The sequence below is a fragment of the Erinaceus europaeus genome, chromosome 13 (assembly GCF_950295315.1).
Source record: "Erinaceus europaeus chromosome 13, mEriEur2.1, whole genome shotgun sequence".
NCBI classification, from domain to species: Eukaryota; Metazoa; Chordata; class Mammalia; order Eulipotyphla; family Erinaceidae; genus Erinaceus; species Erinaceus europaeus.
Window position 1 is genome coordinate 75,666,697 of NC_080174.1, and position 144,179 is coordinate 75,810,875.

At 40.4% G+C, this 144,179-nt stretch overlaps 2 protein-coding genes across 2 annotated transcripts in view; one reads left to right on the plus strand and one right to left on the minus strand.

Moving 5' to 3' along the window:
* Positions 1 to 6,366: 6,366 nt before the first annotated feature.
* On the plus strand, positions 6,367 to 84,968 carry C8A (complement C8 alpha chain). Its single transcript, XM_016185978.2, has 11 exons — positions 6,367 to 6,552; positions 26,875 to 26,968; positions 37,000 to 37,144; positions 39,024 to 39,171; positions 40,758 to 40,947; positions 44,562 to 44,762; positions 47,251 to 47,491; positions 75,243 to 75,385; positions 76,913 to 77,059; positions 79,631 to 79,853; positions 84,450 to 84,968. Exons 1-11 carry the CDS (start codon positions 6,476 to 6,478, stop codon positions 84,599 to 84,601), a joined length of 1,761 nt encoding a protein of 586 aa, XP_016041464.2. The 5' UTR covers positions 6,367 to 6,475; the 3' UTR covers positions 84,602 to 84,968.
* A 13,669-nt stretch (positions 84,969 to 98,637) lies between these two features.
* The window catches only part of C8B (complement C8 beta chain), a 53,070-nt gene continuing 7,528 nt past the window's right edge, over positions 98,638 to 144,179 (minus strand). The window contains exons 2-12 of the mRNA XM_007518021.3: positions 143,596 to 143,752; positions 135,543 to 135,684; positions 132,038 to 132,179; positions 127,797 to 127,929; positions 126,380 to 126,577; positions 121,869 to 122,109; positions 118,284 to 118,412; positions 116,172 to 116,335; positions 106,671 to 106,824; positions 102,677 to 102,745; positions 98,638 to 99,150 (exon numbers count right to left, since the gene is read on the minus strand). Of these exons, the coding sequence (XP_007518083.1) occupies positions 98,999 to 99,150; positions 102,677 to 102,745; positions 106,671 to 106,824; positions 116,172 to 116,335; positions 118,284 to 118,412; positions 121,869 to 122,109; positions 126,380 to 126,577; positions 127,797 to 127,929; positions 132,038 to 132,179; positions 135,543 to 135,684; positions 143,596 to 143,752 (1,681 nt within the window). The 3' untranslated portion in view covers positions 98,638 to 98,998. The remainder of the gene's footprint in view (positions 99,151 to 102,676; positions 102,746 to 106,670; positions 106,825 to 116,171; positions 116,336 to 118,283; positions 118,413 to 121,868; positions 122,110 to 126,379; positions 126,578 to 127,796; positions 127,930 to 132,037; positions 132,180 to 135,542; positions 135,685 to 143,595; positions 143,753 to 144,179) is intronic.

Genomic DNA, 144,179 nt, shown 5'->3' on the forward strand with positions numbered 1-144,179 from the left:
ACATGGAAAAACCTAAGGAATCCAGCAAGAAGCTTTTGGAAATCATCAGGCAATACATTAATGTGTCAGGCTATAAAATTAACATTCAAAAGTCAGTGGCATTCCTCTATGCAAACACTAAGTTAGAAGAAATTGAAATCCAGAAATCAGTTCCTTTTTCTATAACAACAAAAACAATAAAATATCTAGGAGTAAACTTAACCAAAGAAGTGAAAGACTTGTATACTGAAAATTATGAGTCACTACTCAAAGAAATTGAAAAAGACACAAAGAAGTGGAAAGATATTCCATGTTCATGGGTTGGAAGAATTAACATCATCAAAATGAATATATTACCCACAGCCATCTACAAATTTAATGCTATCCCCATCAAGATCCCAAGCACATTTTTTTAGGAGAATAGAACAAATGCTACAAACGTTTATCTGGAACCAGAAAAGACCTAGAATTGCCAAAATAATCTTGAGAAAAAAGAACAGAACCGGAGGCATCACACTCCCAGATCTTAAACTGTATTATAGGGCCATTGTCATCAAAACTGCTTGGTACTGGAACATGAACAGACACACTGAGCAGTGGAATAGAATTGAGAGCCCAGAAATGAGGCCCCACACGTATGGACATCTAATCTTTGACAAAGGAGCCCAGACTATTACATGGGGAAAGCAGAGTCTCTTCAACAAATGGTGTTGGAAACAATGGGTTGAAACATGCAGAAGAATGAAACTGAATCACTATATTTCACCAAATACAAAAGTAAATTCCAAGTGGATCAAGGACTTGGATGTTAGACCACAAACTATCAGATACTTAGAGGAAAATATTGGCAGAATTCTTTTCCACATAAATTTTAAAGACATTTTCAATGAAACGAATCCAATTACAAGGAAGACTAAGGCAAGTATAAACCTATGGGACTACATCAAATTAAAAGGCTTCTTCACAGCAAAAGAAACCACTACCCAAACCAAGAGACCCCTCACAGAATGGGAGAAGATCTTTACATGCCATACATCAGATAAGAGTTTAATAACCAATATATATAAAGAGCTTGCCAGACTCAACAACAAGACAACAAATAACCACATCCAAAAATGGGGAGAGGACTTAGACAGAATATTCACCACAGAAGAGATCCAAAAGGCTGAGAAACACATGAAAAAATGCTCCAAGTCTCTGACTGTCAGAGAAATGCAAATAAAGACAACAATGAGATATCACTTCACTCCTGTGAGAATGTCAGACATCAGAAAAGGTAACAGCAGCAAATGCTGGAGAGGGTGTGGGCTCAAAGGAACCCTCCTGCACTGCTGGTGGGAATGTCAATTGGTCCAACCTCTGTGGAGAACAGTCTGGAGAACTCTCAGAAGGCTAGAAATGGACCTACCTTATGACCCTGCAATTCCCCTCCTGGGGATATATCCTAAGGAACCCAACACATCCATCCAAAAAGATCTGTGTACACATATGTTCTTGGCAGCACAATTTGTAATAGCCCAAACCTGGAAGCAACCCAGGTGTCCAACAACAGATGAGTGGCTGAGCAAGTTGTGGTCTATATACACAATGGAATACTACTCAGCTGTAAAAAATGGTGACTTCACCGTTTTCAGCCAATCTTGGATGGGCCTTGAAAAAATCATGTTGAGTGAAATCAGAAACAGAAGGATGAATATGGGATGATCTCACTCTCAGGCCGAAGTTGAAAAACAAGATTAGAAAAGAAAACACAAGTCGAACCTGAAATGGAATTGGAGTATTACACCAAAGTAAATACAGGTCCATGAAAGATGATGAATGACATAGTGGGGGTTGTATTGTTAAATGGGAATCTGGGGAATGTTATGCATGTACAAACTATTGTATTTACTGTTGAATGTAAAGCAAAAAAAAAAAAAAAAAAGAAAAAATAAAAAAGAAACATGCAGAAGAATGAAACTGAACCACTATATTTCACTAAATACTAAAGTAAATTCCAAGTGGATCAAGGACTTGGATGTTAGACCCGAAACTATCAGATACTTAGAGGAAAATAATGGCAGAACTCTTTTCCACATAAATTTTAAAGACATCTTCAATGAAATGAATCCAATTACAAAGAAGACTAAGGCAAGCATAAACCTATGGGACTACATCAAATTAAAAAGCTTCTGCACAGCTAAAGCAACTACTACCCAAACCAAGAGACCCCTCACAGAATGGAAGAAGATCTTTACATGCCATACATCAGACAAGAGGCTAATAACCAGAATATATAAAGAACTTGCAAATCTCAACAACAAGACAACAAATAACCCCATCCAAAAATGGGGGAGGACATGGACAGAATATTCACCATAGGAGAGATCCAAAAGGCCAAGAAACACATGAAAAAAATGCTCCAAGTCTCTGATTGTCAGAGAAATGCAAATAAGGACAACAATGAGATATCACTTCACTCCTGTGAGAATGTCAGACATCAGAAAAGGTAACAGCAGCAAATGCTGGAGAGATTGTGGGGGTCAAAGGAACCCTCCTGCACTGCTGGTGGGAATGTCAATTGGTCCAACCTCTGTGGAGAACAGTCTGGAGAACTCTCAGAAGGCTAGAAATGGGCCTACCCTCTGATCCTGCAATTCCTCTCCTGGGGATATATCCTAAGGAACCCAACACATCCATCCAAAAAGATCTGTGTACACATATGTTCTTGGCAGCACAATTTGTAATAGCCAAAACCTGGGAGCAACCCAGGTGTCCAACAACAGATGAGTGGCTGAGCAAGTTGTGGTATATATATATACAATGGAATACTACTAAGCTATAAAAAATGGTGACTTCACTGTTTTTAGCCAATCTTGGATGGACCTTGAAAAATTCATGTTAAGTGAAATAAGTCAGAAACAGAAGGATGAATATGGGATGCCACCTTCAAGGGGGGAAGCTTCACAAGAAGTAAAGTAGTGATGACAGTCCCCCTCCACCTCTCTCTATATATATTAAGAAAGGTCACTAGGAGAGGTGGGTTCATTGTACAGACACAAGGCCCCACCAATAATCCTGTTGACAATTAAAAACAAACAAACAAAACCTAGAGAGACAGAAATATTACATAGCAAATATGGTAGAACAGTAGCATTCAACTGACTGTGTTGGGGTATGAAGTAGGGCTAGAAAGAAGTCTTCAGTGCCACTAAGGTCTTGGGTAGGCGGTGTGTAAATACCTATCATGGAAATACTTGGGGGCTGGGCAGTGGCACACCTGGTTAAGTGCACATATCGCCATGTGGAAGGACCCAGGTTTGAGTCCCCACTCCCCACCTGCAGATAGGTGCTTCATGTGTGGTGAAGCCCATCTGCAGGTGACTATCTTTCTCTCTCCCTCTCCATTTCCCCCTCTTTTTACAGCTTCTCTCTGCCCTGTAAAATAAAAACTAAAAGAAAGAAAAAAAAATGAGTGCTGGAAGCAATGGGTTCACAATGTTTGCACTGAGCCCCAGAGCCCCAGCACTAATCCTGGTGGAAAGAGAGAGAGAGAGAGAGAGAGAGAGAGAGAGAGACTGCACCTGTTCACAAATCATTACTTCCCTTATAAAACAATAAGAAAGGCATCAGGGAAATTTCAGGAAGATGCTGGTTAATGAAGAAAGACAATATTGCCTAGGTGTACAAAGAAGATAAAAATTTACCAGAAGCCAGGGGTCAGGAAGGCAGACCTTTCTGGACGGCACTGTTTCTCAGCTATGTTATACCAGTGTATGATTTCCTATCCTAGTCTCTCTGACACTCACATAGACTACTCACGTGATAAGAGGCCCATCGCTATCTCTACTGACATTTTGGGTCAGATAATACTCAATGGGGACTGCTTTGTGCATTATGAGAGGTTTAGCAGACACTAGATGCCAGCAGCACAAACACTAAAGTTATGACAACTATAACTGTCTTTAGATATTATCAAATGGTTCTCAAGAGGTGAAATCAATTCCCTTTCCCTTACCCCATCCCAGCTGAGATCTCGGTTTGAGAAGTCAGTTGTTTATGAGAAAAGCTACTGGACTCAGGGAGGAAAACTTGAGCCACTCTCCACTGGGGAAACTTGGACCATGGAGGGGACAAGGTGCAGGAGAAAACCAGGGAGATAATGGAAAGGAAGTGAGTGCTGGATGTTTTACACCGTGCTGCCTTGAAGTGTCTAGCTGGAGTAATCACATGACCTCTACATCTTTAGTAAGAACATTTTGACATGCAGGATTGTGAGAACATAATTCTTAACCAACAGAAAGAGCAGAGGTTTCAAAATGGGTCAGAATTAAAGTAGATTCAAAGCCAAGGTGACCCAGAAGTTAAAACAAAGAGAGCCAAGGGGAGGAGTTTTCCCGGATCTAGAATTGTTTACTTTTGTTAATTTTATTTTTAAAATGTTTATTTATTTTCCCTTTTGTTGCCCTTCTTTTTTATTGTTGCTGTAGTTATTATTGTTGCTGTTATTGATGTTGTCCTTGTTGGATAGGATAGAGAGGAATGGAGAGATGAGGGGAAGATAGAGAGGGGAGAGAAAGATAGACACCTGCAGAACTGCTTCACCACCTGTGAAGGGACTTGGCTACAGGTGGAGAGCCAGGGGCTTGAACCGGGATCCTTAAGCCGGTCCTTGCACTTTACACCATGTGCGCTTAGCCCGCTGCACTGCCGCCTGATTCCCCCGACTTTTGTTAATCTTTACCTAAATCTCTGAGGAACCAGAGACAATAAGTATTGGATACCTTGCTAAAATATCTGTATTAATATGAGACATACATCTCTCAAATATATATTATCCATTAATTTGTTTCATAGCTTTATTTGAACTTTTAAATGATATTACTGGCCAATACTGCTAATGAGAAATGTCAATGTGTGCAAATATATCAAGGTATGTATATATCCTTGGGTAAGTCATTTAACATCTCTGAGCCTCCAATTCTTCAACTGCAAAATAAAATGAATTATTTTCATTCCACAGACATGTCGAAAGAATCAAGTGCATTAAGAAATATGTAATGCCGGGAGTCGGGCTGTAGCGCAGCGGGTTAAGCGCAGGTGGCGCAAAGCACAAGGACCGGCATAAGGATCCTGGTTCGAACCCCGGCTCCCCACCTGCAGGGGAGTCGCTTCACAGGCCGTGAAGCAGGTCTGCAGGTGTCTATCTTTCTCTCCTCCTTTCTGTCTTCCCCTCCTCTCTCCATTTCTCTCTGTCCTATCCAACAACGACAATAACAATAATAGCTACAACAATAAAACAACAAGGGCAACAAAAGGGAATAAATAAAATAAATATTTAAAAAAAATTTAAAAAAGAAATATGTAATGCCTGCCACAAAGTGTTCAGTTATTGTCTACTGGTTCTTCTCTCTCTCATCTATATGTTGCCATTTTTTTAAAAATAATTTATTTGTACATCTGGTTCTTCTCTCTCTCTCTCTACATATATATATATATATATAATCTATATGTTGCCATTTTTAAAAAAATAATTTATTTGTACATCTGGAACAGTAGGAGATTGTAGGTAAGGTATCATCAGTCCAGATGTATGGTTGTTTTTATAATTCTGGAGAATGCTTCTGGAGATGTACATTTTAGACACCTGGTTCCTTTAAGACACACATATTCTGGTTTTTAATGGCATATAACATCTGGATGAAAAATGAAAAATTCATTAAATCACCCACATTTCATAGGCTCCAGACATTTACTGATATATTGTAGAGCCTCTATGTAAATGTTAGCTTTTTTTTTTTTTTTAAGGCTGTTTACAACTGAGCTGCTCTGTCAGTGTTAGCCTTATCTCATTCTTGCAAAAAAGAGATTGATTGGGGGCCAGGTGGTGATGCATCTGGTAGAATACATACGTTACTGTGCACAAGGACCTGGGTTCAAGCCCCTGGTCCCCCCAGGTAAGGATGGAAAGCTTCACGAGCAGTGTTGTAGGTGTCTCTGCCTCTCACCTCTTCTCTCTCCCCTTCCCTTCCTCAATTTCTCTGTCTTCACACACACACAAAAATTAAAACATGAACAAATGAGTAATAAATCAGGATAAAAAAGGTTGACTTGATCTCAGTAGTTGTCACTCAAAAATACCATGAGTTCTGGGACTAAGCCTTGGTTTGAATTTTGCCTTCTTCTGAAAAATAAGATCCTGTTGCTTTTCCAAGGAAAGTAAGATACTTTTGCTAAGTTAGATTTAGTTAAAATTCCTCCTGTCCTAAACTCTATAGACATCGCTTTTTCAAAAGGTATGAAAGACAGTGGCCTTTGGTATCTGGGATTTTAGGGCATCTTATAATCAATACCCTAGTAACTAATTAACCACATCTGAATGAGAATTGAGAGAGCTCACTTTGGTTTCAAGTATTACACAGGTCTTAGAGGTCCTGGCTGATAAAACACCTTTTACTCAGCTTCCTGAATAATTTGATTTCTTCTGGATAATATTGGGTTGTGGCTTCTGGATGAAATGTTTGGTTTTTCTTTCTTCATTTTGTCTTTGATGACTTGTCAGCCTGGGGTAACTACACAAGACAAGGTGAACCGGTGAGTTGGTCACTACAGAAAATTTTTTTCTGATATATTTTTCTTTATTAAACAAACAACATGTTTGGGTATAGGAATACAGACTATGGATCCTATTTTGTATCCACTGATAGAGAAATCTAATTTTCAACAATGGTTATACAATGAATATAAATGCATGATAAATATTTATATAGCATAAATTTATATAACTGTGCATGTTTCATATGTACATCTTAAATACAAAGTAGAGTAAAAGATCTCTTCAAAATTTACAAAGAGGGATCTGGAATAAGTCACTTATTCTCTTTTATTTTCAATTTCCCTATATGTAAAATGCTGATAGTAATAATAATAATGATGATAATGCCTTTTCTATAAGAATTAATGAACATGAGATCCTAGATACAAAATATATTTAGTTTAATGAATGACAGTTCCCTTGAGAAATGTTAGACTGCTATCCTCTACTCGTCTGTTTATGGATTAAAGAATACCCTCTCTTGTAGTCATGGAGATAGTTCAGTTGGCTGACTGGGTCACTTGCATGTTTGGGGATCCTAGTTTAATCCTCAGCATTGTATCTAACAGAGCAGTGCTCTAACTTCTCTGTCAGTGTGACACTATCTAGCCAACAGGAATGAAATAAAAATAAATCTAGAAATAAAAGAGAATAATTACATCATAGTGTATGGGGGAGGATAAAGTAAAATCATATATAAAATTGTTTTGGGGACAGGAAAATGTAGAGATTCTGGATCATTTCATTCTCAAAGCAGATTTGACTTTTTATATGGGAGTGGGAGCTTTTTATATGTGCACTGTAGTTTCATCCATTCTGTTGGGTTGTCAGAAAAATCCTGAGGCACTTTTGTACAGAAAAATATGTCATTTCTTAGTTTGTTGTACTGCATCAGCGAGTTTTCTGTGGTGCTTTTGTAGCTTTTAATTTTGCCTTTGGGATAACTGTGAAGTAGTCCTTGTCTCCCAAACATTAAAGATTTTAACCAGAATTCTTTTATTCAAGCTAGTGTTAGATTATTCAATTTTGAATCATTATTGCTTTTAAATGCTAGAGCAAAAGAGATCTCCTTTAAGTAATGGTGGCAGTGGTGGCAGGGCATTTCTATAAGCAATTAACTTGCAACATGTATTCAAAGCAGATACAATTTTGAAAAAAATCAGAAAAATTCATCTCTAATAATTAGAAGATAAAGGCAAGAGAACTGTGCTCAAGAAAATCTCTTCTGAGATACTCTTAATTATAAAAGCTTATCACTGTAATCCTTTTTGAAAATGAACAAAGAGTCTTGATGTTTGATGAACTTATCAAATAAGACAGACCAGTGAAGAGGCAAATTTAAAGTCAAGGCAAAAGAGAACCAATTAAATACTTTATAAAGTGCTGAAGTGGGAAATCACGAGGCCTTTGTGTCTAAAGTCAACGTCTCTGACCCTGGCTTTGGAAACAGAACAGTGCATGGTGAAATAACTTGACTGGGTTCAGAATCTGGCACTGGTATTTACTAAGGGTGTGACCTCCAGAAAGTTATTTAAGTTTTCTAAGCAATAAAAGGCGAAGAAATGAAAAGAATTTCATGTATAGAAAGTACCTAGAGCAATGCAAAAACATAGTCAGCATTCAGATAAATGCAATTAAGAAGACTGCTGAAAACTAAATTAAGTGATTGTTACTATCTTTTACTTATTTTTTAAAAACATATCTACGCTCTCTGAGGTATGAAAAGAATCAAAACAAATTTGTAATCACATTTACATGTGATTTTTGAACTTAAAAAATTAAGTATTGATGTTTCTCCCTAAAATAATCTTACATGAACTTTTAATATTAAGAATAGTAGATATTTACATCTTTAATGATAAATATTAAGTCTAATAAGATAATCATGTCTATCACTTACTCAATTAAAATTTTAATAGACAAGAGGGTATTAAAAATTAAGACAAAGGTGATGCGAGGAAGTTACATTTCCAGTCTCACTAGAACTTTGAAGGTTAATGTGGTGAATCGATTATTTACTTAATTTATTTTCAGACAGAGACAGAGAAGTAGAGAGAGAGAGAGAGCGAGAGAGAGAGAGGGAGAGACAAAGTAAGTGGAACAGAGAAGGTTACACAGAACATTGCTTCTTTCAATGTGGTAGGGACCAGACTTCAACCTGAGTTGTTTATATCAAAAGCAGCACACTGTCCAAGTGAACAGGTTCACTGGCATGGTGTGGTGGGTATTAAATTACACTCTTAAAAGATAATATTATGCATCACTGTCGTCCACTTTTTCCTTTGGCACCAGGGCCTATTTCATGTGCTATTTCATTGCTTCTGGGCCAACTTTTGCATTTTTATTATTACACACATACACACACACACACACACACACACACACACACACACACACCACAGTAATGGATCTTCTCCTGGTACCACTGTATTCCCATGGAGTGCCAGTAATTAAACAGTCATGTGAGCTTGTTAGTACATTGTTCTACCCAGTGTGCTACCTCTTTGGCCCCCCCATAAACCAGCCAGTAAAAAGATTTTAAGAGATCTTCAGCCTGGTGTTCTAGGGGATGTACAGTGGATGGAGTTTTGGACTCTCAAGCCTGAGGTCCCAAGTTTGATCCTTGGCATTGCACTTACCATAGCAATGCTTGGGTCTCCTCTCTCTCTCTCTCTCTCTCTCTCACTCACTCACTCACTCAAGCCAATATTTAAAAAAATACATTGTTTCAAACTGTGATCAATTTCTATCACATATGCTCTACAATCAATGCATATTAACATATGTTGTTTAAAATAAAAATGCTATATATTTTTTTAAAATGTACTCAACCTCTCTAATGCCTTAGGAAAAATACAGTGGTTATCACTGGGGAAATAGAGGCACAAACTTTGGTGGGGGGAGTGGTGGAGAAATTATACCCTTAATATATCATAATCTTATAAATTATTATCATATCAGTAATAAAGATAAAATAAAATAGAAATTCTATAATCTACACTTTGATATTTTATGACAAAGCAAGGCATATGATTTACCTTAGTGCATATTCATTTGTCCTTAAAAGTGTGGGTGCAGTCCTAAGCCCTTTAGTCATTTTGGTTGTTAGCATTCCATGAGTTATCCACTTGGTCTATCAATTACTAAGGCAGGGGTGTGATAGTCTCTGACTGTATTCGTAGACTTGTCTGTTTCTCTGTTCCATTCTATCAGTCTTTGCTTCATGTAAGTTTTGAAGTTGTGCTATTAAGTAACTATCAGTCAATCAATCAACATTTAGGATTGTTAGGTTTTCTTAATGATTTTCCCCTTTATCAAGATGAAAGCCTTTCATTACTCTTGGCAACCAACCTGTTCAACAAATCTATTGTTAATGTAACGGTACTCCCTTTGGTATGATTAGTACTCACATGGTGAATTTTCCCCCAATGTTTTAATTTAGCCTACTCTTCTTTTCTGCTGAATGACATAATTTTTATGGGTAAAACAGTTATCCATACCAATGAGTTTAAATATAAATGTTAGTTAGAAAAACATGCAGCAGAGGAAGGGAATTCAAGAGCTTATCAATGCCATAAAGTTCTGTTCAAAGAATATAACTTGACCTAATCTTCATATTTTAAAGTGTGCTTCCTGAAGGTAGCACTGAGATGAGCCCTGTTTTATTACCTAGTCTAATTAATAATCTCTATCATTTAATCACAGTATTTTATACCATTCATAAGAAAATGGAATTTTTGATATGGTTGTATTTAATTAAGTTGATCATTTTTCTATTTTTCCCATCTGCTATTTTTTCTTTTCTTTTTTTTTTTTTTTGCCTCCAGGGTTATTGCTGGGTGACTCAGTGCCTGTGCTACACATCCACTGCTCCTGGAGGCTATTTTTTTCCCCTTTTTGTTACCCTTTTTTTTTTTTAATTTTTGTTATCATTGTTGTGGTTATTATTGTTATTGATGTTATTGCTGTCATTGTTGTTGGACAGGACAGAGAGAAATGGAGAGAGAAGGGGAGACACAGAGGGAGAGAGAAAGATAGACACCTGCAGACCTGCTTCACCGATTGTGAAGAGACTCTCTGTAGATGGGGAGCCAGGGGCTTGAACCGGAATCCTTGAGCCGGTCCTTGTGCTTTGTACCATTTGCGCTTAACCTGCTGTGCTACTGCCTGACCCCCTGTTTTTTCTGTTTTTGTTTTGTCATATACTTTTAGATCTGATCTTTTTTTTTCTTTCTAATTTTCCCAAATTTATTTATTGACTATTCCACTTACTGTTTATTTTGGTGATTACTCTAAAATTTACAACATACATCACTATCTTATCATAACTTAGCTTCACCACTCATGAAGCTTCCCTGCCTGCATATGAGGACCAGGGACTTAAACCTGGGTCTGAGCGCATGGCAATGTGTACTCAACCAGACACACTACTGCCAGGCTTTTGTTTACATAGAATTTTTTTTTAAAGTCAACATTTCCACTGGTGAAGAGTGAACAAAATTCCATAGAAAGATCAAAGAAACATAAGTGAGACATCTCAATAGAGAAGATAATCACAAGGTCAAGTAAGCAATGGGCCCTGAAGAAATTCAAGTCATGATGGTCATTATTATTATTATTATCATTATTATTACTATATTGCTTTATGTGCATTTGAATATCCAGAAAAGTTTATTATGATAGGGACCTGTGGACATTTTTAATAGTTGCAAAGATGACTGCAAATCAGTATATATTCAGGCTTCATGAAATTTTAACTAATATCAACATTTAGAATAGCGATGTGACTGAAAAAGTTCTGTGACTATGAAGACATTTTTTTGGGGGGTAACTAATTGCATTTATACTACAAGTGGCATTGAGTGTGGGCTCCAGAGTGAAATCAACCAGGGGTCAAGTCCTGAATTTACCACTCACTTCCTGTAAATCTTGTGTAAATATACTTAAACATATAAGACCCAGTTTCTCACTATCTAGAAAAGAAAGCTATCTAGAAGGAATGAAATTTAACTGAGTTGGGAAAGTTCAGCCAGATAAATGAGGTGGGATTATTCTGTAGGACTGAAATAAAATTATGCAAATACTGTTAAAGAACCTGATAGATGCTCAAAACTAAACCTCTGTGTGATGTTCTATGTAAGTCTGGCACACAGAATATACTTTTTAAAAATTTACTCATTATTTCCTTTGTTCACACATTCAATAAATATACCATGTATGCTAGGTGGCAGGTGGTGAACTGATGGAATTTACAGTACAGTAATGGAATCAGCAGTCAGTAAATATGTAAACAAATTATTTCAGTCAAAATGTGTTAAGTGTGGGGCTATGCCGGGATAGCCTGAGGGTACTTCTTCCCGAGCTAGTGCTCTCTGGGTTGGAGAGAACTCAACTGGAGCCGATCTAGGCTGCTGTGTGGGAGAGGGATCAGGAACTCGTGCTGCACCAACTTCCGCAGGAGATACACTCTGGAACTCTCGGAGCTGGAAAGCAATTTCCAAGTGTCTTTAATCAGAAGAGCAGCTGTTTTTATACTCTCCAAGTAGGGTGGAAACAGGATGTGATATAGAGAGGGTGGAGAGAAAAGTGACTGGTGAAAATCAGGGTGTGACAAAGAAGGGATCAGGGTGTGACAAGGAGGGGGTGGAGCAGGCGAGAATCCTATCATTGAACCACCAATGCCCTGGAGTGCTTTATGTAAAAGTGATTTATGTAAATAGACCAAAGCTTTGGATCAGTAAATCCCTATATAGGCATATGGTTAAGTAGAAGCCAGGGGAAGGTGGCAAACTACCCAACAGGGCTCGGTGGTGATGGAGCCTGTTCTTCTTCTAGCGTTTGCCATGGAGCCTGTTAAACTCAAGTATCACTATGCGGAAGGATCCAGGTTCAAAGCCCTGCTCCCCACCTGCAGGGAAGACACTTTGCAGGTGTCTTTCTCTCTCGCTCTCTATCTCCCCTTCCTCTCAATTTCCCTCTGTCCTACCAAGGAAAAAGAAAAGAAAAAGAAGAGAAAGAAAATGATAAAATGGTCACCAGTAGTCACGGATTTGTAGTGCTGGCACTGAGCCCCAGCAATAACCTTGGTGGCAGAAAGAAAAAAAAATGTTTTAAGTTCTCTTAAGCAAGCAAATAGGGTTTTTTGATAGAGGACATCAGAGAAATGTAAAGATCCATTTTTTAGAACAGGATTTTTTTTTTTTTTTGAGGTGGTATTTAAGGTGAAATGTGAGGTATGGTAAGAGAAGCTAAGTGAGGAACAGGGCTCAGAAGGAAGGTCAGCATGTCTAAGACACTTCTTAGAAGACAGTTCTTATTCATGAAATTGAAGGGAGAGAGGAGCCTGAGAACAGAGAATTGTTCCATGAGAGGATGTCACAAAGGTGGGCAGACGTCAGATCACAGAGGACCTTGGGCCCAGTAATAAAGGGTTTGGGTCTTAGTCTCTGTGTAGCAGTATGTAAAAACTCCAGAGTGTTTTATAAGGGTGGGCAGTAATACTTAATTTTGAATTTTAAAATCATCCTGATAGCTCTGCAGAGAAAGGGTTGGAGAAAAACAAAATAAACCTTGGCCCATAGAAGGCATAGATACATGATCTTGGTGAAGGAAAGAATTACTTTTAAATTTGGAAGATGGCAGTAGAAAAAGGAAGATCTCTGAGAACCATTTTAATGATAGCACTGATAGGAATTTCCAAAGGACTGGACTGTTAAGGGGGCCAGGTAAGTGTTGCACCTGGTTGAGCACACACATTACAGTGCACAAGGACCCAGGTTCAAGCCCCTGGTCCCCACCTGCAGGAAGAAAGCTTCACAATTTGGGAAGTAAGGCTGCAGGTGTCTCTCTGTTTCTTTCCCTCTGTATCTTTCCCTCCCCTCTCAATTTCTCCTTGTCTCTATCTGATAACAAGTAAATAAAATATTTTAAAAAAAAAAACACTGTTAGGTCTCTGAATTAAGCATCTGTGTGTCATGGTGGCTCTCCTTACTGGTGTGGGTAAAAGTAGGACAGGAGGTAGCTAAGAGAATTCAGAGTGTGGACTTGGAGCCATTGGGTTGACTGTGCCTGAGAGGAACTTTGTGGAGGTATTCAGTTGGATTAACAAAACTGGATTTTAGGAGTGTGGTCTAGAATGAATATATCTATGTTTAGGAGGTATTAGGAAAAACAAATGTATGTGAAGGTAAAGAAGTGAACGGAAAGTCCTAAAGGCTAACAAAAATAGAAAGAGAGAAAGAAAGGTTGCACCTTGAGGGACACCAGGTTTCAGAGAAGTCAAAGTCAACCGGCTCCAGGAGGTAGGAAGAGAATTGTTCAAGAGAGGAAAGGTTACAAAAAGAAGGAAACAATCGTTAACACAGAGCAAGTTCTAACACAAAGCCAGCAAATGTTTCATTGGATTTAATCATCATAGAGCACACCAGAGATCTAGTAATCTCAAAATAAAATTTAAAATATTTAAGTTTATTATTATAACTCTCATGTAGCTTAATGGAACTGGATCAAGATTGCGTAAATAGTAAAAGTCAGCCTTGTCTATATGCTGAACTAACTTTTTAGAATGATTCCCCTGGCATTAATCAAAGTTAAACTGTCTGACCTTCTAGTCTAGAGGTGGAAACCAATTATTTATTTATGATATAAACTGCTGATGTGCCCACATTCTGGGGTCAAGCATTCGATTTCTGTGTTGCATATTCAATTCTAGGTTTTAGACACATTACCCAATATGTCACCCTCCTTAAGAAAACAAAAGTGAAGTGTCTCACTACTCCACAGCTCTGTTTATAGTGAGCGGTCATTGGTGTGCTCTTGAATACGACAGAGAATTGATGAGAATGTGTGGATTTGAGAAGATTAGAGAAAAGAAATCAACGTGCATTCCAGGTTTATGCTCAGGGTTTTACATGTATGACCCCAGTCCATAATCAAAACAGCTTCCCAAGTTATTATTCTTGATTTTCAATAATAAGAAAATGGAAGTTGTGGGAGGTGTTTAGTGGGGAAAGCACAAGATTTGTATGTATGTGGGCCTGTTTCCTGGCACTACATATGTTGAAGAAGAGTGGAGGAGGACTGTGTCTATCTCTGTCTTCTATTTCTCTCTTTCCCTCTCTGTCTCTCCTCCTCTTCCTCCTCTTCCACCTCCTTCTCCTCCTCCTCCTTCTATTACACCCATGTATATGAGCATGCTACAGAGTATGCTACAGAGCATACTTTGAGAAACTGCAATAACATTGTATTGACCTGTGGTGAGTCCCTAAATGAAAAAAAAACCCTAAAAGATAGATAATTAAAGAAATTAGCTCACAGTAGCGGAGCAAGTTGGATATAAACTGGACTAGAATCAAAGATACTAAATCCCAGTGCTCTGCACTAAATACGTTAGTTCTTGAAATATATAGTCTTCACTGCTTCAGGTTGATTGTATATAGGAGAGAGAGAGAGAGAGAGAGAGAGAGAGAGAGAGAGAGAGAGACAGGAGAAAAAGGGGACTGAGGGAAAGAGGCACTACAGCACAGATATTTCCTTCAGTTGTGGGAGCCAGGTGAGAGCCCAGGTTGTGTGCATGAAAATGCAAGTACATTATTGAAGTGAGCCTGAGTAGATTTTTTTTTCAGTGACTGGAAGATGCTTTAAAACTATGTGCTGCAATTTATGAGGCTACACATTTATTAATGGCTCTGAAGTAATTGAAAAACAGATACAACTCTTTCAGAGAGTCATTTTACCTTATAGGTCATAAGCTTTAAACATGACTTGTAGCCCTTAAACATGTTTTTTACTACCAGCAGGATTATACTTAGGCTTTAGTGCCTGCATGGTAAATCTATTCTTCCCAGAGGTCATGTGCTTCCCCCTCCCCTTTCATGGAGATAGAGAGACATTTGAGAGGGAAGGAAGAGACAGGGAGGGAAAGAGAAACACCTGCAGGACTTCATTGCCTGTGAGGTGGGGATTGGGGTCTTGTGAAAGGTAATGTGGGCACTCTGCCAGATACATCACTGCCCAGCCCACATATCTCAGTCATTTCATTACATAAGATATACTTTTAGTAAATAACCAGAATATAGAACACTTGAGTGCTCTGTTGCCTGATGTTAGCGGAGTGGAACAATGTATAGTCATCACAGTCATCACAGTTCATATTTCTGCTACAATATCAAGTAGAAAAAAAACAGATTGAGTATTACCTCAACTGTTATGGAAAGACTGAAATTAAATTATAGCAAAATATTAATGGTAGGAGGACTTGGGAGCAGCATTTTTATAATCTTTTCTATGTTTTCTCTAACGAGAATGTATTACTTTTACAATCACCAAAACCAACTACATTAAAAATTCATTGGAATTATGAGAAAAGGCTGGTCATATTGATATTGGCTCCAAAGGTTGGAGCCCGTAATGACTTAATGAATGGTCTTGATGTACCTTCTGTACACTTGCTTCAGTGATAGCATTATTGTGTGCGCCTCTGTCTAGACATCATGTCACAAAGCTTTTAAAACCACAGGAACACAGCACTGTTCTGTCTAAGCTGCAGCCCCCATCCATTAATACTGTTTCGTCCCATTTTTGACATCATAATGCAGTCTCTGTGAGCTTACAATGACATTATCTTGACAATGCTATAGTGAGATGCAGAGCTCTTGCGAGAATTATTTGTTTACAAACCTTCCCTCTGTATCACCACCCATCTTTTGAAGATTAGGACCCTTGTATCTCTCTATGTTCCTATGTTTCAAATTTTAATTATGAAGGAAATTTATCAGAAAACAATGACACATGGGATGAATTTTGACTCATTTGAATGTACTGATGCCAAGATGATTTCATTAGAATAGAACCGGGTCCCAATACATCTCTAAATAATGCCATTTTATTTCCCGTAAATTGACTTATTTTCTCCTTCCACTCCAACTTTTCTTTCTTTTTTTCTCTTCCCTCTCTCCATCCATCTTACCTCTTTCCCTTTTCCCACCTTCTTTTCTCTTTCCCTCTCCCCTTCTGTTTCTTTTCCTAAATTTGCTGAGCACCCTCCTTATATCTGGCACCATGATAGGTTCTGGGATTACAAAAGAAATCATGCAAACTATACAGTACCTAGCTTTACAGAGCTTACAATGTGGAGGGAAAGGCAGACTTATTGCAAATGTGATAGTTAACTACTGAGATAAAGATATTCAGCAATTACCAAATCATATGAATGGAGATATCTAGCCAATCTAGGCTATGAGAGATTGAGAGATCCCCCCCCCCCGACCCCACCAAGAACTGATGCTCATAACAAGAGTGAAAGGGCAGAGGACAGATAGCATAATGGTTATGCAAAAGTCTCTCATGCCTGAAACTCCAAAATCCCAGATTCAGTCCCCCACATCACCATCAGCCAGAGCTGAGGAGTGCTCTACTAAAGAAAAACAAACAAACAAACAAGAATGAAAGGTACCAGTGAGCTATCCAGGGAAAGAAGTAGACCACTGGATTCAGCAACAGTTGGGTTTTACAGGTAAGTATGGTCAAAGAAATAAAAGGGTCCCAAGATTTGGAATCCAGTTAAGATTTTAAATAGATGGATCATGAAACCAAAACTGATTATAAAGAAATATGGGGGGGAGGAGGGACAGATGGTGGCACACCTGGTTAAGCACACATGCTACAGTGCCCAAGGACCTGGTTCGAGCTTCTAGTCCCCACCTGCAGGGGGATAGCAGAGTGGGGCAGGGCGACAGGTGTGTCTCTGTCTGTCTACCTCTCTGTCTGCCCCTCCCCTCTCCATTTCTCTTTGTCTCTACCTAATAATAATAATAATAATAATAATAATAAATATTGGTGGCCAGGTGGTGGCATACCTGGTTAAGCACACAAGGACCTGCACAAAGATCTGGGTTCAATCCTCCACTCCTCACCTGCAGTGGCTTCTCCACCTACAGGGGGAAAGCTTCATGAGCGATGAAGCAGGGCTACAGGTGTCTTTGTTTCGCCCTCTTTATCTTCCTGCCCCCTCTCAATTTCTCTCTGTCCTATGCAGTAAGAGCAATGGAATAAAGAAAAAGAAAAAAATGCCACCAGGAGCAGTGGATTCATAGTGACAGCCCTATATATATGAAATCTCATTTGGTGAATTCACCCTCTTTGCCCCATCTTGGATAGAGCTTGAAGATGATATTTTAAAAAATTTTCTATCATCTGTTCTGTAGCCTTCTTTTTTAATTTTAATTTTTATTTATAAAAAGGAAACATTGGCAAAAAACATAGGATAAAAGGGGTACAACTCCACACAATTCCCAGAAGAAAAAGGATGAATATGGGATGATCTCACTCATAGACAGAAGAAGGGGAAACACAAAGCAGAATGTGGAGTGGAGTTGGCGTATGCACCAAAGTAAAGAACTCTGGGGTTGGTGGGAGGTTAAGGTCTTGGAACATGATTGCGGAGAAGGACTTAGTGGGGGTTGTATTGTTATATGGCAATGTTATGCATATACAAACTGTTGTATTTTACTGTCAACTGTAAACCCCCAATAAATAATAAAAAAAGAAATGTCATCAATACTTTAAGAAAGTGTGGAAGGAGAGCCCAATGAAGTCCATGGAATGTTCAGCAAGATTCCCTTAGTATATAAAGATAGAAGGAGGAGAGGCAAGAGAGCCTCTAAATGGGTATTCAGAGGTGACTCATGAATTAGTGAGTTTGAGTAAGTAAAGGTGCCTTATAGACTTCTTTGGACAGACAACCCCACCAATGTGTCCTGGAGCTCCTATTCCCCAGAACCCCCACCCCACTAGGTAAAGACAGAGGCAGGCTGAGAATATGGATTGACCTGTCAACGCCCATGTTCAGCAAGGAAGCAATTACAGAAGCCAGACCTTCCACCTTCTGCATCCCACAATGACCTTGCATCCACACTCCCAGAAGGATAAAGAATACGAAAGGGAGGGGATGGGATACAGAGTTCTGGTGGTGGGAATTGTGTGGAGTTGTACCCCTCATAGCCTATGGTTTTGTCAGTGTCTCCTTTTTATAAATAAAAGAAAAGATGCCGTAGAGAGTAAGAAGGTCCAGGATGTGATCACAGAAGATAGTGGAATGAAGAAATAGGTCACCAGAAATGTAGACAAAGAGTAACCAAGACAGTTTGCTTGTCAGACTGAATTCTCCCGTAGCAATTAAAAAATGAGTATAGAGAATTATTATGAGACAAACTCTGAAGCTTTCTTAGGATGGATCACAGGGTTGGTGTTCTACACAATTAGTTTCATATCTCAGAATCTGTAGATCTTAGAAGGTGGGAGGGACTGGCACTTCAACACAATTTCTCGATAATACTAGACTTATTGATTGTTTATACTTGTACAGATGATGCAGAAGTAATGGCGAATAAATCTACTCTGCCCTTTGTACAGATCAAGGGAAACTCAAAGGAAATAAGCTAAGTTATATTAAGAAAGTCCTTCTTAAAACAATAAAAATTGTTAACTACATTAAAACTTCAATCTGCTTTCTCTTATTGAGGTAACGTTGAATTTATAACATCATTTAAGTTTTAAGTATGCAGTCCTGAAAATCCACATTTGCATTCTTTTCATCCCAATTTACAAGACGTACCCTTTTCTCTCCCTTGGTAGCTGCAAACTGACCTTATAGTTCAAGTTTATTGTTTTACTAAGTTAAACTGTCTGTTTTCTCTATTACTGATGAGTGAAGTCATACGGTGGTTGTCTTTCTCTGTCTGGCTCACATCACTTACTATAATATTCTCTAGTTCTATTCATGCAAATGGCATGAATTTATCTTTACTTATGGCTTAATAGTGCATCACTTTGTTTTATTCCATCCCATTCCACTTCTTTACCCACTCATCAGTCAATGGGCAGATTAGAAAAAAAAAAATAGGCTTGCATATCAGCTGAACCAACTTATTAGAATGAGCCCCTGGCAATAATTGGAGTTAAACTGTCTATTTAAGCTTTAAACCTTAAACTCTGAATACATGTTATTTAAATATTCTATCTGGCAAAAAGGAGGAGGATGTATTGAGAACCTCTGGTGCTCTGAGTATGCTGGTTATCTTGAGAAAAAGTATTTTTGGCACAGTGTTTTTACTCAAGACTTCCTTCCAGAGAAACTACTATTTCCTGACTTAGGAACTGGGTAGCATTTGCTTCAAAAAAGTGAGGGGTGGGGTGGGGAGCCAGTAGTATACTGGGTTAACTGCACATAGTGTGAACCACAAGGACCAGCTAAGGATCCCGGTTCGAGCCCCCTGCTCCCCACCTGTAGTGGGGCGTTGTTTCACAAGCGGTAAAGCAGGTCTGCAGGTGTCTTTCTCTCCCCCTTTTTGTCTCCCCCTCCTCTTTCAATTTCTGTCTGTCCTAGCCAACTACAACAGCAACAACAATGGAAAAAAAAGATGGCCACCAGGAGCAATGGATTCATAGCACTTAGTAAAGAGCATGTATTATTATATGCAAGGATCCAAATTTGAGCCCCCAAACCACTGTATGGGCGTGCCTCTATGGGGGAAGTTCACAAGCTATGGGATGTTGCAGTGTCTATCCTTCTCTTTCTCTTCCTCTCTGTTGTACTTTCTATCTGGAAGAAGAAAAAAAATGACCTCTGAATAGGTGGAGTCTTGCAGGCACTAAATCCCAGTGATAACCCTGGTGACCAAATCCAATAAAAAAATAAAAAAGTAATAAAGATCACTTCAAGGAAGGGGGAAAAGCATGTTTTTGTTACTAATGATAAAGAAGTGTCAAGTAAAAATTAAAAAATTGGAAAACATATCCTCTACTATGAATTTTATGAGATAATTAGTAATAGGTTTTAAAATATATACTCAGAGAACTATTGTTTTCCAAATGTATAACACTTCATGTTCGAAAACAATCACATGTGAGCATTAAATTAATTCGATATGTGCATAAATCTTAGTTTTAATATAATGGAGTATACAATTCATTTATATGGTTTCAGAATTCACATTGAAACTAACACTTAAGAAATTACTACTTATCACTTACATTGCGTTATCAAAGAGGAAACTTTCCAGTTATCTAAAAAGACTATTAAAGGGGACTAGGTGGTGGCACACCTGGTAGAGTGCACATGTTACAGTGCGCAAGGACCCAGGTTCAAGCCCTGATCCCCACCTTTAAATTATCTTAAAGAAAATATTTAAAAAATTAAAAAGACTATTAAAGCACTACTCAGGTAAGTAAAATTTTTTAATTTATTTTTATTTCTAAAAATTATCTTTATTTATTTGTTGGATAGAGACAACCAGAAATTGAGAGGGAAGGGGGTGATAGAGAGAGAGAGACAGACAGACAGCCCTGCTTCACTATTCGGATGGGGGATGGCAGCTCGAACCTGGGTCCTTGTGCATTGTAACATGTGCACTCCACCAGGTGTGCTCCACCTGGCCACTAAGTAAGTAAATTTTAAAAACTATATGCTTTTGACTAAACCTCACATAAAAGATACTTGCAAAAAATGTGTAACAATGACTATTTTTCTTTATTTTTCAAAACTGGAGCATTGCTCAGCTATGGCTTTTGTTGGTGCTGGGAATTAAACCTGAAACCTTAGAGCCATAGGCATGAACTCTTTGGAATAACCACTATCAATCTGCCCAGCCCAGTAATAACAGTCTTTTAACTGAGTGTTATATTTGGACATACATTTTTCTAATGAAACTAAGTCATTTATGGTAACAATGCATTTGTCTTAGTTTTAAATAAATATGCTTAAAAAGCCTCAGTTTTCATTGTGAATTCTGTAAATATTAACAGCTTCCATTTAACCAAAGACTCTTTGGTGTTATCAACAAAACACTGGAGTATTAATGGTTGCTGGGACCAAGAGTTTGAGAACCAATGCTAAAGATGAACATCATTCTCCTGACTATCCCATGACTCTGTATCTCATCTCAGTCTCTGTGCCACCATTCATCAAGAGTAGCAGCTCACTGCATAATTAGCATGAGATAAGCAGCACTTTTTGGAAGCACTTGTTTAGGGAGATAATTGTGCCATCTATCACAGCATGGTTGTGTTAATCATGGTAGTAATAAGACAACCATCTACTTTGTCCATTGGATTGACCAGGCTTTGACACTGCAGCAACATAGAGGCCATCCTTTGAAGCTGGGCAAGCCTGTGGCATGCCCTCCTGCCCCAAGTAACCTAGCAAGCTCATTAACCTCTGAGGAGGAAGCTCAAGGACACAGCAGTTCATACTTTTCACCCTGTGTTACCTCAGGAAAGGTCCTCACCCTCTCATTTCTGTTGGCTAATTTATAAACTGACGAGGCCTTAATATGAATAACAAGTGAGTTTTGTCATCAAATAAACTACCTCAAATTCAGACTCTGTCAGTCCTGGGCTATGACATTAAGGTTTACTTAGAATTTTAGAAATAGGAACTTCCTTGTGTATAGAAACAGGGTTGGTAGTATTTACTTCCTAAAAACATTATAGAGATTAAATGCAATTGTCCATGTAATGTCCAAATATATAATCATAAAGTTCAATGTTGGTATGCATGAGACCCCTTCTGTTTCATTTGGTTTAAATCCCCCCTGCTTAACACTATTCTATTCACATAACCACTTCATTCTATTTACATAACCACTGTTAACAAGTTCCACCCTCCCTCCAGGGCATTGGTGGTTCAGTGATAGGATTCTCGCCTGCTCCACCCCCTCCTTGTCACACTCTGATTTTCGCCAGTCACTTTTCTCTCCACCCTCTCTATGTCACATCCTGTTTCCACCCTACTTGGGAAGTATATATAAAGACAGCATTGTGAGTTTTAGAGTACTGTAACTTGAGTTTAGCTTAGCTCGTCTTAGATTGTGCTACGTCCTGCATGAATAAAGAGATACTGCCTACAGCTCAACCATGAGTTCCTGGTCGTCTGTTACCCACCCGTGAAGCCAGCCCGGCGAAAACAAGATAACCCGTCGAAAACAACAGTTCAATATTTAACAAACATGTCATAAGCATTTAGAAACGTCTGCAATGACACTACGAGGTAGTCTACTTTAAGAATTAGTTTTACAGATGGGAAAGATCAGATCAGAGGTATTAGCAACTTGCTCAACTTCTCAAAGACAAGATCCAAACTTACTCCACTCACCCTGAACTTTATATTCTTAACTACTGGGCTTTCTTCCGTTCTTCAAATAACGTTCACCTCCTCCAGTCTACGTTTAACTAACACTAGAACAATTTGATCCTCAAAGGATTGTAAATAGTGATTAAAAATATAGAAACCTTTCCGTGTTAGATGTGTGACTACTATACAGGCTGGACAGGCGATTGTATTTACTAAAATGAAAATGTACACAGATTTTTAATTTAGTTAAATTTGGGGTCTAAAATTAACCCAAGGAGAGAGAAAAAGGGTGTCTGGAGACGATGTTATTAGTGTATAGCTACATAAATGGACTTAATGTCACTGAACTGTTCACTTGAAAATGGGTAAGATAGCAAATTTTTATATTACAAGTATTTATTCACAATAAAAAAACTAAAAAAATAAAGGGCAATAGGACATAGTTTTTTATGGCAAGAAAGTTCTTAAGCAGGAAGATGAAAATCATTAATTATTAGAAGTAATTTACAAAGGACTGAGTGTACCAGCATTCGGTTACAATGCATGAGGATCCAGGTTTAGGGACCCAGTCCCCACCTGCAGGAGGAAATCTTCACAAACAGAGAAGCAACTCTAGCCAATAAATAAATAAATAAATAAATAAATAAATAAATAAATACTTGAAAAATAACCTACAGTCAAATGGCTCTGAAGTAACTGAAAAATAGATAAAGTCAAATCTTCATGCAGGAGCACCTGTGCATGTTCCCCTCCTCTCCCTACTCACACCGACTCCTATTCTGAAGTACTTGAAGGCTTCTGGATATCATGTCATATTACCTCATATTCTACTAACACCAGTATCTCAGATGTCAAAATCAGTGGAAAAAATCCACAGATTGAACAACGTATTGTCAGGCAGGGGTAGATAGCATAATAGCTATGCAAAGAAACTCTCATGCCTGAGGCTCCAATAACCCAGATTCAATTCCCCACACCACCATGAGCCAGAACTGAGCAGAGATTTTGTAAAATAATAATAGTAGTAATAATAATAATCAGTTTATCATAAAAAGTAAGGGGAGATTTTCCCAGCTGCAACAATATAGAAACACTATGGATGAACTTGGAAGACATTAAAACAAGCCATGTGGGGTCAGGCGGTGGCGCAAAGCGCATGTGGCGCAAAGCACATGAACCGGCATAAGGATCGCGGTTGGAGCCTCCGGCTCCCCACCTGCAGGGGAGTTGCTTCACAGGTGGTGAAGCAGGTCTGCAGGCGTCTATTTTTCTCTCCCCCTCTCTGTCTTCCCCTCCTCTCTCCATTTCTCTCTGTCCTATCCAACAACGAACAACATCAACAATGGCAATAATAATAACCACAACGAGGCTACAACAACAAGGGCAACAAAAGGGGAAAAATGGCCTCCAGGAACGGTGGGTTCATGGTGCAGGCACCGAGCCCAGCAATAACCCTGGAGGAAAAAAAAAAAAAGAAAAACAAAAAAACAAAAACAAGCCATGCAACGGAGAGATAAATAGTGTATGATTTAATATGTGAAATTAAGAAAAAATAAGTAATACACATAGAAGAGAATCTAATAATGGTTACAAGGGACTTGGAGTAAGGGAGATGCAGAGGTTATAAAATTTCAGATAAAATAAACAAGTTGCAAGGGAATTTTTTGGTACAGCATGGTGAGACAACTATTAATATGGTCTCATGTACTTGATATATTTCTCTTTCTTCCTTGTTTTTTCTCTTTTCTTTTCCTTTTTTCTCCCCTTAATTGCCACCAGGGGTATTTCTGCAGCTCAACATTTTTTCCAGTTTTCTTTCTACTCTGTTTGATAGGGCTGAGAGAAACTGAGAGGTGAGGGGGAAATAAAGAGGGAGAGAGACACCTGAAGATCCCTTTCATTGCTCATGAGGCATCCCCTCTGGGGAGCACAGGCTCAAACAAAGGTCTTTCCGGATGCTACTGTGTGTGTTCAACCAGATGTGCTATTGCCCAGCCCCCATGTACTCGATATTTTCTCAGAGAATAAATTTCTATTTTTGTGCAACTGGAGCTTCACATATGCATGATTTCGTCACTCCACGCAACTATTTCATTTAGATAGAGATACAGGGAGACACTGCAGTGCTGAAGCTTCCTGCACTGCCACAGCACCTCCCATGTGGTGCTGAGAACTGCATCTGGGTCACACATATAGCAATGCAGATACTTTCCGCAATGAGTTATTTCTCTGTCCCCCATTCCCAGACCTTATGGCTTCTCATTATACCAAAACCAACCAACAAACCAAACAAATGAACTCTGTGAGGTGATGGATATGTTAGTTAACTGTGATTTCAACCCATTATTTTCATAATATATGTGCATATCACAATGGCATGGTGCATACCTTAAATATGTACAATTTTGACTTGGTAGTAATACCTCAGTAAAGCTGTAGAAAATTCCAGCATATGTTAGATGAAGGGCTGAGTAAGTTGTGGTATATATGCACCATGGAATGCTACTCAGCAATTAAAAATGGTGAATTCTCAAGATGTGAAAACTACGGTGGTTACTGGAGGAAACAATGAGGGGGGTTAAGGGGCGTAAGTGGAGGCATCTCTTTGATATAATATCATTGGGACTTTGGTGGTGGGTGTGGGGAATCCTGTATATGTATTGTAGGAATGGGACCACACTTCTTAAATTTTATAATATTGTAAATTAAGGATATATCAATAATAAAAGGGGGTGGACTGGGGAAACAACATAATGGTTATGCAAAAAAAAAAAAAAAACCTTTTATACCTGGGTCATCAAACATGCCAGATTCAATTCCCAGCACCACCATTAGCCAGAGTTCAACAATACTCTGAAATAGCAGCAATGACAAGAACAACTCAGAATTTAGACTGTGAGGTGATTGAGTCAGCTGGTTTTATAGTTGCTTTTCGTTTGTTTGCTTGTTTTGCAAGTTTATTAGTTATTTACAGTCTACATATGAATGAGCTCATTCAGGGAGTTGTCTTTCACTTCCTTACTTCACCTACATTAATCACCTCAAACCGGAGCTATCCTTACTAAAAACAAATTCTTACCAAATCTAATTGTTGATTGGCAGAGACAAAGGATTAGAGCCTGGTGTAACTTTTTCTTAACTATAAGAGAATATTTTACTGGTAAGAACATTTTGGGGGTTGGGCAATGGTGCCCCAGGTTGAGCACACATTACAATGCACAAGAATCTGGGTTCAAGCCCCTGGTTGCCACCTGCAGGGGGAAAGCTTCACAAGTAGTGAAACAGGTGTCTCTCTGTCTGTCTCCTTCTCTGTCTCCCTTTTCCTCCCAATTTCTCGCTGTCTCTATCTAATAAATAAAGATAATAAAAATTAATTTAAAAAGAGCATTTTTAGTTCCTCCAAACAGTAAAATACAAACATTGTAGAATCAAAGAAAGGAGAGGTTGAATCAGGTTTTCTGCCTTTCAAATATCTAAATGTTCCTCTGGGAATGTCTTTTTCAACTTAAACAATCAACTTAAATCAATAAATTAGAACCTGGATGAAATGATCGTACATTCTCAGCACGAACATCAAAAACTGCAGCAAGAGTGAAAGTTAACTGGAAAGACAGTGATATAAAATTGCAAATTATATAACTTTAGCTAGCTCCAGGCACTGAAACTCAACATATAAGGGAGTCTATTTGAAAAAAAAAAACTGTTGAATTTACCTTCTTTACCTCATCTTGGGTTGGGCTTGAAGGAATCATGTTAAGTGAGATAAGCCACAAAGAAAAGTATGGATATGGGATGATCCCACTCATAGACAGAAGCTGAAAAATAAGAACAGAGGGGAAACGCAAAGCAGAACTTGAACTGGGTTTGGTATACTGCACCAAAGTAAAGGCCTGTAGGATGAGGGGTAGGGTTCTGGTCCTAGAATATCATGGCAGAGGAGGACCTAGGTGTGGAGTTAGAATATTATGTGGAAAACTGAGAAATGTTACGCATGTGTCAACAACTGTATTAAGCTGTAGACCGTAAACCATTATCCCCACAATAAAGAAAAAAATATATAAAAATTTTCTGCTTGTGTTTTCACACTATTATGATTTCATATAAAGTGTCCTTTTGAATTTATAAAAATAAAAGTAACAATACAAATTTGCGAACTTGAAGCATGATTATTTCTTTCTTGTAGGAGACTGAGTCGGGCTACAGAGCATGCAGCCCCCACAGCAGTTACCTGTCGCCTGGACAACTGGTCAGAGTGGACAGATTGCTTCCCATGCCAGGACAAAAAGGTAAAAAAAAAAATGATGACCAGTTTGAGAACAATTAATATCATGAACAATGAAAGGGGTCTTCAGGTATTTCTCTCCCTCTTTATTTCCCCCTCACCTCTCAATTTCTCTCAGCCCTATCAAACAAAGTAGAAAGAAAACTGGAAAAAAATGTTGAGTTGCATCTCTCCTCCTCTCCCCTCTCTTCCTCCCATGCCCTCAGCTCTCTCCTTCCTTCCCTTCCCTCTCCTCCCTTCCCTTCTTCTCCCCCTCTTCCCTTTCCTTCTTCTCCCCTCCCTTCTCCTCTCCTCCCCTACCCCTCCTCTTCTCCTCTCACATCCTCTGTCCTCCCATCCCCCTTTCTCCTCTCAGCTCCTTCCCTCCTCTCCCTTGCTCTCCCTTCCCTTTCCTTCCCTCCCTTCCTCTCCCCCCTCTTTCCTCTTCTCTTCAATAGCACAGAGAGAAATACGGAGGCGAGAGGGACACACACACACACACACACACCTACTACAGGTGGAGACTTAAACCTGGATGTCACATAGGGTAACCTGTGTGTTCTACCTGGTGCTCCAAGGATTTTAATCCTATATTCTGAAATGGCTGGCACAGCCAACAAACAAATGAAAAGGGGGAGGCTGTAAGCATCCCTCTACTACATTCTGGCAGGGGGAAAATTTAAAAAGTTCTGACTGGATTAAAAGCCATGAACTTATGGTGACAATTAAAATGAGAGCAACTTCTATTCTGTTTCATTATTGTTAAATCTCCACAGTCAGCACATGCCTTCAGGGGATGCACAGAGGGAAGGCTGCACCTGACTCCTCCCATTCGGTGCTCCAATGCCTCGGCTTTGCCCACTGACACATTACTACCAAGACTGAGTGTTTCAACTCTGATTCTGAAGTTTAGTTGCTGGCTTTCCATCTTATTGACTACACTACTTTGGATATACTTTTTTAAAATATTAATTTATTTCCTTTTGTTGCTCTTGTTATTATTATAGTTATTGTTGTTGTTATTGATGTCGTTGTTGGACAGGACAGAGAGAAATGGAGAGAGGAGGGTAAGAGAGAGTGAGGGAGAGAAAGATAGACACCTGCAGACCTGCTTCACGGCTTGTGAAGCGAATCCCTTGCAGGTGGGGAGCCGGGGGCTCGAACTGGGATCTTTTTGCCAGTCCTTGCGCTTTGCGTCATGTGCGCTTAAACCCCTACGCTACCGCCCGACTCCCTTGGATGTACTTTTTTTTTTATATTTATTTTTTTTATTTATTCCCTTTTGTTGCCCTTGTTGTTTTATTGTTGTAGTTATTATTGTTGTTGTCGTCGTTGTTGGATAGGACAGAGAGAAATGGAGAGAGGAGGGGAAGACAGAGAGGAGGAGAGAAAGATAGACACCTGCAGACCTGCTTCACCGCCTGTGAAGCGACTCCCCTGCACGTGGGGAGCTGGGGTTCGAGCGGGGATCTTTATGCCGGTCCTTGTGCTTTGCGCCACCTGCGTTTAACCCGCTGCGCTACAGCCCGACTCCCTGGATGTACTTTTTAATCCTCTCTGTGTTCTCACTTCTTTATCTACAAATGGAAATAGTGATTATACTTACATTTCAGAGTTACTGAGAACATTAAGTGAGTAAGGCATACAAAATGATTTTATGGCATCTGATACATAGTAAGTACTCAATAAGTAATAATTATATTTTTATGATTGCTATTTGCACCCTTCTCTCCAATCCCATTCCTTGTACCTTGAATCAAGCTTTGCTGTTCTCTCTCTCCTGAACTCAGGCAGATTGTGCTGATGGTCGCTCTGCCTCAAGATCCACTCCTCAGTTTGATGAGAATGTTTGATGAACTGTTCAAAACTACCGAATGGTGCAAATACAAGTTGAAAGCGACTTACTCAACTTCAAAGTCGGAAATCTATTATTCTGCCTTTCCCATCTCTGGGAAATGCCAAGCAATCCTAGATGGCCCTGCTTAAAAAGTATCTGGCGTGCAAATTCTCATTTTGCTTTGACATTCTTTATTAGTTATCTGACATTCTTCATTAGTTATCTGAATCTGCTGTAGCAAGCTGCCACACACTGGGTGGTTTTACAACAACAGAAATGAATACTTTCCAAGTTCTGGAGACCAGAAGTCTAAAGTTAGTTTGCTGACAGGGCCATCCTCCTCTAGAGACTCAGAGGAAGGTCTGTGATCATTCTTTTCCCTTTTTTGGTGACTGGTGACAATCCTAGATTGTGACTATATCACTCCAGTCTCACCTTGTCCACAGATTTTTTTTCCTTTTATCTGTCTCCTCTGTGTGTTTGTATGAAATCTTCCCTTCCAATCCTCTTTTTTGTAAATATTATTTTTATTACTGACTCAACAGTGTTTTACAAAAGTATAAGATTTCAGATACACATGAAGCATGCTCAAGTCATATAACCTTTCACAAATGTCCTGTCCCTTCCCTCTGTTTCATCAACCATCTTTGTTCTCAAAATGTCCAAGAAACCTTTTTTTTTTCTCCCTTTGGCAAGTTCATGTATTTTAATCATCTGTTTTCCACATATGAGCAAAGTAGTTTTCCTTCACTTCTTATTTCACTTAGCACTATTAACTCTAGTTCTATCCATTTTGTTCCAAACAACATGCTGTCATCCAGTTGGCTGATTTGCATTCCAGTGAATATATAATATCTGAGCAGGCAATTCTTTAAAGAAGATATTTGGATGGAGGCAGGTAGTGGTGTGCCCGGTAAGACACTGAAGTTACCATGTTTGAGGACTCAGATTCAAGCCCCTGGCTTCACTTGTGAGGGGAAGAAGTTTCATGAGTAGTGAAGCAGACTGTAAGTGTCTTTCTTTCTCTCTGCTATTCTGTTTTTCTCTGTCTATATCATTAAAGAAAAAAAAAATGGCCATCTGGGATAGTGAAGTCCTTCTGTAGGGAATAAGCCTCAGTGTTAACCCTGGTGGCAACACAAACAAAAAAAGTAGGTATTCAGATGGCCCAAGACGTGAACAAATACTCCACATCACTTATTAGAGAAATGCAAATTAAGGCCGTATTACCTCATACCTGTGAGAATGGTCTACATCCACAAGACAGAAAATGACAAGTGTTGGAGAGGATGGGGAGCAAAGGCAGGCAGGTGATGGCAATGCAAAGTAGTGTAATACCTATGGGAACCAGTTTGGGGAATACTTAAATCGACATGGAAATATCCTACCACCAAGCAGTACTACTACTAGACATACCTAATGGACACAGAAGCACTAATTCAAAAAGATATGTGCACCCCTATGTTCATAGCTACACTGTGTACAATAGCTAAGGTATGGAAACAACCTAAGAGCCCAACAATAGATGATTTGATACAGAAAGTTGTGGGATATGTATTTAATGGAACACTAGCCCCTTCCTCTTATAAGGGCACTGAGATGGTATTTACATATTAATATATATAAACATCAAAGTAAAATTTAGGATGTCCAAGTATTGGGACTTGATTTTTCTGGTAGGTATGGCCATTATTCAACCTATCATATTCCTTGAACATTTTTCTTATATGTTATAGTTCAGATTATAAACAGTATATTCAAGTAATTTATAGCCTAAGGCAGAGTTGAGTTGCTTTCCTAGTGATACAAAGACATAATTATTTTTAAAATTTTTAATTTATAATTAAATTTTGTTATTTAAGTGAAAAACTATCTCACTTTATTTTCTCCATTTTTTTCTCTTTCTTCCTTCCTTTTTTCCTTCCTTCCTCCCTCCCTCTCTCCCTCCCTCAATTCCTTCCTTCCTTCCTTCCTCCCTCTCTCCCTGCCTCCCTCCCTCCCTCAATTCCTTCCTTCCTTCTTTCCTTCCTCCCTCCCTCCCTCCCTTCCTTCCTTCTTTCCTTCCTCCCTCCCTTCCTTCCTTCCTTCCTTCTTTCCTTCCTTCCTTTTTTTCTTTTTTATTGCCACTGGGGTTATTGCTGAGGCTTGGTGCCAGCTCTATGAATCCTCAGCTCATGGAGGCCATTTTTTTATATTTTCATTTGACAGGACAGAGACAAACTGAGAGGGAAGAAGAGGAGGAAGGGGGAGAGAGAGAGAGAGCTACAGACCTGCTTCACTGCTCATGCAGGTGGGGAGCAGGGGCTCCAAACCAGGTCCTTGCACATAGTAATATGTTCACTTAACTGGGTGCTTGTACCCAACCCCTCACTTCCTTTTTTTTTTTTTTTTACCAATAAGTTTCCTTCTCTCAAAATCACTCAAATAGAGATGTGCATTTCTGGAAAGAAACAGTTATCTACTAGCTAGAAAAGAAAATCATGTCTTAATGATACCAACCACAGGCAATAGCACGGAGAAATCCCTAAGGGAGTGTCTGCACCAACCTTTCTATAATGCAATGTCTTCATTATTTGGCAACAACCTAGAAAATAGGCAGCCAGTGGGAATGAACCTTATGTCTATACCATCAGGCCAAGTAGAGGAGTCACAGGAAGGGCAATGATAGCAGTAGCAGTCTTTTTCTTTTTTATTAAATAGTTTCTATATACCAGGCACTGAACTAATTATTTAAGTAAATTGTTTCATCTGACTTTTAAACAGACAGCTGTGATAGAGACAACCATCTTCTTTGTTTAGTGGCAGAACTGAATTTTAAGACTTAGTCTAATTTCAAAACATCTATGTGTCAAACCACTTCACTCTCCTGCCTCCACATATTGTATGCAAAGTAATATGTAATATTAGTGATAAGTGATATTCTTACTCAGTCATGAATCCTCCAACAGTTGGCTACAAGAATAATGGATACATTGATAACTATTACTATTGAGTAGGTACCAGGAAGTATGCAAAGTATCAATTGCTTTGCAATTTATTTATCTCTCACTTTACAGATGAAAAAAGCAAAACACCGAGGGTCAGAAACACTGCATAATTCACCCCATGACACATACATACTGTTATCTGCAGAACTCGAATTCCAATTCAATTTACAGTAGAATTCATGACAGTAATTAACTTCCTAACCTCATGGAGATTACATGAGGTAATAAACACAGAGTGGACCAAGGAGATGACTCAGTAGAAGATCATGGGACTTGCACACATGAGGTCTTAGGTTTGAGAGTTGCACATGCCGGAACTGAGTGATACTCTGGCTTTACTCTTTCTTTTAATTATCTTTATTTGATAGAGACAGCTAGAAATAAAGAGGAGAGAGAGATAGAGAGACACCTGCAGCACTTCCTGCACTTCTTCACCACTTGCAAAGCTTCTCTCCTGTAGGTGGGGATTGGGGGGGTGGTTTGAACCTGGGTCTTTGTGCATTGTCACATGTGTGCTTACCCAGGTGTACCACCACCTGGTCCTGGTCTTACTCTTTCTAAAACAAACAAACAAACAAACAAATAAAACAAGGGACATAGATATAGTGGATAATAAAACTGGACTTGTGGGGGCCAGGTGGGTAGCACAGTGGTTTAAAGCACAAGGACAGGCACAGGGATCCCAGTTTGAGCCCCCTGCCTCCCCACCTACAGGGGAGTTGCTTCACAAGCTGTGAAGCAAGTCTGCAGGTGTCTATTTTTCTCTCCCCCTTCTGTGTTCTCCTCTTCTCTTGATTTCTCTCTGTCCTATCCAACAACGTCAACAAAAATGGGGAAAAAATATGTCCTCCAGGAGCTGTGGATTTGTAGTGCAGGTATTGAGGCCCAGCAATAACCCTGAATGTAATAAATAAATAAATAAATAAATAAATAAATAAATGGACTTGCAATAGTGAAATTAATGTAGTATAGACACACTGATTTTCAGTCATGTACACAGGAGCCTATACAATGCTACAATGTATTATTACTTGAATAAAAATTAAAGTAGAATGAAATGTTTCATCAATAATAATCACTCAATAAATGGTATTATCCTCACCTTGGTAACTTCAAACTTTAAAACTGATCAGTGATTTCAAAAATGATTAAGAGAATGGGCTCAAGTCTGCAGAACTTTCAGAAGGCTAGAAATGGATCTACCCTATGATCCTGCAATCTCTCTCCTGGGGATATATCCTAAGGAACCAAACACAAACACACCTATCCAAAAAGATCTGTGCACACATATCTTCTTAGTAGTACAATTTGTAATAGCCAAAACCTGGAAGCAACTCAGGTGTCCAACAACAGATGAGTGGCTGAGCAAGTTGTGGTCTATATACACAATGGAATACTACTCAGCTATTAAAAATGGTGACTTCACCATTTTCAGCCCATCTTGGATGGAGCTTGAAGAAATCATGTTAAGTGAAATTAGTCAGAAACAGAGGATGAATATGGGATGATCTCACTCTCAGGCAGAAGTTGAAAAACAATATCAGAAGAGAAAACACAAGTAGAACCTGAATGGAATTGGCATATTGCACCAAAGTAAAAGATTCTGGGGTGGGTTGGGAGGAGAATACAGGTCCAAAAAGAATGACAGAGGACCTAGTGGGGTTGTATTGTTATATGGAAAACTGGGAAGTGTTATGCATGCACAAACTATTGTATTTACTGTCGAATGTAAAACATTAATTCCCCAATAAAGAAATTTTTTAAAATGTGGAAAAAATTAATTAAATGGAAGATAGAAAATTAAAAATAAATAAAAAAGAGAATGGGCTCAATATTGATAGGCTGAGCACTCTTTATTTGCAGTGTGAGGAAATATATATATAGAAAATGATAATATCTCCATATTTCCAAATTGATAATAGTTTTAATCTCTCCTCACAGTTGCTAAGTCTCTTACTATTGTTATCAACTGAAAGACAAGGGAAGTAGCTGGACAAATTTGATGTTCACCTCTCTTTACTGCCTCTGACTCTTGGAGCCCCGCCTCCCCAGATCCCGGCCCCACTAGGGAAAGAGAGAGAGAGTCTTGGAGTCAACACCCATGTTCAGCAGAGAAGCAATTACAGAAGCCAGACCTCCAACCTCCTGTACCCCATAATGATCCTGGGTCCATTTTCCCAGAGGGATAAAGAATAGGAAAGCTATCAAGGGAGGGGATTGGATATGGAGGAGCTCTGGGGGTCCATATCGTGTGGAAGTGTACTCCTCTTATCCTATAGTCTTGTTAATATTTCCATTTTATAAATAAAAAAATTTTAAAAACGAGTAGTCAAGGAGGCAGCAACTGGCAAGAGAAGAGAGAGGGAAACTGCACTGACTTACAGCTCCCCCACTGGGTTTGTCAGGAAGACTGTGTGGAGAACAACAATGATGTGGAAACTCCTTTGCTTATTGCAACAAGTTACACGCCTGGCCCAGGGCTAGGTGCTTCTTCATAAGTTTTCTCTCTTTCTCACAAAACCTTTTTAGGGCATGTTGTCTTTACACCTATTTTACAAATTCAAAAAAGAGGCTCAGGGAAGACGAGTTGAGGTCACTCAACTCAACCACTTCATTTAACTGTTTTGGAAACTGAGGTACAAGCAACAGGCACTGGAGCCTTGGATAGCAAATAATAATTTCATGCCAGGAACTCAATTCTCATTCTACTCAAATCATGCTTTCTCACTGTCCAACATTCTTGTGTGGCAGAAAATATGATCAAATACCCTCTGATTGGACATTCTATCTTGTTACATAATTTTTGTCTCACTCTAAATTTCTTAGACTTAGGGAAAGGATCACACATTTTCTGAATAACCTCATGTTCTATTTTCTCCTTGCACATTCATTGGTGCTTGACACTGATACACCATATGGAAAGCTGTATCATGGGGGCTGGGTGATGGTACACCTAGTAAAGTACATATATTACCAGGTGCAAGGGCCCCGATTTAAGCCCTGGCTCCTCACTTGCAGGAGCTCCACTTCATGAGTGGTGAAGCAGGTCTGCAGGTGTCTATCTTTCTCTCCCTATTTCCTCTCAATTTCTCTTTCCTGTCAAATAGAAAGGAAAAAAAAAGTGGGAAAAAATGGCCACCAGGAGCAATGGATTTGTATTGCAGATACCGAGCCTCAGAGATAGCCCTGATGGAAAAAAAAAAAAGAAAAGAAAAAAAGAAAACAGAAAGCCATATCATGCCACAGAGCTACAAGATGTTATTCATTTTTACTCTTTTTATTCTTCTTTCAAAAACTATTCATTAATCTCTAGTCAAATAGATCTGGTGGCTGAGATGATGCCTTCAGAGCTTGCTGTGGTTTTTTTTTTTTAATTTAATTTTATTTTTTACCACAGAACTGCTCACCTTTAGCTTATAGTGGTGCTAGAGATGGAACCTGGAATCTTGGGGCCTCAGATGTGAAGGACTTTTTAAAGAACTAAATACTATTGATATTTCCCCTGCCCTTTTTTTGCTTCTCTATCTCTTGGAGGGGCTCTTTCCACATATTAGTCAAGATGATCACTGCATGTCCACAATGTTCTGGAACGCCAGCAAAAAGAAATTGATTTTTACAATAGTATGGAAAGAAAATCCTCAGAGAACTATTATTGTTCTGACTTGAGTCATGAACCAATACCTGAAGCAATGTAATTTGACAAATATGGTGCTCTGGGCGGCTAGGTCTGGTTAATACCCCATGTCACTGTGACTGAGAAAGTGAGGTCATTCTTACCTTAACCATATAAAAAAAGAAATTCAGGGTGCTATGACAGAAGAAATGAAGCAAATGAGAAACACCATGTCTTTTAAAAGACCCTTCTGTGTAGCTGACCATAGATCAACATCAATACATCAGAGCAAATGAGACATCCCTCCTCTCTCACATGTTATTTGTTCTCAAATAGTGATAAATGAGAGCTAGGCAGTGGTGTACCTGGTTAACTGCTCATAGTACTATGTGGAAGGACCTGTGCAAGCACTTAGGTTCGAGTCCCCACTCCCCACCTGCAAAAACGATGCTTCATAAGCCATGATGCATGTCTGCAGATGTCTCTCTTTCTCTCTCCCTCCCTTCTCAATTTATCTCTGTTATACAGAATAATATGGAAATAAAAGGTCACCAGGAGCAGTGGATTTGTATTGCTGGCACCAAGGCCCAGCAATAACACTGGAAGTAAAAAAATAAAATAAAACTAGAAGTGGATTTACCCTATGACCCTGCAGTTCCTCTCCTGGGGATATAGCCTATGGAAACAAATATACCCATTCCAAAAGACCTGTGTATACCTATGTTCATAGCAGCACAATTTGTGATAGCCAAAACCTGGAAGCAACTCAGGTGTCCAAGAACAGATGAGTGACTGAGTAAGTTGTAGTATATATACATAACAAATACTATTCAGCTTTAAAAAATGGTGAATTCACCTACTTCACTCCATCCTGGAAGAAGCTTGAAGGAGTGATGTTAAGTGAGTTAAGTCAGAACAGAAGGATAAATATGGGAAGTTCTCACTCATAGAGTTGAAAAACAAGAACAGAAGGGAAAATACAATGCAGAATTTTGACTAGAGTTAGTGTATTGCACCAGAGTAAAAGACTCTGGGGTTGCGGGAAGGGTTCAGGTCCTGGAACATGATAGCAGAGGAGGATATAGTGGGGACTGAACTGTTATGTGGAAACTGGGAAACGTTATGCATGTACAAACCACTATAAGCCATTAATCCCCAATAAAGAAATTAAAAAAAAATAGTGATAGACACAGAGAAATATGCTGACAATATAGCAAAAATTGGATCACAAGTGTTAGAAGAGAGAATTATAGGAAACTACAGGACATATTACTTAGAGAATGCTTTCAGAAGTGGTAAACCATGTATCTTGAAAGGCTAATAGGTAGGAACTAGTAACAGCCGATCAGGAGCCCTTCCAAGCAAGTATGAAGACCCTATAAATATCTTGCCCAAGCATTTCCTTTGGTTCTTGGAGGCCTTGCATAGTATTCCAGCTGGCAACTGCATCAGCTCTGGCTGAACACCACTATTTATGAACATTCATCCCCTGAAAAGACAGCTTTTTAGTCAGTTCTCAATCATTAGACAGTTGTTCCTTATGTTGAGCTGTGACCTGCCTGCACAAATCTTGGTTGATTGATAGACAATGACTATATCTGGTTCAAACTCCAATTTAGTACCGATACCGGAGCCTCCTGCAACCAAATAAGTTTGGGGGAACCATCTGCAGTGGCGATATCTGGGATCAAGCCAGCTGTCACAGTCCCACAACATGTCTACAGCAAGCACAGTGTGGACAGGATTTTCAGTGCAAAGAGACAGGTGAGTAGCATTCTGGGAACTGACAGCTGTGCCTGTCAAACTTATCATGCAAAGAATTTCATCAGGGAGCTTATGAAAATGCAGACTCCTGAGCCCTTCCCCCGGAAGTTGTCATTTTAGAGAGTGGAGACGGGGACCCAAGAATCTGAATTTTAAGAAAAGTCCTTAAGCCCAAATGATTTTGCTGAAAGTTTATAGGAAATTCTGTTGACTTTGTTTAAAAAGACACAATTCACTCATTCGTCCCTTCATTTAACCGATATTGACTGGGCATAGATTTTGTAACAGGAATTTTTTTTTTTGGTACTTGTTGGTAATAGAGAAATGAAAAAAACAATGCCTGATTTCAAATTTCCCCTATTATCATTGAGAGTGAGAGAGAGAGAGAGAGAGAGAGAGAGAGAGAGGTGGGGGTGGGGGGAGAGAGAGAGGCGTCAATAGCTCTATCATGTGGCAGTGAAATGCAAACGTGAACCTGTCTCAATGGGACTCTTTGGGTAGTAGCGCAGCAGGTTAAGCACACAAAGTGTCTTAAGGATCCCAGTTCGAGCCTCTGGCTCTCCACCTGCAGGGGGGCTGCTTCACAAGCGGTGAAGCAGGTCTGCAGGTGTTTATCTTTCTCTCCCCCTCTCTGTCTCCCCTCCTCTCTCAGTTTTTCGCTGTCCTATCCTGTTGGGAAATTGTAAGGATGTGGTAGAGCCTGGCAGGGCTTTACCTGAGGAATGCATCTATCCTGTCAGTCTCTCTCTCTCTACCGAGTGGTTGAACAAGGAGGGATGGGAGTAACCCCAAAGGTTTGCCCCATCTTATCAGACTCCCTGTCTCACAAAGCACTCTGCATTTCTGATACTATGGCCTGCTCCCTTATTATCTACATAATCACTGCTTTGCCTGAAAGATCCCCACCCATTCCATTCCTTTGATCTATCTTCTTTCTACACTCAAGACCCTCCCTGCCTGCAGGGTATTATTATTTATCCTACCAGTTAAAACCCTCGCAACAGTTGCTAAGGAAGTTACCTTTCTCAGCCCCTTTCCAAACCATGTCAAGCCAATCCCCCCCACCCCCAACTGCCACTTGCGGGTCCGACCTTTAAAAGCCTGTGCTCCCTGATCATGGAAGAATTGAATTGCCTCGCCTCCACGAGCTCTGTTCCTGAGTCACCTCTCTCGTGTGAGTAGCAGCCCAGGCTGGTTCCTGTACTATTCTCTCCAACCCAGAGAGTACGCGCTCGAGAAGAGGCACCCCCACGCTAGCCCAGCACTATCCAAGAACAAAGATAGGAATAACAATAATAACAACAACAATGGTAAACAACAAGGGCAAAAAAAAGGGTAAAAAATAGCCTCCAGGAGTAGCAGATTCATAGTGCAGGCACCGAGATTCAGTGATAATAACCCTGGAGACAAAAAAAAGAGAGAGAGAGAGAGAGTTTTCTCAGAAAAAAATGTACAAGAGCAGTGTTACATAATTGCTGGTCAGATCTTTGAGAAGGCAGAGAGTACCAAATGGGTAAGCAGAGCCAGAGTAAGGCACTTATCAATAAAAGAAGAAAAAATAGAGCATCACAGGGGAATCAGAGATAAGGAATGCACAGCCACATTGTTATTTCAGGAATATTCCCAGGCCTGCAGTATAGAGGTTGGATTAAAGCGGGGAGGCAATGTGTGGGGATGTTGTGGTCCTGAGCTGGGGAGGCTGCAGGTGGGAGATAGCCAGGCTAGATTGAAGTTACAAGTAGTGAAGGGAGCGTGAGGATGAGACCGAAAGGTATGAAGAGCTATTTTAGAGGCAGAAGAGACTCAGTGATGGTGGATGTGGATTACGAGAGAAGGATTCATGAAGCTCCAGAAGCATCCACAGTTTTTCCTCTTTCAGGTCGATGCCTGAAACGCCACCTTGTGTGCAATGGAGACAGAGACTGCCTTGATGGCTCTGATGAAGACAACTGTGAAGATGCCAGGGTCCCTGAAAATGACTGCAGCCAGTATGACCCGATACCAGGATCAGAAAGGGCAGCCTCTGGGTGAGTCACTGCTTCTGGTTATTCAGGGGGTAGGGCATGATTTCTCATCAATTGTAAGTGACAGTTTTGGGGACAGGTGGGGAGATTCCTCTGGAATGCATCCTGAGAAGCATCTCCAACTGTCCTCCAAATGTCCAGGTCTATTTGGGCTACTATAGTAAAGATGTTCCTGGGTAGCTTATAAACTGCAGGAATTGTTTCTCACAGTTCTAAGGTGCCACCATGGTCAGATAAGGCACTCTTTCAGGTCACAGACCTCTCTGGTTGTATCCTCAAGTGGTAGCAAGGACTAGGGGACACTGTGACTATTGACTTCCTTTTTAAAAATTATTATCTTTATTTATTTACAGGATAGAGACAGCCAGAACTCGAGAGGGAAGGGGGAATAGAGAGGAAGAGAGACAGAGAGACACCAGCAGCACTGCTTCACCACTTGCAATGCTTTACCCCTACAGGTGGGGTCTGGGGGTTTGAACCCATATCCTTGCACATTATAACATGTGCGCTCAACCAGGTGTACCACCACTCAGCACTACTAGCAAGTTCTTTTATAAACAGTTCTTTTATAAAATTTATAACAAAATGATTATGTGAAAAAATTTTATGCCTGAATCTCCAAAGTTCCAGGTTCAATCTCCCCCACAACCAGAAGCCAGACTTGAGCAGTCCTTTTGTAAAATTAATTATTGTGTGTTCTAAACCAGATGTACTACTCTCTGGAATTTTTTTAAAAACCAATTGAAGAAATATTTTTTTTAATTTTTAATTTATTTGTTTATTATTGGACAGAGGTAGAGAGAAACTGAGAAGGGGCAATAGGAAGATACACAGAGAGACACCTGCAGCTGTGCTTCACCACTTGTGAAACTTTCCCCCTGTAGGTGAGGAGCAGGGGCTTGAACCCAGGTCCTTTCATACTGGAATGTGTGCACTTAACCAGGTACGCCATTTCCTGGCCCTTAATTCAACCAATATTTAGGTTCCTTGTTAGGAGGTTGCACTGTTCTAGAGGCTGAATGGAGCTACGTGATTGCTCTAGTCAAAGGGAACTTGGGGGCCCAAGTTCAACTCACTTGGCCTCCCATTGCTACCATCTGTGTTACTGAGGTGACTCCACAGAATACAGTTTGAAAAGCCACTTCTAGGATATGAATTTTTTTTTAATTTCTTTATTTATAAAATGGAACCACTGACAAGACCATAGGATAAGAGGGGTACAATTCCCATCACCAAAGTTCCATATCCCATCTCTGACCCTGATAGTTTTCCTATTCTTTAATCCCATGGGAGTATAAACCCAAGGTCATTATGGGATGCAGAAGGTGGAAGGTCTGGCTTCTGTAATTGCTTCCCCACTGAACATAGGCATTGACAGGTCAATCTATATTCCTAGACTGTCTTTCCCAAGAGGGGTGGGGCTCTAAGGAAGCAGGGCTCCAGGACATATTGGTGGGGTCACCTGTCCAGGGAAGTCCAGTTGACATCATGAACCATGCAATTTTAAAAGGATATTTTATGCTTCCTTTGCCTAGCCAGTACTCCCCCTCTGAAGCTTTTTCATTTCTGAGATTAACTTTTCTTTATAGGTACAATATTCTGACCCAGAAATATGTTCAGAGCGTCTATGATGCCAGGTACTATGGGGGGCAGTGTGAGACAGTCTACAACGGGGAGTGGAGGGAGCTTCGCTATGACCCTGCCTGTGAGCGCCTCTACTATGGAGAAGATGAAAAGTACTTTCGGAAACCCTACAATTTCCTCAAGTACCACTTTGAAGTGAGTCTGCAAAGAGAGGTCCCCATGATACTCTGGTATGCAGCAGAAAGAGGGTTGTTGGGGGCTGCATGGTGGCACAGCGGGCTAAGCACACATGGAGTGAAGCACAAGGATCAGTGTAAGAATCCAGTTGGAATCCCTGGCTCCCCACCTGCAGGGAGGTCACTTCACAGGTGGTGAAGCAGGTCTGCAGGTGTCTATCTTTCTCTCCCTCTCTCTGTCTTATCTTCCTCTCTCCAGTTCTCTCTGTCCTATCCAACAACAATGACAGCAATAACAACAACAATAAACAACAAGGGCAACAAAAGGGAAAAATAGCCTCCAGGAGCAGTGGATTCATAGTGCAGGCACCAAGTCCCAGCAATAACCCTGGAAGCAAAAAAAGAGAAAGGAAGAAAGAAAGAAAGAAAGAAAGAAAGAAAGAAAGAAAGGAAGGAAGGAAGGAAGGAAGGAAGGAAGGAAGAGAGAGAGAGAGAGAGAGAGAGAGAGGGAGTTGTATTGCTTTGGAAAATTTTATTTCTTTGCAGCACTTGCTGGTGGTCGAGGGTCCATTTTCACCTGCACCCATACATACTGGGTGCTGAGTGTCAAGTGGCCGCCCATGTGCTACAACTTGTCTCCATTCTAAAAAGCTTTCTGGGATGGGAATCAGGAGATCTATTTACAAGCTGCTTGAATTTAAGTACAGAAGACCTTCAGCAGACTATTGCCCCTCCCTGGACTCAGTCTCCTAATACATAAAGAGTGTGTTGGGGGGGAGGGGCTGGGAGGGGCAGGGAGGCCTGGCAAGAAGTATTTAGGCAGGGATTTGAGATCTGTATCCCTGCTTCATCAAGAGTAGCTCTCTATTGGTCACTTTATATCTTTATTTTCTGTATAAAGCTTTGGACAAAGGGATTTGCTGTTTCAAAGTGCTAGCATGATTATAGGGATAGCTCATGCTAGCACTTTGATAGTAGGATGCATGCCTTGCATGCCTTGCAATGATGACTTAAATGCAAGACCCAGCACTACATGAAAGATGCAGTGACGCTGGATGAAGCTTCCATGGTATATTCAGTCAGTCAGTCAGTCAGTCAGTCAGTCAGTCTGTCTGTCTATCTGAAAAACTAGCCCAGAGTGGTTAATTCATGTATGCATAGGACTTTCCTTTACAAGACATAAAAATTCAAAAGAATAATTGAAAGAGCTGGTAAACTGTTGATAAAACTTATTTCTTTTCACCTAGTCGCCAGGGGCATTAAGGAGCTCACGATTACTTGTAAGCCTGTCCATAACCATTGATTTCTTAATGGATGAGATGTCCCTACTCCACTGGAGGCTCATCACATGGTGAATGCTTAACCTCTACATAAATTCTCACACTGAGTCCTCATGACACCTCATTGAGACAGAAATGAGGATTTTATTTATTTATCATTTTATTTTATTTTTATGGGTTAAAACCAGGGCCTCATGCAAGCAAGGCATGCACTCTACCTCTGAGTCATGGGCCTGTCTCAATATTTTATTAAAATGTTTATGAATGAAAGACATAGACCAAAGAACCATCACATCATCAACAGAGTGTCAATTATTTTGCCTTATCCTCAGGTGGTTCCAGGTATTGAATACAAGGCCTCATGGATTTAAAGCATATGTGTGATGGCTGAGCCCTTTCCATGACCCATTTTAAGTATTAAAAAAATAACCCAGAAACTTTTTTGCTGGGGCTCAGTGCCTGCACTACTATGAATCCACTGATCCTAGCAGCCATTTTTTTTTTTTCCGTTTCTATTTTTATTTGACAGGACAGAGAGAAATTGAGAAGGGAGGGGAGATAGAGAGAGGAAAAGATAAGATAGATTTCGGCAGACCTGCTTCACTGCTCATGAAGCATTCCCCCTACAGGTAGGCAGTGAGGGTTCAAACCTGTGTTCTTGAGCTTGCTAAGGTGTGTTTAACAAGGTGTGTCACTGCCCAGTCCCCACCCAGAAACTTTAGAGGGCTAAAATGTCAGGTTGAAGGGGCCGGGTGGTGGCGCACCTGGTTGAGCAAACATGTTACAATGCACAAGGATCCAGTTCAAGCCCCCAGTTCCAAACTTTGCGAGTGGGGAAGCACTGTTGCAAGTGTCTTTCTCTCTCCCTCTATATCACTCCCTTCCCTCTTGATTTCATGCTGTCTCTATTCAATAAGTAAATAGAGATAATAAAAAACTAACAAAATGTCAAGCTATAAAGTATACTGTAGTTGGGAGAAGATTCAAGATTCAAATCAAGATTTATCAGAAGTTCAATTACATATCACTGAGAAAGGAGTAGGATAGGTTACGTACATTATAGTTACAACTGTGCATGATTACAGAGAAAGACTGTAGGATCCCAGGAATCTGAACAATTATCTATTCACATTCCCCTTCTCCCAAGTTTTCTAAGAGAAAAGTATCAGAGAATAAGATTACACTTATGCCATTGTATGTCTTTTATAGCAAGTTGATTTCCCTATCCTATTTTCTCCTCTGAAATCAGCCCCATAGTAAGGCAGGGCAGAAGACAGAAACAACACAATTTCCCTAACCTAGAAGATGGTCTGGAGTCTATGTATTAGACAAGGTAATGTCGAAGGTGGGATAGAAAGCATAATAGTTAGGCAAAAAGACTCACATACCTGAGGCTTCAGAATCCAGGTTCAATCTCTGGCACCAGTATAAGCCAGAGCTTAATCTGGTAAAAATTAAAAAAAAATAAAAAAGATTAAAAAAAAACATAGCTAAAAAATAAAAATAAATAGACAAGGTAAACTAGGCTATACTGTGATAAGAAAGCATGATAATGGGAAAGGACCTCAGTTGGAAGTAAGAGTGTTTTGCAGACACTTATCACAGAGAAATGAGATGTTGTATCCATGGTATCCATGGATTCACAACTGTGCTGTTAACCATTAACTGACCCCCCCATAAAGTGATTTGGAAAGAAAAGAAAAAGAACAGGAAAAAAAAAAAGGATTCAGGAGCCACAGTAGTTTTAAGGAACAATATCTACTTTGACTACTTGTTCATCATACGGTGGAAAGGAATCTACCACAGATACTCAAAGTTATCAGTGTGGAAACTGAAAAGGAGGCTCCACTACAATACATGCTATCCTGACTGCAGAGGTGAACCATCATGGACTCTTGACCTTCCCATCCCCATCCCTTGGCACAAGCAAGGAACAGGATCATGCCAAATTCAAGTTGGTAGGAAAATGCCACCCGGCTTCCGTACCTGGGATCTACATAGCTTCTCTTCCTCCCATGTCCATGCCCAGACATTGGCCTCTGTATCTTTTCACTGACGAGTCAGGCAACTTTCTCTACAGGAATGAAGTAGCAGAGAACAAGTGTCTGAACAATACAGCCTTCTACCCAAACTGTGCGTGTTTGTGTTAAAATAAATGTCAGTAGTTTTATCAAACACTAACTACACACTGCTTATGTTATTGATTTAACTAAATATTGCTATCATGCCCAGATAATCTTTTCTGAAGAATTATTCCTAAGAATCTGAAAGAATTTTGTAAAGCAAGTATATTAAATATGAGCTGGAAAAAAAAACCCATGTATAAAATTAATGTCTATCTGTTTCTTTTCAGGCCTTGGCAGATACTACAATCTCCTCAGAGATGTATGATAATGCAAAGGACCTTTTTTCTAAAATAAGAAATGACAAGTTTGTGTCCGCTGGAGTGACCATCGGCATAGGTCCTGCAAAGAGTCCTTTTTCTGTGGAAGGGGGCGTATCTGGGTCAGAAGACTCTAAGTTATTGAATGAATTAAGCAAGTACAATAATAAGGTACTAAAACATAATGCTTGTGTTACACAGTAGTCCATAATCTACACTGAACACGTATTACCTTAATGGCATTAAAAACTACAGTAGTAATTGAACCTTAATTTGCTTGTGTAATTGGAAATGCCTGATCAGTGGTAATCATGTTTGTTTTGCTTATTATACTTTTGCACAGAGAATCATCACAAAGGGAATAAAACTGAACAGGGAGACTAAAATTCCTATCATTTCATCCCATCCTTTTTTTTTTTTTTTAGTGACTTAACAGTGATTTATAAGATATTAAAATAATAGGAGTATAATTCCACACCACTCATGCCACCAAAGTTCTGTGTCCCCATCCACTCTCTAGTGGTAACCACTATAGTTCTCTCAAGGTCATCAATATGGGTTGACTACATGTATATTTTTTCCTTTTTCAAGTTTATGGGCTTCAATTCTCTATCTTCCACTTATGGGTAAAATCATCCCATAGTTGTCCTTCACTTCCTTCCTTCACTAATCACAATCACTGCCAGTCCCTTCCATCTAGTCCCAAAGGACATATCATGACCCCCTTTTTTTTTTAAGTTCAAAGTAATACTCCACTGAGTATAATGGCAACCTGGAGCAAACTAGAAAATACTCAGAATGGCAATGTCTCAAAAGCCAGACTCTCTAAACTAGACTGAAAGAATACTGGAGGAAGCTTGGCTTTTCCAAAGGGCTTGGTATACTTACTCAACCTTTTACTTGTTGGTGAGACACTTGTCCCTAATTGCCCGTTATTTTGAGGGGTCAGTTAGTGATATTCCTTGATCAAAATAAAAAAATGCCAAAGTTTAGACCAAGAGACTAACGTAAACTGTCGAGATGAAGGAAGGCAGAAGGTAACGGGAACATACTCTCTGCATGAGCAACTGTGTAGAGAGGTTTGTAGATGTGAGGATGCCTCACATCAGGTGGGGATTAAAAGGGAGTCTTCTGGCTGAGAGCTGGAAGGCAAAAGTAGGAAGTGATAAGGATGGAGAAGTGATCAGAAGCTAGAGAAACACATATAACTTATGCCATAAAATATGAGTTACTTTGAGGAATTTTGTCATGAATTGGCAGTTGATCTGAAGGAAAAGCACTGTTCTGAGATCTAGCTACTGCATGTTAATGTGAGCTTTATGTTAAATAAAGCTGCTTCAATGTTAATGCTAACACTTTGAGTCAAGATTTACATTACCTGGGGGTAATTCCAGTATATGGCCTTTCCTCTTTAACCAAGACAGCATCCCCTGAACCTGTTTTCTTTGTTTGTTTTACTGTATCAGGATTCTGTTCTCCTTTCATATTTGAGACTGAGCTACCACTAGACTGCAAGCTCTATCAAAGCAGGGAGGGACTCATCTCATTTAAGTTTATGTTCTCTGCAGCTAACGTAATACATGGGGTTATAGACGTTTATAGATACTTGTTTAATTAAATACATGAATAAGATGGGTATTCTACAATGTCACGAGAATTCAGAAGTATGACTTTTAGTGGAGATTTGTTTAGGGGAATGTATAAGATCATGTTTTAATCAAGGCAGGGGTAAATGTGGTGGTGCAAATGAACTGAGAGCTAGGAGCACAATAAAGAGCTCATTGTATTAATTCTGGTAAGAGCTGATGAGCACTTGAAGTGCACAAGGGCAACATAAACAGAATTGATGGTATGGGAGAAGTCAGGCATGTACTGGTATCTAATGTGTACTTATAAAATATAACAATGGTGGGAGTCGGGCGGTAGCAAAGCGGGTTAAGCACAGGTGGTGCAAAGCACAAGGACTGGCTTAAGAATCCCAGTTCAAGCCCTCGGCTCCCCACCTGCAGGGGAGTCGCTTCACAGGTGGTGAAGCAGGTCTGCAGGTGTCTATCTTTCTCTCCCCCTCTGTCTTCCCCTCCTCTCTCCATTTCTCTCTGTCCTATCCAACAACAATGACATCAACAACAACAATAATAACTACAACAATAAAACAACAAGGGTAACAAAAGAGAATAAATATTTAAAAATATATAATAATGGCTTATTGTATGTATATTTAGAGGCAAATAGATACATATATATGCATTATATATATCTATATATAATTTACCACAGTTAGTAAATGCTTACCATTGTATTATTTTTTGTTGTTGTTGTTGTTATTACTGTGGCTTGATGCCACAGTACTACCAACCAATGCTCCCGGATGACATTTTTCCCATTTTATTGGATAGGACAGAGAGATAGGAGATATAGGAGATACAGAGGCAGAGAGTAAAACAGACACCTGCAGACCTTCTTCACCACTTGTGAAGTGTCCCCCCTGCAGCTGGGGAGTGGGGGCTTGAACAGGGATCCTTGCACTGGTACTTGCAATTAGTACTGTGTGTGCTTAACTGGGTGTACCACCACCCACCTCCTCCCCCCATCTGTATTGTTTTATCTAGTAAAATGTATGCTTTTCCTTTTCAATAGCAGTTGTTGTTTACCTTGGCAGAAATATGGTTTTCTGAGAATTTTTACAAAGGTGCAGACTGCTAATTTTAAGATGAGGAGGGACAATATCATGTTGGATGAAGGAATGCTGCAGTCATTAATGGAGCTTCCAAATCAATATAATTATGGCATGTATGCCAAATTCATCAATGACTATGGTACCCACTACATAACATCTGGATCAATGGGCGGCACTTATGAGTATATTCTGGTACTTGACAAAGATAAGATGAAAACATCAGGTAAGTAGAGCCTAAGATTTTCGCACACAGTGGTCAATGTAAATACTTGGCAAGGTTCTGTTTTCTGAGTACTATGAGTCATGCAAGATCTCATATTTTCTTTATACGATAGATCTATAAATAGCTTTGTATTATTATTTCCAGGGGACTCAAGTTCCAAAAGAGTAAAAATGATTTTCTAGTACATACCACTAATTCAGATTTATCTGGTCCTTCAAAATTACATCTTTTCTATTATACCATAATTATATTTTTAATAACATGGATTCATAGGGATTTTGTTACTTAAAATCTGAAGATTATTTTTTAATTTGTTTATTGGGGAATTAATGTTTTATATTCAATAGTAAATACAATATTTTGTACATGCATAACATTTCTCAGTTTTCCATATAATAGTACAACCCCCACTAGGTCCTCTGTCATCCTTCTTGGACCTGTACTGGACCACCCACCCACCCCAGAGTCTTTTACTTTAGTGCAATAATACCCCAATTCCACTTCAGGTTCTACTTGTGTTTTCTCTTCTGATATTGTTTTTAAACTTCTGCCTGAGAGTTAGATCATCCCATATTCATCCTTCTGTTTCTGACTAATTTAACTTAACATGAATTTTTCAAGGTCCATCCAAGATCAGCTGAAAACAGTGAAGTCACCATTTTTAAAAGCTGAGTAGTATTCACATATATATATATGTGGTATATATATATATATGTGGTATATATATATATGTGGTATATATATATACCACAACTTGCTCAGTCACTCATCTGTTGGACACCTGGGTTGCTTCCAGGTTTTGGGTATTACAAATTGTGCTGCTAAGAACACGTGTGTACACAGATCTTTTTGGATGGGTGTGTTGGGTTCCTTAAGATATATCCTCAGAAGAATTGCAACATCATAGGGTAGTTCCATTTCTACCCTTCTGAGAGTTCTCCAGACTGTTCTCCACAGAGGATAGACCAATATACATTCCCAGTATTCCAGCAGTGCAGGAAGGTTCCTTTGACCCCACAACCTCTCCAGCATTTGTTGCTGCTACCTTTTTTTTTTTTTTTTTGGATAGGTGACCAGCCTTTTTTTTTAATTTAAGAAAGGAGACATTATAAAAAACCCATAGAATAAGAGGGGTACAATTCCGCACAATTCCCATAACCCAATCTCCATATCCCATCCTCTCCCCAGATAGCCTTCCCATTCTATATCTCTCTGGGAGTATGGATCCAGGGTCGTTGTGGGTTGCAGAAGGTAGAAGGTCTGGCTTCTGTAATTGCTTCCCTGCTGAACATGGGTGTTGACTGGTCGATCCATACTCCCAGTCTGCCTCTCTCTTTCCCTAGTAGGGTGGGGCTCTGAGGAAGTGGAGCTCCAGGACACATTGATGGGGTCATCTGTCCAGGGAAGTCTGGTCAGCATCTTGCTGGTATCCGGAACTTGGTAGCTGAAAAGAGAGTTAACATACAAAGCCAAACAAATTGTTGAACAATCATGGACCTAAAGACTGGAATAGTGCAGATGAAGTGTTGGGGGGTATTCCCTGCATGCTTTTGTGTATTCTGCTTTCAGGTATATATTTTTCCCCTAGTTTATGGGCATGTGTGAACCTATGCTCTATCTCAGGGGACCTGGACAATATCTAGGTTTGGGGACTTTATTGGGGAGTGGGCCACCTGGAATGGAATTAGAGAATACTATGAAAGGAATGGTCTCACCCAAGTGATGAAGCTGAAGGGTTGTCATTCCACACTTGAAGTCTCTGGTCACAGTCTGAAGTGATGCATGCTGGGGTGGCACTCGTTGTGTTGATTAGGTTGTGATCCACGGCAGATGCAATATTATTTGATTTGAATTGAGAGAAGCATGCAGGAAAGTGGGCCCCACCCTAAGGTTCCAGGACTGGGGGAAATATAGGCTCTATAGTGTAAATGTGAGGTTCCTGTTGTCTTAGGGTTCAAGAAGACAATGGATAGTTATTGTTATCGTCACATTATTTGGTGATAGGATTAACTTTGGAAAGTCCCTTTGTTAGGGTTTGGGGTATAATACCCAACATCTTGTATATAGCTGTGCTACCGGTTGCTTCTGTTCTCCCTGGTCTAGACTTTTGGGAGAGACAACATATCAAAGACAGCCTATGTATTAAAAAGACTCAGTCTGTGTTTTAAGAAGTTCTAGACATATGATCAATTTTTTGCCTCTCATATTAATTAAATAGTGGTTTATATGTTTACACTTTAATAGGATTGTACATAAACACCACTCCCACTACCAAAAGACTGTGTCCCATCACCACCACTCACCCCCGCCCCCCCACCCTCCGCCATGCCGGGAAGCCCAATGGCCACCCTCCCCTTTGTTGTTTTAAACTGGGCTGGCTTCACGGGCGGGTAACAGAGACGACCAGAGAAACAAGGCTGAGCTGAGAATGCAGTTTAATTTTTATTCACAAGCGGGCAAACATGTGCTCTCCTTCTTTCTCCTCCAGCGGCAGAGAGGGACTCCTAAACTAATCACCACACAGATCTGTCCTGCATCCTTCTCCTCCGACGGCTGTGGCAGGAACTCAGGAAGTACATAGGGTAGGAGGTGGGGAGAAGGGAGTAGCACGAAAACTAGCAAGGGCCAAACCAAATCTCCCGGCGGAGGGAGAGCGAGACCAAACCAATGTGAAGCATAGCAACAATTCCCCCTTTTCTTTTTAACTAAGTGACCATAGTATCAGGAGTGTGGGGTGAACAGAAACCTATATCGTACAAGCATTTTCAAAAAAGAAGCTGGCACAAACATGGAGGAACATGTAAGCGAGCAACAAGAACCAGTGTGCTGCCAAGGGAATGCCTGAGAGGGGTGTTTTTGCCTCTATGGACAAGACTTTATCAGCTAAAAATCATTTCCTGCCTCTGGGGGCTTCTTTTGCCTCTGGGGGGGCGTTATTTGCCTTGACGGGCATTACCTAGCATGGGGGGGCATATGGCCTAGAGTCCCAAGGCAGCTGGCTGCAGTCAGTCTTTGAGAAACCCAGCAGCATAAAGGGAAGCTGCTGTAGAGTTGTGTAAAGTGTCCAATAGGTGTACCAGTGAGTCCGATAGAAGTGTGAGTCTAAAGCAGATGTCCACTGAAGAATGCCAGGGGGTGGAACGTTGTATGAGGAAGGTCAGCTGTTGGAATTCGCTTTTCTTTTTCTTTTTTATAAATATTTATTTTTATTTATTTATTCCCTTTTGTTGTCCTTGTTGTTTTATTGTTGTAGTTATTATTGTTGTTGTCGTTGTTGGATAGGACAGAGAGAAATGGAGAGAGGAGGGGAAGACAGAGAGGAGGAGAGAAAGACAGACACTTGCAGTCCTGCTTCACCGCCTGTGAAGCGACTCCCCTGCAGGTGGGGAGCCGGGGTTCGAACCGGGATCCTTATGCCAGTCCTTGTGCTTTGCGCCACCTGCACTTAACCCGCTGCACTACAGCCCGACTCCCAGAATTCGCTTTTCTGTAGAGAACTTTACAGCTGCAATTCACTTACTTATGAAACAAAACTTGTAGCAGGTTAGAAGTTTACCACAATTGATAACTCTATTACAATTGGAAGTCTTTTTTAGTATGATATTAAGGTTGTTTAAAGTTTAAACAATAAAATGTGGAAAAGTAAACAGAAGAACCATGGAAAAAAATAAACCTAAGGCATGAGAATCATTAGCATAACCATTGTGCAATCTACTATTTCTAATTGAGAAGGATTTGAGAGTTTTACATATCAACAAGTCTATTTAACCTTTTGTCACACCCATTGAAGATTTAGACACACCCTAGGTGTGTGCAGGTTTTTTTTTTTAGACTAACTTAGTTAAAATATATTGTTTTTTAACTAATTTTTAACTCAGACTTTAAATGTAAGTTAATTTTACCTTTATGAGAACTATGGTGAAACCCTTTTTCATTTAACTCTGTCTGGTAAGAATATAGCCTTAAAGTTACATTTTTAACCTTAAAGTTAATGTTTACCAAACTTTAAACACACATGTAAACATGGTCTTCAATACACAAGGAGGAAAACTTTTGTTACGAAGACATGTCATTTTAAACACGAGTCTAGATCTATACTGTCTTAGCCATTCGGGGAGTGTGTTGTCCAGCGGTGGCTTCTTGGGCAGCTTCACTTCCAGGAATTGCAGGTTGCGATCTCTGCAGGGATCTCTGCGTATATTAGCTCCTCTGCCTTCAGAGCTGAGCTGGGATCTCGGCCAGGGGGCCCAGTTTCGGCAGGGAGCCCATGGTCTCCGGGTGGTCCAGGATCTGTCCAGACTTCATAGCAGGAGGGCAGGTGGGCCGGCCATGCAGAAGGCGCAGGCTGAGATGCCCCAGGGTGGCAGCCAGGATGGGCTGCAGTCCTGCTCACCATGCCTGCTGCCCTGCTCTTGGTGGCCGAGCAGCGTGGAGGGAGCCCCGTGCCAAGCACCGCTCCTGCGGGCAGGCGGCAGGCAGAAACCAGAGAGAAATGTTCCAGAAACACAGAAACAGTCTCATGAAGAAAGGGCAGAGACCTTTGGAGATCTCTTCACAAGCAGAAGAGAAGGCCATAGTGCATAGGTAGCCAAATTGTCACTTATCTGGGGGATGGGCAGGTCACGTCCCACGTTGCAGGCGCCATATGTTGTTATAAACTGGGCTGGCTTCACGGGCGGGTAACAGAGATGACCAGAGACACACGGCTGAGCTGAGAATGCAGTTTAATCTTTATTCACGAGTGGGCAAACATGTGTTCTTCCTTCTTTCTCCTTCAGAGGCAGAGAGGGACTCCTAAACTAATCACCACACAGATCTGTCCTGCATCCTTCTCCTCCAGCGGCTGTGGCAGGAACTCAGGAAGTACATAGGGTAGGGGGTGGGTAGAAGGGAGTAGCGCGAAAACTAGCAAGGGCCAAACCAAATCTCCCGGCGGAGGGAGAGCGAGACCAAACCAATGTGAAGCATAGAAACACCCTTCATCACAGTGTTTTTACATTGGTGCTCTGCTCGATTTAATTAGATCCTGCTTTTAGTTTCCCTTTCTGTTCTTCTTTCTCAACTTCTGTTGATGAGTGGGGAAATCCCATACTAATCTTTATCTTTCTGACTTAGATGACTTAACATAATTCCTTCTAACTCTGTCCAAGATGGGTCAGATAAGGTGGGCTCACTGTTCTTAATAGCTGCATAGTATTCCATTGTGTATATGTACCACAGCTTTCTCAGCCACTCATCTGCTGTTGGGCACCTGGGTTCCTTCCAGGTTTTAGCTATTATGAATTGTGCTGCTATGAACATAGATGTACACACATCTTTTTGGTTGGGCATGCTGCTAACTTTTCTCATGTATGACATTCTCACAGGAATGAAGTGGTATCTCATTGTCTTTATTTGCATTTCTATGACAATCAAAGACTTGGAGCATTTTTTTCATGTGTTTCTCGGCCTTTTTGGTTTCTTCTGTGGTGAATATTCTGTCCATGCCCTCCCCCCATTTTTGGATGGGGTTATTTTGTTGAGTTTGGCAAGCATTTTATATATTTTGGTTATTAAACTCTTGTCTGATGTATGACATGTAAAGATCTTCTCCCATTCTGTGAGGGGTCTCTTGGTTTGAGCAGTGATTTTTTTTTTTTTGCTGTGTAGAAGCTTTTTAATTTGATGTAGTCCCATAGGTTTATGCTTGCCTTCATCTTCTTTGTAATTGGATTCATTTCATTGAAGATGTCTTAAAAATTTATGTGTAAAAGAGTTTTGCCAATATTTTCCTCTAAGTATCTGATAGTTTGTGGTCTAAAATCCAAATCCTTGATCCACTTGGAATTTACTTTTGTATTTGGTGAAATATAGTGAGTGGTTCAGTTTCATTCTTCTACATGTTTCAACCCATTGTTTCCAACCATTTGAAGAGACTCTGCTTTCCCTATTCAATAGTCGGGGCCCCTTTGTCAAAGACTAGATGTCCATAGGTGTGGGGGCTTACTTCTGGGCTCTCAAGTCTATTCCACTTGTCAGTGTGTCTATTCATGTTCCAGTACCAAGCAGTTTTGATGACAATGACCCTATAATACAATTTGAGATCTGGGAGTATGATGCCTCCAATTCTGTTTTTTTCTTCTCAAGGTTGTTTTGACAATTCTAGGTCTTTTCTGGTTCCAGATAAACATTTGTACCATTTGTTCTATCCTCCTAAAAATGTGTTTGTGATCTTGATGGGGATAGCATTAAATTTGTAGATGGCTCTGGGTAGTATATTCATTTTGATGATGTTAATTCTTCCAATCCATGAACATGAAATATCTTTCCACTTCTTTGTATCTTTTCAATTTCCTTGAGTAGTCACTCATAATTTTCAGTATACAAGTCTTTCACTTCTTTCGTTAGGTTTATTCCTAGATATTTTATTGTTTTTGTAGCTATAGTAAAAGGAATTGATTTCTGGATTTCAACTTCCTCTAACTTAGTGTTTGTATAGAGGAATGCTACTGACTTCTGAATGTTAATTTTGTAGCCTGACACCTTACTGTATTGCCTGATGATTTCCAAAAGCTTCTTGCTGGATTCCTTAGGTTTTTCTATGTATACTATCATGTCATCTTCAGATATGGAGAGTTTGACTTCTTCTCTTCCAATCTGTATGCCTTTAGTTCCTTGCTCCTGCCTGATTGCTACAGCAAGAACTTCCAACACTATGTTTAATAGTAATGGTGATAATGAGCAGCCCTGTCTAGTACCTGATCTGAGGGGAAATGCTTCCATTTGTTTCACCATTGAGTATGATGTTGGCTGTAGCTTTGCTATATACAGACTCCACTAGATTTTTTTTTTTTTAAGCATAGATTCATGAGCAATGGAACACTCCCACATGGCAGGGTGTCCAATTAGACAGAAGCAATGAATCATCCCAGTTTCTCCTTTCCTTCAATTCCTTAAACTCGGAGGCCATTTAGGTCTTTCCCCTGAATAACTCTCAATCTTCTTCTCTCTGCAGCTCTACCCCTGCCATGATAGGCAGGCATCTCATTCTTCATTTATTAATATCTTAGTTTTTATTTGGCCTTTGGTTGGGGGAGGGAGACTCAATCCTTTCAACCCATTCCCAAAAAATGCGACTCAAAAGATTTTCCTACTTGTGGACCTGATATCACTCTTACCTGATATCCTGAACAGTTAAGAGTAAAATACGAACTCCCTGTTATGACATCTGCATCCTTCATGGACCAGTATTTCAGAAAGTGTGGACACTACTACAAATTATCGGAGAACCAGTTAGAAATGCAAATTGTCAGGTCCCCTTTCCAAACCTACTAAATCAGAAACTCTGGGGGTCATGACCTGCAGACCACTTGTGTTTACTGAACGTTGGAACTACAAACTCAGTCAAAAGAACATGTAGAAAGGTGGCAGATACAGCCATATTTCAAAGCTAAGTTCAAATTCCTAGTTCCAAAAAGTCTCCTTGACTATATCATTCCAGGCTGCCCACTTCCTTCCTTTAATACATTCATGTAAGACCCCACACTCTTTAGTTAAAAAAAAAAAAAGTGCAGTTTTCCAAGTTTGACACTTTCTCTTTAGCTAAAACTAAAACAGGACTTAAGGTGTATTGGGGAAATCAAGACAAAGAGATTGAATGAATATTAATTTAGTTTTTTTTGTTAACTTTCATCTATTAGTTTATTCCTTTATAACTTTTTCATTTATTGAATATAGATTCATATTTATTCCATAATGATGAGAAAATTTAAATATGCTTCCTACCTCTTATAAAGCCATGTATGTCAAATTATAGTTTACAACCCAATTAGAGGTTTTGAAATGTCTGAATATAGCAAAAGCAAAAGAATGGGATGTAGAACATCATTATCATAGGATTTTAAAAACATATAGTAGGGGCTGGGGAGACAGCACAATGATTGTAAAAAGAACCTTTCATGCCTGAGGCACCAAAGGATCTAGGTTCAAGCACCACCATAAGCCAGAGCTGAGCAGTGCTCTGGTAAAATAGATAAATTAAAAATAAATATATAAAATATGCAAAAGGGACCAGGTGGTGGCGTACCTGATTGAGCACACATGTTACAATGCACAAGGACACAGGCTTGGGCCCCCGGTCCCCAACTGCAGGGGAAAAGTTGTGCAAGTGTTGAAGCAGGGATGCAGGTGTCTCTCTGCCTCATTCCTTCTTTATCTCCTTCTATCCTCTCAATTTCTGATGTGCTCTATCCAATAAATAAAGATAATAAAAATGAAAAAAACAAAATAATCAAAATAAAATTTATTTAAAAAATAGTAGGATTTAAAAAAAATCATTTCAATATGATTTACCAAAATACTGATAGAGTTAAGTTATTACTTCAAGATACATATTCTGTTAAATAAAAGCATATATGTGTGTACATATACATACACATGCATATATATATATATATATATATATATAGAGAGAGAGAGAGAGAGAGAGAGAGATACAATTCAAAGTAAACAGATTATTAGTATGATCAACATAAAAGAGTTTGAAAACCTTCCTCCAGTGTACTATTTTTTGAGTGACTAAAACATATACGGAAGAAAAAAGATCTGATATTTACTGAATGCCTACTAGGTTCCAGGTTCTGTTATGGATATTGTCATTTATCTTTCTTGACAACACTTAGAGGTTGGTGTTATTCCAGTTTTAGCCTCTAAAAGGCTAGGGCTCCTCAGGGAGATTAATTACTCTGCTCAAGGTTGCAGGAAGCTGGCTGCACAGCCCCTGACCTATGGTCCTTCTACCATGTGGTCCTGTAGAGCCTTTCATTTAGGCTCCTACCTTTGGTGTTGGATTGCTAATTAATTGCCTGGGGTATCCCATGGCCCCACCTCTTTAAAATCTGTGAAGTAGAAATGGGCTTCCAATGTGGTTAATATTCAAAAGGAGCCCACCAACAAATTGTCCCAGGGATAATTACCTCAGCTCTGTTTATAGAAAACCATATGTCGATAATAGCACAATTTGCTATTTGTGAAGAGCTGATTTTCTATAAATCTGGAAAGTTAGTGTTGCTTTTCTATAAATATGGAAATGTGCTAATCACCTCATCTGCTGGAGATTGCTAATAAATCAGAATGTCATTTACATATTAACCTACAAAGAACAAAAACACCTACCTTCTTTCCCTTTGACAAATAGAATCATGCACAACCTCTCTCTATAGCTGGCATTTGCCTAGTTTTCTTTGTCTCTTTCTGATCCCCCTACATCTCTATCCTTACTTCCTAGGTCTCTCCTTGTTTCTCGATCTTCCTTTCTTCCTTCCTTTTTTCCTTCCTTCCTTCCTTCCTTCCTTTCTTTCTTTTCTTTCTTTCTCTATCTTTCTTATTTGCCACTGCCTTTTCTCTGCATGGCTTTGTGATCAATAAGACTTTAATCATATTTACATTCTATCACGTGCTTATTTCTAAGAAAGAGTTCATGTGGCACACACATCCATGTCCTCCAAGAGCTAAGCTGGGTGTGTAATTATTTAAGTGCTCACACTCTGGCTGGTTTGCTCTGGGGGAATCTTTTGTCCTTGGGATTGCCTCAGATACTCTCTCCAGTGGATGCAGAAGCCTGTTTTTTTTCTGAATGTATCTTTTAGATAAAATGTTCTCTTCCATTGATAGCATGAAACCATGCATGGAAAACCAAAGGGAATCTTGGAAGTTGGGAGGGCGATGTTAGACTTTAGTGGGATTCTAGACTTTCCTCAAGTGCTTTGACTGACAGCTTCCAACCTTCTGCAATAAAACAGGATGTATTGGGGGATTGACTATCTAGTTGTGACATTTTTTCCCCTTCATCTTCTCTTTGGAAACTCTTAGCTTTATATTGAGGTTGGGGAAGAGAATAATATATTCATTGTTCTGACGGCTCTGGAGTCTGGCTCAATTACAAATTTGATAATTTACCTTGTTCAGATCAAGTACTTCAGTAATATTCTTGTCTTTTGCATGTTTTCTGTGTTCTTTTGTACACACTATACTATCAGACTCTAATACGTCTCCTCTACTGCCAACCTCATCAACTTCAGCTCATCATCCTGAACTTGGTAATGGCCATCTTTTCTTCTTTAATATATGTATTTTTTTAATTTATAAAATGGAGATATTGACAAGACCATAGGATAAGAGGAGTATAATTCCACACAACTCCCACCACCAGAACTTCCTAACCTATCTGAAAGCTCTCCTATTCTTTATCTCTCTGGGAGTATGGACCCAGGATCATTATGTGGTGCAGAAGGTGGAACGTCTGGCTTCTATAATTGCTTCCCCACTGAACATAGGTGTTGGCAGGTTGAGCCATTTTCCCATCATGTCTCTCTCTTTCCCTAGCGGGGCAGGGCTCTAGGGAGGTGGGATTCCGGGACACATTGGTGGGATCATCTGCAATGGGCATCTTTTCTTCTGAGATCTGACTGAACTTCCTTCTGCTACTTCTCCCATGTTTTTGTTTCCTTACACATTATCCATTCATTCAGCCATGTTGATTTTTTTTTATTATGTGGCAAGTAAACAAAATTGATATGGCTTTGTTTGTGTAGTTCAACAACTAGTGAAGGCAAGAAAATAAACAGCTCAAATTCCAGATGTTATCTTTGGCTTTTCCTTTAATTCTTGTCTCTCACAGTAAAATCTGTCAACTTTATTTCTAAATCATTAGCAACATATGTTCACCCCATGTATCATTATTACTATCTCACTAATTTATCATCTCTCACTTGGGCATTACTGGGACATGATGAGTTTTCTTGTATTTATTTTTAAACTGTTTATTTACTTATAGATAAGAAAGAGAGGGAGAGGGAGAAAGAGAGGGAGAGGGAGGGGGAGGGAGAGGGAAAAAGAGAGAGAGAATATGAAAACAAAACAAAAACATCACTTTAGTATATTTGAGGCTGTTAAATATTTTCCCTCTTAGTTCAGGATATTACTGAAATACAGTGGATGAAAACATGACTTTTCTACTTATTACTGTGATCAGGTGGAAGATTATTTAATAATTTTCAAGTCTCAATCACCTCATCTGTTAACTAAAAAATGCTCATGGCAATGACTTCACAGAGTAGTTATAAAGAATAAGTGAGCTTATCCCAGAAAGTATTTAGTGAAGTACTCAGACTCTAATAAGCACTCAGTAAATTTCAATTGCTGAAAAAGGTTCTGAATCAGACTTCCTGAATTCATATCTTATCTCCATCATTTATCAGCCATAAATGCGACCTTTAAACAAAGTACTTAACCTCTCTGACTCAGTTTTCCTTTCTTCTAAATGAGACAATGGTAGGACATACTTCATAGGATAGTTGTGACTATGTAATGAAACCATCTTTGTGGGCATGTGATCCAGCATCTGATATGCAGTAAAAGTTAAAGTATAAGTAAGTTATAAGCAAGAGTTATTATTATTGTGCTGCCTATTATTATTACTGTGCTGTGTTGCTGTTATCATGCTTACTATTCAAAGTGTATAAGTTATTGCACTTAACTTATAATGTTAAGTATTCTCTTATGTGCAGATGAGGTTAATAAGAATACCCTGTCTCATAGGGCTCTGCAATAGGTCTGTCCTGAAACGTTCCAATGAAAGGGAAATAATTATCATTAGTCCAGCCTGCTGATGTTTTTGCTGTGGACTTGAGACCTCAGCAATCATGCCTCCTCCCCCAGCTGCCCATTTTTTTGTTCAGTGTCATTCATTTCAGTCTCTGTAGCTTCACCTAGTCTTAGAGTGACTGTTCCCTCTAAGCATTTATCAAGGTCACTTTGAGCTCTGATCAATATCTTTCAAAACGTTAACAACTCTGCCCAAATCAGTGCCTGTGTTCCATCATTCCTTTCCTCAACTGATGCCAGATAACTGACCCTTGGAAAGACCCTTCTAGCAAGAACAAAGTACATCAGCCCATCATTGATCATCATCTTCCAGCTATGGCCCTTGGACTAGCTGGTCTACTACTTAACATTACAGGTTAGAAAACGCCCTTGGGTCACAAATCTTCACTAAGGTGGGTGCAAACTATATCGGCATATGCTCTTCCACTCTGCTCATTCTTTACTCACTCAATCCTCTAACTTTTGATTTAGCAAATATTAAGTATGAGAAGAATCATATTGGCACCTAAGCATTGCCAAGGTGCCAATATGATTCTTCTCATTGAAGGGTCATAGGCAGTATTTTTTTTTCCTTTGACATAATCGTCTGATTGTGATCTATTCTGTGAACAAATGAGCTACCACCCAAAATGAACTAACAATTTCCTGTTATACTCACTATACTTAGAGTCAAATTAAATATTTGATTTTAATAAAATGCATTTACATGTAATAACCCCTAATATTTGTAGTAAATAGGAATACACATCTGGTGTTCCAGGTGATCTTTTTTTTTTTGAAGATTTTTATTTACTTATCCATGAGAAAGTTGAGAGAGAGAAAGAAAGAACTAGACATCACTCTGGTACATGTGGAGCTGGGAACTGAACTCAGGGCCTCATGCTTGAGAGTCCACTGCTATATCCACTGTGCCACATTCCAGACCCCAGGTGATCTTTATGATAGTTTTTGAGAAGATATATTATCTTTTTGCCCACATTTTATAGAAAGAATTTTAAGGTCTGAAAATCCCACTATTATTCAGTTTGTACTAGATAAAGGGCTCCTGTTTTAGAGTTTCTGTATTGTTTTAGTGTCTATCCCTTCCCCCATACTTTTTGTCACTCACTATATGATATGATATGCTCAAAGTTTAATTACCTGATGAGCATTTTACTAGGTAGGTGGAAGCAGAGCTAAGCCCTTCAAGTACCTGATCACATTTAATCTTCAGGACAGACCTTGTGGAGAATGCTATTCTGCCCAATTAACAAATGAAAAATGGAGGTTTAACAATATGAAATAACTTGATTAAAGTCACATTGCTCTTATTTCACTGGAGCCAAGAGTGAAAGTTGGGAACCTGTGATCTTAAGCAACATTCTATAATTCCACAAAGATGAGTTACCTCAAAATTTTCAAACCATCAGTCATAGCCTGTTATAATCATAGTATATAGTGTTGACAGAAATGTAATGGATTATGACCAGAATTAAAAAAATAAAATAGACTAGCGTAACATGGAAAATATCAGCACATTAAGTAAGTTAAGAATTGAGACTTACTTTAGTTGAATGTACATGGGCTATGACATGATATCAAATGCTTTCATGGGTAGCTGGGAAATTATTAAAATTAATGTCTTGGGGTCAGGTAGTTGCACACCTAGTTGATCACACATGTTACCATGGGCAAGGCCAGTGTTCAAGTCCCTAGTCCGTACTTGTAGGGGGTACTTCATGAGTATAGTGAGGCAGTATTGTTAGGTATCACTCCTCCTCTATCAATAATAATAATAACAATAATAATAATAATAAGAGAGAGAGAAAAGAAGAGAAAAAATGTCACTGCCAGGGTTTGTGGGGTCATCATGCAGGCCTGGAGCCTCACTGATAACAATGGTGGTGAAAAATAAATAAATAAATAAATAAATCTATCTTAGCCTTGTTTGTTTACTGTCTATAGACATATATAACTAAAGACTTTAAATAAAAGAAAAAATCATCATTAGTAGTCATAAAGTAGGCACTATAAAGTGTATTGATAGGATTTTTCCAGAGATGAAAAAGAATATATATAGCAGACCCAACTTATAATAATGGATGTTAACAAGTTCTAAGACCTGTAGTTCACAAGCTGAAGGCCCAGGAGAACAGATGGCACAGTTTCAATTTCATTCCAAAGGCCTGAGAAAGACAAGAATGAGTAGTCTAAGTTCTAGTCTGAAAACAGATAGACTTGAGCCTGCTGGAAGTGCTGATATTTTGGGGGGGGGGGGGGAAAGTCAGTGTCCTACTTAGAAGGCAGGATAAATCAAGTAGGAAGAATCTTCTCTTACTTTGAATAGGCTCATCATTACAGTCTCTTCAGGACTTCTGTTGAGTGAATGAAGCCCAACCACATTTGGCAGGACAATCTTCTATATTAATTCTACCAATTTAAACATTAATCTCTCATGATAATATGCTATTAATACAAAAACAGCTTCACAGAATCACCCAGAATAATATTGAACTAAATTGTCTAGATACCTCATGGCCCAGTCAAATCAACACATCAAATGAACCTAATCAAAGGCAGATAGATAAAAGAAAGCTAGAGATAGATGTTAGGTGCTGTGTTACATGTTACTAAATGATATTTTAGTCAATGGCAAAATGCATATAGGATGGTAATTCCAATAGGTTACCATATAACTTGGGTTGTAACTGGCTACATCATGTAGGTTTGTGTAGTTACACTCTTTGACATTTGAACAATGACAAAACAGCCTAAAGATGCATTCCCCATATGGAAGCCCTGATATGAAGTGGTGCATCACAGTAACAACTACCAAGGTAAGTATAGCAACTATCATCTAATGAAACAGTAAACCCAAACGACAGTGCAAGAACAAACCACTGAATTGTAACTCTGGCAGGCAGGATATATCTCATCTCACTTGAGCCCCTTGGAAATGCTTTGAGCTGTGCTTTATGGGTACTCCATGTTAGAGAAGTGGGAGAGTACCTGCCTTGCTTCTGGGAGACACACAGTTGATTCTTGGCACCACATAAGAACCAAATGACAATAAAAGTGAGTTTGTCTCTCTTTTCCTTTTTTTTTCTTTTTCTTTTTTATATACATATTTTTAATTTAATTTATTTATTTTGCCTTTTGTTGCCCTTTTTGTCTTTTTTTAAAATGTTGTTGTAGTTATTATTGTTGTTATTGTCGCTGGTTGTTGGATAGGACAGAGAGAAATGGAGAGAGGAGGGGAAGACAGAGAGGGGGAGAGAAAGAGAGACACCTGCAGACCTGCTTCACCGCCTGTGGAGTGACTCCCCTGCAGGTGGGGAAGCGGGGGCTCGAACCGGAATCCTTCCGAGGGTCCTTGTGTTTTGCACCACATGCACTTAACCCGCTGCACTACCACCCGACTCCCTGTCTCTCTTTTTCTACCTGTACCTATCATTCTCTTGTACCAGTTACAAAAGAGGAAAACTAGGCATGGAAAGGTAAAATAGCATGCCAAGTGTAACACTGATGATTAGAAAATCAAAGTCTTTTTTAAAGTACCCTAACTCTGTTTGCTGCTTCTTGCAGTACCCCTGCATATATTTTTTTCACTTACCTACTTTTTGAAAATATTAAGGTGGCATATGTTAGTTTTAAAAATGACTAGATCCGGTCTTAAAAATAATCATAGGACTGTTATACCCAGTTTTCTCTTTTTTCCATAATTTTGTATTTATAAGAATCAAATTAGTGATTTTTATTCAATTATGAAAGGCTCCCCTCCTCGGAGTGCTTTTTTTCTCTCTGATATTTTAAACTTTTAATCAGGAAAATGAAAAGGCATATACCAGAGAGGAATGTGGGCCATTTGGGCAAAGATGGCTGACTTAGACCCAATTTTCATCACCAGTTTGGATCATTGTTTAGGAACTATTGTTGAAACAGTTTTTAACAGTTAAACTACCAGTTAGTTGATGTCTATTCTGATGTCTAGGTATATTTATATTTTAAAATTTATTTTCATGAGAGAGGAGAGAAAGAAAAGAGAGGAGAGGAGAGGAGAGGAGAGGAGAGGAGAGGAGAGGAGAGGAGAGGAGAGGAGAGGAGACTACTAAGCTTTGCCACTGAGCTTAGGGACAAGCATGGTGTTCTGGTACCAGTGACATTCAAAAAAACTAAACCTCAGATACTTGTAGGTTAGGTTTAAAAAAAGTGTTTGAATTGGTGGTAGCATATAGTTTTAAGAGAAAACTGCTGCTGGAACTAATGAATTGAGGATTGTAACACCAGATATGTTCTTTCTGTGAAAGGTTATGATAACAACTAGTGATATCTAATGACAGGTGTAGGAGGAGGTAAAACGGTCATTGGAACATTCCTCTTCCTTCATTAGCATGAGACAAAAGTGGCCTGTTTGATTTAAACTGTATGGAAAGTAGTAGGATGGATATAATTTAGGTTCTGAAATTTTCTCTTTCTATACCATTTATATATTATTGCTACCTGTTGTTTAAAATTTCCTTCCCGGGAAGTTGTAAGTAGAGAAATTGCCCATGTTACTCAAAGTAGGAAGCACAGAACATTCAATATGCAGAAGAAACCCAAATTGTAATTTAAACATATATTTATCCATTTATCCATCCATGAACCATCCATGCATAAAAAAACCATCATTTCTTGGAGTACAGTGAAGAAGCACACAGGCCCCTCGTGAAGAATATGCAGTTAAGGACTAAGAAAAATATATGGTAAATTACTGAATAGAAAAATCAGCAGAAGTGCAATGAGGGAGGGACCCACTGTATTTGTTCCCCCCCTACACACACATGCAAAATTTTTAAGACTCCGGTGTTATTCCATTTGATCCTGTAAAATTTGAAGGCTTAGGAAGTTTGCTGGGGTATGGAGCTATTGCATTCAAAGCAGGAGTCATTGAGTGGGAACAGTTGAAACAGCAAGTATGTGAGGGTAAGTTATGGGAATTGGATGTCCAGATTCACTCAAAGGCTGAACTGTTGCAGAGGACTTGTCCCTGAGGTGAGAAACATCCTATGAATGTGTTATGGCAGGAAGTGTGATGATATCTGTAATCTAGAAAAGGAGTCATCAATGACCTGTAGAGGGCCACTGTCAATACTGGTAGGTGTCTGGGTCCATGCAAGAATGAACACTGAGAGAATATCAAGGACCCTGACACTGGACAAAGTGGCCAACATTCAGGTGATCATGCTCTGTTCCTACTCATTCAATTCAACTCAATTCAATGCTCACTATTGGGCTGTACTATCCTGAGCTACTGGATGCTCCCTCAAATTAATCATCCTTACTTTCTCCTTGGGATTTTTTTTTAGTTTGAAATTTTAATTTAATTTTTTTTAAATTTATTTATAAAAAGGAAACACTGACAAAAACCATAGGATAAAAGGGGTACAACTCTATACAGTTCTCACCACCAAAACTCTGTATCCCATCCCCTTCCCTGATAGCTTTCCTATTCCTATTATCCTTCTGGGAGTATGGGCCCAGGGTCATTATGGAGTGCAGAAGGTAGAAGGTCTGGCTTCTGTAATTGCTTCCCCGCTGAACATGGGCATTGACAGGTCGAACCATACTCCCAGGCTGTCTCTCTCTTTTTCTATTGGGGCGGGGTTCCAGGGAAGTGGGACTCCAGGACATATTGGTAGGGTTGTCTGCCCAGGGAAGTCCAGTTGGTATCATGTTAGCATCTGGAACCTGATGCCTGAAAAAAGAGTTAACATCTAGAGGCAAAAAAATTGTTGACTAATCATGAACCCAAAGGCTGAAAAAGTTCATATGAAGAGTTGGGGGGGGTCTCCATTTTGTAGATAGTAGTCATATTTTAGTTATATTCCAAAGAGCCCATAACTATACTATTTTTTTTTCCTGATCCTGACATCTGATATGCAGAAAAAGGACCAGAAAGCTGGATCAGGGAAGACAGTAGCTCCCAAATATGGGAAAGGTGTATAAATATGATTGACTGTAAACCCCATCAATTTGATGTGATCTGGGGCCCATATTCAGCTTAGGAGCCTATGTGACCTCTGCAGCCCTGTAGATCTGAGCTCACATTCTGTGGTCATGAGTAGGAACGTTGCAAGCTGCCCCAATTTTTTAATCAGAAGGAATGTGCTGATATTTCTACCTGGAATTCTACTCTGCTCTACTTACCCTTCACCCAACTAATACTTACTCATCCTTGACCTCAGCTTAGATTTGGCTTTTTAGGCAGCCTTTCTGCCTAACAGTCATGGAATGGGAGCCTATTTCAGGTGCTTCAGGAACCCAGGGGGGTAGCTCTGTGCACAACACTAAGGCAACTACCTGCTTCCCTGGAGTCTGCCCATAGGTTAACCCATTGCAGAGTCAGTGTCTTTCTAGTGGGGATGGCTCAGAATCCAAGCCCCTATAGGAGAAGCATCCTCTGAAACTTTCCTTTCTCTCAAGAGAGTTAGGACTGGATTCATAAAGGGTCTGACACAGGTTGAACAGTAGGGAGAGTGAAGTTGAACAGTAGGGAGGGTGAGTGGGCAGGAACCTATAGTCATGGCTGTTTAGCCTGAGCTGGTTCAGGACTTGCTGTGCCTGCTAGCCAACCAGTCACCCTGAACAGACATGCACTAGATTCTAACAAGCTGGAGGCTTTATCCCCCAGTTTCCATGGCAACCAGACTTCGCAGTGATGGATGGTATTGATTGACTGACAGAAGACTCCTGGTGTCTTGGCTCTGTCCCCACCCCCAACCCCCCTTAAGTCATTTGCATACACATGAAATTGAGAGGCTCTCAGCACCATCCTGCTGATTTTGCCATGGTGTTGAATTTTCTATCTTGTCATTGAAAATAGCCTCAGCCTTTCAAAGAAAGGTGAGATGTCAAAATCACTCCTGGGGGCACCTAGCTCCATCATTAGCTCTGGATTTTTTTAAAAGTTTATTTTATTAGTGATTAAACAATGATTGACAAGATTGTGGGACAAGAAGGGTACACACACTTTGCTTCAATCCCGTTTTACTATTCACTTATTGTGTAATTCTGGGCAAGAGTCTTAAATCAGCTAAGTCTCAACTTGCTCATCTCTAAAATGGGAACCACATTATCTGTTGTGGTATGTGGTATGGATATTAAGTAACAGCTGGAAAATGTTTGCCTAGCACATAAGGGATACTACCAGGTGAGCTATTTCCTTTTGTCTTTACCTCTTCACTTATGGGAGACCAGGTGGTGGTGCACCTGGCTGAGTGCACATGGTACACCTTCACCCATAGTTTAACAGTGTATACTGCAGAGACACTGAGAGGGAATTTCTTTTCCCACAAACTCATTAGTCTTCCTCACTCTTTAATTTTTAGAATCAGAATCAGGAACCAAGAGATTCATGGACTGATGCAGAACATTTCTGGCTATAGTAACAGTAGTAACCATTGGTCCTTACTACCAACTCACTTGACGCTCACAACAACTCTATGAGGTAGACACTGTAAAAATCGCTTGTCATGATGAGATGGGAAACTGTACCCATGTGCCAACAACTGGACTGTAAACCATTAGCCTCCTAATTCAAAACAGTTCTTTTAGAGGAGAAAACTGTACCACAGAGAAGACAAATAATATGACCAAGAAAGTCAGTTGCAAAGTCCAATTGCAGCTCAGTCTGCATGTTGGTGTGACCTGAGTCATTTAATATGGTCCAAGTCTCCAAAGTGGATCCTAGCCAGGTTGGAAGGAGACCTAGGATTGAACTCCCAACACTGTCCAGTAGGAACACTGTATCCTTTCTAGAAGGGGGTTTGTAGAAAGAAGTGGTCATGGAATGAGGGGCTTAGTAGGGCTTTACTGCTCTTGCCACATGTCAAACATTATTTACAGAGTGTGGAGAAGTGGAAAGGGCACCAAGTTTGGGTTGAACCAACTGTGCGGCAAAGCCTGATTCTCGGACTTGTCAGTTATGGAAGTCTGGGCAAGTTACCTAACAATGATGGCTAAGATTTGCTGGATACTTGTTTAATAACTGGAATAATTCCCATTTTACAAATGGGGAAAACAAAGTACAAAGAGGTTAAATAACTTCATTTACCAGAAGCCTCAGTATAAGGGGAATATAAAACACTGGTTCCAGAAGTCACACTCATACACATCACAGTCTTTGCCCTTTTTGCAAGCCTTGTGCTTATTACATTGGCAAGTTCTCATAATTTTACTTTGTGTCTTCAGTGAGGAAATGTAGGTGGAAGTGATTTATAAAATATTGACTCTCTGTGAAATGTGATATTCCAAAGATAGGAGTTCTATCATTAGCTAAAAGATGTGACTTCCCAAAGCACTGCTGAGAGTTTTTTCTTTTCTTTTCTTTTTTTGCTTTTTAATATTTATTTATTCCCTTTTGTTGCCCTTGTTGTTTTATTGTTGTAGTCATTGTTAGATAGGACAGAGAGAAATAGAGAGAGGAAGGGAAGACGGAGAGGTGGAGAGAAAGATAGACACCTGCAGACCTGCTTCACCGCTTGTGAAGGGACTCCCTTGCAGGTGGGGAGCCAGGATCCTTGTGCCTGTCCTTGAGCTTAACCTGCTGCACTACTGCCTGACTCTCTGCTGTGATCTTTTTTGGGGGGAGAGGGCAGGTGCAAAAAAATGTGTGATTTTGCCTCTTATGAGCTGACTTTTTCATTCAGACAGAAAGGGGAGTCACTACAATACTGGACCTCAAACCTGACTCACATGCTTGATAAGGCACATGTCCTACCCAATGAGATATCTCTCCAGTCCTAGGAATTTTTTCTAAATAGATTAATATCAGCCAACCCCATGTACTACCAGAAAGTTGTCACAAGTCAGGCTCTGTGCCAAGCCTTGTAAACTCAAGGATGATATTGTAAGTCTATAGAATATCTGAAAAGTAGACAACAAAGTTGACAATTACAGAAAAATGCTAAACACTATGCAGGAGAGAAGCATAAGGATGCCATTAAGAGTAAAAAAAAAGAATGTACAGTGAGGCTACAGAAAGAGAATGCTTGGGAGAAGGGTAGGTTTTCTAGTGCTAAGCTAGAGAAACTCAATGAAATAGGTAAGGGAGGGCAGAGAGACAGCTCATCTGGGAGCATACCTACTTTGTCATGTGCATGGCCCATATTAGAGCCTGGTCCCTAGCACACTGGAGGACACTTCAGTGCTCTGGTATCTTTCTCTCTTTAAGTTTATCTACCTGAAAAAGTTGGCCCAGAGTGTTGACAACAAAAAATTGGTAAGAAGACAATCTAGTCAGAGAGACATGTGCACATAGAAAGACAAGAGGTATTTCTCTCCTCTGTTGGCTGGGAGGAGTCATGGTTTTGAATAGATAAACAGAAACACTGAGGGGGCAGGTAAGTTACTTAGTACTCCCAACACAGGCAGCCCAGGCTGGATAAAGCAATCATTTTTCCCAATGCTATGGCATGAAACTGACTCCATGATTCTTCTCTTCCATTCTAATACTGTATTTGGAGACAACCAACACAGCAAAGAAACATAACTGACAGATCACAGAAACTTGAATGGCATTTATCTGTTGCAAAGAGATAAATAATGCATTACACCTGCTGTTTTCCACCTGATGCTTTCAATCTGAGGAATGACATAGACTTGCTGTGTTCTGGCACTTCAGAAGTCAAGCTGCATGGTTCTGCTTCAGAGTCACATTGAAACAGAATTTTTAAACCTACGGCACATGGGAGTCCAATGGGTAGTGAGTGGGGTGGTGCTGGATTGGGTCAGGGAGGTTGCTCAGTGGCCTTATACATGTTGTCATTACCTAGCCCTGTGTTTTTAAAAAGATACCTTAAAAGACCACTAGTCAATTCTTCCTAGTCTTTCTACTTTGCCTCTCTTGGGAAACAGCTCCTACCTGGGTTCCTCCAGGAATAAGGTGCTCACTGCCTGATGAGACAACTTATTTCTCCTTGATTTCTCACCATTGTAACAGACGATGATGTATTGAGCCAAAACCCATTTTCCAGTCCTTTTGGCCCTGGTTTATGCCTTTGTAACTACACCAACAAACCTCATTACTCTTCTTCAAGACAAGTCTTTGAAGTGTTGAATCAAATACTATTGGTCTCTCATAAAGATTCTCCTTCCTCCCTTGATAAGTGACAATCTCAACCTCTCAGACATTCCCAAAAGGGCATGGTTTTGAATTTCATGTGTATTCTTCTTTGATCATTCTCTATTATTTTATTTTACTTTATTGTGGTAAGAATACTTAACATGAAATATACTTTTTTTAACAGAGCACTGATCAGCCATGGTTTATGAGGATTGGGGGACTGAACCTGGGACTTTGAAGCCTCAGGCATGACAGTCTCTTTGTATATCCATTATGATACCTACCCCACCTTAAAATACACTTTCTTAACAAGTTTTTAAATGTATGATCTTATTACTTGTTTTATTTGTTTGTTTTGTCACCAAGGTTATTGCTAGGGCTCAGTATGTGCATGGCTCCACCATTCCTAGTAACTTTTTTTTCTTTTTGAGGGACGGTGAGAGACAGAGAGATAAGGAGAAAGAGAGAGACCTTTGACAACACTCCACCACCTGTCAAACCTCCCCCTGCATGTGGAAACCAGATGCTTGAACCTAGCCCCCTCAATGTGGTATCCTTAACTGTAATGCTGTATAGCATATCTAACTTACCCATCTTGCATCACCAAGACTTCTACCCTTTAAGTGGTTCTTTTTCCCAGCTTCCCCTTCTCATGGAAACTATGGTTCAAGTCTCATAAAGATTCCATTAAAATGGAACCATGCCATATTTATTCTTCCATAACTAGTATTTCTCTTATTATACTGGCTCAACCATACTGTTATGGAATTTCCTTCCTCTCAATTAAGACTGAATAACATCGAATAAATGTACAGTAATATTTTCTTTTAAAAATTAGGACTCTGAGAACTTTGCATCAAGCTCTGGATTTCTTTGTGTGCATGAGAATGAGATAAATTCCTGTCTTTCCCCCTAGCTTCATTGCTCTATTAAGTTTTAAGTTACCCAAATGTCTATGGTCTTTTCTCTTGTTTTCCTGTTGAACCATGTCTATTTGTTACTGTGTTTTTACAATTGGTGTTTTGATCCTAAAATAGGATGTTACAGCTTTCCTAGCTAGTTTAGTGCTGTGATGTTTGGATTGGGAACTTTCTTTGATCCCATTTATTCATCTGTCCTTGACATTACCTAGTTTTCTCCTCTTGATGGATATGACTAGCCTGACTGTTAACTTGCATCAAAGGTGGGCATTGACTGAAATGGGTCAGAAGCCAGTGCTCTGTGGCAGATCACTAGAAGTTCTCTGTGGGACTGTAGTTCTCAATATTTGGCTCTAGATGTGCTGTGCAAGAATTCTCTGGGAAAGTTGTTTGAAGTACAGATTTCAAAGCCAGGCAGTAGTGCACCTGGTTAAGTGCACAAGAGTCCAGGTTCAAGTTCCCAGTCCAGTCCTCTCCTATAGAGGTGAACACTCCTTCATGAGTACTGAAACAGAGCTGCATGTCTCTCTCTCTCTCTCTCTCTCCCACCCTACTTCTCCTTCCCTTCTCAATTTATCTTTGTCCTATGAAATCAAATAAATTATAAAAAACAATAAAACTTTAAAATATAGATTACTGACTACTCAGAAATATATCAGAATTGACAAATGCTATGGTTTAAGAACCTGTATTTTTAATAAGTATACTGGAAAATCTTAATATGTAGATAAGATGGAGAATAATTAATTCCAGAATTCACTGAGTCCAAAATCCCTTTGCAAACTTCAGTGTGACCTGGTCTTATGCTGGCGTCTAACAAGTCCAGTCTGATGGGAGTGGGCGAAGGAATTCATGACGCAGCATTGCCTGGTTCTAAATATATAATCAGTCCACACAGAACACACACTCATCTGGGTAAGTACTACACAAGCTTTCCACACCTTTTTCCTGCTCCTTCTGCTACTCTCCACTTGAAATTTCTTTCTTTGGTTCCATGTCTTGGCTTCTAATAGCAGCTCCCAGTTCTGGAATCTGGTACCAGGTTTGACCTAGTCCACCCTCATCCAGATTTCTGGGTTTGGTTTCCCAATGGCTTTCTGTAGACAGCTTTGGTTTGACATCTTACATGGCTTCTAACAAGAGACTTCTCTTGCCTCCTTGGTATATATTGAATAGAAACAAACAACACCCAGGATACAAACGATTTCATTTAACATACAGTCCTAGGCAGCTAGCTTCCTAAGGATAGGATCTAACTTAGTTAGATTTGTACTATATTATTAGTTGTATTCATATGCTTACATCACTTAACATATAACAGTATAGAGTAGGTGTTTACAAAAGTCTCCGATTTTCTAAAAGAATTCTTTAATCTGATGCAATAACTGGAATTAATAAAAATATCATAGTCACTAAGAAATACAGACTTGAGTTGGAATCTCAATTCCACCGTTTCCCCCCCCCCCCCCCCCCCGGCTGGATGGACTTAGGCAAGTTAATTAACCTTTATGAACTACAGATCCCAACTAAAAATGAAAAGTGTGGGCTGGGTGTCTAAGGACATGTTTAGCTCTCACATTCTATGATTCTTCATAAGCCACAGAACTCCCTTTGCTGGCTGGTACCCTAATTGGAGTTTCTTAGAAAGCTATTCTTTGCAGTTTAAGTCGTGCTGCTGAAATCAAGCTGGAATTCTGTTCTCCCAGCAGCACGTGATAGACTGCAAGCAGACCCTTCATGAACATAATCCCTCCAAGGCACCCTTCAGCCCCCATTAATCAGCTAGTCCTGTAGCTTTATTAGGAATCACTCCACCACTCACCTAAGTAATCACTCTGGCTTCTGCCCATGAATTCCTTTCATCCACTTTTGTTTATCACTGTTGAAGCATTTTTTAATCAAAACAATTAAATATGCTAAATCTTCCTTAATTAGTAATGCATTAAAATCAAAAGTGCTTGAACAAAAACAGCAGAAGAAGCCCTTTGCTTGGTGCTGAGTGCTGGTGTCTAGAGTATCACTTAAGAGACTTGTTCAGATGCTGAGATTCACTGGCACAGGGAAAGGGTTTTTGGACATGAACAGCCCTGCCCTTTATGAATAAGAAACTGAGACCAGTGGTACCACAATCCTTTTCTAAGCTTACAGAGTGTCAGTGAATGAAATTTACCTTGTGTTGTTTTAGAGATGAAGTTTGTGTGTATTTAAAGAATACCACATGACAATTTGATATAGAGAGTGAAATTACTTCAGTCAACTAATTAACATTATTCTTTCACCTTTCTGTGATGACAGCGCCAGAATCTCCTCACTCTGCAAATTTTCACTGTTGTATGTAATATTATTAACTACAGTTATCAGGTTGTACATTTGATTTCTGTTTCTTTTTTATTTTATTATTATCTTTATTTGTTTATTGGATAGAGATAGAAATTGAGAGGAACAGGGAGATAAGAGGGAGAGAAACAGACAGACACCTGCAGCCTTGCTTCATCACTTGCAAAGCTTTCCCCTGCAGGTGGGGACAGAGGACCTGAACCCAGGTCCTTGTGCACTGTAATGTGCGCTCAACCAGGTGTGCCACCACCCAGCCCCATCTCTACATTTCTTCATCCCATATAACTGTAACTTTGCTACCTTTGGCCAATATCCTCTCATATCCTCCACTCACCCACCCCTGGAAATCACTGTTTTATGTTCCTACACATTTGCTATCTAAAAATTGTACATGTGAGATTGTGTAGTATTTTTTAAAATTTTTGTATCTGATTTATTTTACTTTGCATACTGTTGCTGTCACTAGCAAGATTTCTTGATTTTCAAGGCTAAATAATGTTTTCTCAGGGGACAGTTTTCTCCATATGACTTATTTCAGTAAGCATAATGCCCTCTGGGTCCATCCATATTGTTTCAAGTGACAACATTTTACCTTTTTTTTTTTTTAATAGCTGAGTAATACTGACCCCAGTGGAATATTCCTCAGGTATTAAAAAAATAATATACTGTCATTCACAACAATATGGATAGATCCACAGGGTATTATGCTCTGTGAAATAAGTCAAATAATGGAAGACAAAGATACACTCAGAGACAAAACAAGTAACTAAATAACAAATAAACGTTTAGACTATAAGACTAACCAGGAGTGAACAAAGGCACGGATAAATTGGGCAAGAGAGGTTAACTGTATAGAATGAGATGGTTAGTGGCATAGATGGTTGCTGATCTGTAATAATCACACCAAAAACTTATATAATTTTACAGCGCAGCATTTCAATAATTATTTCAATAAAATATTAAAAAAACAAAAGTGAGTATAATAAGAAAAATACATAAGCCTTTGACCTCACAGAGTTTGCCATTTAATGAAAATGTAAGTAAATCAAGTTTTGTTGTTTAATACTCCCTTGCAAAGGCCAAATTTAACCCTTGGTCAAATTGCGTTACAGGTTAAAATAATTTTTCCTTTGTGCTTTCACCAGAAAGATACAACGATGTTAGGGATTACTGTGCAGTTTCTATTAAAAGTCATGGCATTTATAAAATGCTGGCTCCAGCATACAAATTTGCAGAGACTGTAGCTTCTAATAAAGTTGAGTTCTGGTAGGGGGAGCAGGCTGGGAGTTGGCTCACTTGGTAAAATGTGCAAGTTGCCATGATCAAGGACCTGGGTTTGAGGTCTTGGCTAGCTTATGGGAGCCCCTAAGGGGTGGAATTCCACAAGAAGTGCAGTGGTGCTGTGATATCTCTCACTTTCTATTTAAAGAATGGAGAGAAAGCAAAAAAGAAAATAAGGAAGAAAGACAAGGGAGGAAGGAAGGAAGGAAGGAAGAAGGAAGGAAGGAAGGAAGGAAGGAAGGAAGGAAGGAAGGAAGGAAGGAAGGAAGGAAGGGAGGGAGGAAAGAAGGGCTGCCAGGAGTGGTGCAGTCACGTAGGTACTGAGCCCCAGTGATAATACTGTTGAAAAACAAAAACAAACAAACAAAAACAACAACTCTGTAGTGTGACCATTATCTTACTCTAGTCTATTTTTTTAATCTTATGATCCCAGGAAGACCAAGGGTTAGAAACCCTTTTGTGGGAGTCGGGCGGTAGTGCAGCGGGTTAAGCGCACGTGGCGCCAGGCATAAGGACCGGCATAAGGATCCTGGTTCAAGCCCCCGGCTCCCCACCTGCAAGGGAAGTGCTTCACAGGCGATGAAGCAGGTCTGCAGGTGTCTGTCTTTCTCTCCCCCTCTGTCTTCCCCTCCTCTCTCCATTTCTCTCGGTCCTATCTAACTACGCCAACAATAAAAAAACAAGGGCAACAAAAGGGAATAAATTAAATATTAAAAAAAAGAAACCCTTTTGTTCCATTTATAGTCTCTGGGACAAGTTACTGCATGGAGAATTACGTTCTTCATCTCCTAAATACATACTTCTTGATGGATTCTCAGATATAAGACAGTTCTCATGTGTGGTCAGAGACCAGAGATGCCCTAGGGAAAGTCATCCACTTTCTAATTGATCTTCAGTTCGAGTGTGTGTGTGTGTGTGTGTGTGTGTGTGTGTGTGTGTGTGCGCTCATGCACATGAGAGTGTGTATAAATGAGGACCTGGCAAAAATAATTGTAACAGATGTAATCTGTAATCATCAGGCACAAATAAAACACACTGGTAGCTTTAAAAAAGGACTTAAAATGGAGTGAATGTTGAGACTTGAGTAGACTTTGGAAAGACAGCAAAAAGGGATGGAGGGAGGTTACTTATCTGAAGGGCAGCATGTGCAAAACTGTAGAGTGCAAATATTTCTGATCATAGGCCAGGCACTGCTCTAGGATGGGGTGGGTGGAGACTGAGAAGAAAATTACTGTACAGATCAAGGAGGCTCTGTGGAAAGTATACAGAGGAAAGGAAACTTGCATTTGTGAGCAGCAAGCTTGAGCAATAAATATTCTTTCTCATTTCAATAATTTTTTATAACCTCTATTTAGAAAAGGACACTAAAATTAGGTTTAAAAACTAGGATTTCAACCTATGTTCCTTTGACTTTTACTATGAACTGAATATACCATGTTAACCATCTTCTTATAGCTCATCATTTTTTCCTGTTTCCCTGATATAGCTGTTACCAGTAAAGATGTCGAGAAATGTTTTGGAGGCTCTCTGGGTATTACCTATGACTATAAGGAGAATACCCAAATTGGAGGAGGTCTATCAGGAAAATCTTGTGAAAATATTGGAGGTGGTAAAATAGGCAAGTATTTAGTAATGGATCTAGATTCCCTTGAACACATAGTCAAAGCAGGGACAATTATTCTCCTCTTTCAGTGTATGGCCACACTACATAGCTGCTAGTACCCCAAATAAGTGATCTGTGTTGGCTTTATTCTGAAACAACATTTAGAAATAGCTGACTTAGGGAGTCCAGCAGTAGCACAGCGGGTTAAGCACACATGGTGCAAAGTTCAAGGACTGGCATAAGGATCTTGGTTCCAGCCCCTGGCTCCCCACCTGCAGGGGAGTCACTTCACAAGTGGTGAAACAGGTCTGCAGGTGTCTATCTTTCCCAACCCCTCTCTGTCTTCTCCGCCTCTCTCCATTTCTCTCTGTCCTATCCAACAACTACAACATCTACAACAACAATAACTACAACAATAAAACAAGGGCAACAAAGGGAATAAATTTAAAAAAAAAGAAATAGTTGACTTCTTTGATATAACCTCTTGGATTTCAAGCATGAGACAAAGCCACAGTATGAAGTGAGACAAAACAAAGGTGTGAACAGAACCTAGAAAGTCAGCTGTTGGGAATCCAGTGGAAGGAAACATGTCTGGTAGGAGAAGAGAATATGGTCACCAATAACCCCAAAGAATGAGTATTAGAGTGTCCAGGAAATCTTTGCATTATTTCCTGAACAAGTTGATGTGTGTAGTAACATGCCATCCATTCATCTAGCAGGTAGTAGATATAGGCATCAACTGTGGAACTGGGGTTTTGCACATGTGTGCTTTCACCACTGTGGGCTGCTTTCTCATTCAATCAGTCAGACAGACCCTATAGCACTGGATCTTCCCACAGTGTAAAGGTTAGAACGTGGATGACACATATGATAAGACACATACCTACCCAGTGAGTTATCTTTCCAGCCCTTGAGTACATTTTTTTAAGGTGGGAGAGAAGGCTATACTGAAGTGAGTGAAGTCTGTATGAAACAGCTTTAAGCAGTTCACTGCATTACACTTCTCATACTTCTCACTCTTTCTCTCTGAGACCCTTCTTTCCTCTCCACTTACATGTACACACTCATTCACCTTTCTAGAAAACTCACCTTCCTAAACATATTTCATGCCTACTATAAATCTGACCGCATTTCACATCTTTCTCTATATACTCACGGAGAACCATAGAGACATCTGCCAGAGTATCTATTTTGCATACAGCAGGAAATGAGTAAATATTTATTTAACATATGACAGTATAAGTGAATGAATGAATGAATGGTCATCTGTTTTCCCATTCAACATGTCAGGCTGACATATCTTCCCAGGATCTTTTCCTATTCAGAGGGTGGGTCTATTTTTCAGTTTTGCATTTCTTTGTTACCTATTCTGAATTTGACAATTTGTGCTTTGACTTTCCTTCCTTCCTTCTTTCTTTCTCTCTCTCTTTCTTCCTTCCTTCCTTCCTTCCTTTCTTTCTTTCTTTCTTTCTTTCTTTCTTTCTTTCTCTCTTTTTCTTTTTGAGGGGGGATGAGCTAATACAATTAACCTCTTGATAACAGATGGTGACGAGAAGAATAAGATCATTGAAAATGCCATTTCTCGGGTCCAAGGTGGCAGTACTGGCTGGGGTGGTGGCTTGGCAGCAAACAGCAGCACCATTACTTATCGTTCCTGGGGGAGGTCATTAAAGTATAATCCTACTGTTATTGATTTTGAGGTAAGTGTTTTCTCAGTTGAAGAAATTCTACATCCACGAGGAATGAAAGTGAAGCAGACCAGATGATTTCATATTTCTTATTATGAGCCTATCAGAGGATAAGATGAAACGTAACTGCACACTGAATGAGTGGTCTCCCCCAGCCCTGCATGTCTTTAGATCCCAACTAGTCCTCAGAAAGCTAATATCTGGGCAGTGTCTGGTTTTATACTAGGATGATCAGAATTTCTTCAGGCCCGGATCACATTAGAATAAGTTGAATTTATACACACTTTAAATATATATATACATATATATACATATATATATATATATATATATATATATATATATATATATCACTGGCTTATGGAGAATTGGCAAAAACTTTTTGGTAAGAAATCGGGTAGTTTTAGATTATATGGGCCTAACTACACTCTCTGCTTTAGACGTTCATTTTCTTCTCCATTCCCCTTATCAATAGAGATATTGTAATCTTCCCAATCTTTCCCTTTAATTTTACCCACAATTTCCTGAAAATTTAAAAACAATTCATAGCTCACGGAACATGCAAAGACAAATTGTTGAGTGTGGTCCCAAGCTGGAGCCTGCTGCTTCTGCTCTAAATAATCTCATCTCCTAATTACAATACACCTCTGAAACAGATATGTTTCTCTCTGTTGCAAAGACTGGAAAATTGAGGCTCCAAGAAATCAAGTTGATTGTCTATATTCTTAGAGTTCATATTTGGCAGAACCTGGATTGAAGGCCTTCACACTTACCTTCACTTTCCTCTATCTCAGAATCTTGCTTAAAGCCATGGTTCTCAATCACTAGGGTTCGTTTTGCTCCCCAAGGGATGTTTGATAATGTCAAAGACACTTTTTTAATGTCTTGGTTTGTAGGGTGCTACTGGCATCTAGGCAGTAGAAGACAGGAATACTGCTAAATACCCAACTGCAAAGGACACATCACAACAAAGGGATATCTGGTCAATAAAAGCTGAAACTGATACATCTTGACTTAAAACCTTAATCTCACAAAGGGATTAAAACTATTCAAACAGCAAAGGAAGTGGATGTTCTACCAGCGGTTAAACTACTTCTATTACTATGCAAGATAAATCATTAAACATAGTTGTATTTTTTATTATTTGTTTTGGATAGAGATAGAGAGAAAGTGATAGAGAAGGGGAAGATAGTGGGGACAGAGATAGATAGATAGATAGATAGATAGATAGATAGATAGATAGATAAGATTCAGGCCATCCCTAGAACCAGAGTTGTCTTTCATCCAAGAGAATCACATTTCACCCATTCTGTATAAATTTCCCAACAACTAGGCCAAATTCCCTGAACTTCCAGTAAATGGTTCCCCCCTCCCTTGACTCAGGTTTTTTTCATGCCTCACACAACCAGTTTGGTGACCACAGTGATAGTTCCTGATCACTGGTCAAGGTCTGTTTGCTACTGGTCTTTCTGTACACATTTCCAGGAAACCATTCAAGGTAACTGTGAGTGACCTCTACTGACATTTGATTCTAGAGAAGTGAGGTTGCTCCACTGTGTCCCAGCCCTGTATCTAAAGTGCTTTGAGACCGTAGCAAATCATTTTCCTCTCAGGGCTTCAGATTCCTCTTCTGAAAAATGAGAGATCTAGAGCAGAACTTTCATTTTATCATCATGTGGTAAAACAGTTTCATAAACATGCTGAAAATAAACACATGTGCATGCAATTTGAAACATATAGAACTTTGTTGTCATCATGCCTAATAAAATAGTGTTTCTTTTATACTGTTTTCCTTTTTGCAATGGTGTTTCACATTCATAACTTCTTCAGATGCTCAAAGAATTCTAGGAAGTTATTACTCCTATATTATTGACAATGACATCCAAACTTTGGGACATTTAAGAGTCCTAGGCCATACAGCTAGGAGGTGAACACTACTTATTTAGCTTTTTACTACATGATAGATCTTTCCTTTCATTGTGAATTCTCACAATATACCTGGTAGACAGTACTAGTCTCATTTTTCAGCAGAGGAAGAAGGCGATAGCTATGATGTAAGAGTGATCATATAGCTAGAAGTGGTTGAGCTTGAAGTCAGATATTTCTGGATTCAATTTCTGTGCTTTTTGTCATGAATGCTCAAACATGCACACACACAAACATGCACATGCACATGCATACACACACACACACACACCAATAGCTCATATTTTCCATTTCCTAAATGTTCTGAAGGTGGTGGATGTACTAGCACAAATAGTTTCGCTCTGCCCTTGAGATCAGCAATCACAAGTCTCTGCATTAGATAGGTACAAGTTCCTTTTGACTCTGACACTCAACTTTGTGATCCTACTTAGTAAGCCACTCAGACACTGAGCTGTCACTCCATCTAAGAGCTGCAAAGGTTAGCACCTGTATCACAAAGTAGCTGGGAGGATCCAGTGTAGGAAAACCTTCTCTGTCTGGCTCTGGGCCTGGCATGTAGCAAGGTTTTTAGAAGCTCTGAAGTCCAGCTCTTGGGTTCTGGGACTCTGGAAATACCTCAGACTTGGGGGGGGGGGGCTTTTCATTTTGTACCCACAGATGCAACCCATCTATAAGATCCTGCAGCACACAAACCTGGGACCCTTGGATACCAAACGCCAGAACCTGCGTCGGGCCTTGGACCAGTACTTGATGGAATTCAACGCCTGCCGCTGTGGGCCTTGCTTCAACAATGGGGAGCCTATACTCACAGGCACCAGCTGCAGTTGTCAGTGTCCCCAAGGTCGTAAGGGCCTTGCCTGTGAGCATATGGAGCTGGAGGGTAAGCCACTTACATCATCACTCAGGCTAATGTATGGCGTAACTCTGAGGCACTGGCAGTGCTTGGGTTTCCGTTATTTGCCCCCTATACCCTCTTGCCCACTTACTCTAGAAATGCACACTGAGCTTTATGGCTGATCTGTCACATTTCACGGCTCTTATGCTCCGCCCTGTTGTTAAGACTCTCATTCAGATGAGCTGCTTTTTAAAACCAAGGTGCATATAGACAATAGGATTCATTTCTGAAGATTACAAATATCACAAGTTGGGTGACCTAAATCAATGTAAATTGACCGTCTCACACTTGTAGAGGTTGGGAATCCAAATTCCAGGTGTACTGGCCAGGTTAGTTTCTTCAGGAGGCTCTGAAGGAGAATCTATTCTCTTGGTCTCTCTGTTTCTTGTTTTTATTGGGGTGAAGGGATGATGCCTGGGGTTCTTTGGCTTATGGATACACCATTCTAGTATTTTCCTGTTTTTATCTGATGTTCTCTACTCCATATCTCTGTCTTCTCTTCTTATCAAAACATTAGTAGTCTTTGAGCCCCTGGCTCCCCACCTGCAGGGGAGTCGCCTCACAGTTGGTGAAGCAGGTCTGCAGGTGTCTATCTTTCTCTCCTCCTCTCTGTCTTTCCCTCCTCTCTCCATTTCTCTCTGTTCTATCCAACAACAACAACAACAATAATAACTACAACAGTACAACAACAAGGGCAACAAAAGGGAATAAAATAAATAAATAAATAATTTAAAAAATTAGTAGTCAATGGAGGAGGGACCACCTGACTCCAACATGATTTCATCTTAACTTGATTTATTCTTGAAAGAATCTATTTCCAATAAGGTCAATTCACAGATAATAGGGCTTAGAATTGAGCACATCTTTTTGGGGAATGCAATTCAATCCATTTCAAGGAATAAGTAAAGTTAGCATAGGAAGCTCAGCTCTGGCTTATGGTGGTACAGGGGACTGAACCTGAAGCTTGGGAGTCTCAGGCATGAAAGTCTGTTTGCATAATCATCATGCTATCTCCTCAACCCCCTTTTCTCTTTCTAGTCTGCCTTTTTTTATTTTTCCCCTTTCTGAAAAAGTCATATCTGGAGTATTAAAATCCCAGTAATGGCAAAAAAAAGTAATCATTAAAATACTTATAACTAAAAAGCAGTTTTTAGCTGCATGCTTTTTTTTTTTGCCACCAGAGCTCCGTGCCTGTACCACAAATCCATTGCTCCTGGAGGCTATTTTTTTCCTTTTTGTTGTCCTTGTTGTTTTATCATTGTTGTGGTTATTATTGTTATTAATGTCATCATTGTTGGATAGGACAGAGAGGAATCAAGAGAGAAGGGAAAGGCAGAGAAGAGGAGAGAAAGATAGACACTTGCAGACCTGCTTCACTGCCCGTGAAGCGACCCTCCCTGCAGGTGGGGAGTTGGGAGCTCGAACCGGGATCCTTACACCAGTCCTTGCACTCTGCACCATGTGTGCTTAACCTGCTGCGCTATCGCCTGACTCCTACATAATTTTTTTTTAAGTCTACTTTTAGTTAAACAAGCAGTTGTACATATGGCAAAGTTAGTGCACTTTCTGGGTAAAATATTTTGCCTAATATGCTGTCATTTTTCCTTCTCTCTCTCTTTCTCTTTACTCCAGGGTTATTGCTGGGACTTAGTGCCAGCACTATGAAGCCACTGCTTCTGGTAGCCATTTTTTTTTCCATTTTATTGAATAGGACAGTGAGAAATTGAGAGAGGATGGGGAGATAGAGACGGAGGAGACAAACACCTGCAGACCTGCTTCGTCACTTGTGAAGTGACCTCCTCCTCCCCGCAGGTGGTGAGCCAGAGGCTAAAACCTGGATCCTTGCATGAGTCCTTGTGCTTTTTACTATGTGCACATAACTGGATGTACCACCACCTGGCCCCCTAGGATTATTCTTTAAATGAGATAATGGTTGATTACAATTTCCTCACTCGGAAAATAATTCCAAATAGAAGGAAGACAGGTTGGCATAACTGTGATATCGAATAAGCCTTTAAACCCCAGAGATACAAATTTTCAAGTGGGCATCCTCAGTAAGGTGGGGATGATAGTAGTGCCTTAGCCACACACTGTGAAGAGGATTAAGCCAGCCCACACATGTAGCAGAGTGTTAGTAAAAGAAAGAAGAGTCTGCATTGGTAGGGGATTTGTGTTGGGTTAGCACTGTGCCTTCTTTGCTGATCTAAGAGACTATAATTTGAGTTCCAACAAGCTGCCTGGTGTTCTATAGGAAATTCTGAGAGTGATCAGCCAAGATAGTGTATGAATTCCAGAGTCCTTGTGAAGGGCAATATAGAGGGAAAAAAAGAAAAACAAAAACAAACAACAAGACAGCAGGGCCAAGCCTGGTATACCTTCCATAGGTGAGTCAGAAAAATGTACCAACTGACATGTGGGTGAATTGGGAGAAACAAAGAAAACTACTCATGGATGATACTTGCCAGCTCTAGGACCCTGGGATTTCTTGACTCCCCAAAGCAGAGTGTGAAATGAGTTTCAACCTCCTTTTACCCTATTGGTCAGGCAGCTTTCCCAGGGGCAACAAAGACCAGCAGGCAGGATGACTGACTAGTAGCCTATGCCCGGCATCATCACAACATTTTGTGTTCATGAATTTATTTATTTCCTCCCAGGAAATATATGGAGAGTATTATTATAAGCCCTAACTTACGGGTGAGAAATCAAGGATAGGAAACAGGCTATTCAACGTCATGTAGACAAGGAGAGTCACAGGTTTACACAGATAGTCTGATAAAGAATTAAAGCTTTTTGTTTGTTTGTTTTTGTTGCCAGAGCTTCAACACACCAAGCTGACTTCTATAGATAGATAGATAGACAGACAGACAGATAGGGACAAGGAAACAGAGAGAAGGAAGGACACAGCACTGAAGCTTCTCCCAGTGAGTGAAGGCCATGTTCAATCACGGGTCATATGCATGCAAAGTAGGTGTATTATGTAGGTGAGCTATCTTGCTGGCCTACCATGCTCACAGTTGTGACAATCCACTGATTCACATTAAGGGTCAGGGAGCTGCAAGAATAATAATCAGAACAGGATCTGTGATGATTGAAGTGATAGTTGTCTCGGGGAGTGGGCAGAGAGAGTATGTTCTAATTAATGGATTTCAACCTTGCTTGGCTTAAATAAACAGACTAAGTCCTGCTTGGTTAAGTATAATTATAGCACTCCGAGAACCTTCAGAACAAGTGGCTAATCTGGATTCCTGTCCAGACAGCACAGAGATAGAACTGGCAGTGTGGGACTACATAGACAAAGCTCTTTTATGGTTCAGTGCCGGATTCAGTGGTGGCCATACTGAGTGATAAGTGGACACAGTAGGCACTGGAGAAACCAGCCTTGTGCCCATGATCTGTGGGGTGGTGGCAGGGCACAGAGGGCACAGAGCCTCATTCTTCCTGCAAGATTACATACAGGAAGCTCATGAGTGTTCCATTAACCTTGTTCCAAATAGGATGTGGACACCAGGTGGCCTTGGGGCTATTAACTTTAACTTGTGTCTGACAGATCAATCTGGCAAGAGAATCAAAGGCTGGGGAGTTAGTCAGCCACCATGGAAACCTACTGACTTAAATCCCTAGGGATTTTTACAGCAACCCTTTGGCTTTGGGGACTGAGTCAGAAAGGAGAGAAATGGAGAGAGAGAACCCTGCTGTGGTTGTCTCACCAGGGAGTATAATTACAGAGCTGGAAGGGACCTCAAGATAACCTAATCCAATGATATTCACACTGGGATCTAAGGAAAGTTGGGTTTTAGGAGTGGCCCTGGGGCAGGAGGTTGAGTCTGACAGATGTCCCCAGCTTCAAATAGAACAGCTCCATTTTCATCTGGTTTCCATGTTGGAGGCCATGTAAGATTGCATTTAGGCATTAAAATAGCTACCCCCAAAATGATGAAATATCCCTACTGTATTAATTCATCTTCCTCATTTCACAGAGAGAGGTAAAAGAAAACCCAGGTTGAGAGAGGAAAAAGGTTTGCCCTTCTCCCAAAGGCACTGAGCTAGCCAGAGGCAGCAGCCTCAGGGAGGGACATTTTACAAACCCGAGTCAGCAGATACAGCCCATGGGGGTGCATGTGTTCTGAAGATAATTTGTCAGAGAGAACTTCTATCTACTATTGCCCCATCATCAGAATCTGAGAGGGCTTGATTTGGAAACCAAGCATTCCTCTCTAAAGGGGTGGCTAACTAGCCTCTGTCTCTGAACCCCAGCTGGGCTATGCTTGTCACACCCTCCAGTGATTCCTAGTCACTCTTCCAGAGGACTGCACCTCCCAACCTCAAGGCACTATTCATCTTCCATGGAACTGTGAATTCCAATTTCATCAGATGAGTTCCCAATGGCCTCTTTTCACTCCATCCTGAGTTTCGAATTAAGTTCAAGGCAGCAAACACAACAGGTCTTGGTTGGATACACCAAGGCATTTCACCCAAGAAGGGTACAGCCTATTCTAGGGAAACTGGATGCCTCTCTTTCTTATACCTTGAGCTGCTTCTGATATTTTAACCACCTTGTCCTTGGGGTTGTCATCTGTGCAGATGCCCGGGCAGATGGTCGCTGGAGCTGCTGGAGCTCTTGGTCATCCTGCAGAGCAGGAACTCAGGAAAGAAGGAGAGAGTGCAATAACCCTGCACCCCAGAATGGAGGCGCCTCCTGTCCAGGGTGGAGTGTGCAAACTCAGACCTGTTGAGTATCTCTGGACAAAGACTATGACAGACGTAGCAGTTGTTACCACTTGGACTGACCACTGGGCAACAACCTCCTTCAGCTCTGAGGAATGCAAATCAACATGGGTTTTGTCTTCATGCTGCCAGCTCCCAAACCTCATTTATAACCTACAGACACATACTTTGCCTACAGAGCTCAGTCATCCAAATGCTGGATATTAGCGAGAGGCAGAGACCACACAGCATTTTAGATAATCCAGAACAAAAACAAAAAATTAGAAAACTAAAACCATACATAATCCACGTCTTAGAGAATGAGAGGGATAAGGCGGGCAGATCTCCCTCAAATAATCAATGGCCAATAAAACAAAGTGTGCTGAAAATTCTCAATGTATTTTGCTAACAATGTTTCTTCACCCCTAGGACCATCACTAATGATCTGGCTAGGCCGACACACTGGAACAATGAGGAAAGTCATTTAAGGACTGACTTGGGTCCCTTCATTAGGACTCACGTTTTTCTTTTACACTCTCACCTCATCACACTGTTTGCTTAAGTTCTCAGCACCCATATCACATTCCTTCCAATTATTTTTTCAGAACACAGTTCTTTTCCTTCACGGTGCTATTTTCCCTACAATTATAAAAATCCTGTGGTTGCTCATGAGTTGTCAGGTGAAAGATGGTAATTGTGAAGGTAGAGTCAGCATAGCTTGGTTCAGTACTATATCCCCCAAAGCCAAGGCTTTTACCTAGAAGGTAAGTACTAATGTAAAAAAAGAAAAATCAGTGGATAAAGTGAAGAGATTGAATTCAAGAGTCAGTTTAATGTTGTAGTCCAAGGGGCTGGGCACTGGCATACCTGGTCAAGCACACATAGTACTAAGAGAAAGGATACGTGCAAGTCCCTGCTGAGGGTAGGCTTCATAAGTGATGAAGCAGGTCTGCAGGTTTATCAATCTATCTTTCTCTATCCATCTCCATCTCTCCCCTGCCCCTCTCAATTTCTCTTGGTCCTATCAAGTGGAAATAAAAAAAAAAAGGCAATAATCAGTGGCACACATTGCAGAGTACAAGGAACTGGGCTCTGTGTCCCTGGTCCCCCCCCTTCCTTTCAGTGGGAAAGCTTCGTGAGTGGTCCAGGTTTGAGTCTGGTTCCCACTGAAGAAAGCTTGGAAGCTGTGGTCTCTTTCTCTTTGTCTCTCTGTCTCTATCTAAAAAAAAATTGTGATCCAGGGCCAACAAAGTAGCTCACCTGGATTTGTGAATGCTTTGCTATGTGCAGAACTCAGGTTTGAGCCCAGTCCCTACCACAGTGAACCCTATGGTATCTTTCCCTTGCTACCTCTGTTTCTCTCTTTATCTGAAAAGGACAGCCTGCTCTGAGGAAGTCCCAACAATGACATAAAAAGTGATGGTTCTCAGTGGTCTCCAGAATGAAGGATAGACTTGGAGAGGCCAGAATAAGGAACATCTGTTGACTAACAGATAAACAGGCTTTCCTTTTCCTTCCAGAATGCTCAGTTCTTTTTAGAGTACTGATGAGATATATCAAGTTGTTGGAAAAGTCAACATGCATTTTTTTTTCCCCCTTCAGGATTATCTCTGGGCCTCAGTGCCTGCACTATGAATCCACTGCTCCTGGAGGCCATTTTTCCCATTTTTGTTGCCCTTGTTGTAGTTGTTAGTTATTGTCATAGCTGTTGTTGTTGTTGTTATTAGGTAGGACAGAGAGAAATGGAGAAAGGAAGGGAAGACAGAGATGGGGAGAGAAAGATAGACACCTGCAGACCTGCTTCACCACTTGCGAAGTGACCCCCTGCAGTTGGGGAGTTGGGGGCTTGAACCAGGATCCTTACGCCAGCCCTTGCACTTTGCAGCCACCTGTGCTTAACCCATTGAGATACTGCCCAGCCCCCCATGCAGTTTTGAATAGAAAAAATAAACCAATAAAAATACACCATGATTTTTCCAGCAATCCAGTATCTATCTACATGGGGCAATTAGACAGGATTTTAGAGCCACAAGGAATTCACTGCCTGGTGAATTCCAACCTTCGTGAGATATAAAATAAGTACTGAAGGAGGCAGGAGAAAGATTTACCTCCTATTTGTGTGTATTTCAATAGATTTGACCCAGCTTTTGGAGAAGCTTTGAACTAGATAAAAAGGGAGGAAGGAAGAAATTGAGACAAACATTCAGCAAACAGCAAAGCTTGAAGGTATGAAAGGACATCGGAACGTGCAAGTATGCTGCTAACACATTTTGGCAAAGATGGTGACTGTGAGACAAATGATATAAAACCCTTCTATGCACCTCACATACAAAACTATTGACAGCACTGTTATTATTGACCATGATCAAAATTTATATGGTTTAAAAGTTTGTCAACTTTAATATCATGTATTTGAGAGAATAAAAGTTTCCAATTGTTGTTCATCTGGCGTTTAGTTATGTTTTGAGTTAATTTATCATTGATAATTCATTTATATTCAGTATTTAGTGGGTTTAGGTACTGACATGTCAGAAAGTGAGTAGAGTCCAGATTGGCCAGGTCAAGTCTGCGATTTGCAAAGAATACTCAGACTTGCTTTACAAACAATAGTTCAGAACCTTGGCTGCACAATACAGTCACCTGGGGAGTTTTAAAACCCTTGCTGTCTAGAGTCTGTATCTTGGGGCCAATTAGACCTAAACGTCTGGAGGTGGGAGTCAGATATCTGTTGTTTCAAATGCTCCTCAGGCAACTCCCATGACATCAAGTTTGAGAACCCTTCAGTCAAAGGGTGACTGATTATATGTTCACAGGGAACTTGAAAAAAAAAAAAAAAACAGCAGGACAGAAACAGTATGGCTGTGCTATCCTATTTGATCATTCTTTTCCAGGACCTCTTATGTCTTATGCCCTGAAGTTTTATGAATGCCATTGTAAGCTGAGGAAATGGAGTTTCAGCCAGCACTACAGGTTACATGGCTGGCAGATTGGCCAAGATTTGAATACAGTACACCCAGCATAGACTCTTCCATCTTTACATGGCCAGTACAGGAACTTGTAGGTTGGGAGGTGAGGTACAGGGAGAGGGGTGAAAACAAGGCCAGGGAGTTTCTCATCAGGTGAGTAGCATCCAGATGGGAGAGGAGAACAGTACGTCTAGGCACTTACATGCCTCACCTGTGAATTAAGACCATCAACTGAACAATGTCATCTACCTGTCACCTGAACCAGAGAACCAAAGCCAGTGGTCCCATGCCCCTGGGGACACTGCATCCCCACGAGTTTTTAGAAATGAAAATACAGGAAGTCGGGCTGTAGCGCAGCAGGTTAAGCGCAGGTGGCACAAAGCACAAGCACCGGCATAAGGATCCCGGTTCGAGCCCCGACTCCCCACCTGCAGGGGAGTCGCTTCACAAGCAGTGAAGCAGGTCTGCAGGTTTCTATCTTTCTCTCCCACTCTCTGTCTTCCCCTCCTCTCTCTATTTCTCTCTGTCCTAGCCAACAACAATGACAGCAATGATAACTACAACAATAAAACAACAAGGGCAACAAAAGGGAATAAATAAATAAAATAAAATAAAATAAAACACTGGGGAGGTGACTGTATTTTAAAAAAATTAAAAAAAAAATGAAAATACAGCAGCAGCAGCAGTTTCAGAAGCAGCAACCCTTTACCAGATCAGCACCTTTCCCTCTTCAAGAATGACTGGCTCTCACAAAGCAAAAGCCATAAAGCTATCAAATGTGTTCTCCCTCGGGTCCTGTAAGTAGATCTATAAGCTAAAGTTTTATAGGTGGTGGATGTAAAAACATGCTTTAAAGATATAATCTTTAGCTTGACAAGGTGTCTTTTGAAAAGTAAATTAATGACACAATGAAAAAGCAATAAAGAGAGGCTTTCCTTTTTTTTTTTTCTCTTCTTTGAGATAGGGGAAGATCTAAAGAGTTCAGCAGTCAATGAATCTTTTCTGAACTACATACCTTTAGGGTGAAGAAAATGGAAAGAGAGAAAGGGTAAGCTTCCAAAACCACACTGCAGAAATGAAATATGGCAGAGGGAAGGGGACGATGGTAGGGATTAGTGGAAGAAATGTTCTTTTCCATGAAGACAGTAGAGGCTGCTACTCTTCTGTGGGAGAAATGGGTGAAGCACAGTGGCAAGCTCTTGTATCACACTCTGTGCTGGAGGTAAATATAGCAGACTTGGTCCTGGTTCTGGGAGAATGCACAGCCTAATGAAGGTCTGTGAGTAATGGCAATCGGCTCTCTGCCAGCAGGAAATCCAAAGTGCTATGAAATCACTCCAGTGGGGGAAATTGGAAAGACAGTTCAGAGAAGACATAGATGGTCAGTGGAGTCACAGAAATGAGCAGGAGGTGGACAGGAAAAGACAGACAGAGGCATCTGGAATCTGGTGGCGAAAAGAGAGTTAACATACAAAGCCAAACAAATTGTTGACTAATCATGGACCCAAAGGTTGGAATAGTGGAGATGAAGTGTTGGGGGGTACTCACTGCAAACTCTAGTGTACTTCTGCTTTCAGGTATATATTTTGCCCTAGTTTACGGATATGTGTGAATACATGCTCTATCTCACGAAAGAGAGAGGCAGACTGGGAGTATGGACCAACCGGTCAACATCCATGTTCAGCGGGGAAGTAATTACAGAAGCCAGACCTTCCACCTTCTGCAACCCACAATGACCCTGGGTCCATGCTCCCAGAGGGATAGAGAATGGGAAAGCTATTGGGGAGGGGATGGGATATGGAGATTGGGTGGTGGAATTGTGTGGAGTTGTACCCCTCCTATCCTATGGTTTTGTTAATGTCTCCTTTCTTAAATAAATAAATAAATAAATAAATAAATAAATAAATAAAAGAAAAAAAGACAGGCAGAGGAGCAGAAGCAGAGGAAATAGCATATGTAAAATCGTGGAGTTATAGAACTGAGAGGGAGACAGCATAATAGTTAGGTTTGGGCACTGTTCCTTTTTGGACTGGGGTCAACTCAGCTTGAACCTTTGGATTGGTTACTAGGCTTTTCCTGATGACAGTTGATGCTTGGCTTTTGGAAAATTTCCACAGATGGTCACTTCTCTGCTCGGGTGCTTTTGGCCAGTTGTCATAAAGCCCAAGCATATTTTTAATTTAATTGAGTTTAACTTAATTTAATTTTACCTACAGGGTTATCACTAGAGATTGGTACCAGCACTATGAATCTACTCTTCCTGATGGATATGTATTTTATTGGATAAGACAGGAGAAATTGAGAGAGGAGGGGAGGATAGAGAGGGAGAAAGATACTTGCAGAACTGCTTCACCTCTTGTGAAATACCTCCTCTGCAAGTGGGGAGTGGGGGCTCAAACCTGGATCCTCGCTCAGGTCCTTGCGCTTTGTACTGTGTGTGCCTAACTGGGTGTGCACCACCCGGCCCAAGCCCAAACATTTTAAACTCTGCTCATAAATTCTCTGATATGATAGCAATGTAATATTCCATCTTAATTTTCCTTTTTTCAGTTTCTACAAGTCAACTGTACTCAAAATCTATTTTTTTTCCTAACATGATAATAAACAAAGTCCCCCTCCCTCCCTCTCTCTCTTTCTCTCTCTACCTCTCTCTCTCTCTACTTCTCTGACTCCATTTTCTCTCATTCATTCTTTCTCTCAGGGACTGCTCCAACCACTCAAACCTGCTTGCCGTTTTTTAGTATAATAAACTCTCTTATGCCTCTGGGCACATTGCTCTTCAATGTCCATCCCCTAAATGAGCTCTTCTAAGAGCTATATCCTTATTTCATTCATGCCCCTGCTCAAAATAATACCCCTTTAGAGACCTTAACCTCACTTCCTTTCCTTGTATGATTTTTTACTACCTGAGTTTGTAGAAGGATCTATTCCTCCTCTTTGTGGCCTTCCTCCCAGTTACTAGGCAGACTTTACCATGGCTAGATCTTTAGTTCCTACAATAGTATTCTGCCTTAGTAACTGTTCAATAAATACTGGTTAAACAAGTGAACTTGTTCCAGTTTCATTCCCTCCAATGAAGTTTTTGCCCTCACCAGGTCTTTGTACACAACCTCAGAACCAAACCCATTTGCCAGCTCCTCTCTTTTCTAGTTTCTCCCAAGCTTGCTTTGGGAATAGGGTGGACATACTTTTACTTAGAAAGCCAATCTGGAACCTCGCCAATAACCACACACTTCATCAGCTGCTCCTCTCATATGGTTCTGTATTCCAGCATTTTTCCAAACGATTTGGCCATAGGCTATGTTCTCTCTCTCTCTCTCTCTCTCTCTCCATACACACACACATACATACACACACACAGTCTCGTGACTTCTCATGAGAACATGATAGCAATTCATATTTATTTTTGGAGTTCTAGTACTTAGCACAGTGCTTGCCACATAAACGCTTCCCAGGACATGTCTCTCCTGATATATGAAAATAGAAAGCTATTATTTGGTAAGTTTCATTTTTTGTTGGGGGAGATCTAGAAATTCTACTATCATTGATGTGAATTTTTTGTTTGAGCAAATAAGATCTCCCCCCAAAGAACCTACTAAATCATAGGAAAATAGAGGAAAAGAAAAAGAAAGAAAGAAAAAGAAAGTTCTACTTTCAGCTAAGAGGGGAAACCTGCAAAATTTTATTGGAGGTTATTGTTCTTTGGTTTCTCTGAGCTACAAAGGAATGACTTTTGCATGTCCTAAGTCAGCACAGATGAGAGACAACCCCATAGGATGTGTCTTCTCAGGATGACTGGATTCTGAGACCTTCTTCCTGTGTCTGAGGAGAGCCTATAGCATTTTCAGAGTGGCAGGAATTTGAGAAAGCTCATGCTTTACACTGTAGTGAAGAAAGTTCATCAAATCAAGTTAGAAATTCTGTCTCCTGGCCTTGGAGGGTTTCTCCCCTCCCTTGGGGGAGCTGAAGGAAAAATATGTCTCCCTAAAAACTGGGAGATAAATCCTAATGTCCTAGCCTTCTTTTACAAATAGACTTTGCTGTCTAGTAGTATGATACATGTCTGATGGATCTATTTATCCATTCTGTTTCTTTTGTGATAGCGGCTAAGGAGTTTAATCTATTATTTGTCTCCTGCCCCCACTCCCACTTTCCTAAGCATGCATGTGGAGCAAGAAGTTGATGGATGGATGGTGTTTGGGATAAAAGGGGCCAGAATCAGATCCTTTGCAGGATATGAGCAAACTGGCTTATTAACAAGGAGGCCTGCTTGGCAGGAGGTGTTGGGGGAAGGAGGAGTGAATGCCAGACAATGGCCAATGATGGATGAATGAACACCTGCGGTTGCAAGGTGCAGACACAAGATAACTGGTGGACACAGTCACCAATAATGGGAGAACCTGGACTTTGGAATGGCCTCCTGCACAGAGGTGAATGTCAGACCAGTCACTCGACTCCTTTTGACAATCTTCCAAGAATTTCCCACAGCAAATGGATCCTTATTTATTCCCTTTTTCTTTACTTTAAAATGAAACCACCCTTCTCAGAGAGAATAAGGCAAAGCAAGCTTAGGAAAAAAAAAAAAAAGGTGACCTATAGCCAGCAGGTTGACTCAGGATTGACATTCTTGGGGCCTTGAATTCAAATCACTGTACCACAAATGCTAGCACACTTTTGTTCTGTTTTTTGTTGTTGATGCTGTTTGTTTTATTATTTTTTAATCTCTAAAAACAAAAAAAATCTCTAAAAAAGAAAAACAAAACAAAAGCCTGGGGGCCAGTTGGTAGCACACTTGGTTGAGCCTAAATGTTACCATGTTCAAGGATCTGGGTTCAAGCTTCATGAGCAGTGAAACAGGTCTGTAGGTGTCTATCTTCCTCTATCTCCCTCTCCCCTCTCAATTTCTCTGATCTATCAAATAAAATATAGAAAGATAGATAAAATAGGAAAAAGTGGCCACTGGTAAAAATGGATCCATAGTCCCAGCACCAATCCCCTGAGATACCCTGGTGGTAACAAAAAATAGGAAAATTAAAAATAATTTAAAAAAATTACTGATATCTAACAATATTGGGAAGACAATGATCAACCATGTTCCAGACACTTTGGTGGGTGACAACAGTTCCTTGGCATGTCATGACATTCAAAGCTCATTTCTGTGTCCCTGGGAGCACTGTCCCTATTTTCTGATGAGGACAGGAACAGAAATGGCCCTGCTTCTTAGTTTCAGGGATGCCAGAACAGGGGCTTTTCTCTACCTTATCTATGTAAGTAGGCAGATGGACAGGCACCTGTTATGTGAAGAAGCTGTATCTGATATAGTGGGAAGTTGGGGAACACAGAGGTAGTTGATCTTGGTCCAAAGGTAGTTCTGCCATTTCTGAATTGTGTGGTCTTAGGCAAACCACTCAGTCTCTCCAAGGCTCCCTTTTGTCACCTGTCAAAGGCAGATAATAAATCCTTCCTCTTGCAGACATTGAGAGGATTAAGCTGGATTAGGTATGTGAAAATTCTTTGTAACTAGTAATGCCCTCTGCAAATATTAGTTATTATGCTGTTACATTTTGCCTTAAAAACCCAGAGCTTGGGATAAAAATGCCTTCCATGTCTTTCATGAAGACATCTCCTCAGAACTAAACCATTTTATGTCCTTCTTACTCTCTGGGTTTTCCACTGAAATGTCTTTAGAGCAGGTTCAAGTCATTAAACACACACACACACACACACACACACACACACACACACACGCGCGCGCGCCATAGTTGTTGCTGATGTTTTGAAAACCTCCAGAAATGATGACAATGATAATGGTGGAGTGCAGGCTTTTGAGGGCTTTGTTCCAGGAACTCCCTTGAGTTGGGTAAATCATCTAATGTTCACTAATTTGAAGAAGTTTATGCTGCCTATACTCCTATATTACAGAGGAGAAGACAAAGGCCCAGATGGGTGTGTGTGTGTGTGTGTGTGTGTGTGTGTGTGTGTGTGTGTATTTTTTAACTAGAGCACTGATCAGCTCTGGCTTATAGCAGTGCAGGGGATGGAATCTGGGACCTTGGAGCCTCAGGCATGAGAGTCTTTTTGTCTCTTTGAATAACCATTATGCTACCTATCCCTGCCCGATGGGTATGCATTTCGCATCAAGCCACAGATAGGAAGTCATGGAGTTGGGCAATGTCACAAATACAGGCAGCACAGCACCAGAGAAAACACTTCTTTTATTTATTGTTTCATAGATACAGGGAAAGAAAAGCAGAAAGAGTAAAAGAGGCCACAGCACCAAAGCTTCGTTCAGTGCATTGGTGCCCAAGCACAGGGCAAAGTAGCACACTATTCAAGATGATTTCACCAGAACACAATTCTAAGACACTGCGTTATCTTCTCTTTATCTGTACACAGTTCTGCCTGAGATGTGACCTGCCCCTAGGCTTCCCAATAAACCCATCTCTGGTTTCTGAATGTGTGGTCTAACAGTAAAAAAAAAAAAAAAAAAAAAAAAAAAAAAGATGATTCAAAAAGGAACATATGATAGAGGGGAAAAAAAATCCAAATCTCATGACGACTTTCAATAAACTGAGAGTCTCAGAAACCTACAGTGTGATGTCAGTGTGTTACAGTTTGGTTTTAGGTGAACATTCTAGGTTTAAAACAAATCTCTGAGAAAATGTGGTAGTGGTAGAATTTTGGAAAACTTTTCTTTTTTTTTTTTTTTTTCATCATTCAATATTTATGTCCCACATCGTCAATTACTGGGTTGGCCTTTTACTCGACCTGAGAACTAGCTTCTTCCTCAAGCTATATATACACTTCCTGGGGTTGCTCCAGTCATGATCACAGAGATTTCTGCCTCCTTCTTCTACTAGAGTTTCCCTGAAGATTCCTGGTGGGCCCCTTGTGGTGTTACAAACACCCTTAAATAAGGTCTAAAAGCTCCTATCTGACACCAGCTATTTTCCCATCTCTTTTATTTTACTTCATTTATTTACTTATCTATTGCAATTTTGCCCAGGACATCTGCTAAGGATGCTTCCTTGACCACTCACTGTACTGTGAGTGGCCTCTGTTCAGGGTGTGTGTGTGTGGGGGGTACACTTTAGCACCAATCTGCAGTCATTTCAAAGGTTTTCTAATTGGCCTTGGAAATTTCTATCCTCAGTCCCACTTAGAGCATTTTTATTAGGTTATTAATTCAGATAACATTTATGCTTATACCATGTTCTGTACTGTGTAGTGGGTTGTAGGAGTACTCTTGGGCACTGTATTTGAGAAGGCTTAGGAGTTGATAAACAATTCCTAATACCATAACTGCAAACACTGATAAGTACACAGAATGTCATTATTAAAGGCATATTCCATTCCTAAAACAAAATATCCCAGCATCAAGACATCAATCATAGAAGTCCCCAGGAAGACCTGGCCAGTGTCCCAAGGGTTTTCTGGAACATGCATATTCTCTTGGTTTTGTTTTGTTTTTGGTGTTATATATATTTTTATTTTATTTTATTTTTTTCTTTAAATCTTTTATTTGTTATTGTGTAGATACAGAGAAATGGAGAGGGGAGGGGGAGATAGAGAGACACCCGCAGCCCTGCTTCATCACTCTTGAAGCTTTCACGCTTTCACTCTGTAGGTGAGGACTATGGGCTTGAACTTGGGTCTTTGCGCACTGTAATGTCATCCTGGGCCCCTAACATACATATTCTCTCAACTGAGAGTTTTTTTGCTTGTTCGCTTTGTTTTGCTTTTAGTGCCTGGGGGTGGGCCAGAGTTTCCATCTTTCTTTTTCAGATGGCATTTTCCTTTGGAGTCTCTGCCTGCAGGTGTTCTTTCTTCCAGTCTTCGTATCCCACCTTGATTTCCAATGTCAGCTCACCCATTGTAAGAACTGCACTTCCTTTTGAAGCTTTCTCTACATGTCACCTGATAATTGTATTAATATCTACCCCCATCAAATCCATTTAAAGATTAAATGAGATAATGCGGGTTAAAAGGCTTCATAAACTGAGATGCTCTCGATAATTGGCAGCTATTATTATTATTACTATTGTTCAAATAATTATAATTATTATTCCCACAGAAGTTATGTTATTAGCCCAGGGTTATGAAGGAAGGAAGAATAGATACAGAGCCTCTCCCCCACCTTCCCCCACGACATCCAGCACATGGGGGAGCTCACGACACTTCAGACATCCTTGGCTTGGATGTAAAACTCTCCCAAGTCCAAGTTATCCTGTGCTGCATTCAAGCTTCCAGGACCCCTGCCAAGCTGCACTGCCTGGACTGAGCTCCATGGATGCCATGGCTCTTCCATGGCTCCATCGGTGTGAGCTACAGTTGCCAAGGTTTTCCAAAGCCCCAGTTTGCATTTATTTTGTTTAATTCTTACAGTATGTTCCAGCCATCTCCTAAATGCATTTGTTTGCAAAAAGAGCCACGAGGGGAAGTTCAGCCCACAAATAAGAATATAATTATTACACAGTTTAGCGGTGCCTGGGTGTCACCCGGGTATTCACCGGTGCTCCGCAATTCAACTGTCTCTCCTTCAAGACCATATTTAATAGGATAAACAATTTCTGCTAAATGCAATAAATGTGAACCTGAGCTGTCACCTCCATAATCAACTTGAATTTCCCATTAGAAGCAGTGGCTGTGATTGAGATTCAGAATTTAATTTGGCGGCGCCAGCTTTGAAGCACTAGCTTGGGCTTCATGGGAGCCTCCCATCAGCCAAAGACAGAGCTGTTCTTCCCCCGTCTCTGGGGAATCTTAAAAGAAGATAGATTATAACTCAAGAAAATTATACAGCCTTTGCATAATGGAAGAGGTAAAACATTACTGGATTAGCCTGCTGAAATAACAGTAGACGGCAAAGCAATAATATTCAGCCAAACAAGGGCCTGGACACGTCAGCTCAGTTGCAGGGACCTGAGGATGCAGGAAGGCTGGCAGAATCTCCACTCTTACTGCAACAAACTCAGAGCAGGAAAGAATCAGCTTTTTCCAGTCACTGCCCTGTTGGCCTCATTCCAGAGCACGTGTTGGGTCAGAAGGGTGGATGACAGTGACCAACACTTTGGTGTTACTGGCTGTGTTTAATGTATCAGGCCCCACCCAGTAACCTAACCCAGCAGCAAACTGGAAGCAGACGATGTGACTAAGTATAAAATTGGTTGCAAATGAATAGGATGAACCAATTCACCTTCAATCAACTGTTTCTCCTTCACAGATTTAATTTCAACAAGATCATATATGCAATTTTACAATCCAGAAGTGCCCGATAGCAAAGAAAAGTCTAAGAGGGGTTTTCATATGATGATATGGATTAGAATAAAACTGAAAAGATCACTTGATTCCATTTAAAAAAAAAAGGTAAAAATATGCTGGTGTTTGGGACATAAAGATCTGCTTTCTTATTCTCCTCTTTAGACACTTTCCTCCATAAATGGGATTTGTAAAAAAATAAGTAAGCAAAGAAGACTAGAGAAATGAGAGAGAGAGAGAGGGTGGGGTGGGGGGTGTATTGCATACTGCTTTATAGTCATCAAGGTAAACTCCTTAACATGTTTCCCTCTTCACCTACCACAAATGCTCCTTTTCTCTTTCTTTGTCTTTTTTCCTCTCTCTCTCTCTTTTTCCTCTTTCGATCTTTACCTCCTTCAGTGATCAGTTTCTTTGGCTCTTGTCTTTGCTTCGGACCTTCTCTGGGCATCTACTCATGCCATTCCTTTATTTGCACAATTCTGTTTAACCTCAAAAGTCCTGCTTTCAAAGTTCATCATCACACCCTTCCTGTGCTAAGCATCAAAGAGAGCTAAGTCAGGAAGTACCATCCTCAAGGCACAGTGAATGAGATTTTCAAAAACTTAAGCATACAGTGTGTTGCACCAAAGTAAAAGAATCTGGGGGGAGGGGGAGGGCTCAGCTGCTAGAACATGATGGCAGAAGAGGACCTGGGGGCTGAACTGAATTCAGAGGGGCTGAATTGTTCTGCAGAAAACTGAGAAATGTTACACATGTACAAACTCCTATGTTCTTTTCTTTTTTTAAAAATTTCTTTATTGGGGGATTAATGTTTCACAGTCGACAGTAAAAACAATAGTTTGTACAGGCAGAACATTTCTCAGTTTTCCATATAACAATAAAACCCCCACTAGGTCCTCTGCCATCCTGTTCCAGGACCTGAACTACTGTATTTTACCGTCGACGATAAACCATTAACTCCCCAATAATGAAATTTAAAAAAAAAAACAAAAACTTAAAGGGCCCGGGTGGTGGTGCACTTGGTTGAGCACACATGTCACAATGCACAAGCACCTAGGATCAAGCCCCCACCCCACCATGTGCAGGAGGAAAGCTTTGTGAGGTAGAGCTACAGGTCTCTCTCTGTCTCTCTTCCTATCTCCCGCTTCCCCTTGATTTCTGACAGTCTCTATCCAAAAAATAAATCAGGAATAAAATTTTTTTAAAACTTAAACATATATATATATATATATATATATATATATATATATATATATATAAACACAGCACACAAGTGTACATACATACATACAGACAAGCACATGGAGAGAACTTCATTTCACACAAAAATTTTGTTGACTACATGTCCATTTATTGAAAGGAAGGGAATGTCAGAATTAGAAGTTTAAAGAGTGCCCGTGTTTATAGTCCAGCTCTGCCCCCTCCCTGTATAACTTAGGATATTTTACTTTACTGTTCTCTGTCCTAGTCCTTGCAACTGCTCTATAGGACTCACAGAGCATCCACCTTGTAAATGGTCATGAGAATGGGCTGAATTGACACACCCCTAGCACCATGGCTGGCACACAGTCCTTTACTAAACCTTGAAATTGAATGAGTGTGTTCCTCCAAAAATCAACAGTTTCACATATATTTAGGCATTAGTAATATGAACAATTCACTACCAAATAATGGATATTTTTTTATTTTTAATGATGTATTTGCAAGAGAGAGGGAGAGGGTGAGGGAGGGGGAGATGGAAGGAGGGAGAGAGAAAGAGAGAGAGAGAGAGAGAGAGAGAGAGAATCAGAGCATCACTCTGGCACATGTAATGCCAGGGATTGAACTAGGAAGCTCACTCATGAAAGTCCAACAGTACTTTACTGTGCCAGTTTTCAGGCCACTAGACAGTAGATCTTTGGATGAAAAACTCCCAATGTTAGCTAGCAATATATAATTTAGAGGTAAGCAAGCAAACTGAAAATCACCAACATACTTGTGCTCTTAAGGAAGCTCTAATTTCTGCTTAAGCCTATGTTCAAATCAGTGTGCATTTTACAAATAGCATCTTTATGTTAAACATCCCAGATGGCACCGCTTTCCACCCTTGGGCTAGTCACAGGTGAGTACTGGTATGGGAGTGAGATTAGCCTGAGTTCCTAAGGGCTCACAGCTCTATGTGTATAACTCACCACTGCACCATCTGCTAGGATCTATCTTTTCTCAACAGTTAAGTGTTTCTGAAGCACGACCAGAACATGGACTACCCCCCTTTTGAGGAGGTGGATTGTTGCATTGCCTTTGTCTTGTTTTATGTCCTCCAGAACACGGAGACCAATTTGACCAGCAATTCCACCTCCCATCAGTGGGAACATCTATAAGAAAGAAGGTCAATGAGCATTAATCAGACCCTATTATATTCTGGGGCCCTATGGGTAGGGTATAACACATGAGCCAAATGTTTTGGGAGTCCGGATCTCTAGATCTCTGATGCCCTCTGCAATCAATTGCCCCTATATTCAGTTCCTAGTATTTGCTATGTTCTTTCTACCCAAGGACCTTTGCATATAATATTCCTCGCTGGACCAGAACACTCTTATCCCATCTGTATCTAGTCAAGGCTATGTACCCTCTGATCCCATTCTAAGTGATATTTCCTCTCTTCTTTTTTTTCTTTTTTTTTTATTCACAGTTGTCAAAAATATTTATTGTTTTTTAAAAAAGGCAAAAAACAATAACAAAACAATAATCTTTTGAGTTCAACTGGCCAAACTAAAGGTAAAAAATAGGGAAAGGGTAAAAATGAAACAATGATAATTGAGTAGCGCATATTCACCCTAATATATATATAGAGAGAATGATAACAGAAGCAAAACGACATGTTATAGTATTGTAATATGCCCGCTTGTGGTTTAGTTATTGTGAAAGTACTTTGGACTGTTCCATTTGCTATTGTTTTATGTATCATAGCATGTATGAGGCCTCCTCATTTCAGTTTTGTAGGATTGAAGGCTTGTTTTATACGTTATTCATGTGTATTGTCATATTTGGCTTTCTCTGTTTCTTCAAACTTCATTATTAAATTTTTGTACTGTTCGAGGTGTGGATGGTTTCTCTGGTAAATCTTGAGATACATTTCTGAAGAACAAAACTAGGGCTTGATAATTATTAGGGCAGCTTGTGTAAATTTGCAATTTACTTCTCCACCAAAGAATTGTCAGCAGCTGCCTGCTTTTTTCTGATGCACCTGTTGGTTTCCCCTCTATGTTTTTAAGAATCTGAATGAATATTGAACTTAATCTTCTCTTTTTTCTTACCAGAGTTACTGATGGAGTTCAGCATCTGCACGACTCTATTGTTCCCAGTAGCCATGGGAGATTAAAGGTAAAAGACAGAAAGACATATAAAGAAGAAGAGAAGGGAAAGAAAAAGGAGAGAAAGTACAACACTGTTCCACCATGTGGTGGCCAGGGCTTTGAACCCAGGTCCTCATGCAGCGGTAACATTTGTACTCTACCACGTGAGTCACCACACATTTCCTTTAAGTGCTGTTTCTACAAGGAAACATTTTCTGGCCCCTTCTTCTTCTAGCGTTTGCCCTTCTTCCGTAGCCAGTCAACAGCGTCAGGTTGAAAGCTGTCAGGAGCTGCTTGTTGCTGGCTTTGAAAGTGACTGGGATCCATGTGGATTCAGTCGGCTAGGAAGGATCGTCAGTTTCCCCAATGAATGGGGACTCACGGGATGCACCACGGGAAGGTCGATCCAATGCAATCTCCCATTAATTCTCTCTCTCTTTTTATTCTTTCTAATTTTTTTTTAGATAGAACAGAGAGAAATTGAGAGCGAGGACAGGGAAATAAGAGGGAGAAAAAGATAGACACCTACAGACCTGCTTCACCACTTGTGAAGGGGACCCACCCCCTACAGGTGGGGAGCCGGGGCTTGAACCTAGGTCCTTGCTCTTAGTAATTCATGTGCTTATCCAAGTGTGCCACTATTGAGTTCTCATTAATTCTCTATTTTTTAAGCTACAACTGAAACTGTAAATGTATTTTTGGGGCACAGGGGAAGATAGCATAATGGTTATGCAAACAGACTTTCATGCCTGAGGCTCCAAAGTCCCAGATTCAATCTCCTGTACCACCATAATCCAGAGCTGAGCAGGCTCTGGTACAAAAAAAAAAAATGTATTTCTGGAAGGATTTAAGTGATCTTTGTCTTCCTTTGGAAAGATCAATCCCTGTGATAATAGGAGTCACTGAGCCCTACATCTTGGCTGGCTTGGGAAGCCTTTAATAAATATTGGGTTGTTAGAAAAGTCATGCAGTGTTTTTCTGTGGAGAAAAAAAAATGTGTCATGACTTTTCCAGCAATTTAATGTTTGCTAAATGACTGAACGAATGAGTGGTTTCCAGTTTAGCCAGGTCCCATTTATAGAATGCTGGAGTGTGCCTACACTGGAGTGTGTATAAAACGAAATCAGTGTTATCTGCAATAAGTGTGGTATGTTTTCAGAGAGATCACAACAAACACTGTCTTCTTCCCTGACCGACACTTGGCCTTTCCCTCAAGGATATTCTGGCTGTTGATGAGACTGAAAGATAATCAATTGCTTCCTCTGTGATAGATCATGCATGTGGGGAGCTGCTAACCTGCAGTGTAGTTCTGAGTGCATTTCTTAACTATCTTGGGGCTTCCCCAGTTGTTAAATACGAGGGTTATAAAAGGAGGGTTCCAGCACTCTTCCCATCTGTGGAAATCCTAAGGCCTTGTGATTGTACATTTGCTGGAGATGCCTGGATGCGGCTGAGATGAGGTGTGAAAGAGATGCAGTGATGACCCCAGACAAGTCTTTTGTTCCTTCTGATTCAGGCTCCTGCATAAATATCACCAGTGTGCTGAGTTTTTTTTTTTTTTTCCCACCGAGAGACAGAGATATGGAAAGGAAGAAAGAGAAAAAGATAAAGACAGGGAGAGAACATCACAGTGCCAGAGCTTCCTCTGGTGGAGTGAATCTTCATGTGGTGCCAGGACTTGAACTGTGAACATGGCAAGGTATGTGCCCTACCTGGTGAGCTAGCTCTCCAGTGTAAGAGTGTGTTCTCCCATTTACTCATTCAGCCTGTATCACTAAGCAACAACTGAGTCAGGTCATGGAGACACAGGTTATGTGGAAGTAGCTACTCACAGATGCAGAGGAGACACACGCATACGCCAAAGTATACTGTGCAAAAGCTATACAGATACATGCCCGAAGTTCCACTCCTGTTCACAGGAAAAATTATCTAATTCTACTTGGGGGATCAGAATAATCTTTATAGAAGAGGAGGCATCCACACTGGAACTTGAAGACAAAATAGGAATTCACCAAATAACAATACCAACAAAAATAGTAAGCATTCCAAAATGATCCAGAGAGATGACTCGAAAATGCCATGCAGTACTAGTCCTGCAACAGGAAGCACTCTCAGTTGTGAAAACATGGAAATGTAAAGCCAAGAAGTAGTATGAACCTCACGTTTCAGAATTACTCAGATCACTACTCCATATCCTCAACCTTGATCTTGTTTTTCTTGTGCCCCCGCCAGGGTTATTGCTGGGGCTGGCACTACAAATCCACCATTCTTGGTGACCATTTTTCTTATTTTTTCTTTCTATTTTTATTTGAAAGGAGAGAAAGAAATCGAGAGGGGGAGGGAAGAGAGAGAGAGGGAGAGAAAGATAGATGCCTACAGCTCAGTTTCAACACTAATGAAGCATTCCCTCTGCAGGTGGGGAGCAGGTGCTCAAACCTAGGACCCTGAGCATGGTGATATGTGAGCTAAACCAGGTGTGCCACTGCCCAGGCAACCTTCCCCTCCACTTAATTCTTTGGACTGTCAACTCTCAATGACTCCTTACCGGTCCGACTGGTGATCTCACAGGCAGATCCTTGGAATCCAGCGGGACAGATACAGTCACAGTGAGATTCTGAGAAGAAAATGCACAGAGGTTGTAAATCATATCACATGAACAACTTCCAGAGGGCAGCCCTACACATTACCACAATTCCATTAGATTAAAAAAAAAAGAGAGAGAGACATTTAGCTGAATTAGCTTTAAATAAGTTCGGTGCCAGGAATACCTTCTCTTTTCTTGAGAGAATTTTGTTCACACAGGGTATTTACTGGTTTTTGTGGGGAATGACATGGCATAGAGCTTACTTTTGCCTACTCTTAAATTTTCAGGACTGGAAACTACATTGATAGTCCTTGACTTATTTTGTTTTACCAGAGCACTGGTTAGCTCTGGTTTATGGTGGTACAGAGGACTGAACCCAGGACTGCAGAGCCTTAGGCATAAGAGTCTCTTTGCATAACCTTTATGCTACCTATCCACACCATACAATGATAGTCATTGAGACCAAAGATTAGTGATACTCAATTTCTCCAAAAGTAATGATTTAGCCTTTGCCTAAAAACCTTTAGCAATGGGGAACTCACTACCCTTACTCATTCTACATTTATCCAATTATTATACTTTGGAAGCTATTGCTTAATCACAGGTCAGGCCCTGCAATTTTCCCAGTCTCTGCGTCATCTCCCATGTGTGGTTCCAAGTGAGTCTGTTTTTAGGTCCAGATTTCAGCAACCCTAGATCAAAATGTTGAACTGGACTTACCATTGGTGTCTTTGACCTGATAGCAGAACTTTCTGATCTTTGGATCTAACTTATATCTGCTAAGCTGTTATTCAAACTGTCTGAGGAGCTAGATAAATGTTGAGTTTCAGCTGTAATCTTTCAATTACAATAGGAGAATAAGATTCCAGGTGTTGTTCATTATCTTGGCCCACGGTAGTGACCCCATTGTGTTCCTTAAAGTCAGCAATTAAATTTGAGTGGCCTATCCCTATTGCTACACCCCAATTCTCTTACCATTAATGGCCATGTTGGGCTGAGCAGGAGAACTCTACTATGTGTATTCTGTCATACACATGGCCATTCATGGCTACACACATGTAGAGTTCTCCTGCTCAGCCCAAGGCCTTGTCTGTGCCCTGCAGACATTCTGGAGTTCATTTCCAATCCTGGTGGCAGACCACACAGTTTCAAGATGTTCCTGTCTGCAGTTTAGTGCAGTTTAGGACACTCACTGTGTCCTTTATGATGGGAACTTAGGTAGGTGTCCTGATAGAGTAGCGTGTGCTAGTTGCCTACATGCTGACTTCTTGGGAAACAGCCAGACTAGTGCTTTACGAACACTTGGTACGTTTCAAGTATTTGTTTATTGCTGCCAGAGATGGATTCACAGAGGCTTTGTGCCTATGTGTTTCTACCTGGAAGATGTATTTATGTTTGTTTTGTTTTCCAGAGTAGTGACTGGGTACTTGTAAGGTAGATGAAGTTGGTCAGGCCTTCCTACCCAAGATCAGCTGTATCTCATTATATAGTCATGAGTAAACATGTTATGTAAAGGCCTAGGATCAGCTGTATCTTGATAGATAATCATCATGTCATTGCATAATTACTGACTTGTATACAGCTGTGTTTTCCCCATGATGAAATAAGGGTAATGAAAAGCCTCTGAATGGGGCTGTATCCCCACTGGAATAGAGGTATGCCCCTGCCTCTGCGCCTCATAGTTTCTTTCCATTTCTGCCAACATGTGGTGCCCCTGCTCTAAACAGGCAAAAATTCCTGTAGACAGTATTCAAACCCAAGTTCTCACCAAACAAGCTACCAGGTGAGCCACCTCCTGGCCCCTACCCTACACTTGCTACATTTCAATGCAAGTCTTCGGTCAAGTCTTACACTCACTAGTCTATATTCAATAGAATCAGGACTCTTTATACACTAAATTCATAGCAGCATAGTTTGTCATAACGCAAACTTGAAAGCAACCCAGGTGTTCAGTGCCAGAAGACTGACAGCTAAGGAAGTTGTGGAGTGATGCAGAAATCTCCTTTGCCTCATCTTGGATGAGCTTGAAGGAATCAAGTTAAATGAGATAAGCCCAAAAGGAAAGGATGAGTACTAGGCTATCTCACTCATAAGTAGAGCTTAAGAAACAAGAACAGAAAGGCAAAAACACAAAAATAAAACTTGAACTGGGTTTTTGTAGTGAACATGTAACCATAGTAATCATAGTGCGCCTGCATAGTGTGATAAGACAGAGACATAGGATGAGATGTCAACCTGAACCTGATTGGCCAATGGAGATGTAACCTTAAAACCAGAGGCAAACTAGTATAAATAGAGGCTCAGAAACCATCTGGATGAAGCACCTTCACCATTACTGACCAGGATGCTGCTGGTGCTGCTAAAGACTTAAGCACATGCACATAGGCTATGTAACTGCTTCCCCAGCTTCCAGAGACCGTCGTTTATCTGGTCGCACCAGCAGACAAAGGACTATCAGTTCGGTGACACAGCAACTGGTGACCACATCGTGAGCCTTACCTGTGGATGGCTAATAAGTAAGGAGAGGTATCGGGTTGACTGTGTGTTGTGTGACTTGTGTGACCTTTCTCTGGCATCTAAATAAGTAAAGAATTATTGCTTAACCCCGACATGCTCTCCGAGTGAGTCCTTACTCTTATACTTTGCTCATGACAGTTTGCTGTGTTGCACAATAGTATTCTGGGGGAAGGAGGCTGGAGAGGTGTGGGGTGTATGTGTGTGTGGTCCTGGTCCATAATGGTGGAAAAGGACCTAAGTTGGTGATGAGAGTGTTTTGTGGGCAACTATCACGGTGAGAAGAGAAATTGTACCCATGTGTCAACAATTGTCCTATGAATCATTCAATCCTCTAATAAAATGCTATTAAAATCATGGATCTTGTCTTCCGGGGAGTTCAGTGGTAACATAGCTTATTTCCCAGACCTGACTGACTCTATCATAGGACCATGTGGCCAATCCCAGGTTTTTCCTAAAGCCAATCCCAGTAATTCTCTTTAATTACTTTAGGCTGAGACTCCAGGTTTTATGTTTGGGAAAAGCTCTCTGGGTGAATCTCATGGGCATACTGGGCTGAGATCTGCTGCCTTGGAATTTGGTGCTGGTTGCCATGAGTTATACCTAGAGTGCAAGGCTCTCTTAGGTCTAACTTCCTGGTGCTCCAGGGAGGGGTGGGGCCTTTAGTACCCACAGGCTGCAAATTTGAATCACCTAGAGAAGGTCTAGCCCTCCTGATGGAGGGTCCTTCAACAAAAAGCCTCACATAATGATGGGGGAGGGGTTCCATGCCTGGGCATGCTTAATGTCTCAGGTGATTCTATTGTATAATCAGGGTGAAGAAATTAAGAGGATTCCAATGACAAGGGACTGACCTAGGGCCTCTTTCTTTCTTTCATATTTTTTTTCTTTTCTTTTTTTTTTTTACTTTTTATATTTATTTATTTAATGAAAGAGATACAACATAGGGAAAGGTATATATATATATGGAGAGAGAGGGAGAGAGAAAGAGAGAGAGAGAGAGAGAAAAAGAAAGAGAGAAAATGAGACCAGAGCCTTGCTCAGCTCTGGTTTATGGTGGTGTAGATTGAACCTGGAATTTTTAGTGCCTCAGGCTTGAAATCCTTTTGCATAACCATTAGGCTATCTCCTGGGCCACCTCTTTCCTTTTCTCATGAAAAAGAAAGAAAACCTTTAGGACAAGGGTGGGAAACTGCCAAGGACATGCAAAGTCAACAGCCTAAAAATCAGTACTTAATGTTGCTAGGGGACAATCCTGTCCAGTCTACAAGGTCACCTGGCCCCACCCGTATTTTACATAATAGGCCTCTGGGGCAGAGGTCTAGGAATTGTCTGAGGAATTTTTCCTAAAACTCACTGGAGTTGAGAAGATGTTGACTTCAGTGCTAGCCCTTCCGGACAATGTCTTCCACAAGGAACTGCAGATGCATGGCAACAGTACCTTTCAGGATAGGGACTCCATTCCCTTGACAGGGAGCACAGTGACAGGAGCTGACTTCCTTCTGGAACTCCTCCAGGGCCTGCTTCATGTTTTGCCTCACAGTGCTGGAGTAGGCAAAGTCTGTGGCTGTCACCAGTTCATATAGGGGCTCCACCTGGGAAGGGAGCAAAGGTGTTTGTTTCAACTGCAGACATCCATCAAACAGATGCATAAAGGGAGGGTTTGCAGGAAGGGGTCAATGCCCGTGAGTCAAAGAGGATTGTCAAGGAATTGGATGGAAACCTTGCCCCACAGTATCCCACCTTACCTAATATGCACAGAGAAGCTCATTCAAGCTTATTGAATACCTACTAAGAGCCAGGCATTAAGTGTAAAAAATAGATATAATTCGCACTGGTGAAACTTGGAATCTAGAGACAGACATATTGAGATATACTTTGTAATGAGAAATTACAGGTAAGAGTGGAAAGGGTAGAGAGAAGCAGATGGTTTAACTATCATTGGTAGGGGAAGACGAGATGATTTTAAAGAAGTTCTTGAAAATACTGTCAATATGATAGAAATAATATCTCAAAATTAAATCTATCAGAATTCACATAGTGCAAAACCACCAGTAGGAAGTCTTCTCTGAGCTCCCCCACTGAGAAACAGAAGGCAACAAATAATACTCATCTGATAGACATTCATGTTGATCCTTTATGCTCATTAGATATTCTACATGTTTAAGGTGTCTCTTACCGTCTCTAATTAGATTGCGAGCTCCTGGTGACTGGCATTATATATCTCTCTCAGCTCTGTGTCCCCAGGGTCCAAATCCAACACTTGATGAGGAGAGATAATGAAAGTGGATGAAGAGGAAATGAGATCGAAAACCTCCATAGGGAAATAGCAGGAGGAAGAGAGGATGAGGATATCAGACATGTAAAAGCAGAAAGAGGGATGCTGGTTGCTCAGTGGGCACAGCAGTGTTTGAGAAGAAGGACAGATGGCTGTGAGGATACACGTGGGTTAGGAAAAACCAGAGGTAAAGTCCAGGAAGGTAGTTTGGAGTAACCAGTGCCTGCTGGCTCCAGTTTCGGCTCCAGGGCCAGGTTCCTCTCCGGAGTTTGTTTATGATCCTGCCCTAATCCAGCCCTGGAGAGTTCAGGGTTGGTCTAAATGCAGGCAATCATGGCTAATAGAAGCCTCCAGTGGGAAGAAAATTGCTTCCATTTCTTAATGTGTCTGATGCTGACCTTCGCTCCAGTGGGCAAAACGAGGGCCCTTGGTGGTCCCATTGTCTCACCGTTTTGTAGTCAATGAATTGATCCAGAGGCTGTTTGCAGAATCATCCAGCCTGCTGGTTGCATAAAAGGGAGGGTGAGTGGAGAAGGGGTAAAAGGCTTATTGTTTATACACTAAGGATGAGCTCCTCCAAAAAAAACTGCTTTCTCCACTGGAGAACCTTGAAGCCTGCCTTTAGCCACCAGACACTTCCTTATTAGCCCTGAGATTTGCTCCAGGAAACAGAACAAGCCAGCGGCAGAATCAGAGCAAACCTTATTGCTGCAAACTTTTAAAAAATATTTATTTGTTGGATAGAGACAGCCAGAAATCAAGAGGGAAAGGGATGATAGAGAGGGAGAGAGAGACACCTGCAGCACTGCTTCACCACTCGCAAAGCTTTCCCCCAGCACGTGGGGGCTGGGGGAAAGGGGACTTGAACCTGGGTCCTTGCACACTGTTACATGTGTGCTCAACCAGGTGAGCCACCACCCATCCCACAAATGTTATTCCTATAAAGGGCATCAGGAGCTGTGCTGGTGAACTATAAATATGATCACACTTCATCTACACCAAATAGCAATTAGCACCAATTTTCAGGTGAGGTTTAGTAGTTTACATTAAAAACAACAACAATAACAACTTACAACGTTGCCAGAGTTCTAAATAAAAAGCCTGCACTTTTCCTAGTAGGTCAGGATAAATATTTATAAAATGGCTTGATCATTCATGTTTTCAACCTCCATGCTAGGATTCTCCAGTACTGATTGCTTTACAACTAGGCCACAGCTCCTCAGGACTCCATAGTTGTTTTTAAAAATTTTTTGTGGAGCTGGGGATTGTGAGAAACCCAACACTGAGGTGACTGGCCTCCCATAGCCATTTAAAAAAATTCTTTATTTTATAGACAACCAAGACCATAAGACTGTTCCACTATCCATGAAGCTTCCTCTGGTGCTTCCCATGTAGTGCTGAGATTAGAACTCAGGACCTTGAGCATGGTAAGCCACACAATCAAGCAGGTGAGTTATCTCTTGATCTCACAAGATCCTTTTTAAACGTAGGATAATGTGGCATAGTTGTTCTTAAGTTGTTGTTCCTTTATTCCTACACATCCACCCCTCTTTACTCCTCTTCTTCCACTCCACTTTCTTTCCCCTTCCCTTTTTTTTATTGCCCAATACAAAACTCTAAGCACTCACTTTAGTCACTGGGTCCTTAGTACACCTGTCCTATTATGTTGCTACAAAGAGATGTTGGCACTCTCAAACTCTGTACAATTCCCTTTGGCTAAACCCTGGGAATAGTCTTACTATTACTTTCCATCACTGGCTTCACTATCCAAGGTTGATTTCCAGATATAGCTAGACAAGAGAGGCAAAGAGAGAGAAAAACACCCAGCACTGAAACTTACTTCCTCCAGTTAGTGGAGGCTGGGCTTGAACCTGGCTTGTGTACATGGTGAAACAGCCACCCTTGCAGGGGAGTTCTGCTGGTGTGGTGACTGGTATTTTCAGTAACAACAAATAATTATTTCCATAATTCCAGCCAGCAATTTTTTTTTTTTTTTTGGTCAGGATTTTGCCAAGGCTTCACTAAGGCTTTTATCTATCAAATTACACTGTCCATAGTGTAATCTCTTTTTTCCTTTCCAGAAAGAGACTGTGGGACAGAGAAAGAAGGTAAGATATCACTGCTCTTCTGCTTTACTGCTTGAGAAGATTCCTCTTTGCCTGGTGCTCCCATATGGTGGCTGGGGGCTTAACCCCAGCTTCTCACACCTGGTAAAGTGTGCTCTCTACCAGATGAGCTAACTCCTGGCCCTGAACAACTAGAATTCTTTGGATCTGGATTAGATCCTTTATATATGTTATCTAACTTAGTCTTTACTATAATCTTAAGAATGATGCAATCAATTTGTATCCCCATTTTATAGCTGAAGCCTGAGATCCACAAAATTTTAGTGCTTTAGAGTAACACAGAGGGGTAAAAAAAAATACTGTTACTGCTGTATTCCATTTCTTTTTTTTAAAGATTTAAAAATATTTATTTATTTATTCCCTTTTGTTGCCCTTGCTGTTTTATTGTTGTAGTTATTATTGTTGTTGTTATTGATGCCATTGTTGTTGGATAGGACAGAGAGAAATGGAGAGAGGAGAAGACAGAGAAGGGGAAAGAAAGACAGACACCTGCAGACCTGCTTCATAGCCTGTGAAGTGACTCCCCTGCAGGTGGGGAGCTGGGGGCTTGAACCCGGATGCTTACTGCAGTCCTTGCGCTTTGGGCTGCACTACCGCCCTGCCCTGCCCCATCCCAGACACACACACACACATTCTTTTGTGGAACAGGAGCCTTGGAAATGAACAATTTCTCCATTCCCAGGCCAACTTTTCCCTTTAGATAAAGGAGGACAAGGAGAAATTCCACAATATGGAGCATGCTTGCCCAAGTATACCCTGCATACTGAGTTATCTCTTTGGCCCCAGGTTATATATCTGGATTAGAAGATAGATATTTACACCACATGAGTGGCATAGGGGAAGTAAAATTTTATACTTTTTTCATAGATGTCAAAGTTTGACACTGGGAACATCCTATTTTGAGCATTCCTCATGCCATTCAATTTTCTTTGAAAAGATGATTTTCTTCTACCTCACATTATCCAGTTATCTAGATGGTTCCCCCCAGTCAAAGCGAATCTTTGGTTGGTTTCCTTTTCTCATTTTTCTTTTGCTACTTCAAATAGCACTAAAGAAGGTATGACTTTATAGATCCTCTTCACGAGCTTTTAAAGTGATATCTTTAGTTGTTTCTTGCATTTGGGATTATGGGTCAAATGCTACAAACACTTTTAATCCTTTGGATAAATTCTTTGCCTATAGGGTAGTGCCACTTTATATCCTTATCTTTAAACGTGTCCATCTCCCTGCTCTCGGTGACCCTGATTACTGTAGATGTCTACTCACTGTCGGTTTGATAGGTAAAATATAATATTGTGGGCGGGCATAGATAGCATAATGGTCATACAAAGAGGCTCTCATGCCTGAGGCTCCAAAGTCCCAGGTTCAATCTCCCACACAACCATGACCCAATTAGTTCTCTGGTAAAAATAAAATAAGACAAAATAAATAAATAAATAAATAAAATTACATATATATATAATATTGCACTGGTACTTTAATTTTCATTTTTTTTATTCCTTGCAAAGTTGCATAGTTTGCATTTATTAGTTATCTGAGTCCTGAGGTTTGCCTGTATCTTTTGAGATATCCTTTTTATAAAGTATTTCATTTTTTATATATTAAATCTTGTATTTTGAGCAGAATTGTTACTTTTGGGGAGTACTAGCTACCATTTAATTATATTCATGCTTTTCTTATTTAAAATTTCAGAATTTATTTTTGAGAATGAGATCCAGTGGACAAGTCTGAAAAGATGATTTTCTCCCACTTTACATTACCCAGTTTTATAGAACTACAACCCATTCAACTTTCATATACCTTTCTTGTATATACTACCACAACTCCTACATGCATTTTATAGCTGCTCTTGGTCAATGCAGTTTGCTTTCCGAGAATTCTTGAGGATGCTGCTTTTCGTTGCTTTTGCTTGTTTGTTGTTTTATTTATTATTAAATAGAGACAAAGCAACTGAGAGGGGAAGGAGAGAGAGAGACAGAGAGACAGAGAGATAGACACCTGCAGCTCTACTTTACCACTCATGAAGCTTTCCCCCTGCAGGTGGCGAGCAAGGTCCTGAACCCGAATCCTTGCATTCTGTAGTGTGTGCACTTAACCTGGCGCACCACTCCCTTACCCCTGAGATTGTTGCTTTTAGAAAGATTATCTCCACTTACTAAATATCTGTTTCTTTTCATTCTTGACATATAGCAGGTCTGCAATTTCTTCTTGTCCTGGAAGTAGGTTTGCAATGTGTCTTGTTTTGATCAGTGGAAAGTGGGCAGAGTATCCTTGCCAGGTTAAAGTTTTCAGAGTGGAGTAAGGTAGTGTGTCCCATTTCCTCACCACCACTGAAGTGATGCCAGGAGCACAGGACAAGATGCAGCTTCCACTGCCTTTATTTCGGAGTGATCGCAGGCAAAAGACCCTCACCAATACACTTGGGACACACCAGGAGGATGACTTTGGTTAGACTGTGGTACTGAAACTTGGGGGTTAGCCTACTGCAGCATAACCCAAGCTCCCCTGACGTCTGTGTGTGAACTGCTCGCTACCATAGTTTATTTGCTTGTTTGCTGTCTTTCATCTTCGAATGATTATTTTGCCAGGCCACAGAGTTTCTCTCTCAATATCTTAGTCTGTCACTCTGTCATCTTTAGGCAATCAGTGTTGTAACAAATTCAAAAAGCAGTTGACTTTTAAAAAAAATTTTTTACTGAAAATAAAGCATTTTACTTGGATATGTATCCGAACTGCTTCGTTTTCAGTCCTTTAGCCTACTTTACAATGAGCTGTTCATTTTACATTTCGCTGCCCAGGGAACTTTCCCTTATTATGAATTTGATTAATGCATCTTCACATCTCCTCTCACCTCTCTTGTTCTCTCTCTCTCAGGAAGAAGTCTCTGAATTTTACATATCCACTTCTATATACTCTGTCCATCAAATTTCTTTCCCATCATTGTGTTAATCTCTTTGTCTTTTACTTCTGCATTATAAGAACATTTTTATAGCACCTTCCACATCACTGACTCAATTTTCTGCAGTGTCAGTTCTGGTTTTTATAGTTTCCAATATAGGTTTTAATTTGACTATTGTGCTTTTGGCTTCCTATATTCAGCCATTTCCCTTTTCATCTGAGTAGCATCTAAACATCTCAGTTGCTATTTTTTTATTTAATCAATTCCTCATTTTTTGAATGTTATTATACTCACAAAGGAAATACATTACAGCGTTACAGAATGGGTTCTATTCTCTCTCTCTCTCTCTCTCTCTCTCTCTTTCTTTTTAGGAATGTTTATCGTCTGCATCTTGAATACAATTTCAATCCTTTGAGTTGAAAATTCTCTCTTGTCCATTATTTTCTCCTCCTATCTATATTTTGAACAGAGAGTCATTTCTCTATTTAAAACTTAGCAGTAGTGTCACCAACATGGAAGGGGCCTGCCTTTACCACGCACCACTCTCAGGTTCAAGCACTGGGTACACTACATAGGAGCGCTACTTTCCTGAAGCATGGCTTGGTGCATGCTGTTTCTCCTCTCTCTGTCTCTTTCCATCTGAAGGAGTCAGCCAGGAGCAGTGAAGCTCTGGATCTAACAAAAATGAATAAGTAAATAAAGTTTAGCAGTAAGCACTGTCAAAGGGTTCTTTTGTGATTCCCTTCCCTATTCACCTGACTGCTGCAGGGATCCCATTTTAGATCTTGATCTTCGAGACTGGCTTGTGTACATATGCCTTGGACAACACTCTGATGTGCAGGGATTGCTTATCTTGTATGCACTGTGGAAAGCAATCACCATAGTTTACCAGCTATCTGGTCAACTGACTGCAGAAGAGAGTGATTCTGAGAAAATATAAAGGCATTTAGAGTTTTCTCTCGCCAGAAGAAATCCCAGAACGTATGTTTCCCAGTTCTTATTAGCGAGGTATCGAGAGAGGATTTTTGAAAACCTCCAGTAATCCTTCCTCCACTATTCCTGAAAACATCTCTTCAACCTTTCAGCCTCCACTGCCCTTCACAGTACTCCAGTGACAGTGGGATGAAAAGTTAAGCTGCTGTTTGTGACTTTAGTCAAGTGCTATACTTGCAAGGTCATTTGCAGGTGTGTTCATGAGGTTTAGCATGCTAACATATGGAAGCTCTCCTCTAGCTCTCTCTCTCTCTCTCTCTCTCACACACACACACACACACACACACACACGACGTAGCACATACATATATCCCAGATCACATTATTTATTCAGCACTCAATATTTCTAATGCTCAGGCTGCCACATTCAACCTATTTTGCTAAGTCATGAGGATAATCACGTTCACTCTTTTCTTATTAACACATAAGAAAAACAATGATGCAGGTTAGATAAGCAGTTTAAAAGAATAGCTATCAGGAGTCGGGCAGTAGCGCGGCAGGTTAATTGCAGGTGGCCCAAAGCGCAAGGACCAGCATAAGTATCCTGGTTTAAGTCCCCAGCTCCCCACCTGCAGGGGAATCGCTTCACAGATGGTGAAGCAGGTTTGCAGGTGTCTATCTTTTTCTCCCCCTCTCTGTCTTCCCCTCCTCTCTCCATTTCTCTGTCCTATCCAACAATGATGACATCAATAACAACAACAGTAGTAACTACAACAATAAAACAACAAGGGCAACAAAAGGGAATAAATAAATAAATAAATATTTTTTAAAACTAAAAAAAGAATAGCAATCTCTTTTCCCCTAAAGTCTATTCTCACCCATTGTCAATTGTACTACCAAACAATGTCACCATGTCATCAGTCAACTCCAAATGTATTGGCAGCATCCTATAAGCTATGGTTGACTTTATGCTTCTTGATACTTGCCAGAAACTGTATCTTAAGTGTCACTACTAAACAAGTGGCATAAGTAGAGTATTTGAATGGCAGGCTTTTCATCTGCAGAAACCACATCCTGGACATGTAAATATGACATGGGAGAGAATGCCAGGGTTGGGACCTACAGCACATCCTGTCCGGGGTCGCACCCCTTTACTCATCTCTTTGGCAGCAATAATGAATCTCTAGGGATTGGCTTCTGGCCCATCAATGACTGTGCAGAGGATGGAAAGAAAATCATAGTATAAGATGTGACAGGGAAACTATGCTGAAGTCCCCACAGGCAAGGATCTACCAAGGCTGATGTGAATGACAGTCCTGTTCTAGCAAATGTCCTTTTAGTTTAAGGCTGTAAAACTCTTGTTGTTTGGGTGACAGGTGGTTGAAATCATTATTTTTTATTTACCAAAACATAGAGGAAAATCTGGAGGGGAAGGAAGAGGTCAGAGGCTCAGGTTCAGACTTCACAGAGATCCCTGAGCAGCCACAGAAGGGTATAGCCTCTGTGACCTTCATTTTTATCAGCCATGAAATGGAAATAAGCATATTTAATTTGTAGACTCCTGAGAATGAGATGAAATGATATTCTTTTTTTTTTTTTTTTTTTTTTTTTTTACCTCCAGGGTTATTTCTGGGGCTCGGTGCCAGCATCACAAATCCACTGCTCCTGGAGGCCATTTCCCCCCTTTTGTTGCCCTTGTTTTATTGTTGTTGTGGTTATTATTATTCTTGTCATTGTTGTTCAATAGGACAGAGAGAAATGGAAAGAGGAGGGGAAGACAGAGAGGGAGAGAGAAAGATAGACACCTGTATATGCTGGGGCTTCGAACCGGGATGCTTACTCCAGTCCTTGCACTTTGTGTCATGTGCGCTTAACCTGCTGTGCTACCACCTGACCCCCGATGAAATGATATTCTTTTTTTTAATATTCCCTTTTGTTGCCCTTGTTGTTTTGTTGCTGTAGTTATTATTGTTGTTATTGTTAGATAGGACAGAGAGAAATGGAGAGAGGAGGGGAAGACAGGGGGAGAGAAAGACAGACACATGCAGACCTGCTTTACTGCCTGTAAAGCATCCCCTCTGCAGGTGGGGAGTGGGAGGCTTGAACCGGGATCCTTAGCCAGTCCTTGCACTTTGTGCCATGTGCACTTAACTCACTGTGCTAGTGCCTGACTCCCTGAAATGATATTCTTAAGCCTCTAGTAGAGTGTCATGAATATAGTAGGTGCCCAGAACATGTTAGTACTTATTATGATGTATTATCCTGTCCTGTAAGATAGTTATATGTGTTTCTTTCTGCTCAGCACAGACTGTATTTTTTTATCCAGCTTTTTTTTTTTCTGTATTCCTCAAGTATCTTAGTTCCTATAGCACCTCAGGAACTTAGAGACTTTTTGGTTGAATAAAGGGGTGTTTACATGAATAAATGTTAAGTGAGTGTTTGAAATAAAAAGACTATTATTTTGAGAAAGCTAGAATTCGAAGCTGATTGTTAACTCCCTTTAGTACTTTGGAGGTTCAAATGAGAGAGTCAGGTCAGTAACTGGTGCTGATCAGTCCACTCTGTATGTATTTTCCACTACAAATATGTACCTTAGATTAGAGCCCAGGTCTAATTAAGTTCTGTGTCCTATAGTCAGACTCTGAACAGATCCTCAGAATCTATTTTCTGCGTCGAGGGAAGGCTGGGTAGAGCAGCTGTATGTACCTTAACTTTGACGATGTCCGGGTTGTAGTGCACAGCGTCTCCCCACTCCTGCATCAGATCTGCTGTCGGCAGCTCCTTGTAAGCCAGGGCAGTGATGTATTCACTTACCCCTCCTCGCACAAGAACCACTAAGTCTTCCACCATGGTATCTCTCGTGTTTCTGTCTGGAATGAACATACAGATCTTGCATGTTAGGGAATTCACTTTTGCACTCTAGAATTTACTGCAGGCTAACCAGCAATGTGAATGACCATAATAGTCACTGAAGCAACCCTAGAGACATGGGCAATTAAGATTCATCTCTGCCTGCAGGGGTGTTGTGAAGCAAAAGACAAAAAGGTCCAGCTTTCCCTGTCATATGTGACATAAGCTGTGGACAGGAAGGAACCTTAATTTAGAATATTTGAAAGTGTTAAGGAACACTCAGAGAGTTTATGAAAGATGGTTGATAGAAGATGATACATGTATAGGAACTGAAAAACAGCAGATATGCAAATAGCTTGGCAGATAAATATAGAGAAACACAGGAATAGACTGAGAGATTATAGCAAGAAAATGAAATAAATATATAGATGTATAACATGCAGACATAGTAACATATTAATGGATTATAGATTGGAGACAGGTGAAGAGATGGACTGATAAATATATTGATTTATCTACAGATATGTTAGGGAATTATGCAGATGCAGTCTTTTCCCTCAGGTTTTGCCACTTACCGCGATATTCTCAAGTGCCTCTCCCAACCAATCCTGTCCCAACATGTCACTCCTGGGTATTGACCTATAAAGCCCTACTACTTCCTCTCTCTCTCTCGCCCAATTTTTTACCTTGGTGAGGAAAGGGTGGTGCGCATAGCGAGGACAGCCATTTTTGGCTAGCTCCATGTGGCCCAAACCACTGCGCTCGGACTCAACCCTGAATAAAGGATTATGTTCCCTCTGCGCTTGGATTCTCTCTCCTCCGAGTCCCACTGCCGCAAAGTGACACAGATACATGTATATATATATATATATGTAGATTAATAGATCATATATAATCAAATAAATCAGAGACAGATTGATAGATCTAAGGATACATGAAAACATAGGGATAAATTAATAAAGCTAAACAAATTGGTAAATCTCAACATACATGTACACAGACACAGTTGGAAATAGGTTGATAATTTTATATATATCCATATATATACATATATGGTACTCAAACTGGTAGATCATAGGTTCACAGATTAATAAATAGATAGTTGCTAACCTAAGTGATTTACATTTATTAGTAATCGTTATGAAATAGAATTGTATCATTCTGACTTTGCAGATAAGAAATCCTAGACTCAAAAGATTAAAAAAAAATGTACACAAGTGTAGGTAATTGTTCTAGGCCAGCAGCTAACTTTTGCTGATCTGTTTTGGCTACAGAACTTTTTCTTCCATATGACTCCAGATATTGATGGGGAGCTGCAGCGACTGTAGAGGATTGGGAGAGTGGAGGGCTATCAAGTGTGCTGATCTCCGATTCCCGAGTACAGCCTCCAAACCCCTCGCTCCCAGAGCCTTGCCTCTACATCCTGTCTTAGACAGTCACCTCTGGTCTGGCCTTTTATGCTAATTTGTGACTTTGCTTATTCTAGTCTCTATACTGCCTGTTTCCTCATATAAGAACTATTCTCACACACTGCCCTCACCTTCTTCACATTCCCTCTACCCAAGCTCCATAACTCTAGTAAATTCTCAGCCCCCCCCCCCATAAATTTCTGTTGTTAGGATTATTTTCCCTACCTAAAAACAACCTTGATATTTTACTATTCCAGTTGCAGTTCAAATGATTCATCATGAAGGAAGCATGCCTTGGTACTTCAGACTAGTACTGGTATTGCTTCTTTGTCTATGTACTTTATATGGAAACTAGAAATTTAGAAAACAGTCTTGTTCATTTTTGCATACATAGTCTATAGTAAAAATGAGGTACATTTTTATTGAGTAAATCCTTATTTGAATTGAAATGTTTTGGAATACCCAACCTTGAACTTCAAGAAAGACTACATAGAAGAAGGATGGTGAGGAGAAGGAAAGTTGACAAGCAACATAGAGGTTACAGGGTCCCACCACTCACCTTCTATTTCCTTCAGAATTCCTTTACATGTGGCCTCTGACACACCCAGCTTGACATAGACTGCTTTAATGGCAGCGCCGATCTTAAAACCATGCTGGGCACAGACCTGGACGTCCCTGAGTGAGTAATCTGAAGAAAGAAAAGAAAAGAGCTCACCACCTAAAAGATGATTCTGCTTGTCTCCTTTATTATGATTGATTCCAGAAGCCTGGCCCTTCCTTCCAGTTTGTCATGCCCCCCCCTCCCCCCGGGAACTCTGATGTAAATTAATGGATGGCCAGTATGATGAAAATAAATGCAGGCAGCACTGACACCACGGCAAAAAGCAGTAAGAGAACAGTGACAACCTTGCCTTGCATTCTCTGTAATGCCTGTCCAGAGGTTGTGCTGCTCTTATCAAGACTGGGAGGATTGACAAAATCTGTGAGTGGAGGTGCTGCAGTCTGCCTACCTTTTGCTGACTGGCCTTTTTCTAATCTCTGACATAACAGAAAGAGATAGTTAACTGATTGAGATAATACACAAAAAAGTGTCTAATGTAGTACTTGACCAAGAGAAGGGGCTACTCCCCTTCTTCAGGGCCCCTCACTTCCCCCCCACCCCAATGTTCCTAGTTTTTCTCTAAGACAGCCTCCTCTCCTGTACTTGGGGAAGTTTCAGGTATGACCTGTATGAATGTTGAAGCTGATACATGGGGAGCAGAGCAACTCTGCCAACTGGAATTGGTGAGTAATACTTGTAGAGATCAGTCTTTTTCCAAAGTGAGTTTCTTGAAATACAAATATTACATCTTTTACAATTTATTAATAGCATTTATGATTTTTTTTTTTTTTGGTAATAGCAGCTATTGCGTTGTCAAAAAAAAGTCCTGATGTATTTTTATATGGACAAACATGCCATGGGGGCCGGGCCATAGTGCAGCGGATTAAGCGCACATAGCGTGAAGCACAAGGACCTATGCAAGGATTCTGGTTCCAGCATCCTCTGCCCACCTGCAGGGGAGTCGCTTCACAAGCGGTGAAGCAGGTCTGCAGGCGTCTATCTTACTCTCTCCCTCTCTGTCTTCCCCTCCTCTCTCCATTTCTCTCTGTCCTATCCAACAACAATGACAGAAATAACAGTAATAGTAACCACAATAACAATAAAACAAGGACAACAGAAGGAAAAAAAGAGCCTCCAGGAGCAGTAGATTTGTAATGTAGGCACTGAGCCCCAGTGATAACACTGGAGGCAAAAAAAAAAAAAAAGGTTACCTCCATGGTGCACCTGCTTTGCATGTGTCCAACCAAGGTTCAAAGATGGTACCCACTATGTAGAGGAAGTTCTAGGGCTATGATGTTTTCCCCTCTCTGTCTTCATCTTCTGTCTCTATTTCCCTATCTATCTATCTTTCTATCTATCTATCTATCTATCTATCATTTCTGAAAAAAGTCAACCTGATGTGATAACACTCTGGTGAAAACAACCTCTTGCAAAATATGAGTGGTGGGAAGGAGAAACACACTATGGATTTACAGTTCTTCATAATTAAAGGGATCTATAACATCTGGATGGAGGGTGAATTAGAGAGGAGGAGTGGCAGTAATCTGGATCTCTGCTTCTTATAGTGAGCTCATCAAAACTTATGAAAGCAGGATAAATAATAGGGAAGTCTCCAATGCAGGGGATATGATACAGAACTCTGGTGGTGGAAATTATGTGGAATTGTATCCCTGATATCTTACAATCCTGTTAATTATTATTAAATCTCTAAAAAAAATTTTACTTTTTTAAATAATAAAAAAAACTAATGAGAAATGCTGAATCCTGAGTATTTTTACATCAACCTGCCTGAATTCAAATATATCTCCTCACAACTTGAAAAAAAATGCAATCACATTAAAATTTGGAAAAAATCCTGGTCCTGGGGTAAGCATAAGTATTTTAAATCATTTAATCAAAGGGTTAATGTGTGTGTTCAGTACCGTTGTTGACACGTGGGTACACTTTCTCATCTCTCTGTGATAGGTGTCTGCAGAACAATCTTATCACTGACTTAGGTCCTTTCCCACCTACATGCACCAGAACCCCAGTGCTCTCTCTACTCCCTCCCTTCCTCCCTCCCTCTCCTTTCCTAGAGTCCTTTGCTTTGGTGCAATGCACCATGCCCAACTGGAAATATACTTTTTTAACAGGAAAGATAGAAAATATGTAATTTAGGGAGTTGGGCTGTAGCTCAGTGGGTTAAGTGCAGGTGGCACAAAGCACAAGGACCGGCATTAGGATCCGGATCCCGGTTGGAGCCCCCGGCTCCCCACCTGCAGGGGAGTCGCTTCACAAGCGGTGAAGCAGGTCTGCAGATGTCTATCTTTTTCTCCCCTCTCTGTCTTCCCCTCCTCTCTCCATTTCTCTCTGTCCTATCCAACAATGATGACATCAATAACTACAACAATAAAACAACAAGGACAACAAAAGGGAATAAATAGATAAATATTAAAAATTTTTTAAAAAAGAAACTGTAATTTAAAGGTAGAGCTGATGAGGCTTGCAAATGGTCTGGAAGGAAGGTAAAATAACTTAAACTGTTTTTCTTTTGTATTTAATGTTTGTCTTTAGTCACTGATGAAATGGTAGATTAATTCTGATATGTGGATTACTTGGGAGAGACATATTTGAGAAAAGAAAAACAAAAGCTTATTTTGGGAATATATTTTGGATAACTGTGAGACATTTAAACAAAGATAGTAGGAGGCATTTCAATATGTGTTCTGGGGTGCAGAGAAGAAGTTCAGGATAGATCTATAAACTGGGAATTAACTATTTGTTAAATGTACCTAGAGTCATAGAATTTGATGCTAGGACTTGACAAAGAAATTGTAGGAAAAAGAGATGCTTGATGAAGGGCTGAACTGAGGATTCCCAACCTATCATGTTTTAGAAGGGAAGAGAACAGACTACAATCTCTCACAGAAGATCCTGGGACACAGGAGGAGGAAGGGGAGGGCACTATGTAGAATTTGGGAAGGTATGTCCCTCTGGCGCAAGAAGGTGATGGTTTTGACTGAGGGTTAAATGTGCTGAAGCCTGTCTTGGGGAAATCTGGAAATGTAGCCTTGTGACAAGAATCCTGTAAATCAACATTCCCTCAATAAAGCTATACTGGAGTTGGAGAAAAGAAAATACAAATAAAAAGGGAAGAGGAATCTACAAATCAACTGTGGGAATGCAGTTAAAGTAGGAGAAGAAAAGACTGGGGTCCGGGAGGTGGTGCACCTGGTTGAGAGCACGTTACAAAGCACAAGGATCCAGGTTTGAGCCCCCGCTTCCCACCTGCAAGGGGAAAGCTTTGCAAGTGGTGAAGCAGTGCTGCAGGTGTCTCTCTGTCTCTCTTCTTCCCTATCTTCCCCTTCCTTCTCAATTTCTGGTTGTCTTTGTCCAATAAATAAATAAAGATAAAAAACAATTTAAAATAAAAAAAAATTGGAGGACAACTTTGGATGCTTTCCCCAAATAACTCCTTCCACATGTGCAAAAAAAAAAAATGAATATCCCAGAGAAAAGTATCCAAATACCTGACAGGAAGGACACAGTCCCTTGGGCATATACCTGCTCTTTCCATGGCCTCCTTGTTCATGATGAGTGTATATTCATAAATGCCCCCAAGCACAGCCTCTGTGATGTAATGGGTCCCAAAGTCTCGGAAGAGATCTCTGTACTCCCCATAGCTGTACTCCAGGGGCAGACGCTTGACTCTCTGAAGGAATTCGTAGTGAAGCATGAGGCTTCGAGGTTTGAGTTTGTAATGTGCTACTTCAAGGTCAGAGCGCGCGTGCAGAAATCTGCTTTTCTAAATGAAATACCAACATGAGAAAACCAGACTTTTAAAGTTAGAAATCCAGAACAAGAAGATGAACTTTACAAATACCACCCACTGTTCTTGGTCTGGGGTCATCACTCTTAAGGTTCCTTTAGGGTAGTTGAGGGAAGTCAGCCAACTTGCCAGGCTTGTGCTTCTCATAAATAGAATACAGTTTTTTAAAATTTATTTTAGCTGGGAGGAGCTTGTTCTAAACTCACCTCCTTACAGCAGCAATCAAGGGATGTGAAGGGTAGGGAGTCTGAAACAGACCTGGTGTGGGCCAGGCAGTAGTGCACTAGTTTAAGTGCACATAGTGTGATGCGCAAGGATCCAAGCAAGGATGCTGGTTTGAGAACCCCCTGCCACTAACCAACTGCAGGGGGGGGGGGTCACTTCACCAGCAGTGAAGCAGGTCTGCAGGTGTCTGTCTTTCTCTCCCCTTTTGTCTTCCCCTCCTCTCTCAATTTCTCTCTGTCCTCTCCAACAACAGTAGCAGCAGTAACAATAACAGTAACAGCAACAAAAACAATGGAAAAAAAAAAACAGACCTGGTAGGTGAATGTGCATGGAGCTATGCTTATGGGATGTGGCATTTGCTGAGCTACTAAGGCAACTCCTTTGTTTATGTTTTACAATGTTGGAAGAACAGCTACTCAGAAGGGGTCAGGCAATAGTACAGCAGGGGCAAGAAATGACATAAGGATCCTGGTTCAAGCCCCAGGCTCCACACCTGCAGGGGAGTCACTTCACAAGTGGTGAAGCAGGTCTGCAGGTGTCTATCTTTCTCTCACTCTCGCTGTCTTCCCCTCTTCTCTCCATTTCTCTCTCTGCCCTATCCAACAATGATGACATCAATAACAACAACAATAATAATTACAACAGCAATGAAACAACAAGGGCAACAAAAGGGGGTGGGGGGAGAAAAGCTACTCGGGAAAGAGTAGAAGAGGTTCTTTAGCAAGACTATACATTGTAATACATGATAAGAGTCAAGTAACTACAGCATGCGCCATGAATTCTCTGCCTGTTTTGTAAAGTTTTAGGTGTCTGGGAGGTAGCTACCTAGTAGAACACACACTTTGCCATGCATGAGGATCAGGGTTCAAGTCTCCAGCACTACATTGAAGCACCACGCAAAGGAGAAGCTTCAGGGGATTGGGTGGTGTCACACATGGTTAAGTGCACACAGTACTAAGCACAAGGATCCAGGTTTGAGCCCAACCTCCCCACCATCCCCACCTGCAGGGTGGAAGCTTCACAAGGAATGAAGTATGTCTGCAGGTGTATATCTGTCTATTTCCCTGTCTGTCTCCCTCTCCTCTCTCAACTTGTGTCTGTCCTATACAATAAAATGGAAAAAACTGGACACCAGGAGTAGTGGATTTGTAAGTGTCAGCACTGAGTCCCCAGATAACCCTGAAGGCAAAACAAACAAACAAAAAACAAAGGGAAAGCTTCACAAATAATGGAACAGTGCTGTGGTATGTCTTCTCTCTCTCTCTCTCTCACCCTTCATCCTAAATAAATAAATAAATAAATAAATAAATAAATAAAGTCTGCTAAAAACAGTGGAACCCTGCAGCTATGAAGACCTAGGAAAATCCTTGTGGCAGGACAAAAAATTATTTGAATGCAATCATGACTGCTTGTATATATCACTCTTAGCTGCTTTCAAATTTTAATAGTAGACTTGAGTTATGGTAACAGAGACCCTAAGATCCCACCACACCTGAAATCTAGACTCCACAGGTGATCTGTAGAAGTGTGTGTGGCGGGAGGGCACTGAAAGATACAGATACTCTACGTACAGCAAGCAGCCAGGAGTTGCTAACAGAATCTCAGGTGAGCAGTCACCAGATTGGGAGGTAGCAGAGGAAAAGGTGGAAAGGTGGGAAAAGTCTGTGAGATATATATTTACTCCAATATTAAAAGCATTCAGGACTGGAAGAAAGATAGTTTCCCTGGACAATGCACTTGCTATGCTAGATGTACAACCCATGGTGAGTCAGGGTCCCACATCACTGAGTAATTCTTTCCTGCTGTGATATCTCTCTATCTTTTTTTCTTCCACCTCCTCCTCCTCTCCCCATCCCCTGTCACTCTCTATCAAAAAAAAAAAAAAACAAAATCATCTAAGAACAGTAAAATCCAGGAAGTAGTAGCAAAACAGCTTTCTGCCAACTCAATAAACTCTATAAAGTGATATTAGCTTTGGCTATGCCAACCACACAAACCCTTCAATGTTGGCTTTGATCTCATCCATTCTAGACCTGCTCCACTAACCACAAGCTCCTTCTGTCTTTTCTTTTCAGTACAAGTTGCATGTCTTATAATGACTCCTTTTGCCTTGAAGTTTTCCATCCATTTTACTATTTTCTACCACTTATCTCAGACCATCATTGTACCACTTTTCACTATTCTCCAAACCCGCCATACTCTTTCATGATATACTTTTGTCCATGCTGTTCCTGCTTCCAAAAATGTCTGTTTCTCCCTCTTCTGTCTGATTCATACCCATTTATTTTTTAGATCTCTGCTTAAGTTGATCTCTGTCTATGTGACATCACCCTTGAGTCTCATAGATACACACTCCATTGTCTAGGACTGCATTATACTTTGCTCATATTACCTTTCTAGAATACACCATGCTGTATTATACTTGCTATAAAGACTAAGAAGTTATCTGTATATACATTTGCCTTTATTGCTAGACAGTGAGTCTGATGGCAAGAATGATCATTTTTAGCTTCTAAATATCTGGCGTGGTGCCTTGTACAATGTAAACTGTCAACACTTGGTTGTTTGAATCAGGGAGATGTTGAGTGAGAAGGTTGATGAGAGAAAGTACACAAAGGATTTTCCCTCTTAACCAGGTAAGTTCCTTTTAAATCACTATATTTCATCTTAAGCACCTACCAAGTGCCATACTGAATCTCAAGATGAAAGAAACAGCCTCTGCTCCCCAGGAGCTCACAGCCTTGAAGATGAGAAAAAATAAGCAAAGACAACTGAAATCTAATCACTGTTTACCATCCATTTTCTGCTGGCTGATGTTTTGGCAGCAGTGACCTTTCTGAGTTTCTCACTTCTTTTTTCCTCATACATATGGCTGTCAACTTGTAGTCTTGATCTCCTCCATGTTACCCCACAGATTACTTCTCTATCACATCATACTCATGATGAAAGATCTCAGCAACTAGAAAACAAAATATGCCTCCCTCATCCTGAATTCATGGCTCCTTAAATCTACTCTCTGTTCTCCAACATAATATCCTCTTGAACCTCACCCAATAATTCCTTCTCCAACAAATCACTGGGTTGGAACAGCAGTTTGTGGACAATAGGAAGCAAAGGGTATAGCTAATTAAGGATCTCTGAACATTTTTTTTTTTTGACAACACACACACACGTGAATGGCTAAGTGAGGGAGAGGGAAGACTCCTTAGAAAGCAAAGCGAAGAATAAAGGGTTTAGGGTAGTTCAAATATAATTATATCTAGAGTAAGAAATGCTTGGAGTGTTAGTAGAGGACTTGGTGTCCACAAATATGAGGGTGAAGAGAAAAGAGTCAATTATGATAATACAATTCTTACGAAAAGATATAAGGGGAAAATAAAATTTAGGAGGAAGAACTTGCTTTAGAGTATCATCAATGATTTCCTGTTATGACTTCAGAAGAGTAAGTGGTATAGGTCAGAGTTTAACAGAAAGGTTAGAAGCAGTGATTTGCTCTTGTGGAGTGAAGAGGTAAGCAGATTACCGAAGATGGGTTCTAAGTAAGAAGGGAAGAGGCCACAATTAAAGAACAGGTGGGGATAGTGAGACCCAAGAAGGGAACTGATAAGGAGCAGAAAGAATGCAGGAAAATAGTTTCAGCACTCCCTAAAAAGTCAGGGAACATCTTGGAATTCAGTGACTTCCTGGAGGAGGATTTTAACTGAATATCTGGAATGGAAATCAAATTGCCGGAAGTTATAGTGTCCAGAAATGATTTAGTCTTGAAATGCTACAATCTTAAGTTTAATGGAAACCAAAGGAAAAGTGCTTCGTAGAGAAGGCGAGATAATAATTATCAAAGACAATGTTGCCTGACCTTTTCAAAAAGTAAGTTAATGTAAGACCAAATACTTTATTGTGAGAAGTTCAAGACACTAGAAATATAACTGACAGGGCTAGTAGAAATGTTAAATGCAGACACATCTGTAGGTACAAAATTTTGAATGTATAAAAATAAACTTAATAATGAAAGGATACTTACAGTATGAGAAAATCGTTTGGTTCTGCTAGCAAAATGTCTGCCATTAGCACTTGCTTCGCTAATGCCGAGTTCAAATATTCCAGGTATTTTGAAGCCAAAGCTGAAACTAGACTGGCTAAATGTTTTCTTTGTGACATTATGTTCAAAATCTGAGTAGGCTTCATATTCATTCAGCACAAATTCATATTTGCCTTGGGTCTAAAAGAAGGGAAAAGAAGATAAATTTTCTTATTTCTTTTGTCTCATATCCGTTCAATGCAAATAAAAAGACATTCTCACTGCTCTTACTTTGTGCCTGGACCATTCAAGGTACTCTGTATGCAAAAGACTCAAGGCCAACTCTGTCTCTGCCCCCAGATGTAGTAAGGGAGATAGGCATATTCAAAAATGTGGGTGATAGTCAGAGGAGGGTGCTTGACGTGCATTTCAACTAGTGGAAATACAGGAAACTTTCAACTGTAAACTTGGCTCAGGTAAAGGATATGTGCTGGAACTGCAAGGATTCTAGTGTATCAGAAGCAGAAGATGCAAGAATGAGAGGTTGTAAGAGAATGTGGTGGCATCCAAATGTTGAGGCTCTTGAATGACTTACTCCAATTTGGCCATAATCCAAGAAGTCAAGTCACAATGGAAGTGGACTACGGGAGAGAGAGAGAGAGACACCAGTAGCCCTGCTTCACCACTCATGAAACTACCCCCCCTCAGATGGGGACCAGGGGCTTAATGTTGGGTCCTTGAGCACTGTAACGTGCACTTATTCAGGTGTGCCATCGTCTGTCTCCCCCTATTCTCAGACTGATTTTTCATTCAGATAAAGAAACACACACACACACACACACACACACACACACACACACACACACACACACACACACAAAGAGAGAGAGAGAGAGAGAAACAGAGATACAGAGAGAACACAGACCTAAAGCTTCCAAGAGCCACAAAGCCATGGCTGGTAGAATTTGACCTTTGACCACAGATGCAGCATGACACATGCCCTACCCTTTCTGGATTTCCTTCCCAAGAGAGGAAAACAGAGGACCAGAACATTTAGGATTACACAGATGTTAAACTGCAGAGACACCAAGTCTATTAGACTTCAAAGCCTACGCTTTCCTAAGGTACCATGGTAGCATTTGACATTATTGTTAGTGTATCTACTGCAACTACAGCTATTCCTGATACTATCAATACCTAGAGCGTGTCAGCGTGTCAGCTTCAGAGACAAGTCAGGAGGAAAAGCTCCCCCACCATACATATGAAAATTTGAAAGTCAAAGAGAAAATATATACTTGTGATACTTCATGGCTTTAATAGCGAGCAGGCTGCAGGGTGGAGCCTGGGATTCTTGCTCTTGGATTCCTTCACTTTGGAACTCCTGCTATTACCCTGTTGTGGTCTCCAGGCCATCACTTACCTGGGGGGTGTAGTTTTCCACATTGTACGGCTTCCTAAACCTTGTGTTCAGTATATAATGGGGGGAGCATCCACCAGCATAATACCTGTGGTCGAGAACGGGGCCCTCCAAACTCTTTGTGAACAAATTTATACTGCAGAGAAAGCACAGGGAGACAAAGGGGTTTAGTTAGTCAAGTTCTGCCATCCCGACTGGTTGGCCTATTGCAAACTCCCAGGCACAGCATTCAAAACCCTTGACATCTAGTTCACATCATCTTTCTAGCTTCATCCATCTCCCCTCCCAGCCACAACTACATACCCACCTCTGACCGCTGGAGAAACCTACATTTTCTCAAGTCCACTTTGCTCCTTCTTTTTCTACATAAATGTTATTCTCTGTGAACAGAATGTTCTTCCAGATATTACTGGTTTATCTCCTACTTACCTTTCAGTTGTGTGCTCCGTTGCTGCCTTGCAGGAAGCTTTTGCATAGGTCAGCTCCTGCCCAGCTGGGTTCTAGACCCTCCTAAGACCCTGTACATGCACCCTGTTCTGTTATTTCAGTTGCGTTATGAGTATAGCATTATTAGTAAGAACCTGCATATATTCTTGGAGAAATGAGTTAACATCTCTGTGCTTTGTCTCTTCATCTGGGAAAATGGGGACAAAGAACATTTTACCTAATAGAGTTGTTGTGAGGATTACAAGTGATCCACACACATTTCTGGTCATCGCTTGACTTCACCACTCCCAGCCTAACTTTTTTCGGAAAGAAGAAACAGAGACAGAGGGGGAAAGACACCATGACACTTTCATCACGGTCCATAGACTTCGGTAGTAGCAGTCAGGCTCAAACCATGAAAAAGAAGTCACACTGTCTACATGAGCTCTTCTGCTGGTCCAGTGCCATACTTGTTAAGTACTTGTAGCATACCTATTCCACAATACTTGTGTATCATTACTTATGTCTGTCACCTGCACTCGACAGTGCCCCCCTTAGGAGTGAGGATTTCCTTCATCATGACGTCCCATCACAAATCACTAAAATGGTTACATATGCTGAGAGTCTACCTGGTAGCAGATAGTAGTGGGTGGCTGCATACATCACCTTTAGTGACCTGAAGCCCTGAACAGCAGAGATTGTTCTGCCTCTTACAAAAGGACAAAACTTTTGTCTCTACCTAGATGTTATTTCTCAATGCCTCATGGAGCAGGCCTCCATTCCTGACTAGTTTTGAATACTGAAAGACTATTTTGCTGTTGTTTGAGTTATTTGCCAACTGGTTCCAGTTTCTTACCAAAGAACATTATCAGGGGCCAGGTGGTGATGCACTTGGTTGAGTACACACATTAAAGTCCAAAAGGACCCTGGTTCAAGCCCTGCAAACCTGTAGTGGGAGTGGGGGAGATGCTTCACAAACAGTGAAGCAGTGCTTCAGGTCTCCCTCTCTCTACACACACACACACACACACACACACACACACACACACACACACACACACACACACAACCTTCTTCCCTCTCAATGTTTCTGTCTCTATTCAAAATAAATAATTAAAAATGTATTCTCTTTATTTATTGGATAGAGACAGACAGAAATGGAGAGGGAAGGGTTAAGATAAAGAGCGAGAGAGACAGAGAGACACTTGCAGCCCTACTTTACCACTTGCAAAGTTTTCCCCTTGTAGATGAGAACTGGGAACTCGAACCAGTGTCTTTGTGCATTGTAACATGTGCACACAACCAGGTGTGCCACCACCTGGCATATATATATATTTAAATTACTTAATATATATATATATATATATATTTAAGTTACTTAATTTCTCCTTCCAGAGGCACTCTCATGCATCACAGTAGTTGCATGTGGTTTACCAAAGCTTCATTCAACAGTGAACCACCTATACAATGATGTTTCCTACAGGCTGGATCATGTAGCTTAGGTGTGGAACAGGTTCACCACCTATACTTGTTAACATACATCCTGTAATATTAAAGTGATAGAACGACTTAATGATGCATTTATCAGAGTGTGTCTCTGAACTTTATTGATACATAACTGCAATGTGTGTTTGCTGTTTTGATTTAAAACATATTATGCAGCACTTACCTTGTGGGAGCATTGTCACAATCTGTCTACACATCTCATTTTTAAAAAATTCTTCTGAGATTGACCTGTCAATGCCCACGTTCAGCAGGGAAGCAATTACAGAAGCCAGGCCTTCCCTCTTCTGCACCCCATAATGACCCTGGGTCTATGCTCCCAGAGGTATAAAGAATAGGAAAGTGCACAGCAGGTTAAGCATAGGTGGTGCAAAGCTTAAGAACCTGCATAAGGATCCCGGTTCAAGCCCCCGGCTTCCCCACCTACAGGAGAGTCGCTTCACAAGCGGTGAAGCAGGTCTACAGGTGTCTGTCTATCTTTCTCTCCCCTGTTCTGTCTTCCCCTCCTCTCTCCATTTCTCTCTGTCCTATCCAACAACAACAACAACAATAACTAAAACAATAAAAAACAACAAGGTCAACAAAAGGGAATAAATAAATAAATACTTTTTAAAAGAATAGGAAAGCTATCAAGAGATGGGATATGGAGTTCTGTGGGTGGGAGTTGGAGTTGTACCCCTCTTATCCTATGGTCTTGTCAGTGTTTCCATTTTATAAATAAACTTAAAAAAAGAATTCTTCAGTAATTATGCCCATTGCACAAGTAAGGAAGTGAGGTGCAGAGATGTAATTAACCCTCCCGAAGTCTCACTGCTAGAAGCAATGAGTGAGACCAAAATGTTAAGCCTGGTGGTCTGACCCAAGCACAGAGTCTGCTCTCTGCCAACCATGCATGCAATCTCACATTTACTAGTTCACAACAATCACATTAACTTATACAATCTTTCCAGAGCTTTCAATAGGGTGTATGGTTGGCTTCTTTCCACAAATGGCAAAACTGACGTCAAGCAAGCAAGAGCCTGTGGTCAGCAAGTTGTCCTGCTGCGTTTTTCTGTAAGCTCCAGTTACACTCTGCGCCTGGTTTTAAATGTCTACTCTGCCACCCTCTTAGCTGCTTGGCCCCTGGAAACTCCCTTAACCTCTTTGGGTATTAAGTTTATTACTGAGTAGGTAGGATTATTACTACTACCGTATAAGGTGATGTTGAGAGAAGTATCCACACCCACATAAAAATTATCGCTGGGAGTGGGGAGCAGGTGGTGTTGCACCTGGTTAAGTGCACACATTATCATGTGCAAGGACCCAGGTTCAAGCCCCCTCCTCCCCACCTGTCTGTGGCAGGGAGCTCGAGGGAAGATTCACAAGTGGTGAAGTGAGTACTGGAAGTGTCTATCTCTCTTCCCTCTTCCTCATTCCCCCTCTCAATGTCTTTCTGTCCTATCAAATAAATAAAATAATAAATAGGGAACCTTCCAATGGAGGGGATGGGATACAGAACTCTAGTAGTAAGAACTGTATGGAATTGTACCCCTGTTATCTTACAATCTTGTTAATCATTATTAAATCACTGATAAAATTTTAAAAAGAGATACAGAATAATGAAAATAAAATAGAATAATAAAAAAATAAAAGAGTATCCCTCTAAAGACCACCTTAAAGAGAGAAATTAGTTTTGTTCAAGGAGAAGGAAGTTGTGGTGTATATACACAAGGGGATACGACTCTGTTATTAAAAATGATGAAGTCACCTTCCTCACCAAATCTTGGATAGAGCTTGAAGGAATCATGTTAAGTGAGATAAACCAGAAAGAGAAAGGTGAATATGGGATGATCTTACTCAGGGGCAGAATTTAAGAAACAAGACAAGAAAGAGGAAACACAAAATAAAGCTTGGACAGATTTGGTTTATTGCACCAAAGCAGAAAATCTATTCTTGAGTAACTATTCTTAGGTGCCTCACTTCTGGCTCATATACTAGGTATGCAGACACAGATCAACTGCCCCTTGCAATTTGTCAAGAGGATTCATAGATGATGCTTAGAAAGTACCTAACACGGTCACACAGCAGATGTAAAGTTAATGTTCACCCCCACCCCAGCCCTGGGATGTAGTCGAAGTGGTCTCTGAGCACAGTTCTGCTCCTTATCTTCCCAGTCCAGCTCTAGAGTGGCACATGTCCCTGGGACATGCTCTTCAAGCAGTCTTCAGAGAACAATCCCAAGCACCCACTGACCCCACAGTCCTGTCCCCTTCTTTTCCAGAGTTACATTTAACTGTGTGTCTTCCCATTTACACAACAGAGAGACTGCAACTTACCCACTGGCCAGCCTGCCAATTGCCCAATATTGCTCCATTTCATTTTGACATTTTTTATTAATCCGTCTGCAATTTCCTTCATCTGACTGGTCTCCACAGTCATTGTCCCCATTGCAAAGAAGTCTTCGGTTCACGCATCGTCCTGGGATGGAGAAAGGGTGTTAGCTGTAGCAGCAAGGGAAACATTTGCATGGGTGTGTGGACACCTGCCATGGGCTAAATACTCTACTGGGGCTTTAGTGCTGTGATTAGGTTATAACTATCCTTATGTATTAGGATGGATTACTAAAGCATTAACAGTTTCTTCTCTGAAAGAGATCAGTGCAGTATTTCTGAAAGCACTTTGAAAGGGATTACCACAGGCAGGGGAAGGTAAAGAGACTGCTGTACAAGGGTCCAAGTGCTCACATACCAGGCAAGTCTGGACTTCTTTCTCTGACACTGGAGAAACAAGGTGAGTTTGGTGAGTGCTGCTAGTGATACAAGTTATGTGATCTTTCAGATGTTACCTAACCACCTGCATCAACTTAACCTATGTAACAGAAGTTGAAAAATACAACCAGAAGGGAAAACACAAAGCAGGACATAGACTGGAGTAGGTGTATTGCACCAAATTAAAAGACTCTAGGGTAGGCATGGGGAGTGTTCAGGTCCTGAAACACGAAGGCAGAAGAGGACCTAGGTAGAGGTTTAGAATGTTATGTGAAAAACTGAGAAATGTTACACATGTTCCAACTACTGTATTTACTGTTGACTATAAACCATTAATCCCCCCAATTAAAAAAAAAAAAGAAAAAAATAATTCCCCATGTGTGAAGTAGGGAAGTCATCATACCTACTCTCCTGGAGTTGTTAGTGATTTAATAAGTAAATAGCTATTGACTCACAGTGTTGGATAAGAATTGTTATTTCTTTTCTTTATGTAGATACAGAAGATGAGAGAAAGAGAGGGAGAGAGAGAGGGAGGGGCAAGGAGCGGGAGAGGGAGAGAGGGAGAGGGGGAGAGAGAGACAGAAAGAGAGAGAGAGACAGAAAGAGAGAGAGAGACAGAAAGAGAGAGAATAGCACTGATTCTTCCTTCAATATGGTGAGGCGAGGCCTTGAATCAAGGATGCACACATGGCAAAGCAGCACAGTACGCAAGAAAGCTAGTTCATCAGAACCAGGATTGCTACTCTATTGTGAGTGCTTTTGTGGGTCAAAAATCACCATTCTAGTCAATATTTTCAGCAAAATTCAAACCTTTATCTGTCTAATCAGAAACTGTTTCCATTAGACCTTATTACTTTCAACACTAGTCATTTATAAAAATTTAGACTATAATATGCTTGAACTATGTGTTTAACATTATTGGCGGTAGTTTTTGCTTTCTTTTTCTCCTTCCACACTCCTCACCTGGCTTGCTTATTTGTATATATTTTAAACATGTTTTTATTAATACAAAATTATATTTGATAGGACAGAGAGAAATTGACAGCGGGAGGATAGAGAAGGAGAAAGAAAGAGAGACACGTAGAACATTGCTTCACTGCTCATGAAGCCTCTTCCCTGAAGGTGAGGACCGGAGTCTTGAACCTGAATCCTTGCACTTGGTAACATGTTCTCAACCACGTGCACCATGCTTGTCCTCTATATATTCTTGTGGGAATAAAACCAACAGAACAGGTGTACTGTTTCCTTAATGTGTTGGGGGATAACTTTTAACCAATGTTCTTCAGGTGCAATTTTTTTTCCACTTGGGTATTAAATGCAGAAGAACAACAATCTTTTTTTTTTTTTTTTTTTTTTTTTTACAAGACATTTAAACTAATGTCTCCTTGAATAACCACTATGGTTTCGGTCAGAATCATGGAACACTGACCATAACGAGGAGTCCATGCACACACTATATATAAAATCTCTGATATTTATTGGGTAGACTTTTGCATTTGCAAGAAGTCCAAGAAATTACTCTAAGAATCCTTTCTTGAAACATCCTAAAGCACAGTCCATGCGGTGGACCCCTCTAGCTAATTTGGGTGAAAACCCTCTTATGTTTCCTTGAAACTTTGGTAAACAGGAAAGCATATTTTTGCCTGGATCCGCTGGAATGAGTTGAAGAGACAAATGTCTACTAGTTTAGTGGCTGGTGGCTGTTCAGCTGTCTGCCCCTTCTTACTTTCCGTTTCTCTTCTCTATTTCCTTCTTTTCTTCCTTTCATGAACCAAACAGATTTTATGGACTGTATCATGCAGTAGGGGTTATGCTGGATTTGATGAAGAAATGTAAAAGACTGGAACTATGCAGGGATTTCTCAGAGACAAATAATGGAAAGTATCCAGTCTGACTGTTGTAGGCTCAGACGTATTATATGTAAGCCCAGGTCTCTGGGAGAGTAGGCAGAGCGCACAGACTTCAGGGTCTCTCTTCTTCCAAGATTTGCTCCTTTTATAGTAGATAAGACAGTGGAAAATTCACATACATACACACATATATATATAAATCGGGATACCATGCCAGCACATGGAATGCCAGAACACAAATGGGAAGTCCCAAGATATACCATTTGAGCTAGTTCCCCAGCTGTAGGTAAGAAATTTTAGTCACTGTGTCTGTCACCTGATGCTAACAAATTTGCTAGGTATCTGCATCATTTTCTATTTCCTGTTGAGAGAACCAATATGCAGAAAGGTTAAATGATTCGTCCTAAATTATAAAGTCAAAATAAGACTTGATTCAAGAGTTTTAAATCTAACACACATGCCTTTGGTGTTCTTACTGTCAGAAAATGTAATCTGAACCCCCTGATTACTAACTCACCTGCTATATGATCTTGGGCAAATAACATCTCCAAATGCAATTTCCTTTTTTAGTTTTTTTTTAATTATCCTTATTTATTTATTGGATAGAGACAGCCATAAATCAAGAGAGAAAGAGGAGACAGAGAAGGAGAGACATTGGCAACAGTGCTTCAATACTTGCAAAGCTTTCCCCCTGCAGTTGGGGACCAGAGGCTCAAACCTGGGTCCTTGTGCATTTTAACATGTGTGCTCAACAAGGTGTGCCACCATGCAGCCCTCACTTTCTTTTTATATAAATTTATTTATTTTTAATTGTACTTATCACTTATTAGATAATGACAAAGAGAAACTGACAGGGGAAGAAAGAGAGAGAATGAGAGATACTTGCCACACTGCTTTCCCCTACAAGTGGGATTGGGGGCTTGAACCCAGGTTCTTGTGCATTGTAATATGTGTACTTATCCAGGTGTACCACTATCTGTCCCCTCAAATTCAATTTCTAATTAGCAGAATGGGCATAATTATAGTACCTGGTTTATAGAGTTGTTGCTTATGAAATAATAGATGTAATAGAAAGTCAGATATTTAAGGACAAGGTAGTCTTCTGACACATGGCCCTGGACATGGAATGATAGGCAGTAATTAGTCCCCCTCTCACCTGTGCCGAGAGCTTTTATTATTATTATTATTTGCTAGCTTTCCCCACTTCCTCCAATCGTTTGTACCTGTTTGTGCACACACAAAGCCTTCACAACGTATTTGATTTCTGCATGGTCTGCTGGTAACACAGTCTTCGACTTCCTTGTCAGAGAGGTTGCAGGGTTCCCCATAATACTGAGAGGGCCGCAGCAAGTAGGCATGTCTGTACTGGAACAGAATGGAGTCAGGTGAACCAAGGCAGAACTTTGGGGATCTAAGAGGTACTCTATGCAAATAGGCCCCCAGTCATGCTAGGCTCTGGCAGAGAACCCAACTGCCTGATGTCTCGTCTCCTAGTCCCTTGTAATTATCCAATCCAAGACTTGTAAGGAGACATAAAACAATGGGCTGCTGCTCCAATTCGAATTTGAAAACTTTCTGAAGGAAGGTACCTCATCTTTTTCTTTTGTCATCTGTAGATGGAATGAGAATGAACAATGCAAAATTAGGAGCTAAGAGAAAACTTTTGAAGGCAGTCATGTCTCTTCGGAGGCATGAAAGATGAATGAAAATGGCAGGCTAATGTAGGGAGCTGCACAAAAGCAGGGAAGTGTGGAGACCATTTCTGTACCCACAATAGAGAAAATATGCCTTGCGCTCAAAAAGGAAAATAAATAAAAAATAAGAAACGAAATTCATCATGGCTGGAGAAAAGAATGCAGAGTAACAAGAGCTGAAGGGAGACAAAGAGACAAAGCCTGGAGCCAGTCATGTAGGCCCTCCCATACTTCAATAGGATCTAATTGAGTATTTTATTTTATGAGAGAAAGAAAGAGACCATAGCATCACTCTATCCACAGAGTACTAGGGATTGAATCTAGGGTCTTATGCATGAGCCATGTTCTATCTTTTAAAAAATATTTTATTTACTTATTATTGAATAGAGACAGAGAGAAATTGAGAAGGGAGGGGGAAGTAGAGGGGGGAGAGACAGCGAGATACCTGCAGCCCTGTGTCACCACTCATGAAGCTTTCCCCTTGCAGGTTGGGACCAGGGGATTGAACCCCAGTCCTTGTGCACTATAATGTGTGCATTTAACTAGGTGTACTACCACCTGGCCCCTTGAGGCAGGCATGTTCTCTATCACTGAGCCACCTTCTGGATTTATGAGCAACGTGAAACCACTGCAGGGTATATGAAGTGATTATTTTGGTTTTATTAGAGATACAGATTAGCTCTAGGTAGTAGGAGATCTTGATTACTATGAGTCTAGACTTTTAGTCCTAATTTAGTGCAACATCAGGGAACAAACCAGGATAACAGCTCCTTTGAAAAATTACATGTTCACCTGAATAGCTATTACTTGTATGGCATCTGAAAATCCCTAAGAGAAATACAGATAACTATTCACACATGTTCCCCTGCATCTGCTGAAATTTTTCTTCTGGAAGGCAGACACTGGTAAGGCAAGGACAAATTCTGCAAAAACGTTTCTCTGGGCATATCAGAGAAACTGTGTTTGAAAAATATGGGAATGAAGGGGCCAGGTGGTAGTGCACCTGGTTAAGAGCACACATCACAGTACGCAAGGACCTGGGTTCAAGCCCCTGGTCCCCACCTGCAGGGAAAAAGTATCACAAGTGGTGAATTAGGGCTGGAGGTGTCACTTCTCCTCTCTATCTCCCCCTCCCCTTTCAATTTCTTTCTGACTTTACCCAATATTACATACTTACATAAATAAATAAGTAAATAAATAAATAAAGCAGTTAAAAATACAGGCATGACAGGAAAAAACTCTATCACAGTTGAAAAGTTTTTATGATCCCTCCAATCAGTCACTCCACAGACAATGATAATGTCCACTAAGGGAGGCAGCAAACTCTTGAGTGGTGAGCTCTGGTGCATGCTGATTCTTCCTGGGTTATGGTGCAGATGAAGCAATTATCCAGGTAATTGGATCAATGTTGATAACTTCAGCAATAACACTAACTGTGGAAACTGAATAACCCTTCTTGGCTGCACATTGATCCAATTAACTGTGTGATTGTCCTGGGCCTACTTCCACAGCCTCTTTAGGGTCCTGGTCCATAGTTTGGTTTTCCAAGAAACTGGGGGAGTGAAAAGCATTTTCTTTCTTTCTTTCTTTCTTTCTTTCTTTCTTTCTTTCTTTCTTTCTTTCTTTCTTTCTTTCTTTCTTTCTTTCTTTTTCTCTCTCTCTGACATCTGCTGCCCTCAAAGCAAGGATCCTGGGTCACATCTATGAGTAGGAAGTATGACAGACAAACTCTACAGAGAATTTCTGTTTTGATTGGTAGAAAACTAACTGAGGGCGCCAGGCAGGAAAATACCTAGTTAAGTGCACATAATATTAAGCACAAGGACTCATGCAAGGATACAGGTTCGTGCCTCCAGGTCCCCACCTGCAGGGGGGATGCTTAACAAGCTGTGAAGCAAGTTTGCAGGTGTCTATCTTCCTCTCTTCCTCTCTATCTCCCCCTTCTCTCTCAATTTATCTCTCTCCTATCTAATAAAATATAAAAAAATGGCCACCAGGAGCAGTGGATTCATAGTGCCAGCACTGAGCCCCAGCAGTAGCCCTAGAAGCAAAGATATATATGTGTGTGTTTGTGTGCGTGTGCATGTGTGTGTGTGTGTGTATATGTAAATATACATATATACTTGATATATATCAAAAAGTCAGCAGCCTTAGTTTAAGATTAACTCAGTATTTACACAAGGTCAACCTCAGAAGTTACTCACCTGCTCTGAGCCTATTTAACTATTTGTATAACACATAATATAATAACTATTATCTTTTCCATAGGGAAGTGTTAGAAAATAGAGGTCATATCAGATCAAATCGATGGGGTTTACAGTCAACAATATTTATATACCTTTCCCATATTTGGGAGCTACTGTCTTCACTGATCCAGCTTTCTGGTCCTTTTTCCAGCCATGACATCATCTTTCCAGACAATAACTAGGATCCACCTGCTTATCAAATTTCAGGCTCAGGGGAAAAAAACAACTAGTATAGCCACAGACCCTTTGGAATATAACTAAAATATGCCTACTAGCTATCTACAAAATGGCGACCCCCCCAGCTCTTCATCTGCACTACTCCAGCCTTTAGGTTCATGATTAGTCAACAACTTGTTTGACTTTATTTATATGTTAACTGTCTTTTCAGCCACCAGGTTCCAGATGCCAACATGATGCCAACCAGACTTCCCTAGACATACAACACCATCAATATGTCCTGGAACTCCGATTCCCTGGAACCCCACCCTACTTACTAGGGTAAGAGAGAGGCAGACTGGGAATATGGGTCAACCTGTCAACACCCATGTTCAGCGGGGAAGCAGTTACAGAAGCCAGACCTTCCACCTTCTGCATCCCACAATGACCTTGACTCCATACTCCCAGAGGGATAAAGAATAGGAAAGCTATCAAGAGACCTGAGAGTGAGATCATCCCATATTCATCCTTCTGTTTCTGACTTATTTCACTCAACATGATTTTTTTCAAGGTCCATCCAAGATCGGCTGAAAACGGTGAAGTCACCATTTTTTACAGCTGAGTAGTATTCCATTGTGTATATATACCACAACTTGCTCAGCCACTCATCTGTTGTTGGACACCTGGGTTGTTTCCAGGTTTTGGCTATTACAAATTGTGCTGCCAAGAACATATGTGTACACAGATCTTTTTGGATGGATGTGTTGGGTTCCTTAGGATATATCCCCAGGAGGGGAATTGCAGGGTCATAGGGTAGGTCCATTTCTAGCCTTCTGAGAGTTCTCCAGACTGTTCTCCACAGAGGTTGGACCAATTGACATTCCCAGCAGCAGTGCAGGAGGGTTCCTTTGACCCCACACCCTCTCCAGCATTTGCTGCTGTTACCTTTTCTGATGTGTGACATTCTCACAGGAGTGAAGTGATATCTCATTGTTGTCTTGATTTGCATTTCTCTGACAATCAGAGACTTGGAGCATTTTTTCATGTGTTTCTCAGCCTTTTGGATCTCTTCTGTGGTGAATATTCTGTCCAATTCCTCCCCCCATTTTTGGATGGGGTTATTTGTTGTCTTGTTGTTGAGTCTGGTAAGCTCTTTATATATGTTGGTTATTAAACTCTTATCTGATGTATGGCATGTAAAGATCTTCTTCCATTCTGTGAGGGGTCTCTTGATTTGGGTAGTGGTTTCTTTTGCTGTGAAGAAGCTTTTTAATTTGATGTAGTCCCATAGGTTTATACTTGCCTTAGTCTTCCTTGTAATTGGATTCGTTTCATTGAAAATGTCTTTAAAATTTATGCGGAAAAAAGTTCTTCCAATATTTTCCTCTAAGTATCTGATAGTTTCTGGTCTAACATCCAAGTCCTTGATCCACTTGGAATTTACTTTTGTATTTGGTGAAATACAGTGATTCAGCTTCATTCTTCTGCATGTTTCAACCCATTGTTTCCAACACCATTTGTTGAAGAGACTCTGCTTCCCCCATATAATATTCTGGGCCCCTTTGTCAAAGATTAGATGTCCATAGGTGTGGGGCCTCATTTCTGGGCTCTCAATTCTATTCCACTGGTCAGTGTGTCTGTTCATGTTCCAGTACCAAGCAGTTTTGATGACAATGGCCCTATAATATAGTTTGAGATCTGGCAGTGTGATGCCTCCGGTTCTGTTCTTTTTTCTCAAGATTGTTTTGGCAATTCTAGGTCTTTTCTGGTTCCAGATAAACATTTGTAGCATTTGTTCTATTCTCCTAAAAAATGTGCTTGGGATCTTGATGGGGATAGCATTAAATTTGTAGATGGCTCTGGGTAATATATTCATTTTGATGATGTTAATTCTTCCAACCCATGAGCATGGAATATCTTTCCACTTCTTTGTGTCTTTTTCAATTTCTTTGAGTAGTGACTCATAATTTTCAGTATACAAGTCTTTCACTTCAAGATTAGAAAAGAAAACACAAGTCAAACCTGAAATGGAATTGGAGTATTACACCAAAGTAAAAGACTCTGGGGTGGGTGGGTTGGTGGGGAGAATACAGGTCCATGAAAAATGATGAATGAAATAGTGGGGTGGTATTGCTAAATGGGAATCTGGGGAATGTTATGCATGTAAAAAAAAAAAAAAAGAAGAAGTAGAAACGCAAAGCAGAAATTGACTGAGTTTGGAGTATGGCACCAAAGTAAGAAAGCAGAAGTATACTAGAGTTTGCAGTGAGTACCTCCCTAATACTTCCTCTCCACTTTTCCAAGCTTTGGGTCCATGATTGCTCAACAATTTGTTTGGCTTTGTATGTTAACTCTCTTTTCAGTCACCAGGTTCCAGGTGTCATCAGGATGCCGGCCAGACTTCCCTGGATTGAAGACACCACCAATGTGTCCTGGAGCTCAGCTTCCCCAGAGACCCATCCTACTAGGGAAAGAGAGAGGCAGACTGGGAGTATGGACCGACCAGTCAACGCCCATGTTCAGCGAGGAAGCAATTACAGAAGCCAGACCTTCTACCTTCTGCAACCCTCAATGACCCTGGGTCCATGCTCCCAGAGGGATAGAGAATGGGAAAGCTATCGGGGGAGGGGGTGGGATATGGAGATTGGGCGGTGGGAATTGTGTGGAGTTGTACCCCTCCTACCCTATGGTTCTGTTAATTAATCCTTTCTTTAATAAAAAAAAATTAAAAAAAAAAAAAAAGGAAAGCTATCAAGAGAGGGGATGGGATATTGAGTTCCAGTGGTGGGAATTGTGTGGAGTTGTACTCCTCTTATCCTATGGTTTAGTCAATGTTTCCTTTTTATAAATAAAAATAAAAAAAGAAAAGAGAGGTCACAGGCATATATTCACAGATCTTATTATGTGTAGAACTTGGCCAACACTGAAGATGCAGATCTGAGCAAATTTTCATGAATTCCCTAGTCAATGAATAGTAATGAATGATAAAGATAAAGTAATTAAAAATGGACATTAATTTGAAAGAACATAATGGGACAATTTCTTTGTCTCTAAAATTTCTTCTTTTATCAAGAGAAGCTTGAGTTTCCGCATGCTAAGATGCACATGATAACTTAAGTTTTACATTGTATTAAAAATTACTAGTGGTTTAATAGTGTTTCACAAGAATATTAAATTACAGGGGGTATCATTCCCTACCACAACTACCACCAAAGTTCTGCACTCCCCAACTGCACGCTGACACACACACACACACACACACACACACACACACACACACACACACACACACACACACATAATCTCCATAGCTCTCACAAAGTTTCACAGTGCTTTTTTTCTTTTCTGCAACCTTATTTGTTCCAATTCTCTACATTCCACATATGAGCAAAACCATCCAGTAGTTGTCTTTCACTTCCTTCCTTACTTCATTAAGCATAAGCACCAAAAGCACTATCTTCTCCTGAAGGACACAATGTTATCTTTTTGAATTGGGTACTAATACCCCATTGACTATATTGACAGATGACTGATAAAGAAGGTGAGGCACTGTCTACTCAATGCATTGCATTGTAAAGCTTTCTGTGTTAATGATAGAGGAGAGGGTACTACTGTTAATTTTCACCATATGTAACACATATAACTGAATATATATGGATTACATTAAGTTATTAGCCAATTCTTATACTTCACTAGATTACCTAGATTCTGTGCCCAAGCGCTAAAATTTTGCTTACATTTGTTCTTAAAACAAAATGGGAAAACATGTTTTTACCATGTTCAAGAAACTTAAACTCATCAAGAATTACGTAACTATTTATTTCGGGAGAGAGGGAAGGAGGAGCTTAATTGTTTCCGTCTTCAGCTTCTAATACTTTGTAATAAATTTGGTGAAAACTTTAGAGAAGTAGTAGTTGGAGGCTGGGTGGTGGTGCACCAGGTTGAGTGCATACTGTACAAAGTGCAAGAACCTGTGCAGGGATCCTAGTTCAAGCCCCCAGCTCACCATTCTTGGGGGTGTGGGGGTTGGGGATGGGGGAGGTGGGAGTCATTTCATAAGCGGTGAAGCAGGTGTCTCTTTTTCTTTGCCCCTCTCTGTCTTCTCCTCCCCTCTCAATTTCTTTGTCCTATCCAATTAGAAAATGGAAAAATGGCCACCAGCAGCAGGGTTTCATAGTACTGACCCTAGTGATAACCTGGAGACAAAAAAAAAAAAAAGAATAAATAGTTATGCTTACATTAGCTAAATAATTGACAATACTATCAAAGACTTTGGGGAATTACTAGCCACCTCTTTTATACTTGCCATATCTTTTTAAGTTTTGGGGTTTTTTGTATGTGTGTTTAGGGGGAAGAAAATTGACATTACTATCTTCCATTATTTGAATAATGCCAGGTTATTACTTGCGATTCATACTTGAACTGTCAACCAGTTATTTTATTTTAATTTATTTTATTTATTTTACAGAAAATCACCCTATAGTCAATTATAGTGAAAACACCTGTGGCAAAAGTACTGGCAGAAAGGAACTTCGGGAAAATTGTAGACCCAGTTTTATAGAGATGCTGATTAGTTCTAGTTAGTGGGATGTCTTGAGTACTGTGAGCCTAGACTTTACCCAGAGGTCCAGGAGAAGACTTCTAACTTGGGAGATACAGGCCATATCTACATTTTCAACAACTTCACCTGGTTACCATGAAAGATGGATTAAAAATGCAAAATTGGAAGTCGGAAGCCTAATCAGAAACCTGCAGAGATGGGCAAGGGCTTGAAAACAAGCCAAAAGATTAGAGGAAAGAGGCTGGGTGGTGCGCATCTGGTTAAGCACATTTATTACCAGGCACAAGGAACAGGGTTCAAAATCCCACTCCCCACCTTCAGGGAGTCCACTTCATGAGCAGTTTAACAGGTCTACAGCTATCTTTCTTTCCTTTATCTACCCATTCTCTCTCAATTTCTCTCTGCCCTATCTAATTAAAAATAAAATAAAAATAAGATCTTAGAAAGAAGACTCTTACAAGCTACTTGGAAGCATACAGAAAGAATATTCACTAATTAAATCACTCAATGTCTATGAGGTTCTACAATTTCCCTGGTAATAACAGTAATGCCTCAGTCACCTTTATTGAAAATGAGGGCTCCTGGAAGCTCAAAAATCTCTCAAAGTCTAAATACTTACCTTTTTCTTCTGACAGGGATCACATGTGGTCCAGGAAGACCAGCTAGAGAGCTCACAATCAATAGGCTTTGGTGTGACATCCAAGCTCCGAGTTCGTCTACTCTTAACAAAGCTCTCATTGACTGTATTTGATTCAAGAGATTGTGGCCTTTCACCTCTAAAAGGTCATCATGAGAGAAGAAAGTCAGGTATCAGAAGGGAATTCAGTGTGCTCAACCAACCACCTATCTATCCATTAATTCAATTAATATTTGATCACTTGTTCAAGGCTATTAGTTAATCATTCCAATATAGGTTAATCCATCTGATAAATATTTATTGAACACTCGGTATGTGCCAGATATTCTTGGTCAGCTGTGCTTGCAAAAGTTTTGGACTGAGAAGAGATGGCAGTCTATCAACAGTTGAATGATCTTGATTTGGATTTTCAAGTTTATGAGGTTCAGTTTCCTCATCTACATGAGGAGAAACTAGTATCTATCACACAATGCTATCTCTAGGATTAAAAAGAAAATAGTGAAAACACTTTATCTTTATAAACTCTTAAGTGCTATCTATATGCAATTATACAATCACAGCTGGAG

Coding starts and splice junctions, on each gene's coding strand:
- C8A (XM_016185978.2), top strand. CDS start 6,476: ATGTTTGGTTTTTCTTTCTTCATTTTGTCTTTGATGACTTGTCAGCCT. Junction 6,553..26,874: donor ACACAAGACAAGGTGAACCG/GTGAGTTGGTCA, acceptor TAGGAGACTGAG/TCGGGCTACAGAGCATGCAG. Junction 47,492..75,242: donor AGATAAGATGAAAACATCAG/GTAAGTAGAGCC, acceptor TCCCTGATATAG/CTGTTACCAGTAAAGATGTC.